This window comes from Ostrea edulis, chromosome 6 (genome assembly GCF_947568905.1).
Source record: "Ostrea edulis chromosome 6, xbOstEdul1.1, whole genome shotgun sequence".
In the NCBI taxonomy this organism is placed as follows: Eukaryota; Metazoa; Mollusca; class Bivalvia; order Ostreida; family Ostreidae; genus Ostrea; species Ostrea edulis.
Genome location: NC_079169.1, coordinates 25365424 through 25475985, shown reverse-complemented (window position 1 = coordinate 25475985; position 110562 = coordinate 25365424). Strand labels below are relative to the sequence as shown.

The 110562-nt window shown below is 35.7% G+C and overlaps 4 protein-coding genes across 8 annotated transcripts in view; 1 reads left to right on the top strand and 3 right to left on the bottom strand.

Moving 5' to 3' along the window:
• The window catches only part of LOC125683017 (caprin-1-like), a 9921-nt gene extending 9261 nt beyond the window's left edge, over positions 1 to 660 (bottom strand). For both annotated transcript variants that reach the window (XM_056142164.1, XM_048923692.2), the window contains exon 1: positions 459 to 660. In XM_056142164.1, coding sequence (XP_055998139.1) covers positions 459 to 572 — 114 coding nt within the window. In that variant the 5' untranslated portion in view covers positions 573 to 660. The remainder of the gene's footprint in view (positions 1 to 458) is intronic.
• An 11200-nt stretch (positions 661 to 11860) lies between these two features.
• LOC125683366 (E3 ubiquitin-protein ligase ZFP91-like) lies at positions 11861 to 52635 on the top strand. Of its 3 annotated transcripts, XM_048924445.2 has the most exons (7): positions 11892 to 11982; positions 17176 to 17333; positions 19258 to 20414; positions 20534 to 20811; positions 50477 to 50658; positions 51262 to 51478; positions 52186 to 52635. In XM_048924445.2, the coding sequence occupies exons 2-7, from the start codon at positions 17208 to 17210 to the stop codon at positions 52320 to 52322; spliced, it is 2097 nt and encodes a 698-aa protein (XP_048780402.2). In that variant the 5' UTR covers positions 11892 to 11982; positions 17176 to 17207; the 3' UTR covers positions 52323 to 52635. The 3 variants fall into 3 exon arrangements, with proteins under 3 accessions (XP_048780401.2, XP_048780402.2, XP_055998138.1); XM_048924444.2 differs by lacking the exons at positions 50477 to 50658; positions 51262 to 51478; positions 52186 to 52635 and adding an exon at positions 41308 to 43616 and having other exon boundaries at positions 11861 to 11982; XM_056142163.1 differs by lacking the exons at positions 50477 to 50658; positions 51262 to 51478; positions 52186 to 52635 and adding an exon at positions 28790 to 36076.
• A 1534-nt stretch (positions 52636 to 54169) lies between these two features.
• On the bottom strand, positions 54170 to 83903 carry LOC125648383 (uncharacterized). 2 transcript variants are annotated; one of them, XM_048875426.2, is made up of 8 exons: positions 83790 to 83903; positions 68738 to 69393; positions 68488 to 68590; positions 64569 to 64620; positions 61618 to 61707; positions 59814 to 60249; positions 59294 to 59472; positions 54170 to 58662 (listed from the first exon to the last, which is right to left on the bottom strand). In XM_048875426.2, exons 2-8 carry the CDS (start codon positions 69384 to 69386, stop codon positions 57292 to 57294), a joined length of 2880 nt encoding a protein of 959 aa, XP_048731383.1. In that variant the 5' UTR covers positions 69387 to 69393; positions 83790 to 83903; the 3' UTR covers positions 54170 to 57291. The 2 variants fall into 2 exon arrangements, with proteins under 2 accessions (XP_048731383.1, XP_048731384.1); XM_048875427.2 differs by lacking the exon at positions 83790 to 83903 and adding an exon at positions 83017 to 83170.
• A 5129-nt stretch (positions 83904 to 89032) lies between these two features.
• Positions 89033 to 107030, bottom strand: LOC125648386 (uncharacterized). Its single transcript, XM_048875434.2, has 7 exons — positions 106919 to 107030; positions 100188 to 100843; positions 99940 to 100045; positions 99695 to 99746; positions 99176 to 99611; positions 98908 to 99086; positions 89033 to 95283 (listed from the first exon to the last, which is right to left on the bottom strand). The coding sequence occupies exons 1-7, from the start codon at positions 106933 to 106935 to the stop codon at positions 93916 to 93918; spliced, it is 2814 nt and encodes a 937-aa protein (XP_048731391.2). The 5' UTR covers positions 106936 to 107030; the 3' UTR covers positions 89033 to 93915.
• Positions 107031 to 110562: the final 3532 nt, after the last annotated feature.

Here is a 110562-nt window from a genome sequence, read left to right as displayed (position 1 = left end):
TTCTCAGTTCGAGATGGAACTGGAAAATCCCAGGAGTATTTCCATAGAGTGGTGAAATAAATATGGGTGATATGTGATTTTGCTAAAATATGTAGATTTTCAAATGCGCTATCAGATCTAGCTCTAAATTTCCGTTTCTGGTACCCTGTGCTCTACCTAAATAGATTCTACTACGATACTATTGCAGTGCAGATGCGGAAGTGTGAATGACGCCATTTTGAAATGGACATGATCTCCGATATAGGCCTATTTATTTATGTTCTCGGTAGTACCACTGGTTTGATAGAATGTAAACAAAATTTAAAACTATACTTTTTATCAAAAAGGTAAACATTATCTCGATAACTGACCCTATTTTCGAAATCCAAAGAAAAAATTACGCAAAACCTCTCATTGTAATCTGTCGTCATGCAAACCCTTTCATTCAATTAATTTTACATCGAAGAGTAATTGCGTACCTTTCTCTTTTCCAAATTACGGACTTTCTTGTCCATGACAATGAGGACCTGCTTCATTGGGTCCACTGCCTCCGGAGAGGTCTTAGTTTCTTGTTTTGTAGAGGCGGCAGGCATCGTTCAACAGCAACAACTCAACATAAAGACAGATTCACGTGCTTGGGGATTGAAAAAATACCCAACATTCAAATATCCGGCGGCATACAAAAATTTAAATTTTTAATGATTAAGATATGAGAATAATTTACGTTAAGAAATATGTCTATTGTAAATATATCTGTATGTTGTTTGAACTTTATCTTATTGTGCAAACAAATTTGGAATAATTTTTACTGACTAAATTTGACAAAGTATATTTGAGAACATGGTAAATTAAGATTAGCAAGAATGACAACTCCTGATGAATCTGACAGATCCGCTACACGTTGATGTTACGCGTAATTACGCGAAACTATGACAATTGAATAGGCGTAGAATTCACACATTTACCGGATATAGTGAAAATCAAGTTTTAAATTACACATAAAGGGCCAGTGGCGGATTTAGAGGGGGGCGCAACCGGCGCCCCCCCCCCTAAAATTTTCAGATTTAAGGTAAATCGCGGTATCTTGTTTTGGAAAATGTACTAAACCATAAAAGAAGCAATAATTTCTTCCACTCCCGGAGAAATAAATGACAAAATCCTTTGATTTCTTGAATTACTTTATTGGGAGAACTTAATTTTTTCCAAAAACCCCTTAAAATTTGGGCCATTTTATTAATTTCACCTTATCAAAATAGTACTTAAATGACTAAATATTTAATAGGAGAAATATTTCAAGCCCCATAAAATCTGTAAAATCCAGGAGCTTCCGGGGGCGGACCCCCCCCCCCCCCCCCCCCCGGGCTGGGCCCACTGCCTCGTAAAGTGCCCCCCCCCGTAACCGCAATTCCTGGATCCGCCCCTGAGGGCGGTTGTGCACATGGATCCCTCAGTGTGACTCGGCGGACTAACTTGATGATGTTTAAATCATGCGATTTTCTGGTACAGTGGATTATTGTATTAAATCAAATTTAATGTACAATAATGACCAACGATGATAGGCATGTTGGACTAAAATCAAAGTAAACTTTATCAAAAAGAATATAGAATTAACAACTAGTACATTGAGGATTTATAATTAATAAATATACACATATATTAATTAATCCATATTCGAGAACTTATACTGACATATTTCAATAGACATTTTTAATTAATAGTAGCCGGAACATGATGAACGTTAGTCCGAAATATCTGACGTTTTCCTGTCTTTTTTATGATTTTGATATTTACCGTACCAGGAAAACATTTTGATATTTACCGTGCCAGGAAAACAGGCTATCATGGCACGGTAAATATCAAAATCATAAAAAAGACAGGAAAACGTCAGATATTTCGGACTAGATGAACGTGTGTATAATTCTAGCAATATATATGCCAAATTCAGTTTTCATGAATTTGACGCAAATCAAATTGCGTGTCTTAATATTAATATTACATAGATCTAAATGTGCCCGGACTTTCGACAATTACTTATACCTTGTCTAGGAAAAATTCTTTGCTAAAATAATTTAATTATTGACTATTTTGTTGAGTCTCCGATCGAAGAAAAATAATTAGGCCAGAATTTTAAACAATTTAGGTATTACATCATGGCGGATTTAAGGCGGGGGGGGGGGGGGGGGGGCGTCCCCTAAAATTTTCAAATTTAAGGTAAATCGTAGTATCTTGTTTAGAAAAATGTACTAAACGATAAAAGAAGCAATAATTTCTTCCACTCCCGGAGAAATAAATGACAAAATATTTTGATTTCTTGCATTACTTTATCGGGAGAACTTAACCGCAATTTCTGGATCCGCCCCTGCCCTAGCTCCCATTAATTTTGATATGCTAAACAAAATTAGTAAGAAATGTTTCCTGTATCTATACTTGTGTATATTGTCTATTGTAATCTATTTTTAATCTATGACATTAAGACTTTTACACGTGTATGTAATGTACATATATATGACATTAACACGTGTATATGTAATATACATGTATATCAGATCTAGAACTACTGCATGTTGTAACTCTACACCAAATTAAAAGATTCTTGCGCTCTAATTTTTATACCAAAGATGAAAAACTGAAAAACAAATTTTAAAAAGTTGTGCAATCCACGGTCCTATGTCTGAAAACATGAGTCGTCTCATCCTAAATCAAAAAACCTGTCCTATTGATGAAACATCGCGAGATTTAGGGCTCAATTGCTTCGAAAAAATAAATGTAATTGTCACTAGCATCTATGGGGACACTAGGTACACCAAATGAAAAAAGAATGCCAAAACTAAGAATTTTTAAAAATGCTTAAAAAGTATATCGAATATTGAGTTTTCAGCAGCTTAGAATGATAAAATCAACGTACAAGAATTAAATCATTCAGAATACAACATACCCAAAAGATACCCCCTAGTCCTACAGAATATAGAATAGAAGATTTATTTAACCACTAATTGAGTCCACAGATGAGCATTAGGATGCACAAAGTCCAAAATCACAGAAACATATTATGACAAAGGAAAACAAAGACAATTGCAATGCATGATGAACAGAGAGTTAGCCGTCAAATCCAGTCTGATTAAAATCAGACCCCATACTCATTATCATATCGTTAATGAGTATGGGGTCTGATTTTAATCAGATTGCCGTCAAATCTATCGCAATGCATGAAATGCACACAAAACGTATGTTCATGTAGTACAAGCATAGTAACTATGTTGCAATAATCAACTTGCATGTTATACATGCACATAACTATATTGTACATGTATGTAATTTTCTGGTATTGAAATTTACAATTTAATCGGGGGCGGATTCAAGAATTGCAGTTGGGGGGGGGGGGGCGCAACTTTATGAGGCAGGGCGAAGCCATAGTGGGGGCCCAGGGGACGATGTTCCCGGAAGTTCCTGGATTTTACAGATTTTTAGGGCTTCAAATATGTCTCCTTAGTAGTGATTTTAACTATTTTCTGTCATTTTTTATATAGGGAAATCAATAAAATGACGCAAATTTTAAGGGTTTTTGTAAAAAAAAATTAAGTTCTCCTAATAAAAGTAATTCAATAAATCAAAAGATTTTTGTAATTTATTGTCCTAAGAGGGGAAGAAACTATTGCTTTTTTTATCACGTACATTTTTCTAAACAAGAGACCACGATTTAAATTAGAAAATTTTAAGGGTGGGGGGCACTCCTTAAATCCGCCACTGTTAATTATTGGCATGATAAAACAGCAAACCCAGGATCTTCATTTGACATAATCCATGTAAACAGATCAACATTGTTAAGCAGTACTAAGTTTGGAAATGTTTTAAATATCTTATTAAAAAATTCTCGGTTAGGATTATTATATAGTGGACATTCGAGTAGAAAATGTAATTCATCCTCTGTTGAACTTGAGATACAGCCACTGATCGGTAGCTCAGACCACGTGTACAACTGAGAGAGAGAGAGAGAGAGAGAGAGAGAGAGAGGGGGGGGGGGTTGCGGACATTTGACGGAAGCTGAACGTGAGGACAAAAGTGCACCATGAGGACCAAAATTCCGTCTATCTCAGAATCTATCTATTTATCTATCTATGTTACACAATGTACGGATAGCGAAGAAGCTAACTAAATACTCTCACGGCACGGAACGATCACCTCGGCACTAACTTGGTACATGTACTGGCTCTGGGCATCTGCAGTGAATCCACACTTTTCAAAAGTTGTGTCCCTTGCCTGCCATCTTTTGGGAAAATACATTGAATTCTCGAAGTATATACGATTTTTTGATAAAAATATTTTTCATTTTTGATGTTAAACATTTGAAATATAACTCATTTAATGTTGACAGCCAAAACTTTGACCTTCTGAATGCAAGAAAGAAAGCAATATTTTAGCCTTAAATGTGTGTTATGTAAACAAAGACTCGAATCTTTTTATGTAAACAAACCAAACAAGTGAAATATTGATTTTGAAATATAATGCATCTTAATTTTGCATAGTCACAAAATTAAATTTTAACTTTTAGATGACACATTTCACCCCAAAAATGCTTGAAATATGAAAGATATAATACTTAGATCGATATCCATTTCTTTTGAAAATTTCGTAAACAATAGCACAACGCAATCTTTGTTTACAAAACAAATAATAAACTCTCTAAAATGAGCTTCTGTGATGATGTATAACCTTAATTTTCATGTGAAATCTTTCAAACACATTAGACAGTATATTTTGATCACTAAAAGTAAAAAACAAAATTTTGGGTACCTGGTAAAATCGTGAATCAGTCCCTTTAATCTTTGTAACGCACTTTATATCTTTGCCATTTGATATGCTTTTGATTTGGTTTTAACATATCTATTGTCTAGATGTTATTACACAAATAGTTCTTAAAACTGGGAACAACCTCTTCCATAAAAGGCGAAGATAACGAACAGTGATCAATCTGACAACTCCTATAAGCAATACAAAATACAGAGTTGGGCAAACACAGACCCCTGGATGTACCAGAAGTGGGACCAGTTGCCTAGGAGGAGTAAGCATTCCCTCTCGATCGGTCACACCCGCCGTGAGCCTTATATCTTGATCAGGTAAACGGAGTTATCTGTAGTCAAAATCAGTGTGTCAAGAACGACCTAACAATTGGCATGAAACACGTCAGACAGCATTTGACCCAATGATAGGCTGTATTGGCAAACTAGATCGTTATAATGACCATAGAATTTGCGAAATGCTGCATGATTTTAAACGAGACTGTTGGAACCCCCGCGCCAACAACTTGTTTGTCAGTAGCCTGCTTCGATTTAAAAACTGACCATACGCGGAACAAGCTCTTGCATATCGAATCAGTTGAGAGATGTACACACCATATGCAGGTGATAATGGAATATTGCTGCATAATATGGGAAATTGATGGAGAAGTTGAAATCATCCCGTTTGTCATAAAGCTGACAGGGGCGTAGCCAGGGTACTTTTTATGTGGACACCCGAATAGGCAGGGGGTTTGGGGCTGCTTTAAGGCCCCTAATGGCAAAGCCCCCGGAAGTTTGTAAATTTTAGACGATTTCGATGTGAATATATTCGACCCTCCTGCGAACGCATTTTTCGTACACTTTATAAAACTATAGGAGTGGATATAAACTGAATCCGGAGAGGACAAATATAATTGTCATAAATATTGCCCTTCACCATCTTTTGATATTTCTACCCCCCCCCCCTCTCTCTCTCTCTTGTTGTTGCAAAAATAATGTGGACGTTTGTGCGTACAACGTACACCTGGCTACGCACCTGGCTGAGTTGTTAGTTTGCCGTTAATATCTACTTTCAATGAAATATCTAAGTATGAAGCAGAAGTGGACGACTCTGTGGTGTCTTTTATTTCGAGTTCACTGGGATATATTGAATCGACATATGAATGAAAATTATTGTCGTTACTAGATAATACATCGTCGATATATCTAAATGTTGAATTGAAGGTCACAGCAAGAGATTTTTTTATTCTCACGTACAAGTTTAAAAAAAAATAAATTCTGCTTCATAAGAATATAAGAACAGGTCAGCAAACCAAGGAGCACAATTCGATCGTGCTCATGGCCCGGGGATTCCAACAGACTGTTGGAAGACCTGATCACCAATGACCACGAAGATATTGTCAACGAGGAACTCCAGCATATTTTTTATTTCATCTTCAGAGTATATATGCGTGGAATCAGAGTGGCGTTTAACAAAGCAATTTTTGGATGACTGATCACTAGATCTATAGGAATATTTGCGTTTTCCATTTTTGTCGAAGAAGCAACCTGTCTATGATGTTAAAAACTCTAGTCTTTAATTTATCGTGAGGAATGGTCGTGTAAAGAGTTGAAATGTCATACGTTTTAATGTTGTTGATTTGAGAAAAGTTTTGTGATTTCAAGTTTACTAAAAGTTCTTTAGAATTTTTGTGTGTCGCACAGTACGTTTGAAGTTTCTCCTTCACAGCTGTGAATATTTTCGTGAGGAGCAATTAAAGATAGGGGCTTCATAGAACATTTACTGGAGTGGACCCAGCAATGATAATGAATACAAAATATGTTCCATAAATTATGTACAATGGAATCAAAGGCCAATAAGATGATATGTTTAGAAAAAGCAGTTAAAATATATCAAGAGATATGCATGTACAAAAATATCGTTTATTCTAGTCTAGCTTTCCTCATACTCTCGTTCTCAAGACTTTGCTCGCGAAAGTACGGAATTTATCACTCGGATCTCATCGGCCAATTTCCAATCGGAACATCACTCGGCCTATTCCGGAATAGACCGAGTGATGTTCCGATTGAGTCGAGTCCATCTAGTATAGGCATTCTCTCATCAGAGGGCGCGTTACACAACTCTGGTACAATCGGAACTCCTCGAATGTCTCGCGCACTCGACATAGATCTCTGGCAATGCATCAAATTCACTCATGGATGCCATCGTATTACATCCGAGATCTATGTCGAGTGCGCGAGACAGTCGAGGAGTTCCGATTGGGTAGAGAATGCTAATATAGGGTACCGGAATCTGCCGAAGTTTGCCGATTGGGAATTTATGCGTTTACCAGTGAAACAGGGTTGGTTAATACTGATTCGATTGTCACAAGCAAAACACCAAACTCCTGACTTAGGTTCATCCATTTATTCATCGATGCAATTTGATGCTGATATATATACTTAAAATATATCTTTTCGACCCTATAACAAATAAAACATACATAAATATCATTTCATAATAATATACATTATTATATCATGCATAAATTATCAGTCACAATGAAATGATTTGATATTAAGAGTTTTATCCCTTAATCTAGATAATCTAAATATGCACATGTATGCTTACATCTCACAATATTTCATTATGAGTACTATGAAACTAATAAATGTCATAATATATATAATAGGCAATATATTCCATTACCTCTCTATGGGACAAAGCCCAGTTATGAGTGCATATACTAGCTAACTGATTTAATATCAACTGGATGTTCCAGCAATAAACCTGTCAATAAAAATACACAATCTTAGGACCATTATTTGTTTTATCAGTATAAAACCACTTATTCCAAATCCTTTGACATTAATATAAATTACAAGGTTTTACTTTTATTTGATAATTTAAACTTGCACCCTTCTTTCAAAGTGAAATTAATTATACAGACGTGTTGATAGAGAAGTTAATACTTACACTGTCCAGTCCGTATAAAGTCTAAAATACCATAAACATGTTTTGTCAGCAAACTAGAACTTTTTGTCAACTTGCTTCTTCAAAATCTCTGGTAAAAGTCCCTGAATAAAACTCAGTCACAAGAACCAATGAAAGTTCAATACAAGCCCTTTAAACTTGACCACATGACCACTAACTTTTATGGGGTGGATCTATAAGTTAAAACGTGAACATTCTGCATGGTAGTTTTTTTCTTATTAAGATAAAAACACACAACTACACCAGTCTCTACCCAGAGTTTCGTGCGCTTCGTGCGCGCGTTGTGTTATAACGCAAAGGTTATGCATTTATTTGTGAAAGATTATAAATTAAATTTTCGCTACGAAAGTGAGCTGAATGGGCTTTCACAGTTTAATATCTGGTAGTGGTTCTTAAATTGAGGTTCAAATGGTGCAAGAACTTGTACAAGACTGGGCTGATATTTATTTGAACAATACGAAATTAAATTTCAGAATTTGCTGCCAGTTGTACTTTAGGAGTACCAAATTCCGCCTCTTGCATGCTAAGTCAAAAACGAAAAAGACAATTTATATGACCCACCCCCGCTTTTACCAATGTGACGAACGACACAAAATGCCACAAAGATTTCTATATACTGAATATCTATAAGATGTTTGATTCTAATATGCTGCCAGGGAAAAATTGGTGCCTTGAAGGTAAAAAAAAAAAAAGTTAAAAAAAAAAGCAAAAAAAAAAAAAAAAAGCAGCAGATCAAAATCAAAGTTTGAAGATCCATATACTGTCAATAAAACAGAGGTGCACACAGGGCTGCGTTGATTATTAGGGGGTATTAAAAATATGAATGAATTCAAGAGATGAAACATTACATCATTTACAAAAGTTGAAAAATTAAAGAGATGAAACAATAGATTTGCAATAGTTTAGGAACGAAACTGGGATTTGTGAGAATGGGTGGGGGTGGGAGTCTAGTATACTTGATCTTTTAGGTACTAAATTCACAACCTGGGTATTCAGGTAGCTCAAACGTAGCGGTCTCGTTTAATTCTCGCTTCTGCGACCCGAGTTCAAACCCCGTGATCGGCAGTGGTTGTGAGTGAAAGGGTATGGTGCCACAGTGGTCCCCTCTTGGACACGTGAGTTTCCTCCGGGTACTCCGGTTTCTTCCCACACAATGTCACCCTCGCGCCAACATCCGTGCATCAAAGACACAGCCACTTGTTTTTGTAAATAAGTTATGACTAATAACAATTATTATTAGAATACAGAGGTCATAATAAATATAACTTATTCACAGAAACAAGTGCCTGTGATTAAAGGACCCCAATGGAAATAAACTTTTACGGGTATAAAATATGGATTAATCTGGGTATTTATGTATATTTGTATGTAACTACCAAACAATTTTTTTTTTATTTACCTCTACCCCAAAATACATCAAGTTCTAAAAATGTTAATATGGTAGCCTAAAAAGTAACTTGTAGTTTTAAGAATTTATGTACATTTTGATAGGCCTAAACGAAGATTAATATCTTTGTCCTTTGCATTAAATTATATGGAATGACTTTAATTAAAGGGACTGGTTCACGATTTTTGATAAAGATATTTTTCCTTTTTGATGTTAAAGGACACATCGCATGTTTTTAAACTTTTTAATTTTTTCAGCAAAATTAATTCATTTCATGCCTAAAACTACTTTACGTGTGTTTTAAATGAAACAGTTTGCGTAGTTTTCGAGTTTGAAAGCGATGAAATTCAAATCTTGCGATATGCATATTTTCTTCGATATTTTACGCGCCATTATGTGTGACGTCATATGCGACCTCGAGCGAGAAGATTTGAAAACAGTTGATAGCCATTTCATAAACAGATTAGATTTAATTGACAAACAAACAATTATCACAATAACAGCTTGTAAATAACACTGCATTAGGGTGTTTTGTGCCGTTTAAGGGTGTACTTGCTGTCAGTAGAGAGGATTTGGACTGTGTTTTTATCAATTTTCGAAGGAATGTATGAGGGACAAGACGTGAATATTTTTTGTCGGCACAACGACTTTGCCATAAAACCCCCCAGTAAAATTTGTCCCTGTACTTTTTCTAACAAGCACTAAATACGTAGATAAACTGCGAGAAAGTGGTTCTATCGAAGCTACGCACTGTAACATATAGGCCTACGGCATATGCTTTCCGTTCTGCTCTCGAATTCAATACACACTCGCACCAACTGACCTTCACCTTGTAACAACATAGGCAGAACTTTGCTAGCAGTGTCTACCAACTGGTAGTTTTAAAAAAGAAATTTAAAGATAATTGAACTTTCAATTATAAATAATAAAATATAATATTTCCCGACTTTGAATTGAATTATAATGCTTTCATTTTTTTTAAGGAACGCGTACATGTAGCCTACGTGTTTACAACAACAGCACGCCACACTCCCACTTCCTACGTAACAAAAATTAATGATTAGGCCTAATAAAATTGCTTTAATAAAATAATTTAAAAGTATTGTGATTTTCACAATAAGTTTGATCATTATTATTATTTTTTCTTTTTCGAAATGCACCCGTGACAGTAGGCCTAGTTGTCAATGATACATAATCGTATCATAATTTAGGCCTATCTAACTTCTCCAAAAATAAATTTAATAATAATTGCACTGTTTATTTTAGAAAAGCAACAACGCTAATTACAGTTGTTTACAGAAATGGCATTACCAAATTGTGTTTAGACAGGGATCCGATGTAAACATTATTTACTCGCAAATTTAAGCAGATTTCATACTCGCTTTTCTCGCTACATTTGGGTCGCTATTTGTATGCACTGGTGGCTAAAAGATATAAGACTCTGGAAATTTGTCAACATCGAAATACATGTTATCCATGGTAAATAAATTAGGCCCCTAAAACCCGAGTTTTAAAAATATCTAACACTACTGTTACAACAAGTTGATCGACGAAGGTCGCATATGACGTCACTGTACCACGTGACTACCTATCTAATTAACTAGGCTTTTTGAAATCGGGGCTTAGATTTAAGTCCGTATTGTGGCTAATTATCGGAATACTTCAGCGAACGAACTATTACAATTAATTTCTATAAGCATAAGGAAGACAAAATGCATATAATTCTGTATACTTTGAAAACACGAGATGTGTCCTTTAAACATTGAAAATATAACTCACTTAATGTTGACAGCCAAAATTTTGACCTTCTGAATGCAAGAATAAAAGCAATATTTTAACCTTAAATATGTGTTATGTAAACAAAGACTCGAGTCTTTTTATGTAAACAAACAAACACGTAAAATATTGATTCTGTAATATAAAGCATCTTAATTTTGCATAGTCACAAATTTTAACTTATAGATGACACAGTCTACCCCAAAAATGCTTGAAATGTGAAAGATATGATAAACTTAGATCCATATCCATTTCTTTTGAAAATTTCGTAAACAATAGCATACCCCAATCGTTGTTTACAAAACAAATCTTAAACTCTCTAAAATGAGCTTCTGTGATAATGTATAACCTTAATTTTTATGTGAAATCTTTCAAACACATTAGACAGTAGATTTTAATCATTAAAAGAGAAAAACAAAATTTTGGGGAAAATCGTGAATCAGTCCCTTTAATTCTGGATCATATTACGAATATAACTGGTTTGGGTCATCATTCCAAGTGAAGGGTTTCTGATCCGCTCCGACCCACGTAAATGTGAAGCGGGCCAGAAACCTTGACTTGGGAAGATAGGTTTGGGTCAGTTTACGCCTTTTTATAAAGCCACTCTGTACAATACCGTACAAGTATAATGCTTATTTTTTTTTTATCGGTGACTGAATCTCTTCACTTAAATATTTTTTAGTTATCTTTCATCCTTACATATTTAGACTTTCCATTCAGTAATATTTTTATTTCGTCCGAAAAAAACGGGGGGGGGGGGGTCGAACCCCTGGACCACCCCCTTTGGATCCATCCTTAAAAGTGATGACTGGAGAAAAGGTACATATTCTTATGTATATTTTTAAAGCGCAACAAGTACTCCTGAACGTCTAAGATATATTGTTAATACGTTGCGCATATCTGAAGTTCGCACGCAGACCTGGCCCAAAGAGAATCCTAATTTAATCGGGTTCGAAATACTTTTACATTAAAAGAACAAAGATGCGCAATATGTTATGCGCATTAAACATGACTGATTATCAGACTAAATTTTGAAGAATAGAAAAGGAAAGGGAAGATTGATTGGGTTTGCGGCATTTACAGATTTTATGGTTTGTATAGTTTGACATACGAAGGCTTTTTTTATAAATCAAATGCACTTAATAATTCTTAAATACTCGGCGGAGCATGCTGCATCCTCGATCCTTTGAGAAAGCATTTACGTCAGAAATGAGGAAGCCATATTGCATTACTGACCAGACGCGACGGATGCTCACAGCGTCTAAGGAGTATTCAAATTTTATATTCAGTCTTGTGCACTCAAAATCCAGAGGTTAGTGTGCTAATTAAGTATATTTGCAAGGAGATGCCTGGTTCCGTTTTCCCGATTAACGCGATTGTTAAGAGATTTAAATCACCAATGATCACGTGACCTACTGGAGTATGACCCAGCATTACATGCATCATAGCCTAACATTTTTTTCTTTCTAGTTGAGGTCACTAGATTTTTGTTACTTGCGTAGACATGAAAGGACAGTCTACTCTTCTCTCCTTATCTTGTACAAATATTTTGAAGCATAGAGATGAGACTGTTTGTTGATAGTTAATAAATGAATTCCGTAATTCCAGATCTTTCAGAAACTGGAAAGCTAAATGTGATTTCATTATCAGATTTGCATTGTAAATTATTGAAGTCCATAGTATATTTTCAGGATCTGTCTATGAATGATGATAATTTTACAATACTCACCTGAGGTACTAAAGTCTTGCACCAAGTGCAATAATCTTGAAATTGAAAATTAGATAATCCTATAAGTTTGGTTCCCGTCCCCAGTCTTCGACGTTAACCGGTGGCCCGATGCCCAAGGCCAGTAAAATCTTGATCGGGCTTCTAAAAATACTTAACCCAGGAGTCCGGAGGGCCTGTAAATGTTTTATTATATGTTTTGTATATATTACAAATATAGTGTGAGATTGACTCAGACTTTGTCATGACTTACAGGTAGCAATGAAATTTCGCATCGAAAAATGATCAACCATCCTGCCTTTTATGAAGTATAGGGAGGCACAGGCACTGGAAGTTAATGTAAATATATAATATGCGCATATATAAAAAATACATGCACATACTATATATTTACATTAACTTCCAATGTCCGTGTTGGGATTCCTGTGGGGTTTCGGGTTAGAATAGGTCCTCAGTACCCCTTTGCTTGTCGTAAGAGGCGACTAATACACGTATCAACACTTCGCTGTGAGTAAAGTCCCTTTGCGAGGTCAGCCAAAGGTCAATCGGTGAAAAACTAAGTTTTCCTTCTTTACCTTACCAAATGTACGATGTTATTACTTTGAATTTTAGCCAATTACCAAGTTTTCATACAAGTTAATGGGTTGCCCCAATCTGGGGCATTATTGTAGTTGACTGCAATTGATGGCAAAATAACAGATGTCAAAGCTACAGATAGGAAAATTACAAAGGCCAACGTAGGGAAATACGATTTTTATCCGGGAGATGGCGGACAAGGGACGTAACGTTCGCAAAGTGTTGATACGTGTATAGGGGCGGTCCTTCGGAGGAGACGGCAAAAACCGAGGTCCCGTGTCACAGCAGGTGTGGCAAGATAAAGATCCCTTCCTGCTCGATGGCCATAAGCACCGAGCATAGGCCTAAATTATGTAGCCCTTCACCGGCAGTGGTGACGTCTCCATATGAGTGAAATATTTTCAAGAGGGACGTAAAATAATATTCAACCTGTGTAGGGAGGAGGCTCGTCTGTGAAATTCCAAACCTCACATGCGTATTTCGCAATCATAACCATCAGATCCAAATAATTAAAAAAAAAAAAAACCAGTAGTAAAAGGAGAAAAAGAGATCGAAAAGTTAAGCCCCATTGGACCGAGGGTGGGCCTTTTCTGAGATTTAATTCAGGAGAAAACAATGTTTTGTACGTGGTGTATACAAAACACAGTAGAACATGAGCTTCTGATGTCAAAATAAAATAAGATATAATAATGTCAGTTGTTCTTTAACTATGGTCATCTGGATATGTATTTTCCTACAGTATGCTTGTACCTTGCAAATGACAAGTGGTCAAATTAGAAAAAACATTTTGGGCCATTAAAATATTGTTCGGGCTTGCAAAATTATTATACTGGGAGACCCGAAGGGCCTGTACTTCACAAAGTTTTTCGTGAAGACTGCGTCCCTGCCACTCATTGATCACTCCGAACGAGTGATCAATTAGTGGATCTTTTTTCTCTCGTTCAACACAGAACGGTTGGCAGAAGAAATGAAAAACAATGAATGGGTATTTTTTATTTCAATTTTGCCTAAATTTGGCAGGTGCTCCCATAAAACATATATATTAAAACAAGGTGGCTTTACGTGAGAGCTTCCTGACATAATGTAAATTCAAGTTTTTGTAAATAATGGCCTTTGGGGGTAGGGTGGGGCTGCAATAGGGGATCAAAGTTTTATATGGGATATATAGGATAAATCTTTAAAAATCTTTTTCTCAAGTATAACAGGGCCATGATTACTCATATTAATGCATTCCCAGGTAGTGCAGTGTCAAGTTTATTCAAATTATGGTCCTTTGGGGTTGGGTAAGAGAATAGTAGGGGATCAAAGTTTTACATGGAAAGATATAGGGAAAAATCTTTAAATATATTTCAGCAGGGTTATGAATACCAAGTTTGAAATTACCTCATGTCCGTAAGGCCGAGACTAGTAAAAATCATGTTGGATTGGTGAACTTTGTATGGCTCTAGTCCCTACGGAAATCCGGATATCAATCTTGAATAGGTTAAAATTTTGTCGAATTTGTCTGAGTCTCTTAGATGTTTGAAACTTTGGTTGATCAACTGCATAGGATCTAATTTTAATTAGATTGGGTTAAGTGTTTGCGTGACAGTCAGTGACATGTTGACATTCCAAACACAGGGACGTTTATAAAAGGGGTTTAAGTATATTACATGAGTAACTCTGAGCTTACTGTCCTGAAGATTGTGAAAGCAAAATAATGGTTGTAGGTGTCTAAACTGAATTGTTTGCAATTGAAGTGTTTAGTTTGATTAGATACCTATTGAATAAAATGAATTTTTGGATCATGTTAATTATATGATACATTGGGTGGACTAGAGAAGTGCTTTGCGGACTAGTGAACATCAACTCAAAAAAATTAATTTCAAACCAGTGATTTTTTTTTGTTTTTCAAACTACCACCCTCCTTTTGAATTGGGGAAAAATTAGCGACATTTTCCTCAAATTGGGAAAAATCATTCATAGTGAATTAAAATGGTAAAGATGCATAAAATAATCAAATAACATTTTTTTTTGTTTGAGGTTTATTTCAGATCTGATTTAAAATGATAAAATAAATCATTATTTAACATTAAATATGTATTGGAAGTCACACCTTGTATAGATATTGTTTACTTTTTCTAAGAAATACTTATTGTCTAATTTCATAAAGAAAATAATAAATTATTAATTCACCAGCATTTGTACCCATAATCTTGTAAATATTATATTAATAATCAAGTTTCCAGAATGTCTCTCCTGTTTGTATTTTTCGTATTTTAGTAAAACCCTATACTGTTGGCCACTTCCTGTTATTAGCCTGACCCTACATATAATGGCGGTCAAACTAAATTGTCAACAATATGGCTTAATGTGTATCTGGAAACTATATACTTCGCTGCATATCTGCTTATATGGATGCCTCTATTGTTTTACATATTCTTTACAAAACCTTTTGCATTTGCAGTGTGCGAAATTAACCATGGACCGATAGACAATGTCTATAGAAAATTGAATCGGCCTATAACGATTGAAATAGATATAGACCGACTTGTCTATAGGAATTCTGAGTAAAAATCTGGTTTCCTGCCGCTTATTAAACATTATATGAGAAGGAGGACCAGTTTATAGATATTACGCTGATGTTTCTGTTCACCCCTTAGCTGTAATAAATTGTTCCACAATGTAATAATTACAAATCATTCAAAGTTCCAGCAAGGCTAAATTTTGGTCTATAGGAATTTGTTGTGGTCTATATGAAATGAAATGTTGTAGTCTATAGGACTTTAAAGTTAGTTTCGCACACTGGGTTTGGAGAATAAAACTGAAGAAAAAATTTCCCTAGATTTGAAATTGGGAAAAACACACACACACATATATATATATATATATATATATATAGATATATATAATTGGGGGGGGGGGGGGAGCTAATTTTAGTGAAGGGAAACAGCCGAATATCGGTGGCATTTTGGCCCCCAAAAAATCAATGCAAACACTGAATACTCATAGTAATATTCAAACATCCTCAGGTAGTGCAGATTGAAGTTTGTTCAATTGACCCCAGGAGTAGGATGAGGCCACAATAGGGTATTAATGTTTTACATGGGGATATATATAATAAATGCTTTAAGATCTTCTCAAGAACAGCAGGACCTTGATTACTCATATTCATATGCAAGTGAGACTAGTAGGGGATCAAAGTTTTGTATGGGAATATATAGGGAAACCTTCAGTGTTTGAAATTAATCATAGACTGAGTCTATGACAATTGACACTGGTCTATGCCAATTGTAATTGAGGTAGACCAAATTGTATATGTCGATTTTCTAGATCTAAAGCAATAAAATTATCCCAAAGGATCCTACATGGTCTGTCGAAGTTTGATAAACGTTATGAGGAAAGGAGGATGTTGTTATGGAAATGGAAAGAAAATATTGGATTATCTTTTCTAAGTACATTAGAAGTAAATGAAAATGTTTGAAATTTGTCTTATTTTTTTCAATGTTGCAGTCTATGCCAATGCGATGAGGTTTATGTCATCTTGTTTTGGCTTTAACCCATGGTCTACACCAAGTTTTAAACCAATTTGGAACACTGAACCTCATTAAAAATCCTTGCTTAAGATGAGCTCGACCATGCTTAATCATACTGATATGCAGTGCAAATTTAAAGTTTGTTCATTTCAGGGGTAGGGTGGGGCCACAATAGGAGATCAAAGGCTGATGTGGGAATATATAGAGGGCTTTTAACAAATTCTTTTCAAGATTAGCAAGACCACACTAAATCATATCCAAATGGAAATGATCTAAGTTGTGTTGATGAAATTTTTAGGCCCCCTGTTAATTTATTGCATTCATTTCTTTCATAAATCATAAGTTGAGACTTGAGTTATCAATATGGAATATATGCGTAGATTATTCACAATATTATAATATTCTAGTATATTGCTTTACCACTTCATCCCATTCAACATTAAATTTGTTGTTCTTGTTGTTTTCAGATTTGATGAATTAGTCCCAAAAGAACAACAAAATGAATTACCAGAAAACATACATGAATCACATCCACTCCAGCTCACTGTTGTATCAGCTGTCGACAATGTGGAAGACCCAGACATTATGTGATGCTATTATTCGGACTGGTAGTGTCATCACAAAGGTGAGGGTGGTATCTTTGTCAGGAGTCAGATTAGATTAATGATAATGGTCATTGCAGTAATATTAGATTATGTCAGTGTGATATAAACAAAAATGAGATAGTGAACAGACTGCCACGATGGTTTAGAGGTGGATCATTCGCATGCGGAAGATCCCGGCCGCGACAGACCTATGTCATTAAAACAGGTAGTGACAGTTCTATCGCCAAACGCTCGGCATCAGATATGAATGTCACGAGTCCTCGTAGATGACCTTAAAAACGGATGTCTTGTGTCACAGTAGGTGTGGCACGCTAAAGAACCCTCACTGCTCAATGGCCATAAGCGCCCAGCATAGGCCTAAATATGAAACTTTTCACAGATATTGGTGACGTCAGTGCTCCCACTGGACCTGAATTCCCTTTCGCCACTTTTTCGCGGAGCGGCACGGCACAAATAATCACATGCTTTACAATTATTTCCATCATATTATATATTATTTTATTCATTACACTTATTTTAGCATTTTGAATCAGTTACATTACTTAATCATATCCAGCTACCATACCTAAACACTTCTTTCTGAAATAATAAGAAGTTGATTTGTTGGATAAATTCTATTTTTAATGATCAAAATCTATTGTCTAATGTGTTTAAAAGATTTCACATGAAAATTAATGTTTTAAATTATCACAGAAGCTCATTTTAGAGAGTTTATTATTTGTTTTGTAAACAAAGATTGCAGTATGTTATTGTTTACGAAATTTTCAAAAGAATTGGATATCAATCCAAGTTTATTATATCTTTCACATTTCAAGCATTCTTTGGGTAAAATGTGTGATCTAAAAGTTAAAATTTAAGAGTGCAAAGTTAAGATTCTTTATATTACAAAATCAACATTTCATTGGTTTGTTTGTATACATGTAAAAAGACTCGAGTCTTTGTTTACATAACACAGAATATTACTTTTATTCTTGCGTTCAGAAGATCAAAGTTTGGCTGTCAACATTAATTCAGTTATATTTTTAATGTTTAACATCAAAAATGAAAAATATTTTTTTCAAAAATCGTGAACCTGTCCCTTTAATTGGGAATATGCTCAGAAAGAAGATAATAAAAGAAAAAGTAATGTTGAAAATAAAAAGAAATGCGAATAAAAAGGAAAGTGTGATTTTCAGGCAGTGTGATAATCCAATTAACAGGTTTAACTTGACACTGCCAATGGTAGGGTATGTACCTTGCGTCAGAAAGTTAGCACTATCGCGGGCACTTTGTTCATGTGTCAGATACTTGGCGCTATCACTGGCACTTTGTGTTTTCCTACCAATAATACAATTACCAAAATTGATAGTATTTGTGCATATTTTTATTGATTTATTGAATGAAAACTGATTTGTTACATTTTTGACAGGTTTAACTTTTGTGCATAGAGTTGAAATAAAACATTGAACATTTGAATCGAATTGTGTCAAAAGATTTTTCAGACAACAAAGTTATTCATTAGAACAAGAGTTTACTTGTCCAAAGGGCAAGTGAGATAGAAACTTATTTTCTATCCATGCTTTGCTATAGAAGACTGCACAATTTTGTTGGAACATCAGTTTTGAAAAGCCAGCATCTAATCTTTAAAACAAGATTGATTTCTTCGACTGGTCCAAACACAAAAACAACAAAAATTGAATAATGCTGAAACCATTCAGCATAGTATCCTGTGTGGAATTATTCATTTGTGACATCTAATGAAGGGTGGTTTTATTAACAGTCATCATTATCAATTCTTAGCCCAATGACCTTACCTACTAAATTGTTGTTGTCAAACTAGTAAAATTGCTCTTAGTACTTGTGAAAAATTGCTTACATGGCTTGCATGTCTAATGTTGTCAAGTAAGTATCATCATCTAGTTTTTTGGAGATTGAATAACAATACATGCTGTATGAATTTTTCAGGCTCATCGTGTGGTGTTAGTTGCCGCTTGTCCTATGCTTCAGTCAATGGAAAACGCAGCTGCTGGGTCTCATTTAGAAGTAAGACTGGCTGCAGATATAAAACAAGAATCCATCAACACATTCCTCCAGTATCTATATGAAGGATTCATGACATTAAACGAAGAAAATTACAAAGACATTGAGAAAATCTCCCGACTTCTTCAAGTTGAGAATGCGATAAAGTGTTGTGCAGATTTTAGCAAGTGTATAAATGTCTCGTCAGCAAATCAGTACCGCTACAATTACCCAGATCAGTTGGAATTCAAGCATGTGAGAACAACAGAACTTCAGAAAGTTCAGGAGAGGCACCCAAAGCGAAATACTGACCGACCGATAAGCCCAGGCAGCAAACGACCAAGGTTCCAGGGACATCGAAGTCCTCTGTCAGATTCAAGAACCCATGATATGTCTGGAATGAAGGAAAGTTATACTGTGAATGATCCTTGGGACCGAGTGCCAAGGCTTGGATCGCACACCCCCACATCCGTCCATATTCCTAGTCAACAGCCTGGAGTGATTGATATAGTAGAGGATAGTATTGAGCTACTACAGACTGAACCCCCAAGCAAAAGGCCAGGGGAGGACAGCAGGGAGGTCAGAAAAGTGCAGAGCACAGTAGGAGTTTCGGTGGCTAGTCAGAGGGATGCCCCTTCAGATGTTCAGATTGTCAACGTACCTGGTGCTTCAGATGTTCCAAGTCAGAAACCAATCCCAGAATCCTCCACTTTCATTCCAAGTTCACCATCTTCATCAGATTCCTCATCGCTCAAGGAAAGACCACCCCACTTTAGCAGCCAGAGTTACCCCCCTAAAACAGATCTCGATAAACCAACCTCAAATATGGACCCAAGTTCTAATGTTGATGTAGCATCCCAAAGACATCGGCCGCCAGATATCTTGGCTGGTTCACAACCAGCCCAGCCTTACCCTGTATCCATAACAGCATCCCCCCGATCAGTACCACAGAGTTTTCAGCAGAAGCCATTTGCCGCTGGCAGTGCCATCCAAGCAGAAACAATGTCACCTGGTGCAGCACAGAGAGGCCCTAAACCCCAGACCATTAGTAGGGTAGAAAGCATGGAGAAAGCCTCTCCCATGGATAGGCCACCAGATACAGGGTGGGTGAAAACAGTCAAATTTTCACCTTTCATTTTTTTTGTGTCTTCAGCATATGGCAAATTATTGCAGCCTATTATTTTGTGGAATGTAATCAATGAATGCACTCTTTTTTTTGTAGATCTCAAACTAGAGATCAGAATAACAGGTTGTCCCCAGATATTAGTATTGTTAAAGTGGAGAATGAGCTAGGACCAGAGGAGACTGGGATATTAGACATGTATGTGGCTGATGCAGGAGGGGGTGGAATGGGTACATCCCACATGCAGAAAGAGGAAGATCACAGTGATTATGATGTAGAAGAACCGCCTGGGGACATGCATAAGGATGAAATGTCAAATGAAAGTGGCAACATGAGTATGGATCAAAGTGGGAACTGGTACATGGGGAATTTTAGAGGTTAGTGTTTCTTACGTTTTTACACCTGGGCAGTGAAAAGGACTGTGGCATTGTTTACTTATTTTTCTTACTATTTATTTTATTTAATTTAGTGTAATGATGATGTCTTTGAAAAAAGAAGTGATAATTTTCAGAAAAGAATGATTTTGTGCATTAGAATTGGTAAACAATGGGACCTCCTTTTCCTACTGCCAGTAACTTCAAGATGAAATTTGAAGGATAACAATTTTGTAACACATTTTATAATGATTTAATGTATAGGGTGTGAATGTTAACTTTCAAATACAGAAGATTGTTATCTTTCAACTTATTCATCTTGAAATTTTGAAAATGTGACTCCCTTTAAAACAGTCAGAGGTGTATAGTGTGGGCCTTTTATTGTAATGGGTTATTACTAAGGGCACAAGTTAGATGGGAAAGTGAAGCAGTGTTCTCAGACCCAGTTTTCTGCTCTACTTTTAGGTCCCTCAATCTGTAGCCTTAGTCCTGGCAGCGCTTCTCTATTCGCTCCCCTGACGCCTGGTTCACGAGCGTTACGAACCATGAATCAGGAGACTTACGATACACTCCTTAGTCTGTCACTCGGCACATTCAAGATCCCCATAAAACAGAGAACTAGAGTACAGAAAAATGCTGTCATTCAGTATTGGAGAAACAAGGCTTACCTCTCTGCAAAACTGGTTCAAGGGCAATATATGTTATTTTTTAATGATAGACCTATAACTCCAAAGGCAGACTGGAATCAAAAATTGTAGATCTGTGGTTGTTTTTTTTAAAGCATTATACAATATCTGATGTACAGAGGAGTTAGTTTTTCAAGATCTGATGTACAGAGTCCAGAGTTATTTTACATAATAAAAAGAAGAAAAATCCCATCTCTGATTGTTTTTCTGAGTCACTTTAAATACAGTTGATTTTGTTGCTTGCTTGATGAATATGTGGAATTTTGCTCCTTACAAGGCATAAGTTATAATCTGAAAGCAATGTGTTTTCAGTATAAATGACTTGTCATTGTTTTGATAATAAATACTCACACACCATTTTTCGGGAATTTGGCTGGGACATTGAAATTGGATAAGCAATAGTTTTTGAATAATTGGGAATTTCTTTAATTGGAATTTTAAGGGAAAATTTTACATGCAGTTTTATGGAAACAAACGTATCTTCATGGTTTTTAGATTTTCTGATCGAAACTTGTTCTTAGTTTGTTGTCTGAAATCTGTTAATAGATCAAAAAACTTGCTTCAAAGCATTCTTGGGTATTAAGGGCATTCACATGTTAGTCCAAGTAAAGGACTTCTTTCAAGGGGAGGCAAGTAAGGAAAAGTGCAAATAGGTTGGGTGCTTCTCAAGAACCATTGAAATGTCTCAGTAGCCAAGGGATTAGGGTGTTTGCTTAACAACTGGGAAGTGTCAGGTTGCATTTTTGATCCTGGCACTGTGTCAAGTTTAAAAAACCTAGGTAGTGACTGTTCCTTTGGCAAGCACCCGGTAGAAGTGAAAATTACAATATTTTACAATTGGAGGTCCCTTGTCATAGTAGGTGTTGTATGAGCTCCAGATACAGGTAAAAATTTGTGACATATCACCTAAAGCTGATGTCTCAATATAAGAGAACAATTCACATATGGGAAAATGGGATGTAAACGAACGTGCAAAGCAACAACCCCCCCCCCCCCCACCCCCCACCACCACCACCACGAGAGAAGATGGGGCCATAAGAGAATTTTAAGTTGTACATAAAAAGATAGTTTTACAGAGAAATTCTTGAAAAATATTCCCAAGAACTGTTTAAGGTAGGTACACCGTGTCAAATAGATATGCAATCATGTTATGTAGGTTCAATCTTTTTCATATCATGATTGCCATGGTAGGAAGGGATTGCAAGAAGGGGTTAAAAGTTTTGCATAGGAGTATACAGGGTAATTAAAAAAAAGAGATCCTTTAATCTCTTAATCTCTTCATATGTCACACAATGCAAAATACTGGACAATTCTCTAAGGATTGTTTACCTCTTGTGTGTCACTTTTACAACCTGGCCATGATTATTCGATCTTTTACATATGAATTAAAGATTAATTACAATATAATTCATTTTCCCCAATTTGATAAATTGTTGATATTTTCCCAATCATTAAGGCCCAGGCCCCTTTTGAGAAAAGAAGAAAAGTTATTGGTATTTAGTTCACTCTATGTTCACACCATGATGGCAGGTTGAAGGTGGGACTACAAAGGTAGTTGGGCATAATTGGGATGTGAAGTGGTGGTGTTCAGGTGTGCGATGTGGCCTATGGGTCTCCTGTTTTGAAAATTGTATTTTCTCAATGGTAAAACTGGCCTGCTATCAGTTCCAAATATGGAAAAACATTCACCTTTTGCAGGATAAAGCAATTTTTCAAAAACATTTATTACTGATTGTAGTGAACAGAACAAGGAGCAAAATTAACACTTAATTTTTTTCTTTGACAACACATTCACAAAGAAAGACTTGTACATTTTGAAAGTAAAACAGAATTGTAAACTGTCAATGAAACTGAAAATTTCTTTGAAATTTTTTTATCTGAAGAAATAGAATTGGAAAAATACTCAGTGATAGACAGTTGCAAGCCTTTCTTTGTTTCTAAAATTTGACCATTTCCATGGAAATTAAACAGGTTCTTGCATTGCAATTACTGATCAAAATATTTTATTATACATTGTATGTTCAACTTGTCAGATGTATTTATAACAACTCAGATAATTCTAAAATGCTTTTAAAGTTTTAAAAAGAAATCGTGGAAATGGTCAGATAATATTGAATGCAATGCACATCATGTAGGCCCCAATGTTAGGCATCCATTGCTCTTCCCAGTTTGTTAGTGTGGTAGTAGGGGCTATTAAGGTTCTAGTATTAGGGTGATCTCTCATGAATAGCTCTCGGTAGAATGGAAGGGTTCTGTTGATAGGTTTGATAGTGCGTAAAGGTGTAGATGAGATTTGGAATCTTAAATAGACAGGATGGATCTGATTTTATATCTGGTATATGTATCTGGTTTTACAATAGATTTCATTGATTTACGAGTGACACAGTGTTGATGTAGATCGATGACAGGTGCTTTGTTCAGGTTGATGGAAGATATATTCATGACAGTCAGGTTGTGTTTTAAGATTGTTCCAGTTAACTCTTGAGATTCTGAATAAAGAAAGAAAACGTTAATCTAATTCATGATTTATGATGGAAGTTGCTGAAGTAGAAATGGATAAAGAAAGTTGTGATTATTCAAAAGAAAATAATTAGGAGCCTGGGAAAAGCATTGGATAATGGTTGCAAGTGTACAGTAGTACATGATTATCTGGACCTCTAAAAATGTGCTGAAGAAACACACATGCTACACAATGTTGAAGTGCTTGCAACCTTGAGAAGGTAAGTTTTAACAAACTGCAGGGAAAATCAACAGCCGTGAAGAGAGTTGGTTAAAGTTGATAGATATTTGTTCATGCTTCAAGTTCGTTTAGACTTGAAAGTGTTGTTTTTATATATGTACAGTACAAAATTTACTGTGTGGCATTGTACAATGAATTGTGAAATATATCATTAAAATCTTCACACTTGTTTGTTATTTTTGTGCAAGTGAAAACCATACCATACTGAGAAGTTAATCAATAATAGATCATGCTTTATTATGAAATCCATGCAGAATGCTAGTAAATTGGATCAGATGGGTATGAGATCTTAGATTGTCTCGATGAGGAGAATTTAATCACTAAAATAGTGAATGCACCCTGTAAAGTTTTCAGTTTTGAAAGCTTTTACGTGGAATTTTCTTTTTGATGAACGAGATGAAGAATCGGACCATGTTTTGAATTATCTTTTATGGTAAGTTCCTTTTGATATTATCTGAATGATTAAAAACTTTACAGAGCAACATTCATTGTTTTAGTCAGATATACTTGACCAGAGTAGGATAAATCAACCCATGATGAGGTATATTTAATGTTACATTTCAGAAATCAATATCCATGGACAAGCGGACGTGGCACGGCCAGGAATCTGGGAGGCCAGCGAAGCCCAAAGTTATGGGGTATGGGATACAGTGAAATTCAGTCTTCTGTTATCATTTTATCACAGTAAAGATATGGCAAGTGTTAGTAGATGCTACATCACGGTTTCTTTTCCCCCTAACAGATGGTAGAACTTGCTCCAAACACGTCAGTATATTTGTACCAAAAACAGTACGAAATAGCATTGAGTAAAATCAAGTTTAATGAAAGGACACTGTTGCGTGATGGGACACCGGCAGCCAGATACCTGTTGAGTACCTTCTACAGTAAATCGGAACTGGTGAATGCTACAATTAGAAATATGGACACAGAATGCAATGTGTACCAGGGATATGTCCCACTAAACAAAGTCATCATATATGCCATAGAAGGTTTGTATCACTAAATATTCTTTACAACATTAAAAAATTAGTAATTTTATAGACGGAACTGTAAAAGTAGAAATGAAAATTATGTAAATAAGTAGAAAAACAGATAGTAATCACCTAAAGCACTGAAATAACATTGCAGAGTTTTGTACGAAATATTCGGACACAAGGTGGACCACAATTCACCAAACTCTTGGAAGCAAGATAACTGCTGCTAGAGCGAAAAGAACTAGGGCCAGGAAAGATTTTATTTAGGGATTAATTAAGGTAGGTCATCCCTCAGGTCCTGCTGAACAAAGTCACAGGGCTAAAATGAAGTCATTCAATTGTTTGTTGCTTCATATGCTCCTGTGTTTAGGGAACAACACGTTAAATTTTGCATACCCTAATAGATGTGTATCAGTTAAAAGAATGTATTCTAAAAATGCATTCATATTTGAATGATTTATGTTTATGCACAAATTTCTTTATAATGATTAAATATGCCATAAAGATTATGATAAAGATAGGTAAGATTAGAATGTGTAGAGTGTTTAACAAAGACCTTTTCCTTTAACCAAACTTGCAGTGGCCTGAGGTTTGGTCTACCTTAATAAATGGGGATTAGAGGCAGTATTCGGTGATTTTGATACAGCCTTGCACACTTGCCAATGTTTATATAAACCATTTAACTCACTTTGTCCTATATTGTTACAATGGGGGAAAACTTGTTCCCAAAATTGTGTGAAAAATCTGTAATTAGTATCGGTTACTAAGAATGTGATTTTTTCCCCAGTCTTTTGTGCGCAGAATTCAGATTCTACCATGGCAGAGACTCATTCAGCATTGGGAAGGAAAATTACTGCTTATCGAACTTTTGCAAGGAATAAACATTTGTCCAGAAGGAAAAGTATTCTATGACCGCATTTGTTTCATTGAGGAGGATTACAGTATTGCAGCTTTGTTTCTTGCTGTTTTACAGAAGAGTATCTTGAATTGAGTTCAAGAAATACTGTCAAATAATAAAATACTGGACAGAGCACATACATCTAACAAGGAAGAAACAGACTTTAATAAGTGCATTAAGCTTCTCTTGTTTGTTCATTGCTGTACATTGGTAATTTAAATTATAAATTTCTTGTATATTATATGCCCCTGCAATAAAATAAATATAGATATGTTTTTGCTCGCTTGTGTGATCTGTTTTTTGTAAGAACTTACCTTGATATTCATATATAGCTGTGCTATAAAGAGGAGACAGATGTAAGAGAATATTTCCTATTGCAAGTGATATTGCTATAAATGCTTTATGCCTTGCTCTTTGTGCCTATTCTGTATCATTTGTTGTGCGGGGTTAACTTGAAAACATTTTTGACTTCTTATCACGTCGGCCATTTTCGCCAAGTTGCTGTGTAGCAGCATCTTTTGGGTTAGGGGAACAAAAGCGGGGTGAAATTTGAGGTCTCTGTCAATTTATGACATTAAGGATGGGGCTGAAAACCCTTAAAAAAAAACAAAAAAAAAAAAACTTCGTCTAATCATGAAAAATCATTACTCCTAGAAATCTAGCATAAAATGTGGGTGTAATTTGTAATGGACATAATTGTAAAATTCATGGCTTACTGTAAGGGTTGGTCTCTATGAATCGCATAGTGAAAATGCATCAGTGTTTAAAAAAAAGAAACTACTGTAAGACATTTAGTGTACAAATTTAGTACATGGTTATGTTTGGGCATAGACAACTATGCCAAAACTGTTTGATTCATTGCTGCTCATCAATGGGTTCAGACCCTAGAGAGGAAGACCACAAAGTGACCTAGGTCATAAATTAAAATGTTACAAGTATTTGCCCTTGCTGTGATTTTGTTTAAAAAGATTAAAAATGAATAAACAGCCTTTTGACCAAAAAAAACCCCCCAAAAACTAATGATGACGTACAGTTCTTAAGTTCAAAAGATTTTTTCTTGCATGGTTAATATGTACAAAGTTCTTCATTGTGACCCAAATTTCAGTTGAGACTTGGAGTGAGGAAAAATAAATCACTTGTCAGAAATTTAGAAATTTCGATTCCATAGAAGCTCAGTTGCACCAGACTTGGGTAATTAACTCCAAAATAAGTAGTGACTGTTTCTTTTGCATGGAGATCTTCTCTTTGGATGATGCCATTAAAACTAAGGTCATTTGTTATAGTAGGTGTTGACAAGACAAATAACCCTCACTGCTAAATAGGACAGTGCCTATTGGGTAAACTTTGTATTACTTTATTGGGCATATGTCAATATGAGTGAAAGATCTTTGATGGTAAATTTAAAACAACTCGACCCAAATTCAGATACAGTAGAACATGGTTACAGCGAATACGCGTTTCCTGGATTCACGGTACATTGAAGTTATTTTCATTCCCTGTAGTTTGAATATTATAACTTATTGGAATAACGAGTTTATTGGGTGTATTGAATTACAAGAATGGTCGCGGTTGCTTATTGGTAGAAAGGTCGCTTCATAACCAAGGTAGAGAATTTGAGCCCAGCTCTTGCCATAGCTGCGTTAAACCTAAGATGCAAACATGGTGATTGCTTTGCCAAACACTCGGCATTAAAAAGTGAGAATCGCGGGTCTTTTGGATATGATCTTAGAAACAGGTACCATGTTGCGGCAGGCATTAGCACATTAAAAAACTCATTGCTACGGCCGTGAGTGCGAAGTATAGGTCTACATTTGTGGTACTTTCATCTACAGCTGGTGACGTCTGAATATAGGTTAAAAAAATTGAAGTGACTTAAAACATACTATTTGTCCCCAGCATTTTGCTATAAGGGTGTTTAATGAATATTATCTCATTGAAAATAAATAAATCAGTTTATTAAGTAAATTGCAATTTTGCAGGGATGTTCTGAAAATGGATCAGAAACTAAATTAACCCTGCAAATTTTCGGTTTCAAATATATGGTGATGCACTGTGGTATATGCAATCTGCTTTCTTGAATGATTGTACAATAATGGTAAATTATGTGAAAATTTGTTAGCTTTGCAGGTAGACCAGCTTGGGCATTGAATAATAATTGTGTTCAGAAACATTAACCATTAGTTAACAACGTCATGCGGTTGGAACTGATTGAACCGATTAACTGAATTTGTAGAATTAGAATGAATAAATATGTACTTGGGATACGTTGCATATGCAAATTTTCCTAAGGTACAAAATCAACGTAGCTTTCTCTTCTGTTGCAAAGTACCGTATGTAGAATTCATGACCATAAGAAGTTAAAGCTAATTTGGATGATTAAAGAATCCTCACCTGGGCAGAATTAACTGTTATTCAGTAAATTTCTGTAAAAATTTGCATTTTGTTGCATCATGTATTGGGAAGATTTCTTGTATGATTTGTGAGGGAAGTTAGTGATCGGCATGTTTGGAGAGCACCCTTTAAAGGACATTTTACTTTTCCTATTTTTATTCTGTGGCACTTTCTTTATAAGAATTAGTTGGTATGTTTTGTTTTGTGAGGTCGTTCTGATGATTCCAAGTACACGCAATGGATGCTGAATATGATCAACAGTGGGGATAAAGGCATTTATGTTTTTCTTCAGGAGGTAAATCGACACAAGATGGTCACCAGATTTTAATAGAAGAAGATACAATGGACTCGGCAACTTCATTTGATGATTTTGACCTGAAAAGATGGACAGAATCTGTACCTGCCACTCAAGAAAAGGGAAGCATTCTAGATGAAAACAAACCACGTATGTCGGCCATGTCTGATGTATCACCTTTCAGTAGTGATCAGTTTCTTACTTCAGGCTCTCCATCAAAGTTTGAAATTCAGACATGCATGCCTGAGTGGGAATCATTACAGCCAGGAAGAGATAGAGAGACAAGACTATTTTCTAATCCTGTACAGTTTAGTCTAGATCCTCACCAGCAACAACCAATGATGAAGGCGAGTAGAATCCAGGTTCCATATAATAGAGGTCCTAGTGGAGGGAAGTCCTTTAAAGCAAAAAACACTCCTTTGCAGGCCCCTTCATTTTTATGCGAGCTTTGCATGGCGTCATTTTTCAGCGAGAATGATCTAAAAATTCATAAACATTCTGTAAATCACAGAGGATTATATTTCTGCAGATGGTGCTCCAGTTCTTTTGGTACTAAAGAGGAGCGTAATGAGCACGTTCATAGTCATGCTGATGGTAGTATGTTCTTAGACATATGTATACCATGTGGCAAGGGATTCAAGTCCAGAATGGGATATGTGAATCATATGAAGATGTATCACACTAAGGAGGGAGAGGTGCAGACATACAGATGTGAAGTGTGTGGGAAGTTGTGTGTGACTAAAAGTCAGTTAAATGTACACATGAGAGCCCATTCTGACCAACAGAATTTTTATTGTGTAACTTGTAACAAATCCTTTAAACACAAGTTCACTCTTCAAAGACATAACTGTCCAGCATCACAGCCATGATTTACATACATATATATGATTGTGCATGTATTCAAATTTATTGTCAATGTTCTTGCCATTGCTGAAGCGACTTTTTCGTTTTAGCACTTGATCAGTTTTGAATTTAACCTGTGATGTATTAGCTATTTTGTGCATGATTTGGTTCTTTGTGATGTAGTAGACCCTTGTGTAGTATTGAATGAATGTGACAAAATGATGTATCAACGTTAAAACTGAATAAATAGGAAATGTTTATTTTTAGAATCGAGGACAACAGAAGTATCATCATCTGTTCTACCTAAACCAAGCTATATTATACAGGACCAGACTGGAATCTTCGGCTTTGTTTGTCCAATATGCGGAAGGGCGTTAAAAACAAAAGCTGGTTATAAGCTTCATTTTCAACTAAACCATGGAGAGAAATCTAAATTTCCAACATGTGAAATCTGTGGCAAACACTTTCACTGTGTTAGCAGGCTGGAGTCGCATAAGAGGTCACATTCTAAGGATCGGGACTTTTTGTGTTTAAAATGTCGTCGAACATTTAAGTATAAAAATAATTTGAAAGCTCATATTTGTAACTTGTGAAATGGAAAAGGAATTATGTTCTTTTGAAGGATATGTATTGCTGGAAAGAATTGCAATATATTTGACATTCCCGTGGTCTAGTCTTTTTTGTTTGTTTAGCTGTCCAAGAAGGAATCATGGTTTCAGTGATAAGTAGTTCGTGATCTGGGTCTCTAAGATGGAGTTTAGAACTGCATGGCACAGAATTGTTCAATCAGTATGTTGACTTCATCATGAAAAGAAAAATACTTACACGTAAAATTTATAATTGCAGAGTCAACGTCTGTGACAATTCTAAAGCAAATGGAATCGGTGAGACCGAATCCTTGTACAACTTGGAAAGGAAAAGGTTTTAGTATTTTGGCAAATCGCACGTCAAGAGGGTTTGGTTCGTCAGAAGTGGAGACTGGTCAGGTGATAGCCGGCATGTACCACCGCCTGGTTCAAAATCCGGGTGGAATTAAACGTGTTTGCGCACATTGCAAAAAGCTGGGAAGTAAATTTGCTTGTGGGATGTTTCGAAGATCCTATTACAGATGCGAGGCTTGCAATGTTTCCCTTTGTCGTCCAAATTTTAAAGATTGTTTTCAACAGTGGCATTCACAGTTATTGAATAACATTGAGAATAACATTGGCAATGATCAGACAAACCAAAATGTACACCTATAGTTGGTTTTCAAGTGGTTATCAGATAATCTGGAGTATTGCAGTGTAAGAAATGATGTGTTTGATGTTTCCATTTACATGTGTTGTTTTGAAGCTTTAGTGTATTTTGGTGTATGTATAAAAATTTAAGAACCTCATGTAGAATCATTAGAGTAGATGCATCACGTTAAAGGACATCATCACTTCGTTATATCAGGAACTAACGAACTCCACTTTGATTGTGCAGCTTTTCCACCACCACAAACCATGGAGTATATCCATCCCATGATGCTGATGCCTCCCTTACCTTGCCGAAAAGAAGAGAAACGTCATCGACTTGTGCAGGCTAAGAATGCTGTCTGCAAGTACTGTAAACTGATTGGAAATCGTTTCGGGTGTGGACAAGTCAGGACGACTTACTATAAATGTGAAGCTTGTGATGTTAACTTGTGCCGTGAAGAGACTCGTGACTGTTTTGCTAAATATCACGCTTTGCTTGCTCATGGAATGCCATCATAAGATCAATATACTTAGCTCTTATGTTATTTTTTTTTTTAAAGATATTGTCACTTGCCTGTCTATCATTCTTAAGCTGGTGACGATGAGTGATATGTGATGAATAGTGTTTACCTGTTCTACGAGGTTCAATATTTTATGTAAGGTCCATTGTTCAACCGATCTTTAAAGTATTTCATCTCTTCTTTTTGTGCCGTGTAATTAGCATGCAAGAGAGAATGGTGATACACATGGCCAGCGTTGATTCTATTTTGATTAGGTTTTTGGTCAATTCTCATTTGTAAACTTAGAATTATATAAATTTATTAAAGTAAATCTGATCATTCAAGGATGTATTTTAAAGAGAGACGTGTAGGCGAATGTATATCTCGAGATGATATCAGTGGTTTACCTTGGTTTTCTTGTTACTTGACAATCTTGCTCTTTGGGTGCTTGTATTTTGATTTTAGTATCCGAACAAACGCACACACATACACGTAAACAAACCATTTTACATAGTTTGTATGAATTTTCTATTATGTTAGAAGTCACAAGTGTTAAGTGTAGTAATTTCATAGTTTGTGAAGAGATGAAACTGTTTGGAAAATGGTCATCATTTATCAGATTAATAAATTCTGAAATTAACAGACTGCAATTTGCTTGTACAGCTCCAGGAACGTATCCAATGATTCCTGCCCTGACACTGACAGCACCGGGACCACAAGATGTTGATAAGTACCATCGACTAGTTCATGCGAAGAATGGTGCTTGTAGATATTGTAAAATAACAGGAAACCGCTTTGAGTGTGGACTTGTGAGAACTTCTTACTACAAATGTGAGGCATGTGAAGTTAATCTGTGCCGGGAAGCGACACGCGACTGCTTCGCAAAATATCATGATCTTCTTAAAAGAAGTCAAAGTGACGCGGCTATTCTACAGATGCTTCCAAAGAAGTGTAGAAATAACTGGTGTTAGTTTAGTGTAATACATTTTGTGATACCTGTACTGTGTTATACAGCACATATTTATAGAGTGCGACTGAAAAGGAAGGTGATGCATAATAATTCTTTGAGGTACTTGTAATTCTGAAATAAAGTTGCACGAGAGGAAAGTTGCTTTGGTTTTTGATGAATCAGCATGGCAAATTCATGCAACGCAAATATTTTGAGACTTGTTTCAAACTACCAGATATAAAATGGCATTATCCAAGATGAGGTGTTGGGATAAGTTTCTTATCATTTCGAAAATGTGCGTTTTTGGTAATATTTCTTGATTTCAAAAGGAATTGTTTTGTTGATGTCAGATGGTAATTTGATTATTCGCGTTTTTCTCCAGAAGGCTTGTTATTGAGTAATTGAAGAAAGTGAAAGCACTGAGGAAATTTTCTTTATTGCAGAGCCAACTGCCTATGTATCTCTTTCGGATGAAGGAACAGTGGTGAAGTGGGACTCGCAAGTAGGACGAAACGAGGTTTTCAGTTTCATAGAAAATCAGAATGGATGTAAAGTTGTGCACGAAATGACGGTTAACAGCGGGGGTCGAGCTAAGGTGTGCGTCCATTGTAAAGCTGCGGACACGAGATACCCTAGCGGAGAGACATTGAAATCCAAGTATATGTGTACTATCTGTGAAGTGTCTCTTTGCAAAAGTAGGAAAAGGAAATGCTTTGACAAATATCACACAGCAAGGTTCATCTCGTTATCTGGATAGTTGTTTTGCTTTTCCACAACATTCCTAAATGTGCAGTTCGTGGAATGCTTAAATGATGTATCGTGTTTATTGACAAGAAGCATCTCAAACTGTGCTGGTTTTTAGTGTATTAATATTTTTGTTTAAATCATTCCGGCTCCTTTTCTCCAATGATTTCTGTGTTCAGCAGTTTTGGCGATGTTCATCGATTACGTTCATTTGTCAATTTGTTGTTAAGATTGACTTGTTGGTTACAATGAAATGTTTCCTGTACTATTTTCATAATTCACATAAAATACTTGGTAGCGTGAGTAAGTTTCGAGTTTTCATTGATCAACTACATTCGGTGAATGTTTTTGTTCCAGAAACGTCCGTTGGAACTGCAGCTCGTTGGAAACCAAATCGGGTATGGGATTACGTTCCCGAAATGCTGCAAGATGGTCACACTATAAACCACAACCTTGTGGAGGGCGATAAACGCAGAGTGTGTCAGTTCTGCAAACATTCTGGCCAGAGATTTAGATGTGGAGAGACCCGCAAATCGTTTTACAAATGTAGTGTTTGCAACGTTTTTCTCTGTAAGAAAGAGTGTTTTAGGAAGTACCATGAAATGACGATAGGTGAAATACCGGCCATATAGATTGATATATCTTATGAGAGTTCCAGGGAGTTGCAATAAAAGGAAATCATCTTGTTTGGTCCTTGGATATTTGGCATCTTTTACAGTTGATGTGTTAATCCATTAATATTCTACAAGAGGGATATTAGTGTTTGTTTTTGTACAGTTGAAGTAGAATATTTACAGGATCATGAACAAAGAACAACCAAAAAAACAAAAACAAAACATTATAATAACTTCATGTCCATCCCAAACGGAATAAGATTTTAGAATAGATTTCCTCCTGAGTTTGTGTTTCGGAACTTGTTATCATTGTTTTTGCAGGAACAACCATGAAGCCTGTTTCATTCGGCTTAGCAGAACCGGAAACAAGATTTTCCAACGTTTCCCACTTTCAATTTCCAACACAATCGGGATTTTATCATCAGAGTGAACCAGACCCGCGATTGAGATGTCCTAAAACAATTGAAAATTCGGGACGAGCGATAGAAATGGACTGCAATGGGGTTGTGCATACACTTGTACGATTAAATATGACTCAAAACCGCACATGCGGATACTGCAGTTTAATGCGAAATGTTACCAAAGCTGGGTTTGCGAAGAAGTCTTACTATGAGTGCAATGTGTGTCGAATTCCACTTTGTCGAAATGAATTTCAATGTTTTTTCAAATATCATGAAATAATGAAGAAGCATCATTTGCAGGGACCCATGTCAAAGGCAGAATTTAAGTTGTATACGTCTTTATATAAATATGATGCGTAACAAAAGACCTGACCTCGTCTGTCTAAGCTTGTTTGTCTATATACTTCGTGATTTGTAAGAGGATTCATATTGTAAAGCTGATATTTTGAATTTGAAATAAATTTGTTTGCGAATATAGGTTGGTAATCTTTTTAAAGATCTGTCTGTTTTTGATGAAAGGAGCAACAAAAGGGGTCTCTAAGAGCAGCAAGCTTCTTAATTGCTTGGGTCATGCTGGTAAACGAGGTTTTATTTATTTTGTTTCTTTGTTTGCAGCTGTTCTCCAAGTTTTGAAAAATAAAATGCTAAGAGTCGTTGTCACTGTTCTTTTTAAAGATTTGGATATTTCTGATATCCAGCACTTGTGTATTTTATTGAATTGAACATTCTAACTGTATCGGATGATCCAAATGGTCAGAAAACATTAACAGCATTTTCTTAATTACAGAGCCATATGCAGTGCATGCGTATGAAAAATCGTTTTCGATGTGTCAGCCTGTGGCAGCACAGACGATGAACCGAAAACCTTCTGGAGAACATTGTCTCCAGAAAATGGATGGTAACAAGCTAAAGCGCTGTTTTTACTGTCAAATGGCCAAGATTCGAACACGCGCTGGATATCGTGTGAAAACAACAAGTCACTGTGTGGTTTGTGATGTTCCACTGTGTGGTGGGACAGCAAAATGCTTTGAACTCTACCATGAACTTTTGAAATCAACTGACCACTATGGAGGCGGGTCTGGGTATCATGGTTGAATACCTAAAACACCAGTCACATGACATGAATGAGGTGTGATCGTGGTTTATGTACATAACAATGGAAACAATAACTACGGACGTTTTCTCAACATAACTGTTAAATTACTGTTGGTATCAATGCTTGTAAATGGGTTATTTAGTTGTTCACGATGTGTTTTATTGAACATTTTTCGGTTGTGGTACAGAACTGTATATTGGATGTTTACATTTGTTCTCGAGTTTATTCAAGTACTGGTTTTTTGGTGAATCAGGTTGGTGGGTAGTGCTTTGGTCTGTTGTGAAAGTAAGAGGCAAATAGGTACTGCAATGCAGAGACAAATCAACCTTTGACCTGTCTTTTCAGATCCCAGACAAACCGCGTTTCCATCAATGTTTCCGAAACCTCGTCGCAATCCACCATACGAAGTTCCCCATCGCCTTGTTACAGGTTCAAGGAAGCGTTGCGCCATGTGCTACTACAGTCGCGTAAAGACAAAATCTGGATGGGATATCTACACGAACTATAAATGTGAAGCATGTGATGTTGCTCTGTGCAACAGGGAGTTCACGCAATGTTTTAAGTGTTTTCATGACGGCATCCAACTCCATTACTCATTTGCAAATGCGGATATTTAATGCATGTGACTCGGTATATTTCAAAACTTAGTTCTGCATTTACTAGAATATGCATAGTTTAATGTAGTCCATGTTTCTGAATTATTTGAGACGTTTGTTTAGTGTTTAGTGTATTATGAATGTTTGACTTGCGATGGAGGTGTTTAAGATATTACTGATGTTTGTACATTTGTCAGTAAGTAGATCAAAATGTATGTGGACTTAAATGACGAGAATTGTTAAAAACTATAGTAGAAAAATTTCAAAATATGTAGACCATATGTATATTTTTATCTAAATGATTAAATTACGCTGAAAGTGGCACACAATGGTTGTATTCTGTTTGGATAGCCACGGAATGTTGTACGATTTTGGTATTTTGCAGAACATCGTTTGCCATTAGGAACATCGTACAATGTAGACAAAAGCTGTCGTGTCCAAACACCTCCCACGTTTTTGCTGCAGACTTGCATGGGAAAGCAGTTGCACATTGCAGAGAGGTACACGGAAGGCAGAAACTATAAGAAATCATGTCATTATTGTCGTAAGATTGGGGTAACAACGAACAGTGGACATACGGTGGAAACCCAATGGAAGTGTGAACAGTGTGGGGTAGCGCTCTGCATCAACAAGAGAAACTGTTTCGTTTTATTCCATGAAAAGCTCGTCAAAGAGACACAAGGATAAAGAGATGCACACATGTATTTCGTAAAATGAAAGGTAGATACTTGTAAACTGGAATGAGTTGTTGAAATATTTGTAGTAATGTGTTCTGCTAGACGAATTTGAATTAGAGTTACTGAAAGATGAAGTGGAAGAGAGCTACGATGCCCCAGGTTATATGCATTTCAGCAGTACGATAACATATTCCGCATTAAAACGTTTATTCTGACTAAGAAAATGGTGTACAGTAGAAAGTTTGGCATGAAAATTTATTGTAACTGCGAGTGTACAGAAATGCCGGAAGTGAAGCCAATGGATGAGTGTATTTCATTTAAATGATTTGACATGTAAAGGTCCATTAGCGAGTAGCCGTCACCCATAATTTTTTTGATGCACGATCATGGGTCTTAAGGTCCTTGTTGAAAATGATTATGAATTGCAGCAGAAGAATTTGCTTTCATATTTCTAAATGTGCACTCTTTATATCTACTTCCAGGATCTCCGAATGGAAACTATCAAAACAATGAACAAGACATTCTCCAATTGGGGCTTCACATGCCGGGGGTTAGGCATATTCATGGAGAGGCACATCGGGCCGTCAGATTTACCAAAGACGAGATTCGATGTGGTCGTAAAAGATGTCATCTATGTAAAATGAACAAACGAAGGACAGAAAGGGGTTGTCAAGTCGAAACATATTTCAAGTGTAACGTCTGCAACTTGGCGCTATGTAATTCTGCAGCACGAAATTGTTTCGTGAACTTTCACAAGCAGTTTTATAGTGCTGTCAATTAGATACGTCTCCGTATTCCACAGTATCCCCCGCGGAACAAGCATTGAAATTGAAGTGTAATTAACAATTGAAATCATGATTTAGAGTTAGCTTAGAAAATCACATTAGCCTTTTCGTATTTTGTTTGAATGAGATTTTGTTACGATTTGCTTTTGTTCTCTAATGTTTGTTCTTTAACTTTCCACAATTTCAATAAATTGCTATTTTTTAAAATGATATTTGGTTATGCATTAAACGAGATGTATATAAGGACGCATATGTGTTATGGTTTAATGTCATGTTCCAAATGAATTCAACAAGAAGTCTATTCAACTTGACAACCAAACTGGATTTGACAGGGAAATTATATACCAGGGACCTTATTATCTTCTTCTAGAAATGAGTGAATTGACGTTGAAACATTGTGAAAGACTGAAATAAGAATCATTTATGTGGAATGTATATTGCAAATACTACGAAATAATATATTCAACCAAAGTGGAAAAATACGACAATATTATTGAAAGTGTCGTTTAGAGAAACGTCGGAAGATGTGGGCATCACAATGAAAACCGATTCTCCATTGATGTCTTAAAGTATATAGTAATTTCATACTTTGGCTTGTGAACAGTAATTGCGAAGACGTAACAAACAGATTGGAGAAAGTACAGCATAATGATTTGTCATAGCCTGATTTGTGTAATGACAGTAGACGTTGTTGCAGTGGAGTATAAAACCTGATTGTGTCAATATTCTTAGGTACATTAGATGTTCTTTTGTCAAAGAATGTCATGGGTTTCATTTCCTTTTAAGGTTTTCATTGTCGATGTACTGAGCTGCCTTTGAACATAATTTTTTTTTTTTTTTTTTTTATTTTTTTTTATAATCATTTTGGTGAAATCTTGTGGTCTCTTTTATACAGTTGTAGTGTGCTATTGGTTTTTGGATTGCATTGGGTTCCTTTGGCTACATTTTGTTTTATGGGGTTTGATATGTTAGATACTTGATTGTTTATATCTTTAAAATGGGGTTGATGAGTCGAGATTTTCACCTTTAATTTAAACAATATTTATTCAATAATGTCATGGGATTTGGCAGCAGACATAGCCTATATGAGTCATGGCCATTTTCACTTTGGCAGTGGTGACATCTCCATGTGACCTAACCTACCAACCTTTTCACTTTTAATTTGTTTATGTTATTGAAAACAGTCTTTGCATGCTTTAGTTTTTGATGTTATACACACTTTCGCTCCCCGGGCTGTTCTGCAAAGATGCCCAAATATGAAAATAAATCTTCGTACTATGTTCATTGTAGAGAGTCGGCAAACTCCAAAATCGTACAATGTGAAATATAGAGTGAGAAACCCGCCACCAGCCACGTATTTGGTAGGGAACGTACTGCATGTTGCGGAACGATTTCATGACAAACGGAGGAGAGTCTGTCAACACTGTCGCATGATCGGTGTCACAACGGGCTGTGGTCACGTGGTAGAAACTAACTGGAACTGCGTTACTTGTGACTTGGCGCTTTGCGTCAACAACAGAAATTGTTGGAACAATTATCACGAGAAACTCAACAATCATAAACAGTAATGAAAGAAAGATCGATGTAGTTGATTTGAAAATGTCAAAGGAACTCTGTTCTCCAATGTTATTTGCATGGATTAAATTATGTATATACAATTAAACTGCAGATTAGTGTATTCAAAAAGACGGTGCACAGCGACGTAGGAAATGACCCTAACCGTATTTGTATTACTTCGCCTGTAAAATGTTCTAGTTCAAAGTGATTTCGTACCTTGCATGAATTTTGCATACATATAACTCGAGGGCTACAAATTATGGTAAACATGTAGTTCCAAGCAGCAATTGGCCCTTTATGGGTCATAAGTCGCTTCGTGAATTCAGTGTATTAGACATTGAGACGAAGACTTGCTAGCTGTAAATGCAAATCAACGAGCACAATAATTCGGTGATAACTTAGGACAGGAAGATTCGTATATTCGTGAATATTTCATGTTTTTAAGTCTAATTTGTTTCACCCAAACGAACATAGTTTGGTTATGAAATAAAACAAAAATGGAGAAAACATTTGCTTTGATGTGAAATTACATTTTATCACGACTACCATAATTATCAATCACGGAATGAGTGGGAATATGTTCTCCCCTCGCATATTCGCTTCATTATATATATCTAACGACGTCACTTTGGTGGTCTCATTCTGGTGACCTGAAATAATGAATAATAAGAATGATTTGACCAATCACAGCACGGCTAACTTTGAAAGTTGAGAGTTTAAAATTTGTAATTCAATTAAATCATATTGTATTTGCCAGAATATTATTTACGCGTGATTTCGAGAGACTTGCCAGTTTTCGCGAATACACTTGCACAATAGTGGACATAAGCAATGAATACTTATTCGCGAAAGTTATGTCTCGTGAATGAATACTTAATTGTATACACGCCAAAATAAGGTATCGTGAATTAAAAGTGATCTAATATACTCTTGTTTGCACATATACACGCAACACAAGATGGTTCAAACTCGAGAAGTTCTTGATCTATTTGAGTCAAATGACGTACTCAATTATTTTTTCATCGTAGCAAAAGAAAAGTCGAACTTCCGATATCTCGAAGTGAAATTTGGGTTCCGTGTAAAATATTTCAATTGTTTTTCACTCTCGATATGTCGAAGCGGTGGTAGCATATAAACGCTATCAATCACGCGTAGAATTACTGTCCTGGATTAACGGTGAATGTCTGGGTCTATCGTGCATGGCTGGGTTAATAACGTGTTTACATAGGCGACGCAAGGGGTTCACACAGGCGACGTAACATCCGTGCTTCGTTTCGGGATAGATAAGTAGTTGTTTCCCCTTCATCTGAGCTTCGGATTTGGATATATGATGAATATATGTTGTGTAAATCAACCTGAAAAATACTAAGAAAAACATTTCAAAACAATCCCAAAATGTTGTAAATATATTTTTTCGGTTGTTATAAAATCTGAATCATAATGGTAGAATCTTTATAGAAGTTTTACAAAGTTCCTTGAGTATATACATTTGGAGTAATGGAGATGATTTTTTTTAAACACATAATAATGAAATGTTGCAAACGGTAGTACAAAATTTATGCCCTCCATTTTGAGCGTTGTTGGTGCATGAGAATTGAATTCTTTGACAGACAAAGCAATATTTGTGTTCCAAAAGTGGTGTACGAGTGTAATGTGTTTCACGTTAGCTTATGTAGAAGCAGAGATGTCGGCACATGTGGCATTTAGCCGACAGAAAGTTATTTCTCGCAAGGGAAACGTTTGTATAGTATGTAGCGGATCGACATAGAATGTTTTGACGGGAAATCCCCTTATTTCTTGTACTTTCATATCACATTTTGTTATTGATCTCTGTTCGCGTAAAAACAAAACTGTTGAGCCTTTACTTTCCGCCCATCTTCGCTAACCAAGGGTGACGATACACGGTGGCTGGCGAAAATGCTTTCCGCCAAGCATGCACCATCTTCATAAACTTTCTATCTTTCACAGTGTTTTGGTGTGTTGTATTAAATTTTCGAACAACCAAGATTTCTCAAGTAATGATTTCATTTGCTGACAGAAAGTTCGATTTGAAGTGAACCTTCCAATTGCTATAATGTATGCGCTTTGGTCACTTGAACCCGTCGAATGAATGTTCGTAGTGAAAACTTGCCAATTATGTTAACGATATTACTATTTCTATGTATACCGTGTGTGGAACACTTAGACGTGATTATCACGAAGTTCCTGGAAAATTTCTTCAAATGGTTGTTCGGTTAATATGCTGAATATTATTTCTATCAAAAAGTATTGGTGGTCATTAATAGGGTTGCACAAAATCATGACCGTCTTCGAATGTTTTGTTCATGATTAGCCTGAATATTGAAATAATGAATTCAAAGACTGGTATGACACTAACAGTACAGAATGTTGTTTTCGTAAAGTATTTTATTAAATTATGCTTTGACAAATGCTTGCATGGACTCCTTTTCAATGCAGAAATTCCTCTAACAAGAAAAAAAACCCCAGGTTAAGATGATGGGAAATCTTAACTATATATATTTTTGTTATATTTCAGTGACTGGAGAAAATACCCTGTGCTCCGATCCAGCAAATCTAATGTTCCTGATCCCAGTTGATACTGAAGAACAGTCGGAAACGTTAATTCCTGAAGAAGATGATATGGTGAACATTGTTTGTAACACAAATGAATGCGAGTGGAAAATTTCATCAGCGTATACATTGAGTCAACAATCTATATTTGAAGATCAGGACGAAACGAATTGGAGGGAATGTATTGAGGATAGACGGCATATTCCTCTTGTGCATGAAGGCAGTTTTGAAGGAATATTGAAAACTCCAATTGAATGCGAAGAAATTTCAAAACTGAAAAGGCATATCAAAGGTACTTTGCAAGAAGGCGATGGTTTGGATGAGCAGTCCCCTATGATGAAGAATGTAGCAGTCACTCAAAAGAACCTATCAAGGAATGCCAAAGGATTACCAGTAACACCACAAAATGTGTGTCTGAAAAAAGACACCATCCCAGGAAAGCAACCCTTTGGTTCGAATTTTTACAAGTGTAAAGTAGGACGTGGGAAAAAAGTGAAGAAAAAATCGAAACCTAAGATTCAAAGTAACAGAAAAGTGTCTTCAAAACGCCAAACTACTTCTGTGGTATCGAGTAAGGAAGATTTTAAAAAGCCAGCTAATTGTATATCAAATGACAAAATAGTAAAGCCAATACGGAAAGGTTTGTTCCGTTATGATTTCAGAACTTCCCAGAGAAAATGCAAACAAAGTGCAAAACGAAAAGTGTGTATTCCAGTTGCTCCTCCACCAAAAGTAAGCAAGGTACCTCAGATCAGTCAAAGAAAGCATAAAGAATCCGACTTGAACACCAAAATGATTCAGGCAAAATGTAATGACAATGGGGATATGGTCTCAGAACTTTCATTGGAGACAATTGGAAACAAAGACAAAGAGAGTATGAAAGGAAAAACAATATCTCAGATTATTCATCCACCTCATTGTTTGGTGTACCAGGAAAGAAAAGAAAAATGTACATACTGCTTAGACAACTCAGAAGTCAAAAGTGCAATTGAGCCTGTTAACACTAAATGCAAGATCTGTAATGTGTTCCTCTGCAAAAGTATTTGGAGGAAAGGCGGACGATCTTGTTTCGAACGGTACCATCAGGAGAGAGCAAAGCTCATCACAGATACAGCAGTTGGTCCATCATCAAGCAAAGAAGAGAAGATGTCAGTCCATTATCCTGTAAACATTAATCGGTACCACGACAGTCGGAAAAAGAAAGTCTGCGAAATATGTTATGCAAGGAAGAGCCGGGGAGAGATTGAGGGGTCCACATTCACAGGCTATAAATGCAGTGTTTGTTCAGTAGGGCTCTGTGCTAGAGACAAAACCTGCTTTAAAGAATATCACAATTTGCTTTTTGAAACAAATCCCAACTTTTCAGGATCTACGTAAATTGTATTCTGTTTTGTTTTGTCTTCTAATTGTTATTTGTCAACCTACAAATGTAGTTCATACATACTATAGTAGTAGTTTAGTATTTCATGTTCTGTATCGTCTTCTGAATTCGCTGTGGTGTTTTCATATATTTGTGGAAGAAATATTCAGTGTGCTGTTGGTTGATTTATACTATATATTGTGCAAAGTTTGATTGTATGTTGTTGTCGTGTTGGTATTGAGTCAGCACAAGGGCTATGTGATAGTTATCCGAAGCTACGCACAACTTCTACAATTTTCAGTCTGATATAACTAACGACAATTGTCTATCTACAGTTTTATGTGAATCTTTTTCAGTAATCTATACAGTTTGCTTTGTACATAGGCATATATATTGCAACCTTTTTCTTGTAGAGGGATCAGAAAGCTTACCATTTACTCATGAAAATTTTGACTTCGATCGCCATGTTCCGGTTCGTATCACACAAGAAGAAAGCGCATGCCGCCGTCGCGTGTGTATGGTTTGTAGATTAAACAAACTTAAAACCACCAGTGGTGGAATGATTCAGTCTCGATGGAAGTGTCCTGAGTGTCAAGTGGCGCTTTGTCGAGGAAACCGGAATTGCTACGCTCTGTACCATTCTTCAGTTTTTAAAATCTCTTTTGAGGATGCACTGTCTATTAGTAGGTTTTATCAACCTCCTGATAAGAGAGTTCCAAGAAGACCACGTGACATTAGCTAGTTCTAGTACATACTAAATCTTCTCGTAACGAAGGTGTATGACTTGATAGTTAAGTTTTGGTGTGTTGTATGCGCAAAGCCGATATGATGATAACCTACAGTAATATAATAGAGTACTTTTGAATTGTAAAATAGTCATTGAATATACATATAAAGTAGAATTAGAAATGTGATGAGGTGTCATGTTTTTTATGTTTACAAACAGAAACTCTTTTAATTCAATTTGTGCTTTGTAGCCAGATTTGTACAGAGTTGGCCAAAGAGCGTAAAAGTACCAGACATTATGTCCTGTAGATTAAGGATAATTTACAAAATCTACCAGACAACTTAAAAATTTACCAGAAAAAAATAAAATAAAAAACCCCCTAAAATTATTTCAACTTCTTTTATTTTCAAGCTTTGAGTGTGACGGTAACTTGTGTATAAAAGCTCTCTATTGTTTGATCACACAGGATTAAACTTTCTTATCAATGTTGTTGTAATTTGATTTTCATCTTCTTTTGCTCATATCCATATACCCAAGACACACCCTCCCCAATTTACAAGAAATATTTATAGAACAAATTTACAAAGGACGTTTAAAGGGCCTCCGTAGCCGAGTGGTTAGAGCATCGCGCTCAAAATCACACGGCCTTTCACCTCTGTCGGCGCGGGTTCGAATCCTGCTCGCGCCGGTAAGTGAGAAAGTTTCCCAGTTTACTTTCGGAATGTCGGTGGTCTCTTCCCAGGTGCATTGTATCTGGGTTCTCTCTTCCACCAACAAAATCTGGGTGCCACCATATAACTGAAAAATTGTTGAGTGTGGCGGAAAACATCAAATCAAACAAAGGACGTTTCTACCAAAATTGTGAATTTCATGACCACCAGGGCAGGGGTTTTTGTGCAAGGCCTTACGGGCAGGTCAAAAACCGCCCAAAATACCGACAGTTACAGCTTGTATTGCTTTAACATTGCAGAAAACGTCCATGGTATTGGTAATGAGTAGAGAAAATATATCCAATGATGACTACGTACACATGATCCTCATTATACATATGTAGGACTCCAAAGTGCGATGGTCTGCGCCAAACCCCGATGGTGTGACATGCCAGAGTGCGATGGTCCACACTCATTTTCCATGGTCTGACACGCCAAAGTGCGATGGTGTGACACGCCGAAATCCATTGGATTGTAAACTACAGTGTTTTGGTACAGACTGAACCATCCGTGTGTTGTGTATAAGAATAAGAACATTCGGTGTTATTAAACACATTTTCCAACACGAAATCGTATAGAATGTTTTGTATTATAGCATATCCAAGGAATTTATCAATTTAATACGTGTACGTCAAAGTAATAAATGATCATGAATTAAAGAATGTTTGGGCGAAGAAGATAGTTCGACAACAAATACACTTTGCCGTTCTCACTATCCTCAACAGTGCAAACCTTGCCGAACGTTGCTGTCATCCATGTAACATTTCTTCGGTTTTATTTTGAAAGACGTTAAGAATGACGTCACAATGATGTGACGTCACAAACGTTACTGAACTCCGCACCATCGGACTTTATCGTGACCATTGCACTTTGGCGTCCGTAACGTTAACAAACCATCGCACTTTGGCCCAGACCATCGCACTTTGGCGTGACCATCGCACTTTGAAGCGACCATCGCACTTTAGGGTCTTATATATATCTATAATATCATCAACCAGCTTTGATTATACAGGCCATGGATTAATCCTCATGTCGAAGGTGTGGCCTGTCTATCGAGAGGGATGTCTTCCTTTCCACGCATGATGATCCAATGGGTTGGCAGAGTCCTTGTTAGGGCTACACGATCACGCTTCACGAGTTCGCCCCAAGAAAGCTTTGGTCTGCATTGACCCCGCTGTGCTGCAATGTTCATGTATCTGACCTGCGAGATCCAGCTTGTGCTGCGCTCAACGTGGCCATCTCAGTCTGCCCAATTATAGAACTTGATCAATGTCTCTTATTTTGATCCTAGATAGAATAGTCTTCAGGCTTGACCAGGCAGGTACATCTTATGGCTCTGTCGTTACGTTGAAGGCGCTTGACGGTGCTCGCTGATGTTGCTCACGTTTTTTAACCATATATGTATATATAAGCACTATAATCCAACAACACTCAACATCCAAAGTGTCGGATCTAATAGTAGATACGAGGTCAAATAGAAAAGGATATAAAAAGCACTAAAAATGATAGATTGTTTTGATGTTTTCCGCCACACTCAACAGTTTTTCAGTTATCTGGTGGCGCCCAGTTTCTGTGGAAAGAAAAGAAAACCCAGATACAATGTACCTGGGAATAGACCACCGACCTTCCGAAAGTAAACTGGGAAACTTTCTCACTTACCGGCGCGAGCGGGATTCGAACCCACGTCGACAGAGGTGAGAGGCTGTGTGATTTTGAGCACGATGCTCTAACCACTCGGCCACGGAGGCCCCTCACTAAAAATAACCAACGACACGAACAACAGTGAATTGTCAAATTTTCAGGACAACCTGTCCCTTCCTCAGGAAAGGACAGGTTGTCCTCTCTCTCTCTCTCTCTCTCTCTATATATATATAGGTAAAATCTTTTAAAAAGATACACGAAGACCAGGGGCGGATCCAGGAATTGCGGTTACGGGGGACGCCACTTTATGAGGCTGCGAGTCGCCTTGAGGTCCCCAGTGGGTCCAGGGCGAAGCCTTAGTGGGGGCCCAGGGGGCGAAGACCCCGAAGCCCCTGGATTTTACAGATTTTATAGGGCTTGAAATATGTCTCCTATTAGTCATTTGTACTATTTTCTATCATTTTTATTAAGGTGAAAATAATAAAATGACGCAAATTTGAAGGGTTTTTGGAAAAAATTAAGTTCTTCCAATAAAGTAAATAAAGAAATCAAAATATTTTGACATTTATTTCTCCGGGAGTGGAAGAAATTATTGCTTCTTTTATCGTTTAGTACATTTTTCTAAACAAGATACATCGATTTACCTTAAATTTGAAAATTTTAGGGGAGGGATGTGGCTGGGTCCCCTTAAATCCCCCACTGAAGACGTTTAGTAAAACTTTAGTGCTTTCATTTCAAATCTTCAGAAGCTTTACATTTAGGAACATAGCGACGTTAAGTCACAAACAGCGGAACGTTAAAATTAAACAAATCAAGACGTCATTACATACTGACTGTTGAAAGGTTTCGCCATGATCGTGTTTCTGACGTAACGTTGTAATGTTACTAAATGTAAAGCTTCTGGAGATTCATGTATCTTTTTTATTTTTTTTACCATCGACACTTCTACCGATCATTGCGAAAAGTAATTATTATCTATCTCTCTGTCTGCCTGTCTGTCTGTCTTTCAATGTGTAATATTTCATTTCACATCTTCAAAAATATGTATATAATTCTGATCGATAACATTCACAGTAATACCCATCGACTTGCCAAAAAAAACAAAAACAGGGAGCACTTCAGATTTTATAGAAGATGGTGACTCGTGATCATTATCGAGTATAGTCCTTGCTGCTTGTTTTTAACAGTTTATGAATACGCGTTAATTGTTTCGAGGAAAAATTACCCAATATAGTGAAACAATAGTTCATACATAGCAATATGTATATGGATCGCCCAATTTACATATCGTCAAGTATTTGTACATATCTTCAAGTAATTGTACCAATCTCCAAATGAATTGACAATAAATATACGTATCTTGAATGCATTTGGAGATACAATTAATGTGAATATAGGTATATTAAAACTGAAGATCGTTTAGGTACAGATACCAAGAAGTAAAGATGGAAATAATTGATTTAATGATAGATGAAATTTAATTGAACCTATCTTTAATTATAAAATTACTGACAATAACACATATCCCCTACAACACTCCGTCACGCCAGTTAATGTTTCCGATACGTCACAACTGGCGCGAAATAAATACTGTAACATGAACTTCATTCTCAGTAAGTAGGGTTTTATTCTACTCTCACCCATGACCGTATACGGATTTCCATTAGAATATTTAACATGATATACTATGTTAAAGTTTGAAAACATCTTTTTTAAAATGTCTGCTCTCAATCTGGTTGTTGATATGCGTTTCCATCCATTTTCAAGCCACTCTTGAAGGGAGTGTTCATTATCATTTTCAATAACACGAAAACGAATTGTACCTGTATATAATTGAACAGTATCTATCCTCAAATCTTTTCTGAAGATGTTTTTAATTTTACCAATCTTGAATTGAATTTTATCTATCTTTAAATCAGTTTTGTTTAAACTTCATTGATTTAAAGATCGATATGATTTGTAATTGAATTATTTAGATAGGTGTAATTCAATTGCAAATAAACGTAATTCATTTGAACTTAAGTTCAATTATTTGAAGAGAGATATAATTATCTACACCTATCTTTAATTCATTTAGACTATTTTTATTTCAATTATACTTTCTTCCAATTAGTTTCAATTATTTGAAGATGGATATAACTATTTTGAATATACATTTATGTTCATTTTGCGTTCCATATATATAAGCATTGTAAAAGAGTCTTTTTTATATATAAAGGTGAAATCTTTTTAAATTCTACTCAAAAGATACAATTTACTAGCTGTGGATTTCCAAACGGAGTCTTTGTAAGGAGTATATTCAAGTGTATTGTTTATGTGAACTCCCAAGTAGTTTTTCTTGCAAATATTGTTTAGAAGGTAATCAGAAACTTGAAGATCTAAAGACGGAGAGTTTGATTTTGACTTTTTTTGATGTGTACCCAGGTGTATACATTTTGTTTTGTATATTATAGATTTTTTTTAAAAGAATTTTTCACTCATGTAGAGTTGTCACTAGCTTTAAGTGTATGTGCCACAGATTTTGACTGATGCTTGGCCCTTGCGGACGTAGCTGTGAAGGTTCTTAATTGTGAGAATGTCTACCGTTATATGTTATATAATTCGTTTTATGTCCATTCGAGAAGCTTTCACTCGTATGAGGAATCTCCTTTAGTGACCACAAGACCAACGAATTTGTTCGTGCCCAAAACATGACAGGCAGGTCCGCGAGAACCCCTCCTAGCGCATGGAAAAAAGGAGGAAACTTACATGGTTTGGTTACACCACTCTCCACAACAGCCCACTCAAGACAGTTTTACAGAAAACCTTGGAAGATGGCCGCGGACGACAGGCGAAAAACTGGGAATAGCAGAAAAGAGGGGACTCGAATGGACAAGCCCCACTCTGATCAGATTGGTAGAAGACAGCGCAGGTTGGCACTCCGTGGCTTACAGGTCGTCCGCCATGTCTCCCCTACGACCATCGGTCTGGGAAATGAGATGATGAGAATAATGCATCTAAAGTGAAACACATCTTTTTACCGTGTACGGCATTTTAAAAGAACATTTGTTGATCATGACCATCTGTTACTTCTACTGAGGGATTCTAAGTGACCAGAATCTAAATAAAATATATCCCTGTAATGTCATATCAGTAATTTGATAAATCATTTAATCATCAACCAAACATTGTTTAAACGATTTAACGTTTCAATAATTGCAATCGGGCTACATTTGTCCCAGTTGAAAACAACATCTTGAACGAATAAAAGTTCAAAATTATTTTGATAAAATTACTTCATTGCCAAACAGCACTTATCAAACTTACCGAAAATTGGTTACGTTCAACGGATCAAGGGATTCTCACTGGTATGTGCAGTGTTACATTTTAATAGAGCATTTGACTTTGTAAACTATAATATTCTTATTCAGGAACAAAAAAGTTTGGTCCATCTTCAATTGGCTAATGCAAGTCATCCTCGCAAGATAATATTTAACGTGTTTAGATGGATTCCATGTCCTCTGATAATTTAGGTATTATAGCAGGAGTGCCACAAGGAAATATCTTGAATCGCTTGCTATTTTTATTGTACATTAATGACATTCTATTGTATTTTAGACATTGAGAACAAGATCTTGTCCCCGATGATGGTACATTACATGCAAAAACATTGATTTATTATCTATTTAGGAATTTCTTTCAGATATTTGTCAGAGATTGAAACTTGGTATCTGCAAAATCCAAAATTTATTTGCATCAATCCTAAAAAAAAAAAAATAATTAACATATGCAGTGACTGTTCTTACGCGGAGCCCATGGGATTCGAGGTTTTGTTTTTACTCGTGTAGAGACGTCACCAGCTTAAGGTGAAGTGCCACAATTTTTTAAATATGAATGACATTTACAACCGTAGCAGTGAGGATTGTTTATGGTGCCAACATCTACCGTGACACGAGATCTCCGTTTTTTAAAGTCCAAATTACCCATGACTTTCACTTGTCATGCCAGGCGCTCAGCAAAGGACCACTTACTACAGATGTTAAACATCTTAAAATTGACGCGGCGCCGGGATTATTGAGAATCGCACCCAAGCCTCCAAATTGTAAAGCTTCAATTAAGACACCCTAATCAAAGACTTGAATTAACACACATTCTTGAGGTACCAAGTCGAAGACAGGTATTAGAACACTATCAGATCAGTACAAAAGTTGGTGTTTAGGATACACAATGAAAGGATCAAATTAAAGACAGGGCTTACAGTATGAAAGACGGGGATCACTTTGGACACAAGCTTACAGTTTCGAAGACAAATGTGTCAATTTATAATGAATGAGGCTTAATTTATTTTGAGGCTTCATAAAAGATGGTGTTCAATAGGTTACATATAGTTCATAATGTCTCTAAGCTCTAGTAGTTGTTTACTAAAAGCCATTTACGAATGGTAAACAGGCCGATGATTTTTACCGATGAGAAGAATCTCTGTGTGTTTGTCTGTCTGTGTTTCCTACCAGGTCATTGGTAATCTAACCCATCCAAACGTCAATGATGGGACTTTGACTTTGTCCATTGTGAGGGTTTTCTCACTTCAAAGAGGTTTTCATCTATGTTATCAAAAATTGATGACAACATGCGTTCAGACTATTTTTCAGAAGATTTAAAGTATTTATCCAATCTTATTTGTTAAAATCTCCCATCAATAATCCAATGACGTTTACAGATGGCAGTACGCATTCTTCAGAGTCTCAATCAGAAGTCCAAAATCTGAAGGTAAACAATACGTACTGGATCACAGACCCTGCCCGCATGCCGTCTATGTTGGGTGATACAGAAGTGCGGTCTCTAGCATTTGGTATACTGGACAAGAGTTCTGCCAACGACCTTCAAATCCTGCTCGCGCCGGTAAGTGAGAAAGTTTCCCAGTTTACTTTCGGAATGTCGGTGGTCTCTTCCCAGGTGCATTGTATCTGGGTTCTCTCTTCCACCAACAAAAACTGGGCGCCACCATATAACTGAAAAATTGTTGAGTGTGGCAGAAAACATCAAATCAAATCAAAATCAAATTCAAATCCGCAATACACGTGATCGATCCACAGGGGTGAGTTCATGTGGTGTGATAACCCAGAAGTAGAACTCAGGCTTATCAAATAATGACATATACATGCTATTTATTTGTTTGAATTATGTTTTACGTCCCATTCGAAAAGAAAATTTACTCCTTTAGAGACACTTCAAGTTCTGACCTATGCATGGCGCTCAGGGCGTTACAGCGAGAGTTCTTACGGAATCTCCGTTTTGCAAGGTCATATTCGAAAGACCTGTGACTTGTACTCCTAATGTTGGGCGCTTGGTGAAGGAACATTTACTATCTGTGTTAAAAGACGAGACGTTCTGAGTGATTACAAAACTTTCTAATTTTTTTTCTTTTTATTTTAGTCCTTCACAAATTCTAATTTCAAAGGGATATTAACTGATGTATTGATAATTAAACATGGTTCATTTTAGCGGAAAGTTCCTCTTGTAAGTGTGGACGAGGGTTTTTACAATGACGTTGTGATCAACCCTACATGTTTGAATTTGCTTGAAGTCAAAGCCAGATCCGCCAAGAACCCGGCTGCTTTTCTGCTGAACAAGATTCTTGAGTTTGTATTCACTGACGACGAACTGAAGATGTCTAAAGGAGTAAAAGGGCTCGATGAGCATAGAATAAACGCGATAAGAGGTAAGTTGAACTGATGTTTGAGAGTAAAAGGCATTGTCATGGAGGCGTTCTTATGTCTCATTACTGCCTGTGTGAGAAAGGGTTGTTTATAATGTAAGATAGCTTCAGGAGATCCTCGATGCTATCTTGCTGGCATGATCTTATATGACGTCATAAATCGATTTTTATGAAAGGAAAGGCATGGCGTGGAAGTATTGCTTTCAATGAAGAATAACAGTGACGTTAAAAACCTTAGAGAAATAAATGACACATTTCCAATTCGAAAATTAATGAAGATAAATCTTATAAAGAGTACACAATTGAGAGGAGGACAAATACGTATCCCTGGACACACCAGAGGTGGGATCAGGTGCCTAGAAGGAGTAAACATCCCCTGTTGACCGCGACACCCGCCGTGAGCCCTATAATACTGTGAAACAAAATATTCAGAGTTTGATCTTCGCTGTTTTGTGGCATGGACATACTCACGATTTTAAATCTTTCAACCAAACTTACATACCCACGATTTTAATTTTTCCACCCGACTAGAGAAATGTTACCACAATATAGAATAAAAAATCAGCTAGGAAATTAAATCCCCTCGATCATACATATTCTTTTTTCAACCCATGAAAATTTGACCCAACAGCATTTCTAAAGTTTCGAGTTTGTTTTATATAATCATTGATGATAGTTTTTAGCTAAAATGCGTCTTTTCATTTTCACAGAATACCTTAATTCTAAATATGTGGAGTTTGGCGTCAGACCATTGCATCCCATGAAGTTCACGGGTATAGTGCAGAACAAAATAGGCAACCTCAGACACCAGGCTTTGAACAAACATAAGAGAAGTGGGACGCAGTAGTGATAAACATTGGAATGCAGTATGTTATACAATGCAGACGCAGCTGATGCAATTTGATGAACACTACTCCTTCTGTGGTAACTTGAAATAAACGTCAACATAAAACGTGGACAGGGAATTATTTCCATTAACGCTACAGAAGCACGTGGTCCATTCTGTTTGGGATATTACCTGACAATAAATGAATTGATGGACTTGATTTCCAAGATCAGTTTTATTGTCTATAAAATACTGTGTAAATATAAGATAATCTTTGGGTTAACGAATCAAGAATGAGAGATTATAACATGTTGAATAGTAAATTGATCACGATAAACTGTTTTATTGTACGTGTTTATATGGAAAATGCAAGCAATACTAGAACAAGTCGATTTTAAAATTGTGAAGATTTATGAGAGAAAAGTTATCGATCACTAAACCGACTTTAGTTATAAAATCGTGGCAAAAGACGTTTGAGAGTAAATTCGGTGAAGGGCTGTGATAAACAAACTGAGAATGAAATGAACACTAATTAGGCCGCATGTAGAGAAAGAAATATGGTAAGATTCCGACAAAAAATCAATAGGATTCTAACCCACTATAGAGTATTGCAGTCACGTTCCCATTTTAATTGCTTATACAGAAGATTTATTAAGAGGTTTACTTCACTTCTGAGAATTTAATACTGAAGTGTTTTCTTCCTTCTTCCTCATATTCAAAATCCATAAATGTGAACCGAGAGTCAATAAATGATTCGTTCGAAACTCGTACTGATATGTTATCAATTGTAGGTGATGAGCCTCAGTTTAGATCTCTGCATGTTGTTCGGATATATTCACAGGGATTATGAGATCGATAACTGTTCGTTATCTTCACCTTTCATGCCTACAATTCACAATCCAATCCCTTGTAGATCCGGGTTAGAATAGTTCCTAAGTACTCCTTGCTTGTCCTAAGGGGCAACGAAATAGGACGATCCTTCGGATGAGATAAACAAAAAAATGGAGGCCCCGTGCTACAGCAGGTGTGTCATGATAAAGACCCCTCCCTGCTCAAAGGTCGTAAGCGCCGAGGATAGGCTTAGATTTTGCAGCCCTTCACCGACAATGGTGACGTCTCCACATGAGTGGAAAATTCTTGAGCGGGATGTTAAACAATATACAACCAACGAACCACAGACCTCGAACATTCATTCTCCTCTGCAACTAACTCGCACAACACTCTTTGGAAAGGGGCTAGGCGGCCAGTGCTTTTCACATGCTACGGTATGGTTTTATGGCATGATTGTAAGAAGATTTGTCTATTAAAATCGTCATGTTTCTCGGATATGAAACGTGGTATATGTTGACAATGAATGAAATCTCTACCATTTATGTTCAATGGGTCAAAGACGTTGATGTATGAGAAGTGCTATATAGTGAATATGGACTTTTTTCTTTAAATTATTCTAAACTCAGTCGTGTATGCAAGCTTGAGACAATCGTTCATATCCACTTACATACAACAACCATAATCAGTATAATTCAATCATTATGTGCTCTGCTGGAAGCTGTTTTTTCTTTGTGTATTGCTTTAGGTTCCATTTGAGAAATTTTGAAAACCTAGCACTAAACCTAGAATAAAGCTACAATTGCATGTAGTTAATAAATCAGTTCATTGCACGTAAAGGATGTCTTCTAATTAACTTCCGATTAAACATATTAAATAGCAAGCTAAAATAATAAATATGTAGTTGATAGTGCAAATATGTTTGTAGTTTTAGTTTGTCTGAGTGCGCGCGCATGTGTGTGTGTGTGTGTGTGTATGTTTGTGTGTAACAACGTACTGTTGATACTTAATACCTCTTGATAGAACTGATTACACGAATCTCAATCTGTAAAATTTGTTTATTAGACCAAATGCTTCTTTAATTATAAAAACAGAGTTTTGAGCATCAATAAAAAAACACAGCTTTATTTACAAGCATCAATAGATTAGATAGTATTTACATCTTTAATAACATACACAGACTCAGGAACATCAATGGCATGTGGAGTTCAAAGCCCCAGTTAATACACCGAGTTTACAGCTTCAATAGAATACACAGAGTTTACTGCTTCAATAAAATACACGGAATTTACAGTTTAAAAAACACAGTTTTTAGCATTTACAGCTTCAATAAAGTACACAAAGTTTAAAGTAAAAAAAAAAAAATACAGAATTTACAGCTTCAATAAAATACTAGAGGTTAATGCTTCAATAGAATACACGGAATTTACAGCTTAAACCCCCAGTTTACAGCTTCAATAAAATACAGAGTTTATAGCTTTAATAAAATACAGAGTTTACAGCTTTAATAAGATACACAGAGTTTATAGCTTCAATAAAATACACAGAGTTTATAGCTTCGATAAAATACACGGAATTTACAGTTTCAATAAATACACCAAATTTACGACTTAAAAAAATACAGAGTTTACAGCTTTAATAAAATACACAGAGTTTACAGCTTCAATAAAATACACAGTTTACACTTCAATAAAATACACAGTTTACAGCTTCAATAAAATACACAGTTTACAGCTTCAATAAAATACACAGAGTTGAGAACTTTAATGAAAAAGTGAAAACAGAACAGTGATCAATCCCAAAATTCCTATAAAGAATACAAATTTACGAGTAGGATAAACACGGACCCCGGGCACGCTCAGATGGAGTAAGCGTCCCTGTTAACTGGTTATATTCGCTGTGAACCCTATATATTAGAACTTCAATAAAATATAGAGTTTTCAGTTTCAAAAGAATACAGAGTTTTATGCTTCAATACAATACTTCAACTTTAGACAATCTCATGATATCCTACATGTATCTATACCTAGGAAATACACCAGTTCCAAATTCTTTTGCATAAAAAAAAACGAGTCTGGTACGGTTGTTTAGTCGTCCAGGAATATAAGGATTTTGGGCAAGTGATTTAATTCCTTTTTACATACACATATACACAGTTTACCATGGACTGCGAGATGCATGCAGATTCATCTGTACAAGATGTAAATTTTTGACCAGTTTATCACACAAAGAAAGTTATACCATAAAATGTAGTTTTTACTTAAATTTTCAGTGTACCTTAGACGTCTTAATAATGCCGAATGGTATCATATAATTACATGCAAGGCGAAGATAACGAACAATGATCAATCTCATAACTCCTACAAGCAATACAAAATATATAGTTGGACAAACACGGACCCCTGGACACACCAGAGGTGGGATCAGGTGCCTAGGAGGAGTAAGCATCCCCTGTTGACCGGTCACACCCGCCGTGAGCCCTATATCCTGATCAGGTAAACAGAGTTATCCGCAGTCAAAATCAGTGTGCCAAGAACGGCTTAACAATCGGCATGAAACACGTCAGACAGCATTTGACCCAATGCGAGGTTGTATTGACGAACTAGATCGTTATAACGACCATAGATTTTGCGAAATGCTGACTTCAATCGAGACTGTTGAAATCCCTGTACCATCAACTTGTTTGTCAGTACATGTATATCTACTATATATGATAAACATATATATCTTTGTCATCTATGTTATAAATTCTGTCGAATATTATGCCAGACGGTGGGCTTGTCAGAATGGATTAAAAGTATGAGAGGAATATTATATATTAAGTGGAATATTAAAATACTTTATTAAACACACTGCGGATAACTCCGTTTACCTGATCAAGATATAGAATCCACGGCGGGTGTGACCGGTCGACAAGGGTTGCTTACTGATCACACCTCTTGTATTCCAGGGGTCCGTGTTTGCCCAACTCTTTATTTTGTATTCGTTACTGGAGCTATGAAATTTATCACTGTTCGTTATTTTCAGCTTTCATCTGAGCTTAATTGACATGTCGATATATTTAAGAAATAAAGTTCGTGTTTTCATGGATCTGGCAGGATAATCTCGGTGGAAAAATGTTTTGAGACGTAAAAGACGATGCTTTTAATTTCAAACAACATTACGAGACCGAGGACGTTATCCTGTATCGTCCACGAAACACGAACTTTATTTTCATTATACTACGGCTCATGGTATGACCTTAAAAACGGAGGTACCGTGTCGCGACAGGCGTTTGCACGTTAAAGAACCCTCACAGCTACGGCCCTGAGCGCTAAACAAATGTCTAAATTGTGGTACTTTATCTATAGCTGGTAACGTCTCAATATGTTGGAAAATTCTCGGTGGATGTAAAAACGAAACAATCAACTACGGCTCAGAAATATACAAGCCATCGTTTACCTATACAGCTACGGATTAGGCCCCTTCATGACGTTATGGCAGCTTCCGAAACGTGCTAGGCCTACATGGTTTTTGATGATGGTGGGGTATACTATCTTTTTGAAAAAACAAACATTTCAAGCTTTGAAAACGCAGTACAAGAATACTACACATACGTGGAAGAAAGTTAACTTGTCTTTGCATCGACATGTTTGTATATATGCGTTTCGATCTCGGAATGCAGATTGATTTATAATGAATGGCAAGGATTCTTCAGTCATTTGTTTTGCGTTTTATGATTATAAACAATTAATTATCATTTATAGACTTGATTGTGTTATTAACAAAACACGAAGTGCAAGTGAGATATACATGTATATCAAATTTCTCCTAATTACGTGTGATGGGATACAAACATTCAACAGCGAGTGGATTACGAACATTTACACAATCAATCCAATCCACTAGATTGACATTGCACTATTAATAAGTACTGTAATTGTCAAATTACATTACATCTCATTTAACATTTGTACATTTACATTGAACGAATTATGCATTGTGTAGTTACAAATCCGCAGTTACGTGAATAGAATGTTGACCCCTTTGGCTTTTCATAAGTTTACCGTTCTTGGCTGTTGACACTGTTTATAATGCACATGGTACATAACACGGCAGAATTCATTTACAATCAGGTTCTTTTTCTACAGCAAAAGAAATCTTCGTCTTGCTGAATTTTCGTTTACATACTACTCACCAATGACTGCATTCTGCTGATGACTGATGATCCTGACCCATACTGAATTTTCAGACTATCACTGTGTTCGGATGACGCGCTTCTTCTAGTTTGCTTTGCTTTTTGTAAGAAACCTGTGGCTTCATGCCCAATCAACGCTTTTTTTCGACATTTCTCCAGCATCCTGATACGGTCTACGTACCCAATCTTTCTTTCCCTTTTCTCGCCTTCAATCATTAACTCTATGTATTCGGCCGTATTCATGGGGTTCTCATTCAAGGCGATTTCCTTGAGCTTGTTGTTATAGCCGGTTATCGTATTGAGAAGAGTATCTATTCCTTTCTCAAGATACCTGATATCCCTCTCCATTTTTTCCAGAACCTGTTTCTGCGTGCTGACTTTCTCCTGGGCAGAGGTATATCGCTGCAATTTTTCACGGTAAGTTTTCTTAACCTTTTTGGATACCCATCGAATGATATAGGCGGTGTTGTGGTGAGCTTGCCAGGGACAATTTCCGGGACATTGAGTACAAGTTCCATCTCTGCTCATCGCTACACAATGATCTTTATGAGAATCTTCAGGAATGAGACACTTTTCATGACAAGTGTAATTGCAGGTTAGGCAGTTCGTCGTGTGCTGGCCTCTTCCAGATATATCCTCTTTTTCTTGAACCTGCTCTGTGACCTCGTAGACAAAATCCTTGTTCTCCAGTATCTCTTTTTCACGGCTCTTGAAAATCTTCACTTCTTCATCTAAGACAGATATTTTAGATATTCCCGCTGTCATTAGGCTTTGAAGATTGTGAATCGTGTTCTCTAGGTCTTGTCTCGTTTTAAGGACTTCATTGGTCAATCGAAGACTTCTCGTTTCCATTCTATCCAGGTGTGTGAAAAAATCGTCAAAACTTTTCTTTCCGATATTCCAGAAGCCATGTGCAAGATTATCCTTGCCTTCGTTGCCAGCAAACAAAGCGGAGTTATTGAACTTAAAATATGTTTTGTGTGGCAAACGTGACTTGGCTAAAGATGCCAACACTGGAGGTTCTTGTGCTTCCGCAAATGTAATACATGTACATATATTACTTTCCATATCTTTTCCAAACAAAGACAAAATGGCGCTCAGAATATATTTCTGAGATGCTGTAAGTCGAGCGTCTGGAGCTTTCACCAAAAAGCAGACGGCATCGAGGCAAGCCATTCCTTTATCTCCTGGTAAAAGGAACATTTCTCGAATCTGGTCAATTATTTCCTGATCCCGTTGAACTCCTCTTGTGTCTCCAAATCCTGGAGTATCCACTATGTGCAGTGCATAGTCTAATTTGCTTGCTACATCTGGATAAATGCTGTAACATGTGATCCATTCAGTCTGGGATAATGCCTGAAAAAATGCTTCTTTATTTTATTGTACGCTTACAGTAAAAAAACCCTTTCAAAAATGCATGCAACAATTGCTTTGATTTTAGCAATTCGTTTGATATAATATGAATTTAAAGGAAGAGTAACAATTAAAAAATAGTATGAAATCAGTTGCTATGAAATACTGTTTTAGCATCAAAATTGCTCAACAATTAACTTCTTTTCAAACTTTATTAAACTGTCAAAGTTTAATATCTGTACATGTATATTAGAAAACATTCATGACAAAGACGTATCTTTTTCCAGAAAGAATGACGTCATCGGCATACGATTATCTAGAGTTTCCTTCAAAATCACCAATTTTGCTTCATTTTGGAAAGAATGATATACACAACCGTCATCCATGATGATATTAAGACACTTTACATACAGTCTGCATGTAAGCGATGCATGTGCTCTAGAAAATGTTTGAAAATGTGTATTTTGATTGATAAAACAGCGCAAAAAGACACCTGCTTATAACGTTACAGTTGATGCCATTTCTCATATGCTTTTCTATAAATACCATTAAGATTTTATTTCAATCAATGTCTGGAAAGTTCGGTGGAATACCCTCATATTTAATATTTCATGTAGATGTAAAGTATACAAACCTGGTCACTAAGTCTTCTCTTTTCGTCGTATTCAAGGTCCACTAATGTGAATCGAAAAGGATCTTCCCAGTTCACATTGAACAGATAATTAGCAAAACCGTCAATTAGAGTGCTTTTTCCACTTCCGGTAGCTCCAACTAACATTATAGTTTTCTCGTGTAGGAATAATCTATCTGAACCTACAGAAATATATAGGTTTCTAAAACATCTGCATATATATATACATATATTTCTATGTAAATATTCTATCGTCCTGAAGAAGGGACAGGTCGTCCCGAAAATTTGACAATTCACTGTTGTTCGTGTCGTGGGTCATTTTAAGTGCTTTTTATATCCTTTTTTATTTGACCTCGTATCTACTATAAGATCCGACACTTTGGATGTTGAGTGTTGTTGGATTTTAGTGTTATATATATATATATATATATATATATATATATATATATATATATATATTAAAAACCCGATTGAGATTGCTCGACTATTTTCTTCAATTCTTCAGGAGTATGAAATAATTTACCTATAGAAAGTTTTTTGGATTTGACTTTGCTGTTTCTTGCTTTTAAAATCTCTTTCAGAGACAGTCGAAATACGTTTGGATTTCCACACTTGAATAAAGTGGAACGATCTCGCATCTTCAAAGCCGGAGATTCTGGTGTTTCGAAAACTGGACTTTCGGGACTAAATGGATATTCTTTCCCTTTCCTGCCATCTATAACACGGATCCGGAATGAATATGACGATTGTGACTTCAAACCCGACACGGAAGTTCGCGTTGAATCATAGGATATTGATTGATTATAGATATTCCATCGTCCATGAGGCAATTCCTTGTACTGTATCTGATATTCCTGATCGGAGAATAACTGGGATACAGGCCTCCACCGCAGCTTTATACAATCCGATTTTGTTTCAACCAGGAATGGTTCTCCCGGAGTCATATCATCCTCTGCATCCTTGAAAAAATTAGATTCTTTCAAATCCGATTCAAAATAATTGAAATAATCAAAATAAATTGATGTCATCAAAAGGATTTCAAAAGAATTTGTTACTCAGATAGAGACGTCACCAGATGCACAGTAGTGGGCAAGTGTTGAGAAAAATTTGGCGTTGCTATTTCATGTCATTGATCCGTGCATATGTATTCCATTCAGGGTTGGAGTCATGAAATGCTCATGAAATATAAATAGGTCAACGCAGCAGGGTTAAGGTGTCCCGAGTAAAGTTAAAACAAACATCATAAAATGTACCTCGGTGCACTTCATACTAAATGACGTCACAATATAAAAGTACGTCACGACGTACAGGTCTATAGTTGTATCGCGGGGAAAATGTCATAATATTTTCTCACTATTTATTGCCGTTATCTAGTGTTCAAGCTGTATATGTTTTAATCTGTTTGTCAGATGACCCCCCCCCCCCAATTTCTTCAATAAAATGTCTCATATATTTATATATAGTATGTGCACGAAAGACTGTAAAGTAATCTTTACTTCACTTTGTGACCTTGATATCGCCCCCGATGTGTATAGTCATTTGGAATAAAGAAAACCAACGCATGTAGATATCGACTCGTTACAGGTGAAAGATGACGATATTTTATTTCGACCTAGGCATATTCAGAAAGGTAACTAGTTGCAGATTTAGGATTTTGATACGGAAGGTACAATATTTTGCCTCGTTTAGATACGATTTGGATGTGAATGTGGAAAATGTCCAACGTTTGAGTTGAGATTATGGAAATTGCTATATTTCAGAGGATATTGTACCGATCCGTATCACTCTCTAAATTTACCATATCAATGTCGACATATCAAGCCCAAACTGCAAATGATTTGAGTGCATCTTTCACCTGTAAAGAGGTGATAAACAACTAAACGTCTAGCGGATAAAAATAGTTCTACGTCACTTGTATGACGACGTAATAGGTAAGCAAAGGATTTCCCCACGTGATACGATGTTTGTTAATGTATTGACAAACGATTTTTACTAAAAATATGCGACGCTTGAAAGAATTTTACTTTTATATGAATATGCTGTTATTACTTGTTATTATACTCGGGACACCTTAACCCCGCTGTGAATATGTATCTCGTGTGGTATGATGTATATTTCATCCTATGCGTAATTGATTTTGTTTACGTTATATCTCGGTAATAAAATGGATACGAAGCGTCAAGAAATTTCACAACCCCATAAACAAGTAATTATTTAGAAAAACTATTCAAACGGAGAAAAAAATTAATTCCAAGCAGTGTCAAATGATCTCTGGCTTTTGTATATCAAGCCGTCGGTACAAAAGACTGGATCGAAAGAAAACTTGCCAAGATCGGGCCGGTCTTGTTCCACTGACGATCGGAAATATCGGAGGCTCCTGAAAATCGTAAAGATCGGTGGGCACCATTAGGAGAATACTGCAAGATTGAATGAAAACAGAACAATATAAGTGTCTCGCAAGACTATCAAACATAATATTGACTTAAAGGAAACGGATTCTCTAGAGTTGTGTACAAGAATAAAAGTATTTCAACAGAAAAAAAACCCCGCTTGTGATGGTGTAGAGAGAAAGTTGGTGGAACGTATTTTAGTGGTCTAAGTGATTTTAGCGACAAATCTCAGATATGTGTAAGTAAAAACAATCGTGTTTATGTATGGAAGAAAGCCGGAGATAGTTGTATACCCGATGTAGTACCGCGACATAATCGCTGCAAGTTGAGCATGATAGTGTTGTGTGTTTTTGGGTTAACAAAGTTAGAACATAATGTGACGTTGATGGGCAAATAAATTCAGGAAAATGAAGTAATACCTTAGATACAAACCTTTGGCGAGTTACTGTGTGTGTTTTTCCAAACGGAAATTAAAATTTCGAAGACAACAACGCCCCAATACATCAGTTTTGTTTGACACAGGAGTTGTTTTGTATTGAACATATTTTATTGAAGAAATCAAAAAAATTGGAAACAAAATCTCACAACTTACTAGTTCCTCTCCTCGGAAATTATCGCCAGAAATGGAACACAAAGCATGAGCCCTGTGGTCTCTGGACGTAAATTCATGTATTATTGAAAATCTCTGGCTGTATTAAAAGAAAACTCCGATAACAGATGTATTCCACCTACGACCTTTTTGAACATATCCTCAGGAGATGACTGGACATCAACTTATAAATGACGTCAGAAACCTTTCTAATTCTAATCCCCCGAATAATCCAGCAAGTCATAGGCAATTGAACAAAAAATCCAAAGAATAGTCTTAAAAGACCATTCACTTAATGAAAGATGAAGATAACGAACAGTGATCAATCTCATAAATCCAACTTATAAATGACGTCAGAAACCTTTCTAATTCTAATCCCCCGAATAATCCAGCAAGTCATAGGCACTTGAACAAAAAATCCAAAGAATAGTCTTAAAAGACCATTCACTTAATGAAAGGTGAAGATAACGAACAGTGATCAATCTCATAAATCCTATTAACAATACAAAATAGAGAGTTGTGCAAACACGGACCCCTGGATATACCAGAGGTGGGATCAGGTGCCTAGGAGGAGTTGATCGGTCACACCCGCCGTGAGCCCTATATCTTAATCAGGTCAACTGGTTACACTCGCTGTGAACCCTATATCTTGATCTGGTAAACGTAGTTATCCGTAGTCAAAATCAGTGTGCCAAGAACGGCATAACAATCGGTATGAAAGTAGTCAGACAGCATTTGACTCAATAATGTGCTGTACTGACAAACTAGATCGTTATAACGACCATATAATTTGCTAAATGCTGACTTTAAACGAGACTGTTGAAACCCCTGCACCATCAACTTGTTTGTCAGTAGCCTGCCTCGATTCAAAAACTGACCATACTCAGAACAAGCTCTTGTGTATCGAATCAGTTGAGATATATATGCACCATATGCAGGCAATAATGGAATATTACTACATAAATATAGGAAGTTGACGATGGAGAAGCTAAAATCATCCCGTTTGTCATAAAGTTGAGTTATTAGTTTGCCATTTATAACTATTTCCATAGGTGGATAATGTTCGTTGATGTTCTGCTTTTCAAAATTGGTGCTTCTAGTCGTTCGAAAATGAGCTAAGTCGAAGGAGAGTAAGCGGACTTGCACTTGAAAACGCTAGGTCAATTTGCAAACATTTCCCTTATATGCCCTACTGGGTTGTAATAACAGAAGAATTAAGTGCCTGGTATATTAAGGAAATTTTAATACTTTTGATTCAAGTGATTATGATTCATTTAATTGGGGTCACCGAACTAAATACTATTGCTGGGATTCGCTATTTTTACCAAATTGCTAAAATGTTTCTTGTAATAATTTGTATGTAAAAATATGCCTTGTGTTTAAATATTTCACGTGTTTGGTTTTTTTCTTTCTTCAGTCAGTCAGTTTTTCAGTAAGACTAGACAATAGTCCCAAGAAAATGAATAATTATGTAATGTGTATATTGGATGGGTGCTGTGGTGAATTGTTTGACAACTGAAGTCTCACTCATTGTAACATCATTGTCTCCATATTCGTGTGAGGTCGTAATCTAAGAACGTGACTAAATAAATTTGCGGGGTTATTGCCAACAGTCCAAGCTCGTGGATAAAAATATTTCGATTGGGATGTGTTAATTTGTCTTAAGATTTTTCAACAATTAAAACGGTCGCCATTGATATGCACAAATTAAATCAACAATTTTCTTAGAAGTTTAGTGCGTATCAGTATAAAAATGCTTAGTAAAGTTTCAAGTAGTTCTGAATAATTTGTACAAGCATTTTGAGGAATCGTTTAAGGTTAGAGAAGGTTCATCTTAGATGATAGCAGGAACACTAGGCTCAAGCAAGTTTCCCGTACTAGATGGCGCTAGGTGGTTAAGTTATGAGGGTAGTATTCAGGGAGTAGTTGACAATTTTTTGAGTGTAGTTACAGTCATGTTAGAAGGAAATCCTGCTAATACACTGACTGTCTACAAGCCGATTTCTTGTTACATTGCAGGAGTTATCTTTTCCTCTGCATAATCGACGACAATGCAGACAGCTTGAATTATTTTCGATTATAAAACTCATTAAATTAAATTTGAAAGGATCGGACTACATTGGACTTGTATTACGAGATGTTTACCACCATTTGGATAGGAATATTCGATCTGTTTCTTGGAACTAAGGTGATTTTGAGATTTGTTTACAACCGGTATCCTATTTTCGTGTCATCCCTTGTTCGATATTTATATATAGATTGAAAACAAAATGGATAAGAAGAATATTAATAAATTTACCGTATTGGATTGTGAAAATATGTTGCTAGGTTCTGCATATGGACGAAGATAGCTTTAAGAGAAAAATATATATGATAAAGTGAATATGTACTACCAATAGAATTTTTTTCTGAGAACCGTAGCCGTATACGTATCCGTATCAAGCGTTTACCGTTTCCAGCGTTTACAGATCCCGAGCGTTTACCGTCTGCAGCGTTTACCGATCTCGAGCGTTTACCGATCCCAATTGCATTATTTTAGCGTAATCTCAAACATGAATAGGGAAAAGGAAAAGGACATTTATTAAATGTTCCGTTGGATTGGATACACCATGTATCATCAAAATAAGCTGTAAATTTCTTTTTTAAATTAAATGATATAGATGGGTTGAATACTACTAGTTTATTATATTTCGAAAATATGGGTGAACTGAGCTGGATACAGGTAGGTGATAGTGTAAAACCTTTCTAACCGAAAAATACTTTCGTTCTTCTAAAGCAGCACATAGACAGATTAATATGTCTGATTTCTGCACGCGACTGTCTATATTTGATTAAATGAACCCGATATCGTCTGCTTTTCCTGTTGGTTTTTCTGTCTTGATATTTTCTGGCAGGTGGCGTATATGTGCCGATGTAAATGGTGTTACAACAGGATGACTATAGGGATATATTCACTCGCGTAAAGACTAATCATCCCTGGGAAATTCTAATGCAATCCCTACCTCGATCGGCGTCATTATTAGGAATGACTCAGCATATTTATTGTGCCCCATAAACCCCGACTCGGCATATTAAATTCTGAGAGCAGTAATGACGATCTGAGTGTACATACAGAGATATTTCCGATGACAACCATAATACAGTTTCTGTTGCTCGTTTGACAGCATAGAAATCCGACGGCGTCAATCCTCCCAAGCTTCCGGTAACTTCTTCCATGAACCTCGTAAGTCACACTACTCTTTCCGAGATTGCAAGATATGCTGCCCCTACATATTCAGTGGCGGATCCAGGATTTGGAAATAATGGTCCTCATAGGCTCCAGATGAGGCCTTTTAGTTTACTTTTATGGGTTATTCTAGCAAAACTTTATAGATAATAAAATCAATAAAACAAAAAACTAACAATAAATAATTGATTTGTTTGTATGACTAATGTCAAATCTTTATTGTCAAGTGTTTGTTCCACTGTCATTTTTCCAAAGTAAACAACTCACTGGCAGATTTAAGGGACGTGAGTGGTCGTGAATTTTCATAGTCTAAAGTTCTATAAATTTTGCCCATTCCCAACACCATTGCAATACAGAATGGAAAGGCGAAATATATCGTGCTAATCCCAACGACCTGTTCCCAAAGTCAACCAACCGTTGAGTCTCTCTCTCTCTCTCTCTCTCTCTCTCTCTCTCTCTCTCAACATTAAGTATATGTTGCCAAACCTTTGTCGAGTACCAAGAAATTTGGTGCCGAGAGAAGCGACGGACCAACTCTAGTGGCGAGAGATAACTTTCACAACATACTTAATATATGTCTCACACGAGAAATTAAAACTCTTCCGTATTTGTTATCCTTTAATCAAGATTAGCAGCATTCATCTGGATTGGTGCAATGTTGATACTTAATGCCCTCAAGTGAAAGTAATCTGTATTCAACAGCCAGGTGAGGGTTTGTGCTGCCCTCTAGTGGAAGTAATCTGTATTCAACAACCAGGTGAGAGTTTGTGCAGTAAATAGTTTTCAAGAAATATAAGTTTTTTTTCTACACTTTAAAATATATTCATCCATGTTTGAAGAGTGTATACCATGGATGGCGTCAATTTCATTGAAAATGTAATTAAATACTTTCAATTTATGATTTTGTCAATTACTTGCAATAACAATTTTTCAATTACTCTGAAGAATGTAATTAAATACATTTCATTACTGAAGTTAATTTCAAAATGTCATGGAAGACTTGACCGTGAATCCAGCTTTGACATTTCCAGATGCATTTCCTGGGACATGAAATTCATCCAGTACATTTTAAGTCATGTTTATTTCTGAATGTAATATCTGAATGAAGTGAACTCTTACTTTGGTACATGTATGAGAGGGAGTCACACCTGATCCCTTCACCTATAGCCCTGGGCATTGTGGTCATGCTGCATCAAGGATACATACATGATGAGACATACCACATCGAATTATTGAGTAAACACCCCATGAGAAACAGTGAAACCGTCCAACACCATTACTATTAGAAACTTTCATTCCATCATTTTCAAACTTTTAAGTTTGAATAATGTAATTGAAATATGATTGAAAATACTTGACTTTTGTGGAATGTATTTAAATACATTCAATTACTTGTAATTGAAAGCAAAGTCAATTACAAATACATCCCATTACTTTATAAAAATGTATTTAGATACAGCTTATTACAATTACATTTTTCAATTACCCCATCCTTGGTGTCTATCATGTCTTTCCAAATAGTTTTAAGTTAAGAACCTACTAATAGTATTCTTTTGGACATTTCTGTGCATGACAGAAAGGACTTCCATACATTTTCTCGTGATGATTTCTGAAAATCTTGAAACAGATAATACTTAGATGACCTGAACGACCAGCAGAAATAGATCAGATATGCTGATACAGTGATATAAAACGGCCCCTTTGTTTTTTAAATTTGTTTCAAATGACACGTTAGATTGCTGGGTGTGTCGCTTTAATTTGTGACAGAAGCCGGAACACAGGATGGTGACTATACACGTATTATATTATTTTCATGAAGTGTTGGTGAAGAGGCACAACAGATACATCACACACAGAGAAGGCATGAAAAGAATTGATTTTACTGAAAAAATATTTTAGCAACATGCCATGTGTCCTTTGAATAGATTAGTTTCAGTTTTAAGTATGTAGATAGTGTATGTATGTAGCATACCTTCATGTGAAAGGTGAATATGACGAATATTGATCAATCTCATGACTCCTATAAGCAATAGAAAATAGAGAGTTGGGCAAACACGGACCCCTGGATACACCAGAGGTGGGATCAGGTGCCTAGGAGGAGTAAGCATCCCCTGTCGATATACAACTATACTATTTTATATTGTATCTGAATAATACATGTACTGCTGTCTGTATATATGTTTTCAGGACCACAATGTGAATTAGTTTTTAAAAGTAATTGTGCTATTCTGTTTGAATAAAGGTCATTATTATTATTATTATAGATTTATATCGCGCTATCAGCTTGTCTGATGTCCTGTTTCTGTTGATCGCCCAGACCACCCAAACGTTTGTACTTTTTTCTCTTTTTTTAAATATTCAGTGTTCCACACCAATTCTGGAAACTGAATCACCATGTTCAGAAAGCGTGACGCCCGTCCTGAATTATTACCAACCATTGATAATTATTGTTTAATAATTATAACTACAGTTGCATTGTTACCCAACCAAGAAGCCTGGACTTGGAATGTACCAAGCTTTTTAAGTGATTTGGTATAGGCAGAAATCTTCAGTTGAAGGTGTGAAACATCAACATCACATAGTATTTGAATAGCTTGGTTTTGGTAGGATGGGGCAGTCTACAATGTACTTATCCCAACCATTTCTAAGCCAATGACATTGATGACATTGATTCAAATGCTGGGAAACTTAACTAAGATGTATATGCATGTTTTGTCGGAATACATAAGTACATACTTTATTCGGTATAAGACGGGAATTAGACACGTTTTTTGGCTTCAAGTTGTTTTGAAATTCGGTATCGGTATTCATTCAATACGGAAACGTTTCTCAGAAAATTCTTTGATAGCAGATAAAAGGTTATTCATCACATATATCGGAAACTGAGAAAATTAAGAGTTGTCAAATTAGAGCATAAAGTTTATATGAACAATTTCTACGGTGTTTTTTAAACATCAACAGTTCTTGTAGTTTGACGATAAACTATACTTACCCTTCGAACGTGTCAAATTGCTTGTCCTGTGTACTCTGGGTCAACATGCCTAAAATTTGATCTGGACTGGATAGTTGGTCTATATCATGTTCCCGAAGGATTTCTAAATGATACAAAATTAATATATCTACAGTGATTCTTTCTTAATGAAATACTAGAGTACTAAAACTGAAAAAGACAAAACAGATTCTGTCTGACCATTACATGACAATGAATACAAAATATACCCGTATGTCAATGAAAAACCTACCCATATTCTTTTTCGAGAGAAGGGCATGGCTCCGAGAACAACGGGGCCCAAACTTACAGCTTCTTTTGACAAAGTAATTACAAAGGTGTAAAAATTCACAGTTGTCGCCGTTCTTACATCCTCTTTGTGTATTATAGAAGACGCAGACTTGAGGCGGACGAGAAATTCTAGACCTATAGTTGTGTTGTTGCTGCATCCATTCTTTGACTTTTATTGGATCTATCTGATCAAGACTGTATTCTGCTAGGATAGGAAGATTCTGACGCGAATGCAAAGAGTGTCCAAACAAACATCTGTCTGGATTTTCCCGGCATTTGTTTTGAATGAAATATTTGCAGATGTGTAGAGCTTTACAACCAGGATAACCTCCGCATTTTCTGGGCTGGTCGCATATTTGCAATTCAAACGCTAAGAAGACCCAGATATGTGGTTCTCTCTTGTTGTTGTCCACTAGCTCAAAGACATTGGGATAATCTTCTAATATCTTTAGCAAATTTCTAATATCCAAATCACTGAGTTCAGGATACTGACAAATCAAAGGTAATAGCTGGGAGATCGTCAGTTGTCCTCCTTTGGATACAATAAAATGAACAGCATATTTGGTCACCAGCTCCGGGGGATACCTAGTGGAACTCTTTCCTCTTCTCATATTGATACTGCAAAAGAACAAATTACGTTGTCAGTGTTGTTCTTTTTTTGTTGTTCCGTGTAGGTCAAACACGTTTGATTCTTCTACAATGATCATATTCAAACCTTTACAACATACCAGTACCATGGATATGTTTATGATAATTTCTTGAACATGAAAACAACAGTCAATACGCAACTTCCGAGATATGTTCAGTATTCTATTGAACGCTTGGGTGAGGACAAGATGTATGTACATGTATTATAGATTAGCTATGCAAATAAGGATAAAAGTTATAAAAGAGTAAATTTTGTATATATCAGTCGTTGGTATGCAAGGTGAAGATAACGAACAGTGATCAATCTCATAACTCCTACAAGCAATACAAAATAGATAGTTGGGCAAACACGGACCCCTGGACACACCAGAGGTGGGATCAGGTACCTAGGAGGAGTAAGCATCCCCTGTTGACCGGTCACACCCGCCGTGAGCCCTATATCCTGATCAGGTAAACGGAGTTATCCGCAGTCAAAATCAGTGTGCCAAGAACGGCTTAACAATCGGTATGAAACACATCAGACAGCATTTGACCCAATGCGAGGTTGTATTGACGAACTAGATCGTTATAACGACGATAGAATTTGCGAAATGCTGACTTCAATCGAGACTGTTAAAATCCCTGTACCATCAACTTGTTTGTCAGTAGCTTACCTCGATTTAAGAGCTTGTCTACGAGAAAACCATGCAAATATATAAAAATGATGGAAATGGAGGTCATCAATATCATTTCTAATCATTTATATCATTGGAGTATATGGTTGGAATAATTATAATTTGAGGTCAATTTTTTGATAGGTCGTTTCTATTTTTAGTAACAGCGCATTCTGTATTTACACGTGGATTAGTCTTTGAACACAAGAAAAATCCTTAAATATTAGGGTTTTATTTTTTCAAAAATGCAAATCAATTCTGAAGACTTATGAAAAGAATGGATTTTGTATGATATTTCCATGTAAACCACTTATGGAGAAATCATGTTTGACATCATAAGTGTCCATATAGAGATTACATGGAGTCTGTAATTTGGCGTTGTGCCAAACTTTTTCATTTTGTGTTATATGGTCAATTTTGAAATAGGTGTTGCTGCAAAAGTAACGCTTAAATTTCTTTAAAAGTGTATAATACTTAAATATCAAATCCTTGTCTGTAAAATATAAAAAATTGTACTTTGGACTTTGGACCGTTCATTTGCAATTAAAATTTAAAAACTGACAAAAATGAATATTTTTAAGCATTTAAAATTATCTTTTAAAAGATTAAAGATTTAAAATTTGTGATATTAGATGCATAAATTGTTTGGAAATTTAATTTTATTTATAGATTTAACACTTTCTAATAAATAAATCCCAGTAATCTACTATTTTTATATGAAAAAGGGGGTATTTTAATGAAATAGACCTGTTGCTGGAATTACCTCCCCTTTGATGCACTCTTCATACGTAGAAGGTACAAAATGATAGCAATATTATGGAATGTTATGATTCCAACTTGAAATGGGATTTGAGAATTTGTACATCATGTTTATGTGATATCAGTTAAAGACATAACAGTATCTGTGAATGTAATCCAGAAATTTCTAAATATTGGCAGGGTTTAAAAAGTATCCGGTACTTCGTTTTGTTATACTGCAAACTAGTAGATCTACCAGTGCATAGGCATTTTTTCATTGAAGAATTGAAAGTGTTCTTTCCTTGATAATTTATGCATTAACCGAGAATGCTTAGATGTTATATGGAGGAAATCAAATATGCATCTATAGTCAGTCCAGACGGAGCAGGTGAGGATCTAATGCAGCCCCCCTCCCCGAATTTGTAAAATGTATTTTTACCATCATGATTGATGAAAAAAAAAATGTTATTAGTTTTCATATATGAGTAATGAGGACAGGACAAAATAACAAAATTGTGAAATAAAAATGCACAACATGTTCTCAATTAAGAATGTATACTGTAACAGTTTGCTCGGTATCTTTCTTTCTTCTTCAGTGCTCAATGTAACAGTAAGAAATACTCAATGTTTAATCATAGGTTACGATTCAACATGCAAAAATTTACACCTTTCTCTATTTTACCAACAACAAATATATAGATATTGTAAACTGATGGTATTACGTATATGTATATGCTAATGTAGTTTCTTAAAGTCATTGATGTAGGTAGAGTTTGGATCGTCACTATACTTTGTTCATCATGAGAAATTGATCGGGAAAAATTTTGGAAAAATCATTTATCTGACAGGGAAACCGAAGATTATTTCGATCAGGTCTCTTTAGCTAAATCAGCCCCCCCCCCCTCTACTTTTTATGGCAATCAATAAACAATTGAAATGGAAGCTTGAACTGATGAATTAAATCCTTGGACCCCCCCCCATTATTATCATTATCAAGGATTTTGAGCTTCGGGTTGTGTTAAAAGTAATTTTTAGGGAGGTTGGGGGGGGTTCTATAAAAAAAATTGCCACCCACCCACACCCTCCGACCTGGTGATGAGTGTCAACTACGGGGCCTCTCCACCTATCTACACTGTATGTGTTTAGACAGGACAGACTATACCAGTCGGGTCAGGTATAAACAATACATTTCATTACAAATTATATTTCCAATTATTACAAGCGAACTTCTTTACTTTTGTAAGAATTCAGACGTTATTATTATCTGACTTTCATGTTCGGTGCAATTTATGTGATTACTGTCAGTTAGTATTTAAGCTATATGTCATTTGTACATGTAATGTTGTTAGGAGTGGAGTGCCAATGCAAAGAATATTTCTGTATTTAGATATATTCAACATTATTGATTATTTTATGATTTTAACAAGATCATTCACTATCTAAGAGCATTTTACCATTACCACCCCTCTCCTCTCAATATAATGTTTATAATAATTAATTTCCGGTATTGAATATGGCTGCTTCGAACCCTTTCGCATGGATTTAGAATGTAGAATAATACACTACATGTAAGAATAAAAAACAAAAGAAAGACAAGAAAAGAACATGCACATTCCTTTTAGCTCACCGGGACGACTATCCGGAGAGCTACATGTATTGTAATGACCCCAGTGTTGGCGTCGGCGCCACTTTAAGGAAACACTTTAACCTGGGTTATATCTTCTAAACCAAGGAGGGGGGGTAGGGTTTTGATATATCCCTTATTGATTCCCCATGAAGAGACCTTTGATGTGGTACCAAGACTTTCGACCTTGTGACCTTGACCCTATTTTTTTTTTTTTTAAAAACTTCAACCTGGGATAAGGCTTTGATATTTTACATATATAGATGCCTCATGAAGAGACCTTTGTTTTGGTTTGACCTAACGACCTTTGCCTTGAACTTTGACGTACTGTTCAAAAACTTTATCTTGGTTATATCTTTTGAACCAAGAGTGATAGATCTTTGATGTTTCAAACATAGATGCCATTTCTTTTGTTACCAGAACTGTCAACGTCGACCTTGGACTTTGACCTATTTTTCAAAAAGTTTTAACCTTTTGAACAAACGGTTAGGTACAGTCATCTGACAACTCTTGTTTATATGTACATATTAAGCATGTTATTTAAATGTTTAAGGGTTGCTGCTCATTTTTTTTCTGGGTACTTCATTTGTTAAAGTTTGATGACATCTAAAAATTCCTAACCACAAAGTACTTTTTATCTAATATATTGTACCTGACAACTTCATATGATGTGTTAACTGTCCCGAGGAAAAGATAAAGATTTGGGGATAATTATACTCTGGATATTTATTAAGTTTTGTCTTCATACAAGTTTTACCTTTGAACTTAAAGCACGTCAGTCTTTAAATTGGTCTAAATGTTACAATGGCAACAATTTTATTTGTTTTAGAATATCAATATTGTGACTCTCATACAACTTTCAAAAGTTACATTGCTGTCTGGCTTAGTATTTGCGATTGAGTTTGATTATTTCAGAATGTTTTCAATAACCAGTCAGATTAAAAAAAAGAAGAAGATTTATCCTTATTGTATATCCATGGAAAAAGCAAATCTATGAAGAAATATGATCCAATTGCTTGTGGTATATTTAGGTCTTTGTAGGACCACAATGTAAACAAGTCATTTGTACTAATCGTACTACCTTGTCTAAATAAAGAATTTATTATATATAGCATAATATAAATTGGCATGAAATTTGTTTTTAAAAATTGCATTTTCAAAGTACACAAATATCAATTTGTTAAATTACAACTATTCATAAGATGCATATTATTTTTTTAAAAACGTTATTTTTTCAAATTTTGCAATCTGTCACCATGGCAACCAGGACCCATAGCAACAAAAAATGATTGATACATACTTCTGGTCATCTGATGTGAAATCATAAAATTATATAAGACTTAATAAGATAACAAGGACCATGCATGGCAAACAGGTTTAGGTGGCTACCAGAATAAAAAGCAGGAAAAAATGTCCAACTTGAAGTATTAATATATTTACTATAATCGAGAGTCCAAAGACAGATTTTTTATATATTGTAAATATACTTCTTTTCTATAAGATGAAAGTAATTTTGAATAAATCAAAGCGTTACTTTTTGACTACCAGTTGATTCAAAAGTTATCATTTTCTGCAATTTATCAAAATCTGGAATCATGCCAAATTTGTGACCTTTGTGCACTTAAACGGAAGTAAAATTTCAGATTCCCACTAAACAATATGAATATGTATATCCAGTTGTTTTACAAACTGTGTCAATTATTAAAAATCCATTTTCAATAACCTGTTAGAATTTTTAAATAGAAAGGATAAAATATTCATAATTTTACCCTTTTGTCAGAACAAAAGTGCTATTTTTAGTAACATGGCTGCAAATCCCTATCCAATGACTACACCCCCGAAAAAAATATGCCAAAGTATTTGATATTGATGTACTTTATTACACTCAAAATATGTTGTTGATCCGACAACCTTGCTTCCATCACATTTTGCATGGTTTTCTCGTAGACAAGCTCTTAAAAACTGACTATATCCAGAACAAGCTCTTGCATATCGAATCAGTTGACTCAATTTTTTTGGCACGCTGTTTTTGGCTATAATAGCTCTAAAACTTCATTGTTATTTCGGATTTCAAACATTTCGGTTGAACATCACTGAAGAGACATTATTTGTCGAAATGTGCATCTGGTGCATCAAAATTGGTACCGTATAAGTTTTACATTATGGCCCCTGGGTCGAGACCTCTGCTGGTGGCCAGTTAGTCCCCGAGGGTCTCTACAGTCCAGTAGCTAAGTACTTCGTTACTAGCTTGAAAATACGGATGTATATTTAATTGCTGTTAGAAAATTTAGAAATTCATTTCAAAATTAAGGATTATCTCCCTCATGCATAGCTCTTATCCTTAGACGAATTTGAATTCACCTTTTTTGGCACGCTGTTTTTGGCTATAATAGCTCTAAAACTTCATTGTTATTTCGGATTTGAAACATTTCTGTTGAGCATCACTGAAGAGACATTATTTGTCGAAATGCGCATCTGGTGCATCAAAATTGGTACCGTATAAGTTTTACATATATAAACACCATATGCAGGGTATACATTAAACTGACCATATCAAGAATACTATTTGTTTGAATAATGCCATTAAATTAGATATGAAATTACTTTTATTCCCCCCACTGCACGAGCAATACCTTCATAAAAAAGATAGTGACTATCGATTTCTATTTGAGCAATTTTGTTATCAAATACTCATAAACTTACTAAAATTGTGTGTCCCAGCAGTTTGGGTGGTTGCATGATGTCTGATAATCATCCTTTAGACAATTTGTGAAGGCAGCGATGAGTAATTGTACCCACCGCGTGTATACGAAAGTATGTTTTGCGCCTCACTGTGTGCAAGAGTTCCACAAAGGGAAATAACTATTAGATAACTCGGAAATTGCGTATTGGTTAAACTCTAATGCAGTGACTTCCAATTAATGGGGTCATTCCTAAACAAAGTTCAATTAAAAAAAAACCAAACAAATAAGGAAGTGTTCCTAGATGCTTTACAAATGATATTTTATTTTTCTCTACGCATAAGTAGGATTTTTAATTTCATTTTGAGTCATTGTCCTTGGAAAAGACTGGCATGTCCCTCATTAAGTGATAAGTATGACGGAATTCTGGTGATCAGTAATCTAAGTTTTGAAATCAATAACAATTTTGTTTCCATAAACAAATCGATTTTCATCGATATGAAGTAGCATTTCAAAGCAATAATTTCATTTCTTGAATCAATTTGTATATCATTATAATAATAATCGTAATAATTTAAAGTATTACAACTAATAAATACTGATTCTGAACTTTCTGATTGGCTGAAATCCCTCAAACATCAGACCAATTCCCAAACTGATAGGATTGTTAATTTTTTTAACGTCTAATGAAAACTTGCGTCTATAATCATCTTCGACTAATTCCTGCATTCTCGCTGTAAACAAAGATTACCGTCCAAGTATCATATTGTAAGCTCTAGTGACCGATACCAATGTTTTGTATTATTCAATCATATAATAAAACAAATATTAACATTTTCATTCAATACGATTCTCTATCTACCTTCAAGGTACAATATTCATCTTATCCTCTGGCCTCGGTGAATATTGTTCTTCTCAGGTAACATAAAATCGTATTTACTTCAAAACTATCTATAATTATGTATCATTATCACTGTCAATATAAAATCATAAGAGTGATTCTTTAAAACTACCAACGCCTATTTACGTGGGTAGCGAAAAAATGACCTTTTGGGGGGTAACTTTTCCAATATAGGGATAGCACATTACCTTTTAGGCAAAATATAAAATAAGTCATCATCACAAATTTGATCTATCCTGGAGGGAATACAAAGTAGCTTATGGGATAGCAATGCATGCTTTAAATATATGGTTACTCGGAATCCATGTATTGTCATACAGAGTCATAAGGAATCATAAAGAATTACTGATGGCATATACGAAGCAGAAACATGTATATCGATTCTTGATTTCCACCTCGCGTCACATGCAGCGTCCAGCATAGGTAGTGCTTATTTTTTTTATATTCTCTTACAGAGGTTCCGTGTCACGGTAGGCTTAATATGGGACGATAAACAACTCTTACGAGCAATAGGTCAAAATTTGCGGAACTTTATCTAACGTTGATGACTTTTCTAAATAAGTGAATATGAAAAACTGAAGATAACGAACAATGATTAATCTCATAACTCCTATAAAGAATGCAAAATAGAGAGTTGGGCAAATACCGATCCCTGAATATACTAGAGGTGGGATCAGGTACCTAGGAGGACTAAGCACCCGCCGTGATCCCCATATTCCAATCAGGTAAACGGAGTTATCCGTAACCATAATCAGTGTACCAAGAATAGTCTAACAATTGATGTGAAACAAGTCAGATAGCATTGGACTCCAAGATAGGATCTATTGGAAAACTAGATTGTTATAACGACCATAGACTTAGCGAAATGCTGACTTTAAACGAGACTGTTGAAACCCCTGCACCATCAACTTGTTTGTCAGTAGCCTGTCTCGATTTAAAAATGATCATACGCAAAACAAACTCAAAATCAGTTGAGAGATATAAATACCGTATACAGGTGATAATTGAATATTGCTATATAGATATGAGAAATTGACGATGGAGAAGCTGAAATCATCCCATTTATCATGCAGTTGTTAGTATGCCGTTAAAATCTAAGTATGAGGCAGAAGTGGACGACCTGTAGTGTCTTTTATTTCGAGTTTACAGGGATAAATTGAATCGAATTATGAATGAATATTATTATTTCAATAGATAGCACGTCGTCGATATATCTAAATGTCGCAATGAAGGCTACAGCAAGATATATTTTCTTCTCACGTAGAAGGTTTTGAATAAATTCTGCTTCATAAGAATATAAAAACAGGTCGACTAACAAAGAAGTACAATTCGTGCCCATGGGAATTCCAACAGACTCTTGGAAGACCTGATCACCAAAGACTACGAAATTATTGTCAATGAGGAACTCCAGCATATTCTTAATTTCAACTTCAGAGTACTTGCGTGTGAAATCAGAGTGGTGTTTAACGAATTATTTTTTTTGGATGACTGATCACTAGATATGAATGTTTCTGTTTTCCATTTTTGTCAAAGAAGCAACTGTTTATGATGCCAGAAAGTCTAGTCTTTATTTTATCGTGAGGAATGGTCGTGTAAAGTATTGAAAAGTGATACGTTTTGATGTTGATTTGAAAAAAACAAACTATTTTGCGATTTCAAGTTTAATAAAATTTCTTAAGAATTTTTAGAATTCACATTTGATTTACACCACTCCTGGCATATGTAGTGGTGCAGTACTTTTAAAGTTTCTCCTTCACAGCTGTTAATATTTTCGTGAGGAGCCAAGATAGAGGCTTGGTAGAACACTTACTGGATCCAGCAATGTATCTTTGTTTGTAAGAATTTTTATGAAGTTTAGGAATCCAGTATTGTTACGATAACTCATATTCATCGGACCCATTGACTGGGATATTAAATGTGTCTAAAACTGAAGCATGGTTTTGAAGAAGTTCATCTTTTGAAAGGGCAGTTGGAGTATAAGTACGATTACTAAAAGCGGAATTAATGTCAAGTTCGTTTAAGAAATAGTTATTGTATATTTATTTCGGTGTATCTTGATTTATTTGGACGAAGGGCGGTGACGAGTGCGAAGCACGAGTCTCCGCCCTTCGTCCAAATAAATCAAGATACACCGAAATAAATACTTAATAACTTACTTGTATCATGACCAATTAATATATTTCATGTGACCAGTGGTCATTGCATGATTTTTTTTAAATTACCCCAATGAAAAGTTAAGTTTTTTCAGGTGATCGCGAGGGTACTTTCCTCTTTTCGCTATTGATGCCCTTCGCGCACTCATCACCCAATAGATGGTGAAAGCGGATGTGCAGAATGTGTCTGAGCGAGCACCTCGACTATGAACATTGGCGATTTACACGATTTGGGTGTACAGTTTTTATTCAATGATGATCATAAGAATTTTCTCACAAGCATGTGATGATCACACATTTCGTGAAATTAAACCTGGAGATGATAAAATGGACATCGGGCCTTGATCTCGTGAATTCTGATTTGAACTTCACCATGAGTTAAAATTGTCACTGTCAGGTGGTGTTCAATAATTTATTTACACGGCACAGTTTTAAGAAATATGCAAATGATGGTTCCACCCACTGGTGTATCTCCAGTTATTGTACACTTTTTATTAAAAGAAAAACACCACAACCATGATACAAAATACAGTTGTACCGTAATAATGAGCATTACAAACAAAGACAATATTGTTACAAGCTTTGTCAGCTTGAACCAAAAGATATTCTATATATTGATTTTGACTTAGAACTACCTGATTAAGATATAGGGCTCACCAATCGGTAATCGGTAAAAGTGAATACTTACTCCTTTTAGTCACCCGTTATGACGTTTCCAGGGGTTCATGTTTGCCTCGTTCTTAATTTGTTTACAAGATTGATGAAATTGATTACTGTTGGTTATCTTCCCTTTTTCCTGTGAAGAACAGTCTGATAACTGCTTTGAAACACGTCAGATAGTATTCGATACAAGGACACATTGTGTTTAGAAATATAGTCATTTTTACTCTGTGATTTGACTTTTAATCGTAGTAAAGTTTATATGATTAGTCTGTTACATAGAAAAATATCCTATTTTCATATTTCCCTTGTATGAATACAGCTGACAGGGAAGGAATACGTTAGTACAATGTATATGCATGTCTCAATCTGTATAATGGAGGCATAATGTGTTTCGAGTTGCAGTGAAGTACAAAAGACCATTAGATTTTTTAATTACCTGCTCGATTGATCAATACGCTTAGTTCAACCACGTATCACATTTGGTCTGAATTTATGTCACAAAGTATGACAATGAGGTGACAGTTTTTTTTTCTCTGTGTGAGTGTATGACTGTGTATAATAATGTGAGAAATATGTACTTACTTTGCCTGTAAAATTAAGACAATTATTTATAAAATTTCGAACTTCAAATCACTGTTTACCCATAGGTACAGGAATATGGTATGGTATTCCCCAGAATGAAAGATTATGTACATTTTGTAATAAAGGAGAAATAGGAGATGAATTCCATTTTATCATGCTATCAAGAATATATGAAAACGATACCTTGTATAATTATACAGATACATTGAATTCAAGGATTCCCTTTACATGATTTCAAATGTCATAAGATTGCCCTTATTCGTGTTGTATTCTACAATACGTTTTATATTAGTAAATTTTACATGCAATCAGTGATAAAAGATTATTTAAAAAGATGGTTTTTTTCATTGATTTCCAAAAAAACCCCAAAGAACAATGTTTTTCCATGAAAATTGAAAACTCAGTATTTTCTCGAAATTTTCCAAATTTCCATTTTTTAATATTTTTTTTTTTTTTTTTTTTTTTTTTTTTACATTTTTACTTGTATTTATATTTGTATAACTTTGTTCTCATATGATTATATAATCTTGTATTTCTCTTAGTTTTTTTCCCTTCTAGGGACCTCCTAGGCACCTGATCCCACCTCTGGTGTGTCCAGGGGTCCGTGTTTGCCCAACTATCTAATTTGTATTGCTTGTAGGAGTTATGAGATTGATCACCGTTCGTTATCTTCACCTTGCACATGAAAGGTGAAAATAATGAACAGTGATCAATCTCATAACATCCTGCGAGATGTAATAGGGATAACATAATATTATTGTTATTTAGGTGGAGCTTAGTCAGGCAGCTTTCCTGGCAGCTTTCAACACTTTTTTCTATCGTTTGGTCTATTTCTTATATGTTATAGTGATAGGTCTGAGAAATAAAAATGTCATAAAAAAATAAGATAAAAAAAAATCAAAAAAAAAATCGATAGGTATATGCAACATAAAACGATATACATGTATCAAGTATCCACATTTTCTATAAAGTGCCCGTAGATTAATTGAACAGTGAAAAATACTACATGTACATGCGCAAATAAACATAATAAAGGTATGTTTTAGTTTTGAGAGAAAGAAAGAGGGAGAACGAAGGAGAGATAAAGTTGTGTGACAACATAAGAAAACAAAACTCTGTGGAGATTTTGAGAGAGATAATACATCTTTTTCTTGTTACTATTCTTTACCTCAAAGAATCAAAAGTGTCTTCGAGTGAATTATAATCAGATTTTATTTTATTTAGGTTCACATTAAAAAAACTACAAGAAACAGCAGTAAAAGACACTGAAATCAACCCAGATTTGCCAGTAAAAAGCAATCTGCGCTTGAGTAACTTCGTGACCTAACTTCAGACCAAAAGGTATACTTGATGGACCAAATTGTAAGTATATGTTGGTAAACATTTTTCGAGTAACAAGAAATTTGGTGCCGAGTGAATCGAGTGACGAGAGAAAAGTTTCACACGAGAAATGAAAACGCCTTGTAGTCTCTATTTGATTTATCATAAACTTTCAATGTTTGTTATCCTTTGATCAAGATCATCAGCATTTATCTTGATTGGTGCAATTTTGTATTGGCTGAGTTTCATAATTTGTGCCCTCAAGGGGAGTTGACCTGTATTTAACAGCCAGGCGAGGGTGCACAGTGAGTAGTTTTCAAGTATTTTTTAGATTTTTTGCACACATTCAATATATCTTCATCCATGTTTCAAGAATGTGACTGCCATGTCTTTTGAAATGGATTTAAGTTAAGAACTTACTAAAACTATTATCTGGGACGTTTTCGGGCATGATAGAAAATACTTTCATGCGTTTCCTGGATACCATTTCTGAAAATGATCTTGGAAACGGACTATTTGGGTGATCAACAAAAAACGGATTAGATATGCTGATAGAGTGATATAAAACTATCCCTGTGACTCTTAAATTTGTTTCAAATCATAGATTGCTGGATGTATTAAATTGCTTTGTGACAGAAGCCCGAACACAAGATGGTTAGTACACAACTTATACTGTTTTCATGAAGTGTTAGTGATGGGGCATGACAGATATTTCAGAGAGAGAGAGAGAGAGAGAGAGAGAGAGAGAGAGAGAGAGAGCATATCTTAGAGATAGCATGTATGATCTCTTCTTTCTGTTGGTTGCTCAAGCCACCCACATTTACGTGTTTTTGTTTCAATATACAAGGTTCTATACCAATTCTGGTAACTGACACACCGTATTCAGAAAGCGCGACCCCCTTCCTTGATTGTTACCAATCATTGATAATTATTGGTTTAATGGTTTTATTATAAATACAATGAAACGGTTACCCAACCATGAAGTTTTGACTTGACGTGTACCAAGTTATTTGGTACACGTAAAAATCTTTTGTTGGAGGTGTGAAACATGTAATGAAGTATGTTGATCAATCCGGCAGGCAATTAAAAATTGTATCAATTGGTCTTTTGTAATTCACTTTAAAATGCAACGGAGTTTATCATTGTGATTTACGAATTTCTCCAGAAACGTAATGAATAGAATAAATTTGACGTGTGTTGTACATTTCCTGTTCTTTACAGTTGTCCCACGTACATGTTTAACAGTTGTTCCCGTTCGATGAGTTTTCTTGGCACGCATGCCATTACTGATTTTAGTTCTTCTCTACCTGCAATTTATCTGAATTTTTCCGATTGCTTTCATTCTATCAAAATATCATCATAAAATATCTTTACACACGTTTGTTACCTATTTTTGACATGCTTGCTACGAATGCTTGCACGCACATACAAGCATATAAATAAAAAAAAGTATCCTCATTTTTGGGCTAAACTGTTCAAATAGTTTGAATATTCCACAATTTGGAGTATATGCATAGTATTTTACATCATTTCAAGTTTCCCATAATCAAAACATTGGTGCATTGATATGAACCTCAAAATGTTCATGAACTTTATATAAATAAAGAGAATTCGTCAGTCATTGTCGAATGTCCTCGAGTACGCACAATTGTTATTCGGTCGAAATCGCATAGTGTATCTTACACAAAATTTATTTTTAGAAAAAAAATTGACGATAGTAAGAAAATCCTAGTCAAAGTATGGCGGACTTCCTCGGTTTTGTTTGACCCTACAGTAATGTTTGTTGAATTTGAGAAATTGCCTATAATTAATAAAATCAAAGGACATGCATTTAAAATCTTTTACAAGGAAAGACACTCCAGTGTATAAGAAAATGCTACAATAGTATTGTAGTAATTTTCATCTCTTTATAACACAGGTTGAAATAAACAAGTTTCACTGTACAGACTAACAATCTGGTTTGTGACACATCGAACGAATAAACATGTTCAACATTTTCTGATGCGACATCGATAAAAATCTTGAGCGTCACAAGTTTTGTGAAATCCTTTGTTCGAAGTTTTGGTGAGGACTCGTTACAACCATTCGGTCTTCAGATCTCTACTAATTAATGTAAGATATCGAAAATAATGAAAAAGGGAAACACCAACAAAAGAATAATATTCGTATTCTGTGATTCATTAATTTAAAAAAGTTTTCTAAGTTTACGAGTTTTTTCAGCAAGTGTTCCCTTTCGCAATCTCAACATTTAATTTCGTATAGTATGAATTTTACTTACTAGTTTGACTTTTCCACAATTTAACGATAAACCGTTCAAATCATTAGTGGAAATTTACCATTTCCTCGCCTGCATATAACAGATTCTGAATTTGGCGAACTTTCGTTATTTCTTCCATGAATAAAATGCATCACTGAGCATGAAATATTTTTTCTACACAGAGAATATAATTACACCCGGCGGTTTTTGTTTTTTAAAGATAAATATAGACACATCATCATAGCGATCACGATCTCTGGTAAAAAGGGTTTAGGCTTTTAATGTTCAACAAAACGACACATCTTTTATCACCGATTCAATTTTGTTCTAGATGGAATTGTGTTACAGGCATAATTACTTTCAGACTCTATCTTAAAGTAAAGAATGATTTCTCTATCTCTGGCCTGGGTACGAGTTGTGCTCCTATAACACAGTTTGAAATAAACAAGTTTCACTGTACTGTCTAACATCTGGTTTGTGACACGTCGAACGAATAAAGAAGTTCAACATTTTCTGATGCGACATCGATAAAAATCTTGATCGTCACTCGTTTTGTGAAATCCTTTGTTCGAAGTTTTGGTGAGGACTCGTTACAACCATTCGGTCTTCAGATCTTTACTAATTAATGTAGGATATCGAAAATAATGAAAAAGGGAAACACAGACAAAAGAAATGTTAGTCAAAAGAATAATATTCGTATTCTGTGTTTTAATAATGAATATATGAGTTTTTAAAGCATGTTTTCCATATCACAATCTAAGCATTTGATTTCTTATAGTATGGATTTTACTTACTAGTTTGTCTTTTCCAGTATTCAACGATAAACTGTTAGTGGAAATTTACCATTTTCTCGCATGCATATAACAGATTCTGAATTTGGCGAACTTTCGTTATTTCTTCCATGAATAAAATGCATCACTGAGCATGAAATATTTTTCTATACGTAGAGTATATAATTACACCTAGTGGTTTTTGTTTTTAAAGATAAATATAAGGACATCGTCATAGTGGTCACGATCTCTGGTAAAAAGAGTTTAAGTTCTTAATGTTCAACAAAACAACACATCTTGTATTGTCGATTCAATTTTTTTTTTTTTTTTTTTTTTTACATGGAATTGAATTTTGGCCATCGTTAGTTTGACACTCTATCTTGAAGTAAAGACTATTTCACTATCTCTGGCTTGGGTACGAGTTTTGCTCCTTTATTGTCGCTAACAGCAAACTAAAACTAAACTTTATGAGAAACGGGATGACTCTCCATCGTCAACTTTCCATATTCCATTTACACCTGCATATGTCTTTCTCAACTGATTCGATTCGCAGGGACATGTTCTACGTAAAATCATTTTTTAAATCGAGGCAGGATACTGACAATGAAGTTGATGTTACAGAGGTTTTAACAATCTCGTTTAAAGCCAGCATTTCGCAAAGTCTATGGTCGTTATAACGATCTAGTTTGTTAATACAACCTGTTTGGGTCACATGCGATATTTCCAGTGTTCCATGTCTGCCTTACTCTTCATATTGTATCTGTAAAGGAATTATGAGTGTTCACCTTTTCATAGGTGTTGTAGCACATATATTATCAAGTTGATCATTTTCATGATGGTACCTCACCTATACGGCTTGTGATATCTTACTATGAGTAAAAAATTCTTGAAAGGTCTTAAAACAAACAATCAGACCCAATATTCAATGAAAAATCTTTCTGTCTTATTGGGTACGATCATTTTATACATTGTGTACTGACACACGAGTTCATGTTACAGAGGTTTCCATAGGCTCATTTAATTAAAGTTAGGATTTTCCAAATTATATGGTTAAGAGACATTATTTGTCGAAAAGCGCATCTGGTGCAACAAAATTGGTACCGTATAAGTTTTACATTATTATAATGATCTATTTTGTCAATACAACCGGTATTTGGTCAAATGCTGTCTGATGTGTTTCATATCAATTGTTAGCCGTTCTTTACACACTAATTTTGACTGCGGATTACTCCGTTTATCTGGTGAAGATATAGGGGTGATGGCGAATGTGATCGATCGACAGGGGTTTTAGGCACCTGATACCACCTCTGGTATGTTCAAGGGTCCGTGTTTCGCAGCTCGTAAGCATTCTTTATAGGAGTTATAAGATTGATCAATGTTCGTTAGTATCACCTTTTCATTTATGCGTTTATTTATGTAGATGTATTTATTGATTAATTGATTGAGTATTGTTTAACGTCGCTCTCGAGAACATTTCACGCATATGGAGACGTCATCACTGCATCGTGATTAGGGTGCAAAATTTCGGCCTATGCTTGACGGTTATAGCAGGGAGGGATCTTTATCGTGGCACACCTGCTGTGGCATGGGGCCTCGGTTTTTGCAGTTTCACAGAAGGACCGTCCCATTTAGTCGCCTTCTACGACAAGCAAGGGGTACTGAGGACCTATTCTAAGGGCAGGTCGGGTCGGGCTGGAATACGAAGCGAAAATGGGAACGGTCGCGGGCTAGGCGAGACCCCTCAAATGGTCGAGCTCGGATCATCGGTCTAGCCCGTCTCGTGGACTGCCTCAGCTGTGCCGTGGCCTCTCACGGGGTCGTCGGCTTCGTCCGGCAACTAACAGCCAACTTAGAACTGGCCCAAACCAAGGGAATTCGACTGTCTAATTAAAACAAAGCATTGCGATGACAGTCCCGGTGTTGAAGCAATATGATTTTTGCCAGATGTGTTTATCATGATGTATCAGATTGAGTAAGATTAATCATCTTCATCATTTTTGGAATCGAGTAAGGTTTTCTCAGTGTTACCTTCAATCGCTATCGTTATTTATTGGATGGAGTACTGTACTCTTATAACTCTAAACATCAATATTCACTAGCATATGATAGCACTATAAAACAAGTTGATAGGTTTAATACATTTCGCAAGAAATTGTGAACCGATGTTAAATTAATGTAAAAACAAATCATTGAAGGGAAAAGTGTTCATCAGCAGTCATCTGTATGGAATTAATACTGCGCATTTGATGCATCAAAATTGGTACCGTATAAGTTTTACATTATGACCCCTGCGTCGAGGTCTCTGCTGGTGGACTGTTAGTCCCCGAGGATCTCTACAGCCCAGTAGCTAAGTAGTTCGTTACTAGCTTGAAAATATAGATGCATATTTAATTGCTGTGATAAAATTTAGAAATTCATTTCAAAATTAAGGATTATCTCCCTCATGCATAAATCTTATTCTTAGACGAATTTGACTCCACTTTTTGGCACTCTGTTTTCCCCTAAAATTGCTCTTACAAGTTTATAGTTATTTTGGATTTCAAAAATGTTGCTTGAGCATCACTGAAGATACATTATTTGTCGAAATGAGAATCTGGTGCATCAAAATTGGTACCGTATAAGTTTTACATACTACACATAAGGAATCCCATATATTTTTTTTCTTTAAAACTGAAGGTCCCCATTATTGATGATGATTTTAAATTTGGTTAACTTTCGCAATTTCGTCTTTGAATATAATGCATCATTGAGCAAGTGGCATTTGTCTTCAGTCCTTTTAATTCCCCGGAGTATACAGTTACATCCGTTTTCAGAAACTAATTGTTAGATTTTCAATAGTGTTCATGTCCTACGATCGTCCTTAATGTGAGAATGATGACCTTAGATCAACGATTACACATATCTTTTTACCGTTTTTTTAAGTCAGTAAAAAGCTATTCCATTCCAATGCATTACATTATAAGATTGACACTATCAATGACTTTGTCGAGTAAACTAATTCATAGTGTCCATTCTTATGGTTCAATTTCTTCACCTGAATTGTAATGCATTTGTTTGTAAAATACAATTACTCACGACATACGTTACAATATGTCAGAAATTTACATCATAACAGCTGGGTTGAACTATGCTGTGTGTCAATATACGGGAACGGAAAATTAGTGGACAGTATCTAATCGCCTCATTTTATCACACACTCAATAAGTTTGTCATTATATATATATATATATATATATATATATATATAATTATATATATATATATATTTATATGTGTGTCATGAAATGGATTGACTGTTTTTATTACCGATGTTTTTATTTTTTTGATACTCCGAATATGCAACCAACTTCGCCATCAATTCATGTCTTAAACAATGCTATTTTAGAACTATTGGGAATCCTATAAACACACTGATTTTGACAACGAATTACTCCATTTACCTGATCAAGATAAAGAGCTTACGGCAGCAGGACTCAGCGATCAACAGGCGATGCGTATTCCTCTTAGGCACCTGAATCTAAACTCGGTAAATTCTATGGTCGTTATTACGATCTAATATACAAATACAACCTGTCATTGCGTGAAATGCTGTTTGACGTGTTTCATACCAGTTAGGCCGTTCTTTACATAATGATATTGACTACGATTTACTCCGTTTACCTGAGTAAGATATAGATAGAGATCACAGCGAGTGTGACCGGTCAATAGGGGATGCTTACTTGACCAAGGTACCTGATCACACCTCTATTGTGTCCAGGGGACCGTGCTTGCCCAACTCTCTATTTTGTATTGCTTATTCGAGTTATGAAATTGATCATTGTTCGCTATCTTTGCCTTTCATGTCCCTGTTTTCCCAACTCTTAATTTTGTATTTTTATTGGAATTATTATTTATCATTTAGTGGTCATTTTTTCATAGATGTAAGAGAACCTATGAAGTCAAGTTGATGATTTCCATAATGGTACTTCACCTAGGGCTTCTGACATCTCACTACGAGTGAAAAATATTCAAAGAGAAGAAGAACAAACAATCAGACCCCATTTTTAAAATCAAAGAATGAAAGGTGAAGATAACGAACAGTGATCAATCTTACTCTCTCATTGGGTACGATGATTTTATACATTACCCGATCCCACCTCTGGTATATCCAGGGGCCCGTGTTTGCCCAACTCTCTTTTTTGTATTTTTATAGAAGTTATGAGATTGATCGATGTTTGTTATCTTTACCTTTCATTTATGTAAATGTATTGATCACTAACCCTTCACCGACAATGGTGACGTCTCCATACGCGTGAAAAGATCTTAACAAGTTAATGTTACAGGGGTTTCAACAGTCTCGTTTAAAGTCAGCATTTAAAAAGTTATTTGGCTGTTATAATGATTTAGTTTGCCAATACAGCCTATCATTGGGTCAAATGCTGTCTGACGTGTTTCATAGCGATTGTTAGGCCGTTCTTGGCATACTGATTTTGACTACGGATTACTCCGTTTACCTGATCAAAATATAGGACTCACGGCGAATGTGACCGGTTGAAAGGGATGCTACTCTTCCTAGGCACCAGATCCCACCTCTGGTATGCAACAATCGTTCTTAACGTTAGAATGATGACCTTTAATCAAAGCTTACACATATCTTTTTACCATTTTTTGTTGCCAATAAAACTCTATTCCAATGTATCACATTATAAGATTGTCACTATTAATGACTTTGTCGAGTGACCTAATGCTTATATTGTATTTTACATTGGATATGGATATATTGAATCGACATAACATAGAAAATTTTAATAGAGAAAACGTTGTCGATATATCCATATGTGGAATTGAAGACCACATGAAGAAATATTTTCTTCTCATGTAGAAGCTTTTGAATAAGTACTGCCTGATAAGAATATAAAAAACACGTCAGCTAAGAAAGGAGCACAATTCGTGGAAATGGACATTCTAACAGACTGTTGGAAGACCTGATCACCAAAGACGACGAAGATTTTGTCAATGAAACAATATTTAATATCAACCTCAGAGTACTTTGTGTAGAATCAGAGTGGTGTTTAACAAAGTAATTATTTGAATGACTGATCACTAGATATGAATACTTCCTATTTGTTGAAGAAGCAGCTGTCCATAAATTAAACAATAGGTGGTATAAAAATATTGATTGGTCTAATGTAATAACCCAACGACGGAATGATTGTTCCCTGACGGTCTATCTCAATAAGACCCGTACTTAATCGAACTTGATAGAAATTCTAATACAAAGTTCATGATCGACTAAATTAAGTTTTATTGAAGTAATTCATACAACGAGTAGTGAAAATCATAACAAATAATTTGTTAACAGTATCATCTTAGGGAAGTTTCTAGTATACCGGTCCCCAGAAGCACGAGACTGTGCATGAACAGTTATTTCCCTTGCCGTTGCTAAGCGCAATGTAAACACGCCGCCATTTACATTTTCGCCTCGGATGCTGAGCAATGAAAATCGTGCGATAAAAATAAAAGCCCAACGGCGTTTGAGTAGATTAAGCTGGGGCTTGGGGGCGGCAGCCCCCGACAAGCCAAATGGAGTTTAAAATTGTCTTACCTTACAATATAAAATCATCTAAGCTGTTGTTTGCATTAATTAGATCGAGGGGTTGAAGAACTTGTCGTTGTTTGGCAATGAAGGATTCTTTTGGCTTTGATGAAGTAAGGTTGGATACGAGTATCGAGGGGTCATATACAGATTCAATAAGTTGTAGAAATTTAAGGAATGGATCTTGGCAGTCTGTAAGATATTTTTTTCGGATGCAGTACTGACTTAAATAAGTATCGTACAAAGATTTAACTGTGCCGTTGACTGGTAATGACTTTTTTAATGCACGCCAGGTAGATTCTATGGTATTGGTGTGTGCCCCTGTATCGGAATCTACAAAGTTTACAGAATGATTTACTTTTAAATGTTCGAACCCTTCTTTATCAAGAATATCATAAGCTTTCCAGCAATCGTTGATTTTAGTTGTACCAGGCTATATGATGGCTTTTATTATTTCGAGGAGAGTTTCTCGTTTTCGATCTACCACTGTTGTAAAAAAAAAAACCCCACCTTTTCGCCTCCATTTCAATGCCACAAAAACCCAGACACTGTCAACTTTCCGTCCCTTGTGAAATTTTCTTTTACCAAATTTACTTTCGTCAATTTCCACAAATTTTTCCACTCCTCCTACTTTTTCTGAGTTCTTCTCTAAAATGCAGGTACACACTTCTCGGGAATAATTATACCAATCATCAACAGTTTGACCTGCAATTTCAAGTTCTTGTCTCACGAAACTTTCACTAGCTTTGTATACCCAGAAATATGTTATTAACAGAATTTTTCCCAGCGTTAATTTCTGCTTTTCAAACCTACTATCAGTCCTGATGGAAATTTTGTTGTTGCAGGTTTTGTTAGAACATCTCCATACAAATCCGTCGCTTGAATATGACGAATCCTTTCTTAATCCAAATTTCCCGTTGTTACAGCTGCCACAGATTTTGTCCAAATTTATCAAAACAGTGAATCAGCTCTCTTACATCAGCACAAATCAAAAAAAACAAATTATTTCGGTTTTAGGGGCATTTCATCACAAATCACCTGTTCAGTTTGTTTACATCAACATCAGTGACGTCGTATCATACGAATATTCATGAGAATTACGTATACAAAGCACACGTGACCACTTTGCTCAACAACGGATTCCATTTATTTTGGAAGAAAAAAATGTACGTCTTCTTGCATCATTTTTCATTTCGGATATAAACACTGATTTAAAAATCAGTTTTTTAAACTTCGTTTTTAACAAGGAATTCGAATTTGAGCTTATTTTTGTGATATTTTTTCGATTAAGCGATTTTACTGATCGCTAATGCGATCGTATATATATACCAAACCGCCTTGGGCAGCACACATTTTAGCGCCATATTTTGGGGACCAGTATACTAGAAGTGTTCCTCATCTTATAAAACAGGATAATGCCTTGATAGAAATAAAATTGAAAGATAAGACAACATGCTATTGTTCATATTAAGTCACACTTAAAAAATCCCTACAGGTTCCTGAAGTATGCATCCCGTTCAATAAAATACAAAGATTATAGCTCAGATAGTATACAGAGTTGAGAGTATCGATGACAAACACATGGTTTGAAGCTTCAATAAACTATACAAAATTTATATTTCAATCAAATAGATAAGAAAGTTTTACAGATCCTGAACAATCTCATGATCAAACAGCTACATTAACGTAATATTTAAAAATAAAACCTCTGTTCATGTTTTTAGTTATCTCTTCCAAGAATGTATCGTTGAATTTAACATTTACCAATATATACATGTAACATACGTATACGATCATTTATGGACACCTCTGTTCATGTTCTTAGTTATCTCTTCCAGGACGCCGTTTCATCAAACATCGTAACTAGTTGCGTAAGCTTAGTTTGGCGTAACTTTCTGACTAGACTAAATATTTTACGTAAGTCCGTTTCATCAAATGGCGTAAAATTAAAATTTACGCAAGTTTTCTACTAACAAGTAGAGACACTACGTCAGGTCGAACCCTTACGTAAGTACCTACGGAAGCAAAAATCATGGCCGACTGTTAGCTGTTTGTAAATATATATGGAATTTGTACCGACGAGCTTTGCGTCGTGATCAATTTTTTCTAGACAGGGTGCTTTTAGACGTTTACAACGATAAATATGTAAGGCTATAAGGGTTTCGTCCCTTTGAAAACTAGTAAATTTATGGCTTGCCTTTACTGTATGATTATTTTTCACACGTGTCTATCTGTACATAAATGATGAATGTACAATGTTATTCCCAAATCCCTTTGTAAGTAGTCCACCGTAAAGGGAACATTCACTTTGTTGTATTATATGTAGGCTATTTATAAATCTCTTCAAAACTTCCGCTCTGACTAACTTGGAACAAATGATTAGCGAGCCCGATTCAATTCGATCTCTGTCGTATGGTGGGTGGATTTACGGAAGTGTAATGTATATTTCATGAACAGTGACTTTAAGATCTACTATTTTCCATTGTATATCTTAAATCTTGAAAAAATATCCCGTCTTAACAGATACATCATATAACTATATTATGATAATAAAGTTCTTCCAAATAAAAAAAAAAGTCTTCGTAACAGTTTGATACTTGACAAATTTCGGTGATAAGAGATGTGCAGGATAATCCGTGCAGATATAGATTTTATGTTATCAAATAAAGAAAAACATCTACATGTACATGTATATCAGGCACGAATCGGAGTGAATGGGAGGGGGCACCCTGCGTTGCTACTCCACTTTTTTTTAACAATACGATTTGTTAAAATTTTGTACTGTAAGTGAATGAGAGGTATTTATGAATAAAAACTATTTAGTGAGGTATGATCATGAGCATTAATAGAAGAAGTCTAACACTCACCCACCCCCACCCCACACACACATGATGTTTGTAGGAAAATGTTTTGAGGCACTCATGATAGAAGACTCTGAAGATAGCACCCCCACGGTTGAAGAAAATGAAACCTGAGAGAAAAAAAAATGTGGAAATCACTTCAAAAGATTCCAACACCACCCACTCCACCCCACCTCCGAATAAGGATTTTGCAGATAGGACAAAAGATTATTTGAAAAGCCAACATCTAATTTATGTCCCAGCTGCAACCCCCCAGTCACTTTGCAAAACGATGGTACGTGTCAGTATATAATCCCAAACTGTAAAATATGCACACATATTCAATTTGTTCAAACACATCTAGGCCCATGAGTCTACATCAATTATCCAATTAAAGTATAAATATATAGTTAATATCTAGATCTAGATTATATACAATGTAGATGTATCGTGTCGACCTACATGCACTTAAAATATAATAAACTTTGAAATCATAAAACAACTACTTTTTGTAGAAGAAGAGATCTAAAATATATACATAGGCCTATATAGGCTTAGATAAAAACAAATTTTGTTTATGGAGTGATATGTTTGATTTAGTATGCAGTGCCCAAATAGTATGGTATAGGAAAATTTAACTGCCTCTGTCAACATGGCCACCTCTGTCTCCAACCAATTCCGCTTGTTCATTTTCTTTGCGTTCTTTTTATTCATTATTTTGGTCCAGACGACAAGTGAAAAAAACACCCGAAAGTATGATGTACGCATGCTCAGGACGCGGTAACTAAGCACGTAAGCTTAGTTGAAAATTTAGTCGAGTAGTAACGTACGCATGTATTTACGTCGTTTCGTGAAACGCGGTTTGCGCTAAACTAAGATTATACGTAACTAGATTTACGTAGTCGGCGTAAGACTTAGTTAGTTGAAAATTTACACTTATTGATGAAACGGCGTCCAGGAATGTATCGTTGAATTTAACATTTACCAATATATAACATACGTATACGATCATTTATGGACAGTCAATCCGCTACATGGTTTGATATGCTTTAATCTACCTTCCAATAGTTGAAGAAAAGAAATTGATGAAGTATATTCAGTCTCATTAAAAGTAAATATTGGTTGATTCATTCTTGACAATTTAAGACTGGAAATGAAACTAATGAACTAACAGGCAAACGAACAAAGAAAGAAACTAAACTAGAAAATACTATCTTAGAAACAAATACACAGTTTAGATAGTTTATAAGCACTAGTGAATTCACACCGATCCCGATACAATGCTTAAGATATATCTCAATGTAGAAAATGAGGATGAAAGATTGACATGTTCACGCATTCTATCTGCATAACAACTCTTACATAAGGCACTGTATGTTCTATGAATATTCTATAATGTTTCGGTTACCGAATGATGAAACGGTCCATGTTTTCTTTTATAAATAATATATTGATATGAATCAAAACTCATATAACAAAACATAAGCAAACTGGGTGATAGCACACAAGATCACACCGCAAAAATTACAATGCTTAACAATGAGTCTTTCGAAATAGGTTTTTTAATACTATGGTTTCTTAGCAAATGATTACCAGCATTTTTTTCCATAGCCCCAACCGTATGAGGCATGAACTGTTAATCGGTGAGATGATAAATGCAATTTAGAGAAAGTTTTTGTTCTACCAATCATTTGGTATATTCTTTTTTATTTACATTCTTATATTGTTATTACACTTACACGCTACTCATCAAAGAATGCATTTTACTGATGACTGATGATCCAGAATCACGATTTCCAAGACTAATATTATGCTTGGATGAAGCGCTTCTTCTAGTTTGCCTAGATTTTTGTAAGAAACCTGTGGCTTCGTACCCAATCAACGCCTTTTGTCGACATTCTTGTAGTACCCTGATACGGGCCATATACCCAGAATTTCTTTCCCTTTTCTCGCTTTCAATCATTAACTCTATGTATTCGGCCGTATTCATTGGGTTCTCATTCAAGGCGATTTCCTTGAGCTTATTGTTACAGTCGGTTATCGTACCGAGAAGAGTGGCTATTCCTTCCTCAAGATCCTTGATATTTCTAGTCATTTTTTGAAGAACCTGTTTCTGAGTGCTGACGTTCTCCTGGGCAGAGGTATATCGCTGCAATTTTTCACGGTAAGTTTTCTTAACTTTTTTGGATACCCATCGAATGATATAGGGAGTGTTGTGGTGGGCTTGCCAGGGACAATTTCCGGGACATTGAGTACAAGTTCCATCTCTGCTCATCGCTACACAATGATCTTTACGAAAATCTTCAGGTATGCGACATTTTTTATGGCAAGTGTAATTGCAGGTCAGGCAATTCGTCGTATGCTGGCCTTTTCCAGATATATCCTCTTTCTCTTGAACCTGCTCTGTGACCTCGTAAACAAAATCCTTGTTCTCCAGTATCTCCTTTTCATGCTTCTTAAAAATATCAATTTCTTCTTCTAGAACGGATATTTTATACATTCCAGCCGCAATTAGACTTTGAAGATTATGAACCGTATTCTCCAGATCTTGTCTCGTTTTAAGGACTTCATTCGTCATCTGAAGACTTTTTGTTTCCATTTTATCTAGGCAATGAAAGAAATTGTCAAAACTTCTCTTTCCAATGTCCCAAAAGCGATATGCAAGATCATCCTTGTGTTCATTGTTTGCGAACAATGCAAAGTTGTTGAACTTGAAATATGTTTTGTGTAGCAAACGTGACTTGGCTAAAGATGCCAGCACTGGAGGTTCTTGTGCTTCCGCAAATGTAATGCATGTGCATATATTACTCTCCATATCCTTTCCAAACAAGGACAAAATGGCGTTCAGAATATATTTCTGAGATGGTGTAAGTCGAGCGTCTGGAGCTTTCACTAAAAAGCAGACGGCATCGAGGCAAGCCATTCCTTTATCTCCTGGTAAAAGGAACATTTCTCGAATCTGGTCAATTATTTCCTGATCCCGTTGAACTCCTCTCGTGTCTCCAAATCCTGGAGTATCCACTATGTGCAGTGCATAGTCTAATTTGCTTGCTACATCTGGATAAATGCTGTAACATGTGATCCATTCAGTCTGGGATAATGCCTGAAAGAATGCTTCTTGATCTTATTTTATGCTTACAGTAAAATCCCCCTTTTTCGAAAAAATGCTTCATTTTTCATATATTATACTTGCACTAAAACCTTACATTTAGATAAGCATGCAAAATTTGCTGATGTAGTTCTATTAGATAAAATATAAAAGACCCAAGGATCAGAATGATTGTCTTAGTAACATGCAACAACTCTTGAATGGAGAGCTGAATCAAAAGTGTTAATTATTTTTAAACGTTAGGCCCAAAGGCCTTATTGGTCACCTACGTATTAGTTAGAAGTATCAATAGCCCCAAAGGCTACGAAATACATATATGATTTTCCTGTTCATTATATCTAAGCTAAATTATAATGTTCAGCAGCACTATAAAATGAGATGTGTTCTTTTCAAAAAACACAAATGCCTCCCCCCTCCAATGCCCATACTTATTAAACACTTTACAAAATATAAGGCTAGAGTATAGACAACAGAAAACAAAACATGGTCGCAAAAACCTTCAAAAACAGGAAATAGACAAATCCTTTAAAACCTAAACCAGAGGTTTTCATCCGAAGAAGCAGCGAAAGAGAGAGCAAGTCGGTAATAGAAATAGTCCGCAAAGAAGGAAGACCGCGCATGCCGCTTAAAAAAAGATGAAAGACAATGGTTACATACCATCCGGAGAGAGTGTGAATGTAGTTAAAATATATCTTACGAACCAGAGAAACAATCATTTACACGATGGACACCATGTCGTTCACAACATGCAATATGTACAACAAACCCTTTTCTCGGACTGATGTCCTGAGAAGATGCGAAAGAACTGCTCATAGTGGTTAACATCTTTACCCATATGACATACATGTCAATGATAAACAACATCAATGAAATTTTAACATCCATTTACCATGATCATTTGGTCCCACTATGTCTGGAAAGTCAATATGGATTAAAGAACTCTCACTTCGAAGGAATAGATTCATTTCATCGTCTTCAGACAGAATCATTTGGCTGTATAAGAGATGACAACCATTTTATGATGACTTCAAAAAACAAGCGCCTTCCTTTAAGTTCGTCCATGGATTACCCGAAGAACTAGATCAGAAAGATTTTAAGAACCCTCAAATAGATAACACTTTTAATTATTGACGATCCCATGAAATATTCTACGACGAGTAAAACGTTTGCGAAATATTTGTGGATGGTTGCATCATGAAGAATATATTTAAGAAAATTGGACGGTGAGCTTAATTAATCATTATCTTGTTCTTTGCAAGAATCCATGCGACAAACAGCAGATTTCAACTATTGTCTATTGGATGTATCCGGGACAGTCCAAACAATTGCTAGCTGCCTATAACAAATCCGTTGAAAGGCCCCATGGATACCCCATCGTCGATTTAAAGCAAACCATCCCCGAATCCCGGATTTTATATATTAATGTTTTCAACAAAAACTCAGACCATAGGAATTTATACCCTGTAGACATCAGCAATTACTCAACCAAGTAAAGTGAGAATGAAACTTTTCATCCCTTTTACTTAAACTGTGGTCTCGTGTTTTACAACGTCTTACGACCTGGGTCTTCACACTAAAAAGGTGACTGTAATTGTAGCGAAAATTCAGTGGAAGATACGTGTACCAACACTGAAACTCACGAGGACGATGCAATTATGATGAACACTGTCTGGAACCAGATTGATTTACTATTCATGATCACGTTAGCAAATTAGTCCTAGAAAGTGTTCGTATTGAAGAAGCTAGAAATACTGCAAGGAAACAATTGTTGAAGAAAGATAGAGACTTATTGAAAAATTATAAAGAACAATAAAACTGTCCGCCTGTCTCATGAGAAGTGCATTGAATACATGTAGGAATATACGTCGAAAAATATCGCTTACCAACAAGGAGTATGTTTCTCTTGAAAATGGAATTTCGAACATACTTGATGAAAATCCGGTAGAGTTGAACAAACTCCTTCAAGAAAAATAAATGAATCATCTCTTGCAATGATTCTTGAAAACATTTTGGAAAAATATTATCCATAATAACAATGTCAGAATAAAATCGTGGAAAAAACCCAGTGTTGTTATTTGTTGTAAAAACCAGCTCCGCCTCCACCAGCATCATCACCGCCGCCGCCACCACCACCAAAAAATGGTTATATGGACTAAGTTTACCAACAGGTTCCGGATTCCGGTATTCATGTTTTTGGAGACATCGAGTTCCAGAGTCCATTGGCTCGGGGCAGGGAGCAATCTAAACATTCTAGAGGACTAGATGTCTTTTAATTCCCTATATGATACAGTCAAATACTATATTTACCCATTCGTACAAGTACACTAATATCAATATATCTTTTATATAAGTACTCATTCATTCGCGACAATATACTTCAATATCTCCCTTTGCTCGTCATATCTCATTATCTTCATAAGTAAAATTAACATAATTGGCGTAATTTTCCCAAAGAAGTGTTTGTGTGTGGGGGAAGCGGGTGGTTAGACTACTATTTTTAACGGACGACACAAGGCGACGGGGTAGACCAATATCAATAAATAAGTTACGTGACCTAAAAATGAAAATAGATTGTCCTTAGAGTAGTTTTCCAGGTACAAAAAAAACTTTACAACATAAAGTGTATCATAACTATTTTAGAGAATTTCACGATTTTGGTAAAGGACTACATGCTCTCCATAACCATGCGTACAAGACATGTGCTTATTCACAAAAATAGAAGTAGAGAAGACGATTTTAAAAGACTGAACACGTTTTCACCATATAACAGTTTGAACTCTGCTCTAAAGCTTGAATCTCTGTCCCAGTGGTATAGAATTTTAGAATTTTGGTAGACAGCTACGTTTTCGTATATCCATGCACACAATATTCTATCGCAATGCACATAAGCATCAAAGACGATCTTTAGAGTACATGTATTTTCACTATCACTGTTCGTTATCTTCGCCTTTCATGTATACCTATATATTTGTACCCCACCCAAAAGCCTGGACCTCTGAGCCAAGGGTAAAGAATTTCACAATTATGGTGGACTGCTACATGTGTTTTCACAAATTTAGCAAAGGGATCCATGCTCCTCATAACCATACATATATCTTTTTCTTCAAGTTGTGCTGGGTTAAAGGATTTTCAAAGAATGCATTTTCTCTATATGAGCACTGAAGCTCCGCCCTAGCACTTTAACCCCTGTCCCAGGTCTCCCTGTTCATCCCAACAGCTTGTCTGCTAGATGTCCCCGAGTAAAGGATTGCTTGTTTATGGTTTTACGTCGTTTTTGGCAATATTTCAGCAATTTTACTGAGTAAAGGATACTTTTAAAGATTGCGTGATATTTTAAGGTTTTGATCGCATCCCCCAGGCCCCTGGTCTTAAGTAACCATAAAATTCACAATTTTAATTTCCCCTAACTTACAAACATTCCAGTGTATTCTGTTAGCTTTACAAAAAGGGGGTAAACCCAATAGCTTATAATGCCATAGTCAATGTCATGATTCAATTTCTCATCTACTCTTCTATAAATGTAACGACTTTTCTTTTCTCTAAAAGTTACGATAAAAAAACACGCTTATTTAGTATTTCAATACGTTTACCAATAATACAGATGTAGAGTATACAAACCTGATCGCCAAGTCTTCTCTTTTCCTCGTGTTCAAGGTCCACTAATGTGAACCGAAAAGGATCTTCCCAGTTCACATCGAACAGATAATTAGCAAAACCATCAATTAGAGTGCTTTTTCCGCTTCCTGTGGCTCCAACTAACATTATAGTTTTCTCAGATAAAAATAATCTATCTGAACCTGCAAAAATATAATTTCATAAACCATGTTCGTTGAACTATACTATAATTGAATACTCGGTAGGAAAGGGTTTTTAAAAGATAATTCACCTACAGAAAGTTTCTTGGACTTGACTTTGCTGTTTCTTGCTTTTAAAACCTCTTTCGTAGGCAGTCGAAGTATATCTGGATTTCCAGACTTGAACAACTTGGAATAATATAGCATCTTCAAAGCCGGAGATTCTGGTGTTTCGAAAACTGGACTTTCGGCACTAAATGGATATTCTTTCCCTTTCCTGGCATCTATAACACGGATCCGGAATGAATATGACGATTGTGACTTCAAACCCGACACGGAAGTTCGCGTTGAATCATAGGATACTGATTGATTGTATGTATACCATCGTCCATCCGACATTTCTTTGTACTGTATCTGATATTCCTGTTCAGAGGATAACTGGGATACAGGCCCCCACTGCAGCTTTATACAATCCGATTTTACTTCAATCAGGAATGGTTTTCCTGGAGTCATATAATTCCCTTCGTCCTTGAACAAAAGTTACGATTTTTCTCAAAACCGATTCAAAATGATATTTTCTTTCAACCATCAATATTATTGAAAAAAATTACCGTATTGGATTGTGACAGTGGGTAATCAGGTTCTGCAGATACACAAGGATGGCTTTAAGAAAAAGTAAGATACCGTAAACTATTGAGAATATATATTGTTAATAATAAATTAAACGTCATTCTTCAAATATGTGGAGCACTGGGAAGAAAGTTTTAATGCTAAAGCCTACAGTGTTTGTAAATAATTTTTTCAATGTATAAGAAACACTAAAAGTTCCTCTAGTTTGATAATAAACTATATTTACCCTTCGAATTTGTCAAATTGCTTGTCCTGTGTATTGTGAGCGGTTAGCATGTCTAGAATTTGATCTGGATTGGATCCTACGTCAATATCATGTTCCTGAAGAATTTCTAAAGGATATAAATATATTTACAGCGATTCTTTATTAATGAAATACTAGATTACTGAAGCCTGAATAAGAGGACAAAATGGATTTCGATTCAACATTACATAAGAACGAATACAAAAGATGAATGTCAATGAAAAACCAACCAGTGTTCCTTTTCGAGAGAAGGGTATGGCTCCTAGAACAACGGGACCCAAACTTACAGATTCTTTTGACAAAGTAATTGCAGAGGTGTAAAAATTCACAGTTGTCGCCGTTCTTACATCCTCTTTGTGTATTATAGAAGATGCAGACCTGAGGCGGGCGAGAAATTCTAGACCTATAGTTGTATTGTTGCTGCATCCATTCTTTGACTTTCATTGGCTCTATTTGGTCAAGACTGTGTTGTGCTAGGATAGGAAGATTCTGATGCGAATGCAAAGAGTGTCCAAATATACATCTGTCTGAATTTTCCCGGCATTTGTTTTGAATGAAATATGTGCAGATGTGCAGAGCTTTACACCCTGGAAAACCTCCGCATTTTCTGGGCTGGTCGCATATTTGCAATTCAAACGCTAAGAGGACCGAGATATGTGGTTCTCTCTTGTTGTTGTCCACTAGCTCAAAGACATTGGGATAATCTTCTAATGTCTTTAGCAAATTTCGAATATCCAAATCACTGAGTTCAGGATACTGACAAATCAAAGGTAAAAGCTGGGAGATCATCAGTTGTCCTCCGTTGGATACAATAAAATGAACAGCATATTTGGTCACCAGTTGCGGGGGATACCTAGTGGCACTCTTTCCTCTTCTCATATTGATACTGCAAAAAAACAAATTACGTTGTCAGTGTTTTTTTTATATATTCTTTGTATGTTCTGCCTAGGTCAAACACGCTTGATTCTTCTACAATGATCATATTCAAACCTTTACAACATACCAGTACCATGGATATGTTTATAAATCATTTCTTGAACCTGAAAATAACAGTCAATTAGTTCTACTCTAATGCTGTGAGTTCCAATTGATGGGACCATTCCTAAACAATGTTCAATTTAAAAAAGACAAATAAGGAAGTGTTTCTAGATGCTTTACAAATGATACTTTAATTTTTTTTTCTAGACATACGATTTTTAATTTTAGTTTGATTAATTGTCCTTGGAAAAGACTGGCATGTCGCTTATTAAGTGATATGTATGACTGAATTATGATGATCAATAATATAATTTTTGAAATCAATAACGATTTTGTTTACACACACAAATCGATTTTCATCAATATGAAGTATCACCTTTCATTTGATAGCAATGATTCCATTTCTTCAATCAATTTGAATATCATAATAATGATAATCGTAATAATTTGAATTATTACAACTAATAAATATGCTTTCTGAGGTTTCTGATTGGCTGAAATCCATCATACATCAGACTAATTCCTAAACTAATACGATTTTTAATATTTTGAATCTCTAATGAAAACTTGCGTCTATAATAATTTTCGACTAATTCTTGCATTCTAGCTGTAAACAAAGATTACCGTCCAAGTATCATATTGTAAGCTTTAGTAGCCGATACCAATGTTTTGTATTATTCAATCATATAATAAAACAAATATTAACATTTTTCATTCAATGCGATGCTTTATCTCCCTTCAAGGTACAATATTCATCTTACCCTCTGGCCTCGGTGAATATTGTTCTTCTCAGGTAACCAAAAATTGTATTTACTTCCAAAGTATCTATAATTATGTATCATTATTATTGTCAATATAAAATCTTTAAAGTGATTCTTTAAAGCTATCAAATCCTATTTACGTTTGTAGTGACCAAAAGTGATCTTTTTTGGGTAACATTTCCAATATAAGGATAAAATTTAACCTTTTAGGGAAGAATGTAAAATAAGTCAACATTACAAATCTAACAGATCCTGGAGGGAATACAAAGCAGTTTACGTGATATGGAATCCATGTAACCGCCACGATGGTCTAGAGGTTAGAGCGTTTTCCCCGCATGCGAAAGGCCGGGATTCGAATCCTGGCAACGACAAATCTAAGTCGTTAAAACAGGTAGTGACAGTTCTATCGCAATACGCTAGGCATCAGGTGTGAATGTCACGGGTCCTCGAAGATGACCGTAAAAACGGATGCCCCATGTCACAGTAGGTGTGACACGCTAAAGAATCCTCACTGCTCAATGACCGTAAGCGCCGAGGAAGGGCCTAAATTTGAAGCCCTTCACCGACCTTGGTGACGTCTCCATATGAGTGAAAAATTCTCGAAAGAGACGTTAAACAAAATGCAATCAATCAGAATCCAGGTATTGTCATACAGTGTCATGAAGAATTTTAAATAATTACCGATTACATATTTATACGAAGCAGATACATGTATATCAATTCTACTCAATTTAGTCCTGGTTTCGACTCTCGATTTCCACCTCGCGTCACATACATACGTCCAGCATACGTAGTGCCTATTATTCGGATATTCTCTTATAAAGGTTTCATGTCACAGTAGACTTTGGGAGATAACGAACTTTTCAGAGCAAGAGATCAAAATTTGCGGCACTTTATCTAAAGTTAAGGAGTTTTCTAAATGAGTGAATATGAAAAGCTGAAGATAACGAACAGTGATTAATCTCATAACTCCTATAATGTTAAATTTATACGGTACCAATTTTGATGTACCAGATGCGGATTTCGACAAATAATGTCTCTTCAGTGATGCTCAACCGAAATTCTTGAAATTCGAAATAACGATAAACTTGCTAGAACTATTTAAGGGGAAAACAGAGTGCCAAAAAGTGGAGTCAAATTTGTCTAAGGATAAGAGCTTTGGGAGATAACCCTTAATTTTGAAATGAAGGAATTCAAGATAGAGAGTTGGGCAAACACCGACCCCTGAATATACCAGAGGTGGGATGAGGCACCTAGGGGGAGTAAGCATCCCCTGTCGACGGGTTACAGCTACTTAATTAGGTAAACGGTGCAATCTGTAGTAAAAATCGCTGGACCAAGAACGGTCTAACAATCGGTATGAAACACGTTAGTCAGAATTTGACCCAATGACAGATTGTATTGGCAAACTATATATTTCGAATAGGATATAATATGTCGATTATATATAATCCCAGTAAACTCGAAATAGAAGACATCACAAAACCTTCCACATCTCCACATCTACTTCATATCTGGATGCTTTACTGAACACAGACATTAATGGCAAAGTAAGAACTCAACGGTATGACAAACGGGATGACGTTAGTTGCTCCATCGTCAATTACCCATATTCATGTAGCAATATTCCATTTTTGCCAACATGTGGCGTTTATGTCTCTCAACTGATTCGGTACGTTAGACCATGTTTTGCATGAAAGGTAAAGATAACAAACAGTGATCAATCTCATAACTAATATAAGCAATACAAAATGGAGAGTTGGGCAAACATGGAACTCTGGATATACCAGAGGTGGGATCAGGAGCCTAGGAGGAGTAAGCATCCCCTGTCGACCGGTCACATCCGCCGTGAGCCCCATATCCCAATCAGGTAAACGGAGTTATCCATAGTCAAAATCAGTTTGCCAAGAACAGTCTAACAATCGGAAACAAGTCAGATAGTAGTTGATCCAAAGATAGGTTGTATAGAATCAATTGAAAGATATGAACGTCATATGCAGGTGATAATGGAATATTGCAACATAAATATGGGAAGTTGACGATGGAAAACTGAAATCATACCGTTTATCATAAACTGGAGTTGTTAAGTTTGCCGTTGATATCTATTTTCAATAAAATATCTAAGTATGAAGCAGAAGAGGACGACCTTGTGGTGTCTTATATTTCGATGAGGAGCAAAGATAGAGGCTTCGTAGAACAATTACTGGATCCAGCAATGTATCTTTGCAAGGGTTTTGATGAAGTTTAGAAATTCATTATAAGTACGGTAACTCATATCCATCCGACCCATTGACTAGGATATTAAATGTGTCTAAAACTGAAGCATGGTTTTGAAGAATTTCATCTTTTGGAGTGTAAGTACGATTACCAAACGTGAAATTAATGTCAAGTTCGTTTAAAATACAGTTGTATCGTAATAATGAAGCTTACAAAGACAATGTTATTACAAGCTTTGTCAGCTTGAACTAAAAGATATTCTATATATTGATTTTGACTTAGAATTACCTGATTAAGATATAGGGCTCACCAATCGGTAATCGGTAAAAGTGAATGCTTACTCCTTTTAGTCACCCTTTATAACGTTTCTAGGGGTTCATGTTTGCCTCGTTCTTAATTTGTTTACAAGATTGATGAAATTGATTACTGTTGGTTATCTTCACTTTTTCCTTTGAAGAACAGTCTAATAATTACTTTGAAACACGTCAGATAGTATTTGATACAAGGACACGTTGTGTTTAGAAATATAGTAATTTTCACTCTGTGATTTGACTTTAAATCGAAGAAGCACCTAAGTAAAGTTTATATGATTAGTCTGTCGCATAGAAAAAATATCCTATTTTCATGTTTTTGAATGAATACAGCTGATAGGGAAGGAACACAGAAGTACTATGCATATCTCAATCTGTATAATGGAGACAACACGTGTTTAGAGTTGCGATGAAGTACAAAATATCAGTAGAGTGTTTTAATTACCTGTTCTATTGATCAATACGGTTTACAATTATATCAATGTAATGACCAACTCTCTATTTTGTATTGCTTATAGTAGTTATGAGATTGATCACTGTTCGTTATCTTCACCTTTCATCAGCCATGTATCACATTTGGTCTGAATTTATGTCACAAAGTTACTCAGGTATGACAATGAGGTGACAATTTTCTCTCTGTGTGAGTGTATGACTGTGTTTCTTCTTAGCGTGTTTTTAATTTTCTTATTTACATTATTTTTAGAATTCAGATTAATAAGCAATCAGAACACATATAATAATTAAAAACAAATCATCTAAAGCCGTCGATTCTGCATAATATCAGTCAGATATAGGGATATTTGTATCTAAATATTCTCAGTATTTCAAATATATAATATTGTTATACAGGCTTTCAGATATGCTTCCACATTATTAGCAAGATTTTCATTAAAGAATGGTAAACCGATTTTAGATTGTGTGCTTAAAATTATCCCTTGGTATTGCTATTTTATTGTACTGAAAATAATTATGATATTACAATAATAAAAATCGATAGGTATATGTAACATAAACCAAAATACATGTATCAAGAATCCACATTTTCTATAAAGTGCTTGTAGATTACCTGAACAATAAAAAAAATACTACATGTACATGTGCAAATAAACATAATAAAGGTATCTTTTAGTTTTGAGAGAAAGAAAGTGGGGAAGGAAGGAGAGGTAAACTTATGTGGCAACATAGGAAAACAAAGCTCTGGAGAGAGAGAGAGAGAGAGAGAGAGAGAGAGAGAGAGAGAGAGATTTTTCTTGTTAACATTCTTTATTTTAAAGAATCAAAATTATATTTGAGTGAATTTTAGTCAGATTTAATTTTATTCAGGTTCACTTAAAAACAATTACAGGATACAGAAGTAAGAGGCACTGAAATCAGCTCAGATTTACCAATAAAAAGCAACCTACGGTTGAGTAACTTCATGACCTAAATTCAGACCAAAAGTGATGCTTTGCTGACCAAATTGTGTAAAGTCTGTTGATTAATCCGGCAGGCAATTGAAAATTCTACTGGTCTTTTGTAATTCTTCTTAGACTGCAAAGGTAGATTATCATTGTGGTTGATGAATTTCTCAAGAAGCGGAATGAATAGAATATCTTTGACGTATAATACACATCTCCTGTTCGTTGCAGTTGTCCCACGTACATGTTTAACAGTATTTATCGATGTATTTTCTTGGCATGCATGTCAATACTGAATTTAGTTCTTCTCTACTTGCAATTTATCTGAATTTTCCCCGATTTTTTTTTCATTCTATCATTATATCATCATAAAATACCTTTACATGCGTTTGTTACGTATTTTTGACATTCTTGCATGCACATACAAGCATATGAATAGAACATTCTTCACGTTTTTGGACTAAACTGTCCAAATAGTTTGAATATCCAACAATTTGGAGTATAAACATAGTATTTTACATCATTTCAAATTTCCCATTATAAATACATTGGTGCATTGATATGAACCTCAACATTTTCATGAACCTTATATAAAGAAGCAGAAGTCGTCAGTCATACTCGAATGTACTCGGGTACGCACTATTGTTATTCGGTCGGAATCGCCTATTGTACCTTACGCAAAACTTATTTTTAGAAAATAAATTGACGATAGCAAGAAAATCCTAGTCAAGGTATAGCGGACTTCTTCGGGTTTTTGTTTTGTTACACTGCAGTGATGTTTATTGATTTCTGTATTCATTGAGAAATTGTTTATAATTAATAAAATCAAAGGACATGCATTTGTAATCGCTTACAAGGAAAGACACTCCAGTGTATAAGAAAATGCTACAATAGTATTGTACTAATTTTCATTTCTTTCTCTATAACAGTTTGAAATAAACAAGTTTCACTGTACAGTCTACAATTTGGTTTGTGACATGACGAACGAATAAACAAGTTCTGATGAGACATCGATAAAAATCTTCAGCGTCACTCGTTTTTTGAAATCCTTTATTCGAAGTTTTAGTGAGGGCTCGTTACAACCATTCGGTCTTCAGATCCCTACTAATTGATGTAAGATATCGAAAATAGTGACAAAGGGAAACCCCGAAAAATGAAGTGCAAGTCAAAAGAAAAATATTCGTATTCTGTGTTTCAATAATTGAAAATAGTTTTCTAAATCTACGAGTTTTTTTTAACCAAGTGTTGCCTTTCACAATCTCAGCATTTAATTTCGTATAGTTTGAATTTTACTTACTAGTTTGACTTTTCCATAATTTAACGATAAACCGTTCAAATTATTAGTGGAAATTTACCATTTCCTCGTCTGCATATAACAGATTCTGAATTTGGCGAGCTTTCGTTATTTCTTCCATGAATAAAATGCAACACTGAGCATGAAATATTTTTCTCTACGCAGAGTATATAATTAAACCCGGCGTTTTTTTAAAAAGATAAATAAAGACACATCATCATAGTGGTCACGATCTCTGGTAAAAAGGGTGTAGGCTTTTGTATTGTCGATTCAATTTTGTTTTACATGGAATTGTTATACGGCCATCATTACTTTCAGACTCTATCTTGAAGTAAAGTCTATATCTCTATCTCTGGTTTGGGTACGAATTACATGGGTTTCCATAGTCTCATTTACTTAAAGTCAGGATTTTACAAATTCTATGATCGTTATAATGATCTAGTTTGCCAATACAACCGGTATTTGGTCAAATGCTGTCTGATGTGTTTCATACCAATTGTTAGGCCGTTCTTCCGTTCTTTACACTCTCATTTTGACTGCGAATTACTCCGTTTATCTGATGAAGACATAGGGCTGATGGCGAATGTGATCGATAGACAGGAGATGCTTACTCCTTTTAGGCATCTGATACCACCTCTGGTATGTCCAGGTGTCCGTGTTTCCCAGCTCTTAAGTATTCTTTATAGGAGTTATAAGATTGACGAATGTTCGTTAGTTTCACCTTTTCATTTATTCGTTTATCTATGTAGATGTGTTTATTGATTGATTGAATATTGTTTAACGTCCCTCTTGAGAATTTTTCACTCATATCGAGACGTCACCACTGCACCACTGCCGATGAAGGGCTGCAAAATTTCGGCCTATGCTCGGTGGTGATGGCCTTTGAGCAGGGAGGGATCTTTATCGTACCACACTTGCTGTGACACGGGACCTCGGTTTTTATGGTCTCACCGAAGGACCGTCCCATTTTACAATTCTGAATGAGTTAGCATAACACTCTAGACCTTAATAACACATGGGGACAAGGCTTTCACAATTATGGTAGTAGCTACTCTGTGTATATCAAATCAATTACGCATTCTGTTTCCATGTTATGGTCCTTAGTGTAGAAAAAACTAATGCATGTTTACAAAAACAACTATAGAGCCCCCTTCCACGCCTGAACCCATATTCCCTTTATAGCAAGACGATTGCATGTATCTCGATATAACTATGCATGTATTTACTTGTAATAACGAATATAACTCGTTAGACTAGACACTTATTTGGTACAAGTCACTATTTAAAACAAGTAAATTCTTATTTTTGAAACAAAATTACAATTCCTAATATGTTTTAATCTGGTTACGTTTCATATGAATGATAGATTTACTTATAATATGACAATGTTGGACTGCCTCCCTTAGGCATTACCAGAGAAATAATCCTTAATAAAATTTACAAGGAGGTCATTATTCTACGGGGGTCATTTTTCTAAACGTGAAATGGACTGATTTTTTGAAGAAAAAAACATTTTTTCTACGGGCAAAAGGGGTCATTATTCTACGTCGAATAATGATCGGGGGTCACTTTTCGACGTCGAAAAATGACCGCGGTCATTATTCTATGGGAGTCAAAATTTGTCTCTACACTGGCAACTAACAGCCAACTTAGAACTGGCAAAGATCAGGGAAATCCGACTGTCTAATTAAAACAAAGCATTGTGATGACCGTCATCTGGTGTTGACGCAATGTGATTTTTGCCAGATGTGTTTATCATGATGTATGAGATTGAGTAAGATTAATCATCTTCATCATTTTTCGAATCGAGTAAGATTTTTTAGTATTACCTTCAATCGCTATCGTTATTTATTGGATCGACTACTGTACTCTTATAACTTTATTCATCAATATTCACTAGTATATCATAACACAATAAAACAAGTTGATAGCCTTCATCAGCAGTCATCTGTATAGAATAAAATACTACACATATAGATTTAATGATAAGGAATCCCATATATTTTAATTTCTTTGAAACCGAAGGTCCTCATTGTTGATAATAATTTTAAATTTGGTAAACTTTCGTTATTTCTTCTTAGAATATTCTATTAATGCATCACTGAGTAAGGGGCATTTGTCTCCAGTCGTTTTAAATCTCCGGAGTTTACCGTTAAATCCGTTTTCTGAAACTAATTGTTAGATTTTCAATGGTGTTCATGATCGTCCTTAATGTGAGAATGATGACCTTAGATCAACGATTACACATATCTTTTTACCAGTTTTGTTATATCAGCAAAAAGCTACACCATTCCAATTGCATTACATTATAAGATTGACACTATCAATGACTTCGTCGAGCAGACTAATTTATAGTGTCCATGCTTATAATGCAATATTTTCGTCTCGCCTGTAATGCATTTGCTTTTAAAGTACAATTACTCGCGAAATACATTTCCAATATGTCAGAAATGTACATCTTAGCAGCTGGGTTGAAGTATGCTGTGTGTCAATATACGGGTACGGAAAATCAGTGGACATTATCTAATTGCATCACCCTGAAAATCATTTTAACACTTGCGTGTAATAATTTTGTCACAAAATATACATGTAACCGCCGCAAAAAGGTTGAAGCACAAAAGTCCCTGAACTCCTGTAAAATTTGTCGAATCAAAATGGCGGCAATATGATCAACTACATATGGTGACTAACAATCCTACAAAATTTGAAGAAAATCCTTTGAACAGTTTCTGAGGATTTGCGTTCACAAAGTGTCCCAATAGTGTATCATGTACAAATTCAACAAAGTCACGTAACACCTTTAAAATTTGTCGAATCAAAATGGCGGCATATGATCAACTACACATTGTGACTAACAAACCTACAAAATATGAACAAAATCCATTGGGCGGTTTCTGAGGAGTTGCGTCCACAAAGTGAAGTGGGACGGACGGACGCACGCACGAACACTGGTATTTCTATGTCCCCTTCCGCGGGGAAAATAAAACGGATTGACTGTTTTTATTACCCATGTTTTTATTCTCCGAATATGCAATCCAACTTCGACATCAATTCATGTCTTATAAACACAAAATTTGACTACGAATTACTCCATTTACCTGATTAAGATAAAGAACTTACGGCAGGAGTCACCGATCAATAGGTGATGCGTATTCCTCTTAGGCACCTGCATCTAAACTCGGTAAATTCTATGGTCGTTATAACGATCTAATTTACAAATACAACCTACCATTGCGTGAAATGCTGTTTGACGTGTTTCATACCAATTGTTAGGTCGTTCTTTACATATTGACATTGACCATGTTTTACTTCGTTTACCTGATTAAGATATAAATAGGGATCACAGCGAGTGTGACCGGTCAATAGGGGGTGCTTATTCGACCAAGGTACCTGATTACACTTCTGGTGTGTCCAGGGGGACCGTGTTTGCCCAACTCTCTATTTTGTATTGCTTAATTTATCGTTATTTTTGTCTTTCATGCTCCCTGTTTTCCCAACTCTTAATTTTGTATTTTTTGTAGTAATTATTATTTATCATTTAGTGATCATCTTTTCATAGATGTAAGAGTACCTATAAAGTCAAGTTGATAATTTCCATGATGGTACTTCACTTAGGGCTTGTGACATCTCACTACGAGTGAAAAATG

Bases quoted from the DNA above. Each gene is read 5' to 3' on its own strand.
- LOC125683366 (XM_048924444.2), top strand. From the start codon at position 17,208: ATGAATTACCAGAAAACATACATGAATCACATCCACTCCAGCTCACTG. The intron at 17,334-19,257 runs GTGAGGGTGGTA...TGAATTTTTCAG, and splicing joins CTGGTAGTGTCATCACAAAG to GCTCATCGTGTGGTGTTAGT. The intron at 20,812-41,307 runs GTTAGTGTTTCT...GTTATATTTCAG, and splicing joins GTACATGGGGAATTTTAGAG to TGACTGGAGAAAATACCCTG.
- LOC125648386 (XM_048875434.2), bottom strand. The intron at 99,747-99,939 runs GTAAATATAGTT...TTTTTCTTAAAG, and splicing joins CAATTTGACAAATTCGAAGG to CCATCCTTGTGTATCTGCAG. The intron at 99,087-99,175 runs GTGAATTATCTT...ATATTTTTGCAG, and splicing joins GTCCAAGAAACTTTCTGTAG to GTTCAGATAGATTATTTTTA.
- LOC125648383 (XM_048875426.2), bottom strand. From the start codon at position 69,386: ATGAGAAGAGGAAAGAGTTCCACTAGGTATCCCCCGGAGCTGGTGACC. The intron at 64,621-68,487 runs GTAAGTATAGTT...TTTCTCTTAAAG, and splicing joins CAATTTGACACGTTCGAAGG to CTATCTTCGTCCATATGCAG. The intron at 60,250-61,617 runs GCAAGTTTTCTT...AATTTTTTCAAG, and splicing joins ACAAGACCGGCCCGATCTTG to GATGCAGAGGATGATATGAC.